This window comes from Loxodonta africana, chromosome 18, assembly GCF_030014295.1.
Source record: "Loxodonta africana isolate mLoxAfr1 chromosome 18, mLoxAfr1.hap2, whole genome shotgun sequence".
NCBI lineage: Eukaryota > Metazoa > Chordata > Mammalia > Proboscidea > Elephantidae > Loxodonta > Loxodonta africana.
This window is the reverse complement of record NC_087359.1, coordinates 33,898,162-34,041,971: the sequence shown is the minus strand read 5'-3', so window position 1 is coordinate 34,041,971 and position 143,810 is coordinate 33,898,162. Positions and strand designations below refer to the sequence as shown.

Genomic DNA, 143,810 nt, shown 5'->3' with positions numbered 1-143,810 from the left:
GCTCTTTGAAACCTGGGAGAGGAGCTGAACTGAGGGACGGAAAATGAGCAGAGTTGTCCTGAAGGCAAGAGCTGGATAAAAGGGCCTGGAATGGAGAGTTCAGATGTGAGGCGTAGTTTTACCTTCACATGGGGGAAGGGGAGAGGGGAAGGAGAAGAAGTTTTTGTGGAAGCAGGAAAGGGGTGTAGGTGGTGATCACAGTCAAGCATATATTGAAACTCACTTGTATTTCTTAATTTCTTAGAGAGCCTTAAATACAAACAGCATGGTCCCTGGGAAATAAAAAGTCCATCCCAAAAGAAGGAGAAAACAAGAGAAACTTGGGGTAGGGGGAGCAAATTAGGAACCCAGGAGCAGGGGTATAGTGGAAATTGCTTTGATCTTGGCATTAGATGCCCTGAGTCTCAAACTTGAGTTAGCTGCTTGCTCTCTTGTTTGCCTCTGGACAAGTACTTAACCTCTCTGAGCATCAGTTTTCCCATCTGTGATGTGGACATAATAGTTTCAGCTTATGTCATGGGGTTTCTATGCTGTGAGAGCCAAAGGGGATGGTAGATTGGAAGTGCTTTGTAAGCTGTGAGTTTCTAATTCACTGCCGACCAAACATGAAGACCGGGGAGGGGAAGTCGAGTCAAGGAGAGACAAGAGCTGTCTGGTGATAGTTCCTGAGGCTTCCTGGGGAAGGCTGAGGCAGAGGCTGGAGGAGAGGAAGGGGTGGTCATGGCACTGGATGGACATGGCTGGAGCAGAGTGTGGCCACTGGTGGTTGCTCTTGGATTCTTTCAGAACACATACGACCGCTGCCCCATGGAGTTGGTCCGCTGCATCCGCCACATTCTGTACAATGAACAGAGGCTGGTCCGAGAAGCCAACAATGTAAGTGTCCCATGGGTGTGGGAAGAGGAGTTGCGAAGTCCTTCCACACGTTCTTCTCCACAGACACAACTGCGTTTCTATAGAACGCTGGCATGAGGAGAACCAGTGAAATAAGAGACACAGGCAACTGTGAGAGGCAGTATTACATTCAGGTACAGAGTGACTGCCCATGTTCAATCTCGGGCTTTACCGCTTGCTAGCTGTCTGATTTGGGCAGGTTACTTAACCTCTCTGAGCCTCTGTTTCTTCCTTTGTAAAATGGGGATAATAACAGTACCTATCTCATAGGGTTGTTGTGAGAATTAAATGAGATACCATTTGGGCCTGGGATAGACAGACAGGACGATGGAAAAGAAGAGGGAGCCCTAAAACACACACATATCTGGAAACTTGATTGATGTCAGAGGTGACATTACAAATTGCTGGGGAAAATATTTGTCATTCACTAAGTGGTGGTGTCTGTGAGCAGAAGAGGAGCAAGGTCAGTGTGAGAAAAACTACCACAGGCAGACTCAGAGAAGCAAGGGCCAGGGAGGGGCAGATAGGACTCATCTCCCAAGTTCTGGAATCATAAAGGGGCTTACCGTCTGCATGGACAGTGGTACAAATGCTGTGTTGTCTGCAACAAAGCATAATGAATTTCTTAAAATGACATAGTAAGGACCTGAGAATAGTGCATAGGTGATTTTTAGTATTTATTTATTATTATGGATACTGATTTCGAGAATTTTAAAGCTCATTCAGTAAATACTTACTGAGGTCCTGCAGTGTGTCTGATGCTAGGCCAGGACTAGAGAAACAGGTAAAGGGCCTGGTCTCGCCTACAAGGGATTCAGGCAATGAGAGTCTCATTGAGAATCTGACTGACTGACTGCTGTGGGGGGTATATGGAAAAAATACCTAACTCAGGTTGGAGTAGGTGGGCGGGGGCTGTCCTGAGGAGAGGGATGTCTGAACAAAAGTAACAGCGCTTATGTGAAGGCAGGAAGGCATGAGCCATCTTATCACATCCGAAGACTTGCAGGTAGTTCAGTGTAGGTGGTGAAAAGAGAGTCAACAGGGGGGTCCCAATGGGTAAAGCTAGAGAGGGGTCAGAGACCAGGCCACAAAAAGTGGCATCTTATGGAGAGATGGCCACCCTTGAGTTGATACAAACACAAAAATGCCTGTAAACCTGCAAATGGATTCAGCTCAATTGAGAAATCCATGTCTATGGCAGAGGGGTCCTCATGGTCAGGGGACCTCATTCCTTCCCTTAGCCATCAAAGTATTCCTGAATGGCTCTGATGTTCTAAGCCTTGGGGATTCTATGGTGAACAAGGCAGACAAGGTCCTGGCACTCGGGAAGCTCACATCCTAGTACTGGGAGAGAGATAAGAAACAAACAACAGATGAGGACAGAACTACTTTAAGTGTCTTTCTAAATGTTTTTATTTATTTTTTATTGTTGTAAGAAACATACATAACACAACATTTGCCATTCAGTATATTTACATTTAGTGACACCAATTACGTTAATCATTTCCCACAACCATTCCCAATATCCTTTCTAAGTTTTCCATCATCATCAATAGATATTCACTGCTTCCTAAAAAATGATGTCCCTTCTACCCTTCTGCCTGTCCCTGATAAACTGCTAATAAACTTTGTTCTCTATATATTTGCTTGTTCTGGATAGTTCATCTAGGTGGGGTCATACAATATTTGTCCTTTTGTGATTGATTTACTTCACTTAGAGTAATGTTTTCAAGGTTCGTCCACGTAGTAGCATGTATCAAAAGTTCATTTTTCATTATGGCTGAGTAATATTCCATTGTGTGTGTATATTGTATCACATTTTGCTTATCCATTCATCTACCGATGGACGTTTAGGAGGGCAGTACTACTTTAAATTGGTCCATTATAGAAGGCCTTTCTGAAAAGGTGCGAGTTGAAGTGCCAGCCTGAGGAAGATTTGTTGCCAGGATGTTCCAGACTGATGGAACAACAAATGCACAGGCCCTGAGGCAGGAACATGTCTGTGTGTTCAAGGAACAGGAAGTAGTTAGTGTGGCTTGAGCAGCATGGAGTTGGGGGTGGAGGTAGGCAGAGGCAATCAATGAGGCCAGTGGAGGCTGTGGTAAGGAGTTTGGATTTCATTCTGAGACCAGTTAATTCCCTGAAGATGTGGTCCCCTCTGATCTGGGTGTTGAAGGAATGGATCAGAAGACCAGGTCATTTAAATGGCTGGATCCATGGAGGCCTTGTTGATGTCTCCCTGTAACTTGATTTTGGGGTCTCCAGGATGCCTGTGAAGAGGTTCAGCCTCTTCCTCATGGAAGCAGATTATTCAGTCACAAGAAGGTCTAGAATGAGGACACAGGCAATGTGTGTTCACACAGCTTCGTTCCCCACTGTACCCCAACACCTAGCACAGTCCTTGGCATTGGGTCAACCAATGAATGTGGAATGAGTGGACATTATTGTTAATAGGAAAACCCAGGTGACACCTGGGACATGTTGAGCTCTAGTCTGTGTGAAAGGAATTAGATAGGTTCTGTTTTGGAGACCTCTGGTAGAGGTGAGATCTAAAATAGAAATTTCTACTATGCTTTATGCCAGGGTCCACCAGGCCTCTTGTCTGTCCTCCCTCATTCCCTACTGTGCTCCAATTCTGGCAATTAACCATCCTCAGACTCAAATGACCCTTCTCCCTTACTTTAGATTTGGAGTTTGGGGCCTGTAGTATTGGTGTTCCACAAGGCCTGAAGTTTTCTCCCCTCCTCCCTGCCTGCCTGTTAACCTCCACCCAATCTGTCTCCAGTGCAGCTCTCCTGCTGGGAACCTGGTTGATGCCATGTCCCAGAAACACCTTCAGATCAACCAGACATTTGAGGAGCTGCGACTGGTCACACAGGATACAGAAAATGAGCTGAAGAAGCTGCAGCAGACTCAAGAGTATTTCATCATCCAATATCAAGAGAGCCTGAGGATCCAAGGTGAGGCCAGTGCAGTGTAACCAGGGGAGTTTGAAGAGGGAGTGTAGAACACTCTGTGAACTCCAGGATTGGGGCTTGGTTTGTGTCCATTTCTCCAGCACCTTGCCCAAAGCTTGGTAAGAGTAATTGGATCCCAGTGACTGAGCCTCTGATGTCTGCCACACTCTCTCTTAAGCTCTTTTCATGCATTATCCAATTCAGCTCTCAAACCAACCCCACGAAATATGTAGTTGTGCTATCCCTATTTTGCAAATGGTAAAACTGAGCTTCAGAGTGAATAAGTGACTTGTCCTAGGTTGCTTGTAAGTTGTACAGCTGGATCTCAACTGGAGGTATGTCATAAGATCCCTGTACTTTACTAATCACTGTTCTCTTCCTAATTTAATGGATATCTGAATGGATGAATATATGAATATGGACAAAGTGTTTCCTAACCAAAGCGAGGACTTAGGCTGGAAGACTCCTGATTGAACTAGCATGGGGACGGGAGGAGCTCTAGCAGTGCCTCTTCCTGACCCCCCTGGATAGGAGTTAGGGCTAGGAGGAGGGGTAGCAGTAGAAAATTCTCCTATCTCCAGGTCTGTAGCTTGCCAATTACTCCCATGATAAAAGAGGGAGGTAGAAAAATTGACCCAGAAGAAATTAACCCTAGGTACAATTTGAGAAGTCTTGAGACACGGCACACCTTCCTCCCACAAGGGGTCACTCCAGACTGACCACAGAGGTGTGCCACCCTAGCCTAGTGAGAAAGGGAGGTGTCAAGCTGTCATTTCCTTTGCTGCTCTTTTTCTAGCTTCTTAAGGCAGAACCTTAGATCACTGATTTTAGACCTTTCATATGGGGTTGAGTTTGGATATGCGTGTGTATATGTATCAAAGCTATAAATTTCCCTCTAATCACTGCTTTAGCTTGCATCCCGCAAATTTTGATTTTCATTCCTTTTGAAATATTTTCTAATTTCTCTTGGGAGCAATTCTTTACCCATACATTATTCGGAAACATGTTGTTTAATTTCCAAGTATTTGCTTTTTTCTAGATGCCATGCTTTATTGATTTCAGTATCACCTTGTTATTAAATTTCATGGTGGTAAGAGAACATATGCTGTATGATCTCAGTCCTTTTAAACTTACTGAGACTTGATTTATGGCCCAGCATACACTTCCCATACACTCATGTGCACTTGGAAAGGATGTATATTATATTTTATAGTTGTTTCATTTAAAAATGACAATAAACTCAATTATGTTAACACAAAAGGTACAGTTAAAAAAAACCCTGTATTTTCAAAATAAAGTTTAGAGTGTGGAGTGGCATTGCTTTACTTTTTTTTTTCCGGCAAATCTCTTTAATGTTAGGCTGAATGGAAGACAGCTGGATTCTGCCTTCAGTCACTTGTGACATCACACATCATGTAGCCTCTGGAAACCTCCACTGTACACTTGTAAGAGATTGAGTGAAAAAGGAAAATAACATCATATGATTTTATGAAAATACTTTTGGCTTTGCAGACCCCCTATAAGGGTCCAGGAACACCTGCCCCAGGGTCCACAACCTGTACTTTAACAACCACTGACCTGTATCTTACTGCTTTTGTTGGCTAGTTCTGCGGTTGCTGAGAAGTATCAATCTGTTATGCTTGTACAATTGTCTTTTTCTCCAATTGTTGTTATTGTTAGGTGCTGACTCATAGCGACCCTATGTACAACATAACAAAACACTACGCGGTTCTGTGCCATCCTCACAATTGTTGCTGTGGTTGAGCCCATTGTTGCAGCCACTGTGTCAATACAATTAGCTCTGTAAATATTTCCTTTATGTATTTTGAAGCTTTCTTGTGAGGTGAATACACACTTATAATTGTTATGTCTCTAATAGATTGATACCTTAATCATTATGAAATGTTTTTCTTTATCTTTTTGTCTTAAAGTCTACTTCAGCAGATATTAATATAGCTACTTGAGCCTTTATCTGTTTATACTTTACATAGTATATCTTTTTCCATTCTTTTTTTATTTAAAGTGTGTCTCTTGTAGATAGGATAAAGTTGAGTTTTCCTTTGCTTTTAATTAAGGTTTTTTAGTTCATTAACACTTAGTATAATTATTAGTACAGTTTATTGAGGTTTCCCATTTCACTGTTTTGCTTGCTCTTTTTTACCTGGGTTCTTAACTTTTCTGCCCCCCCCCCGTTTTTTTTAGTACTTTTTAGAATTATACTTTAACAATTAAAGCTGTTTCTTAACCCTTTCCTGTCTGGGTGCTAACCAAAAGATCAGCAGTTTGATCTACCAGCTGCTCCTTAGAATTCCTACGGGGCAGTTCTACTCTGTCCTGTAGGGTTGCTTTGAGTCAGAATTGACTCGATGATACTAGGTTGGCAAGAGGCCTAGGACATTGCCTAAATTGTAGTAGATGTCGCATAAATGTTGATGGGATGATTCTAGCCAGTCTTCCTCCCATCTGAATCCATCCCGCTCTGACCCCAGAGGAAGGACAACCCCTACCTAGAGTGGTAACAGGAGATTTCAGGCTGTTATTTCTCCCCAGGCCCTTTGACATGTTGATAATATTTAGGGTCCTATACCTGGGTTTTCTATTTTCTTGTTTACGGGTTTGGGTTTGGATCCTGGCTTGTGTTTGTACCCATCATGCGACATCAGTTCAATCTCACTTATCAAGTTCACCCATCAGAAATGCAGGCTGTTGATCTGTTTGTGCAAGGGAAGGCTCAGCTCCCTCCGTGGGCCGAGCAGCTGCCTCATGGCTCCCAGGGTCCTTCCAGAGGCTTCTGCAAGCTGCCAGGAAAGACCTGGCATAGTGAGGCCAGGCCCACATGTTGGGATCACCACCGCCCTCTGTGTGGAGGGCAGGATTCTGGAGGTCACTGTCCAGACTGCTCTGCAGTGTCTGTGCCTGGGTAATACTCTTCCTGCCCAGTACCCTGCAGGGCAATTGGAGCCATTATCCAAGTCCTCTTCTAGCTCTGGGCTTTTCCTGCTGTCTAGAGTTGTTTTTGCCTGTCCTAGCCTGTGTGTTCTGTGGGGAAAGGACTAGGTCGGTGAGGTGTGGCCTCAGAGGTCAGCCAGGAGCTCACCGAGACATGCTGATCTCACACCTTCTTGATGCAGCCCGAGTAAAGATACTGGGATTTTTAAAAAGGTTGTTGGAAGGAAAGAGTAATCCCAGCATTTGAGAAAGTGGTTATCTTTGGGAGGGAGGGATGGCTTTGCAAGCAGAGGAGGGTGTACAGATGGCTTTAATGGTGGAAATGTTTGATCTCTTAAGCTGGGTTGTTGAGGCACAGGTGTCCCTCGTATAGTGTTTCTCCCTTCCCTGTGTCTTAAGGGCTTCATAATAGGTTTTTTGGGAAAAGGTAATAAGGGCTTACTTAATCCATACCCTGCCATTGATGAAATTGCTAACAGCCAGTGTCGGGAGAAGCTGCCTCCCTCCACACTTTTCTGAGAGAATCTTGCTGGTTCTGTGTCCCCGGTGGGCCCTGGACTCACTCCCTTGGCTGGTGGGCCAGGCTCACTGTGGCAGGTCGGCCATGCTCACCTGGACAAGGAACTGGCTGTTGCCTGATGAGGATCTGGGTGTGAGGGACGGGGCTGAGCAGTGCTTGTCTGTCACCCACTAAGCCCTGACCTGTAACCCATTAGCCAGCCAGGACTAACTCTTAGGTAGTGCTTCCTGTGTGCTTGGCACTTAGGTAGCACTTACTGTGTGCCAGGCAGTTCCTTGAGCATTTTTCATGTCATTGCTTATTCAGTCCTCACAGCAACCCCTGAGGCAGGTGCCGTCATTCTCCCTTTTTACTGGTGGGGAAACTGAGGCCTGGGCAAGTAAAGTGATTTGCCCAAGTTCACCCAGCTGATAAATTGGAAGGGCACCATTCAGACCCAAGCAGTCTGTCTCCAAGCCAGACCCCATGTGAGGTGGGTAAGGCAGCCAGTCATGCAGGGAGGCCACGAGGGGAGGACCAGGGACTCTGAGAACCGTGTCACAGGAATCCTCAGCTATACTCCTGAACATCTGTCCCCCCCGTTGCCCGGAGGGAAGCGCAGAGTCAGGAGCCTTCTGAGGGAGCCCATTCGTCTTTGGAAACGACAACTTGCCATTGATGGGGTATCGGACCCCTTGAGGGTCTTGCCTCAGGAACAGGGGAGTGTGGCTGCCCTGGGCTTCCTGCTGGAAGCTGGGAGGACATGGCTGTGGGTGTCCCGTCCCCTCCTCCAGCTCAGTTTGCCCAGCTGGCCCAGCTGAACCCCCAGGAGCGGCTGAGCCGGGAGACAGCCCTCCAGCAGAAACAGGTGTCACTGGAAGCCTGGCTGCAGCGTGAGGCCCAGACACTACAGCAGTACCGTGTGGTGAGTGGGGTCCTGTATCTTCCCCCCAGCAGTGGGGGTCCTGCCCTGAGCTCTCTGGGGTCCAGAAGCCTGGATGGAGTCAGGAGGAGAGCAGGACCCAGGAGAGCAGGCACCCAGGTTCCCGTGGGCGTGCGAGGCAGAGCAGGTCCGGGAGAGGACGGGCCTGTGAGGGACTGGTCCCCAGGCCCCTGTACTTCTCAGCAAGGCCCGGTGGGGTTGTTCTCGGGAATCCAGAGGGCCTGCTCTCGCCCGCCCCCAGGAGCTGGCCGAGAAGCACCAGAAGACCCTGCAGCTGCTGCGGAAGCAGCAGACCATCATCCTGGACGACGAGCTGATCCAATGGAAGCGGAGGCAGCAGCTGGCCGGGAATGGAGGGCCCCCCGAGGGCAGCCTGGACGTGCTGCAGTCCTGGTACTGTGAGGGGATGGGGGCAGGGCTCAGGGTGCTGGTTCCGGGCTCATCTGCCCCCGAGTAGATGTACAGCCGGCTGCCCTGTGTTGTAACAGCTCTTATTTCACCAGTGGTTCCGGTTCCTGGGACAGTTTTGTGCCCACCCCCGGTACCTCCCCCAGGGGGTCACCGTCTTGGGGAATGTGGCAGGGCTGGGAGGGTGCAGAGTGACCCTGGGGCTGGTTGGACAAACCAGGGTCCCTCCTGCTCTGTATTTCTCTGTGTTCTGAAGGCAGCTCTGCTCTGTGCCAAGGGTAGATGCTGGGCCAGGCCCTGCTGGGTGGGGCGGGGCTGTGTCTTGGGGGGTTCTCTCAGGCTGGTGGAGGGGCCGTGAAGTCACTGTCCTTCCCGGGGGCCTTGGGGCTCCTGCGCAGGTGTGAGAAGCTGGCCGAGATCATCTGGCAGAACCGGCAGCAGATCCGCAGAGCTGAGCACCTGTGCCAGCAGCTTCCCATCCCAGGCCCCGTGGAGGAGATGCTGGCTGACGTCAACGCCACCATCACAGACATCATCTCAGCCCTGGTGACCAGGTGACTGGTGCCCTTGGCCATGCCAAGAGAGGCAGGGACAGTCCCTACAGTGGTTGGTGTGAGAGGGCAGCAGGTGCTTTCCCTGACCAGGAGCTCCTGCATGAATCCCTGTCTCTGCCTCTCACCACTATCTTCTCTGTCTCTGGTTGCTATGGCTGCTGAGCGCTGCCCTTGCCCAGTTTCTACTGGGGATGCCGCATGGGCTGCCCTTGCGCCTTGCAGTCGTGCCAGCTGCTGAGAAGATCATTTCAGTTCCTTCCCTCCTGCCATCCTCCAGACTCCCTGTTGCCTCCCTGGGATCAGAGGGCGTGCCCTGTGCTTGTCCTTCGCCTGCTGCTCCCTGTGGGAGGCAGCCTCCCAGGCAGAGGGCCCAAGAGCCCTTTCCCTGAGCCAGCCTGTGGTCATCTGTGTCCCCTGCAGTACATTCATCATCGAGAAGCAGCCCCCTCAGGTCCTGAAGACGCAGACCAAGTTTGCAGCCACAGTGCGCCTGCTGGTAGGCGGGAAGCTGAACGTGCACATGAACCCTCCCCAGGTGAAGGCGACCATCATCAGCGAGCAGCAGGCCAAGTCTCTGCTCAAAAACGAGAACACCCGCAAGTAATTGTGCTGCTCTGTCCCTTGCCTGCCTCTCCCCAAGCTCAGATTTAGGTGCCTTGATTGTGTTCTACAGGTGGGGCCCTGTATGGTGGGGACAGCATGGCTCCCTCCTGCATCCTTTTGTCCTGGAATTCCAGATGTGCCCTGGTGTCTCCCTGGTTCTCTGTCTCTGTCCTGCTATACATTATATTCCTCCTGCTCTGAGCCTGGCTGATAGTAGCTCAACACATATTGCGCTGCCTTGGTGTTCTAGTGCCTTTGCCTGACTCATAGTATGTCCCCAAGTATTGCCCTGCCGTGGTGTACTAGTGCCTGTACTAAGCTTTGGGGATACAACTTGATCCAGACAGAACTTGGTTCTGTATTTGCCCAGCTTGCTGGCTAGCAGGGAAGGCAGCAGACAGTCGACAAGTGGTTGTAAGTATGGCTGTGTGACGAGGGAGATGTCTACGGCTCTCTGAAAGTAGATGATGGTAGGGGTGGTGAAGAAACGATGGTTTATTCTCAGGCCGCTATTGAAAGGGGGTAGAGATGGAACACTTTTTAAGGAAGAGACTGGCATGTGCCATGTCCTAAAGAAGGAGCTTCTAGAAAGGCATGTGTGGATAGAGAGCCCAGACATGGGGCTCGGAGCAGACCATCCATGAAGTGTGCAGTGAATGAGTGATGTGGGAGACTTGGTCCCCATCCTTCACCATCTACTTTAGAAATGTTTACTGAGTGTTTGTCATGTGGTCTGGGAAAAGAATGTTGAAGGCAATAAATGAAGCTCTTGCTGTCCTGTTGTTGTTGTTAGTTGCCTGGTTCTATGCCGTGTTCATGATCTTTGGTATGTTTGAGTCCATAAAGCCATACTAGGGAGAATTATTATTGGATGATATTCTGTTGTGGTCCATATGGTTTTCATTGGCTGATTTTTGGAAGTAGATTACCAGGCCTTTCTTCCTAGTCTGTCTTAGTTTGGAAGCTCCGCTAAAACCTGTCCACCATGGGTGACTCTGCTGGTGTTTGAAATATTGGTGGCATAGCTTCCAGCATCATAGCAACATGCAAGCCACCACAGTATGACAAACAGATGGGTGGTGGTCTGCTCTCTTAGAACTTCTTATATTTTACCGGGGGAGGTGGACAACAGTGCATTTAAAAAATAAGATGGTTTCAAAATTGATAGATTCGGGAAAGAAAATTAAAACAGGGTGATGTCCTAGCACCTGGGTATGTGTGGGGTAGGGGGTTGAGCAACACAGGTGGTTGAGGAAGGCCATTCTGAGGAGACATTGGAGCTGAGAACTGAATGACGAGAAGGGAGAGTGTTTGGGGTGACAGGAAAGCAGGTGCAACAGTCCTGAGGTAGGAACCAAGCTTGGCACATTCAGCAAGCAAACAAGGCCGGTGTGGCTCGCATGTCCTGAGTTAGGGGAGAAGTACCCAGTGAGGCAAGGGGGGTGGGCAGGGGCTAGATCACAAAGGACCTTGTAGGCCATGGTCCTAGTTTTTAAGTACTCTAAAAATTATTGCGGCTCCCTGAAACCTCCCACATCTGTCTCAAGGCCCAAGGAATTTTTAACCTAAGAGTAGAGGCCCAAGCCTCACTTCTGAAGACCTTTGGGCACTCGCAGGTTGATGGAGACGACTATAAGCCCGTTAGCACTGAAGCACACTCTTGGAGGATGGGGGCAGGGGCTGCTGGCAGGGCTTTCTGGACTGAAGACCCCAGACCAAGGTCCAGGCAGGACCATGCTCCTACCCCGGGCTCACGTGAGCTGGGGCACCCCTCTCCTTTGCAGCGAGTGCAGTGGGGAGATCTTGAACAACTGCTGTGTGATGGAATACCACCAAGCCACAGGCACCCTCAGCGCCCACTTCAGAAACATGGTGAGGACAGGCCCCAGCCCCGGGAGGGAAGGTCCGTGCAGAGCTGAGTCCTCAAACCCAGCTGCCATCTCCCTGACCCCTCTGACCTCGCACCCTACAGTCACTAAAGAGGATCAAGCGTGCTGACCGGCGGGGCGCAGAGTCCGTGACGGAGGAGAAATTCACGGTGCTGTTTGAGTCTCAGTTTAGCGTTGGCAGCAATGAGCTTGTGTTCCAGGTGAAGGTGAGGTCCCTCCCCTCCTCTTTGCTGGAAGCTTCTCAGTGGCCCAAAGAGGTGACGTGGTCTGCCTGAAGCTACACGGCTGGATTGGGAAACAGACAGCTGGAGAGTTCTGAATACTCATATGGGCCTTGAACCAGTTATCTGTGATGACAACAGAGAACCTACTTTAACTCCTGGTTCCTGGTTGCTAGAGGTCCCTGGGTGGTGCAGACAGCGTGTTTGGCTGCTAACGAAAAGGTTGGAGGTTTGAGTTCACCCAGAGGAACCTCAGAAGAAAGGCCTGGTGATTTACATCTGAAAAGTCAGCTATTGAAAACCCTATGGAACACAGTTCTACTCTGACACATGGTTACTGGTACCTGGTTGCTAGGTTAAAGCTTGCACCAGCCCACAAAACTTAGGCAAGGGGCCAGTGAGAAACATGTTGTATTTTTTGGTTGGTTTTGTTTTTTATTTGTTGCCGGTGGGTGAGGCATGTTCCGTCTTGCCCCAAGTGGAAGGCAAGATGGTGGTCACACCCCCTCCACTCTCATTTCTTGGATTCTCGCAGACCCTGTCCCTTCCCGTGGTTGTCATTGTTCATGGAAGTCAGGATCACAATGCCACTGCCACTGTGTTGTGGGACAATGCCTTTGCTGAGCCGGTGAGTCCTCATGGGACCCCTGCCTCAGCCTCCCAGGCCCCAGGCCCCCACCCATTAGTCCCCTGCTGAGTGATCCTTCACCACCCCAGGACCAGAACAGAGCTGAGCTGAGAAGGGCAGCTGATGGCGAGTGTCCCTGCCCTTGGGGACATCCTAGGGTGCCTGCCTAGGCTGCAGATTTTCTGGCTTGGGGGCTCCTAGGTTTGTGAGCTTGGTCTGTGGGCTCTGGTCTCTGATCTTCCTCTGGTTTGTGGTTCCTGATCTCTGTCCTTAGTCCCTGTATGTCACCTCCTTACCCCCATCCCCTGCATTTCTGTCACCTTGTGTCTGTATCTCCTTTTCTGGTGTTTTCTCTGTCCTCTCTGTGACTTGGTATCTGTGTGTGTGAGAGAGAGAGAACTGGTTTCAATTCCCTCAATCTGCCTTTTTCCACTCAGGGCAGGGTGCCATTTGCTGTGCCGGACAAAGTGCTCTGGCCGCAGCTGTGTGAAGCACTCAACATGAAGTTCAAGGCAGAAGTGCAGAGCAACCGGGGCCTGACCAAGGAGAACCTCGTGTTCCTGGCGCAGAAGCTGTTCAACAGCGGCAACAGCCACCTGGAGGACTACAGCAGCATGTCTGTGTCTTGGTCCCAGTTCAACAGGGTGAGGACCACAGCCGCCAGCTGCCTGCTTGGGATCACCAGTGTCCTGCCACCCTCCCCCATCTCAGACAGAGTACTGCCCAGGGCCACCTCCCCACCACCACCCTCAGCCAGCCTCTCCTACAACCAGGAGAGATGGGCTCATACCCTGGGAAAGGCCAGCAGGAACCTTGCCTACTTGTGCTCAGCAGGAGAGTCAAGGGAGGATGAAGGAAGGAACATGCAGCTGGGAGTCAGGATCCCTGGGCTCTAGCCCTAGATCTGTTAACTAATTTGCCACGCCCTTCTTCTTCTCTATGCCTCAGTTTCCCCATCCATAAAATGGTGGGATTAGGCACGAATGACTTTGGAGGTCCTGTCCAATCTTGACAATTCTTTGCACCCAACACAGACCCCCACCCTCTGCAGTAGAGTCCTTGGGTGGTGCAAACAGTTAAGGTTGATGGTTCAAACCCACCCAGAGGCACCTCAGAAGAAAGGCCTGGCGATCTGCTTCTGAAAGGTCACAGCCTCGAAAACCCTATGGAGCAGTTCTATTCTGCCATCATGGGTCGTCACTTGTCAGGAGTCAGAATGGACTCACTCAATGGCGACTAACAATAGCGACAATAATAACACCTCTCTTCCCCCATGGGATTGTCTTGGGCCCCTGTGTCTTAGAGGCAGGAGGGGAATTTACTCTCTGGTTCCCTAACATATGGGTTGGGGGTTCTCTGTTCATGGACTATTTGATGGAATGTGGGGACAAGTAGGGGTGAAGAGTTGAGGGCAGGCAGGGGTGGGGCAAGAAGATACCACTGGACCACCTGACTTGGGGTCTCCTGGGGGGCTGTCAGGAGAACTTGCCGGGCTGGAACTACACCTTCTGGCAGTGGTTCGACGGGGTGATGGAGGTGCTAAAGAAGCATCACAAGCCCCATTGGAATGACGGGTGAGACATGGGGGGACATGGGGGCTGGGAGGCTGGCCACGGCTGCAGGGGACAGTGGCTGTGGGCCCAGCAATGACCCCTTACGCTCTGTGCACCCAGGGCTATCCTAGGGTTTGTGAATAAGCAACAGGCCCATGACCTGCTCATCAACAAGCCCGATGGGACCTTCTTGTTGCGCTTTAGCGACTCGGAAATCGGGGGCATCACCATTGCCTGGAAGTTTGACTCTCGTGAGTGCCCCTGTTTTACCCACACTCTGGTTCGTGTAGTCCTGTCTTCAATTTCCTTGCTCCCGCCTCCCCACCAGGCCTGTGCCCTTAGAAGGCACCTGTTGGGAAGGCAGGCCCTGAGCTCAGCGTGTGGGAGGAGCAATGCTCAGAAATGCATTCTCTTTCCTTTCCGCCTTGGAGCCCCTAAAACTGCTGTGTGGGTCCCTCCACAGTTTTGTGCCATGACCCAGCCTTGCTGGTATCTACTCGCCCACAGAATGTTCCTGTGGCTGCTTCCTTCCCTGTGCTGAGGACAAGGACTCGGGTAGCGGTGCAGGCTACTGACCTGCAGAAACCTAGGGTTCCCTGCAAGCCTGCCTTACGGCGATGGGCTGTGGGAATAAGGTTATCTTTTCCGCAGCTGACCGCAACTTGTGGAACCTGAAGCCGTTTACCACGAGGGATTTCTCCATCCGCTCCCTGGCTGACCGCCTGGGGGACCTGAACTATCTCATCTACGTGTTCCCTGACCGCCCCAAGGATGAGGTCTTCTCCAAATACTACACCCCTGTGCTAGGTGTGTCTTGCCCCAGGGCCCTGCCGCCTGAGGCCCCCAGGCCGCCCCTAGCCCCTCCTCAGACCACAAAGCCAAGGGGCCATTTCCCCTGTGGGTTTTGCTCCTTGGGGGGCAGAACGCAAGTGGAGCAGCTTTCAGGGCTCACAGCTGAGGGGAGGGAAAGAGAAACCCCCAGCCTGGCTTTCTTCTCTGCAAAGTGCAGAGCCAAGAAGGACCACTAGCACTGGCAGGGAGGAGCTGGGATCATTCAAACCCACAGGGAAAGTGCTACTCCCATTTTAATCAGCTGCTCTCACCACTCTCCACTCTCAGACCTTCCCCCAACTGAGCACAGGAAGCAAAATGGTCAGGTATTTTTTCTCTTCAACCTGTCCCCAATCCATTGGTTGAGTTTGCTTCTGTTGATGATTTTGTTGCCTTGGCACAGGTAGAGGTGGGGAGAAAGGAAGCAAATGGCCAGGAGAGGAACCAAGAGAAAGGTTGGGGTTGAAGCCAAGGGTCTAGGTGACCCTCAGGCTGGGTCAGTCGGCAGGTAGGAAATCTCATTCCTGCCGAGGCCCTACTCGATGTATGTGTGTGGGGGAGACTGTTTCGGAGTAGGGGGTGGCTTCCACCCTATGTGGGAGCACCCAGACACTGGTTCTCATTACAGCTCTCCCCTTGGCAGCTAAAGCCATTGACGGATACGTGAAGCCACAGATCAAGCAAGTGGTCCCTGAGTAAGTATCCAGGGTCCGGGTCTGGTCTCTGCCTCTTTCTCCTCCCCCGGCTCTCCTCACCCGACACTACCACCCCTCCCATCCACGTGCCCAGCTCAGCTCTGCCCTGGGGGGGGAACTGGGATCAGTTGTGATGTGGCTAGTGCCCAGGGTTGAGTGGGGCACTTTACCCTACACTCCAAAAAAGATATAAAGACCCCTCTGAGCCCCCTCCCCACATCAGCTCCTACCCGGGCTCCCCCTGGCCGCTGAAGCTGCTCTGCTTCCTTCCACAGGTTTGTGAACGCCTCTGCAGACTCTGCTGGGGGCAGCGCCACGTACGTGGACCAGGCCCCGTCCCCAGCTGTGTGCGCCCAGGCTCACTATAACATGTATCCACAGAAGTAGGTGGTATTCTCGTGGGGGTCTGCAGGGGTGGAACTGGGGACTTGACCTCAGACTGGACCCTGGGTGGCTGGTGGGCAAAGGAATCCAGAGCTCCTCTAGGCCTGAGACCACCCAGTCTAGGCCTGAGCTCTTCATGTGCCCAGGTGTAGGGCAGGCGAGATCCAGCCAGCAAAAAGGATGGAGCGTTGCTTTGGAAGGTAGATATAGGAGGATCCAAGTCCTGGCTCTGCTACTGACTAGCTGTGTGACCCTAGAAAAATTGTTGAACCTCTCTGATGATGCTCAATTTCCTCATCTGTACAGTGGAGGCAAGAAGACCCAGGTCATGAGGTTGGGGTGAGGATTAAATGGGACAGTGTAGGTAAAGCACTTGTCAAGAGTGAGCATCTAAGGGCTTGACACATAGCAGCGGTTAATGGGGTTGTTGCAAAAGGTTGATTCACTCAGCTGCTAACAAAAGAAAGGCCTGGTGATCTACTTCTAAAAAATCAGCCATTGAAAATCTTACGGAGCACAGTTCTACTCTGATACACATGGGGTCACCATAAGTCAGAGTTGACTTGGTGGCAACTGGTTTGGTTGTTATTAGGAGGGGGGCGGGCACGGGGTGTCAGTTGCCCCTTCCTCTGGAGTTCCCGGGGTGGAGAATTAAGTCTCCTCTGAGTGGAGGGGGTGGTCTGGGCTGGGTGGAGATTGGTCTGAGAGGCAGCAAGCTGCAGTGGGATGACCTCAGGCCTGGGAATCACAGATTGAGAACCCAATCCTGACTTCATGACCCTACAGCCGGGCAGCTTTGAGCAAGTTTTCTAACATGGCCGAGCTCAGTTTCCTCCTGTATAAAATGGGATAAATACCTACCTCACGGGTGGCTGTGAAGAGTAGAGGAATGTGGTTAAAAGGCTTGGCCATCGTAGGTGTTCGCAGAATGTCGTTAATTTCTGTTGAGTCAATTCTGACTCATGGTGACCCCAAGTGTCCAGAGTAGAACTGCTCCATAGGGTTTTCAGTGGCTGATTTTTCAGCAGCAGATGGCCAGGCCTGTCTTCCGAGGTACCTCTGGGTGGGTTCCAACTGCCAGCCTTTCGGCTAGTAGTCAGCGCTTAACCGTTTGTGCCACAGGGCCTCTCACTGGATGGAGCCTATGATTTAATTGCATAGCTGCAAGGTGGCCAGAGCTCACTGCCCAACCACCTCTTTTTACAGATGAGGACAAGGAGAGGGAAAGGAATTCTCTAAGGTCACTCAGTGCAGCGGCAAGAAATGAGACTAGAACTGGGATGTCTCCCAGCGAGCCAGTGACTGTGACCCAGGCTGGGGGAGCCGTCCAGCCAAAACAGTTCTATTCCCATGAGACTCTGGTTTGAGTGGGGAGTGGGCTTGGGGCTGGGAGACATGCCAGCTCCCTCTGACAGCCCCTCTCTCTTTGCCAGCCCTGACCCTGTCCTCGACCAGGATGGAGAGATCGATCTGGACGAGACCATGGATGTTGCGAGGCATGTGGAGGAACTCCTACGCCGCCCGATGGACAATCTGGGCCCCCCTCTTGCTCCCCCAGATGGCTTCTTCACCGCAGCCAGGGGCTCGCTTTCATGAATATCCACACTTCTCTTTGGAATCGATATTCAACGTGAAGGGTTAATATTGTGATTTTAGCATTTCTCTGCATACGATGCCTTAGCAGGTGGCATGTACACACATGCGTGTGCATGTGTGTGAGTTTGTGCAAGAGGTGCGCCTCTCTTTCGCAGCCAAGCGTTTGTGGCTGCAATAGCAGCGGCCTTTTTCTTTAGATCAAGGCATCCAAGAGCCCACTGGGTCTGTCTGTTGTAGAAGAGACTGAGCTTCTGTCACTGGAAGGACTCAATGCAGGCAAACCGAGTTCTCCCATGTCCTTTATCTGCTCAGCAGCTACTTGGATGAAATTATCCAGGAAGGGGAAGGGAGACAGGTAATGTCTTTAAGCTAAGGTGTTATTCATGAGGAAGAAGCTTTGCTGTCCCCACGTGTGTGTACGTGCATATACATACACGGACCCTCCCAAGTCATACACGGGCCCACCCAATGTGTGCGTATATGCATATACATACACGGACCCTCCCAATGTGTGCGTACATGCATGCATATACATACACGGACCCTCCTAATGTGTGCGTACATGCATATACATGCACGGACCCTCCCCGTGTGTACATGCATATACATGTGTACTGTCAGTGCATGTGTGTATATATATTCATATACATACGTACGTCTGTTCTCATGCACGTGTCGGTCCATTGATCCCTTCCCTCAGAGAGGCTGAGGTTCATTCTGGGGTAACATTTTATACTTTATCAAATGAATGTGGCCTCCAGACTTTTCTTGCCAACTCCCCAAGAGCTTGTCTAAGCCATTAGCTGCCTTTAAGTCAGCTCTTGACCCATGATGACCCCATGTACAACAGAAGAAAATGTTGCGTGATCCTGTGTCATCCTCACAATCGCCAGCATGTTTGAGTCCCTCTCACTGAGGGTCTCCATGCCCTCACTGGCTCTCTACTTTGCCAAACATGATGTCCTCCTCCCACAACTGATTGTCTAAGCCACAGTCATGCCCTTAACACAGTAAAAATCAGTTGCCAGGTTGATTCTGACTCCTGGCGATCCCATGTGTGTCAGAGTAGAACTGTGCTCCCACAGGTTTTTTCAATGGCTGATTTTTTGGAAATAGGTTGCCAGGTCTTTCCTCCAGGGTGCCTTTGGATGAACTCAAACCTCTAACCTTTCGGTTAACAGCTGATTACATTAACCGTTTGCAGCACCCAGCAACTCCCTTAACGTGGTAGAGTTGGTTTGAGTCACGGTTCTAAGAGCTGCGCTGAGTATGTGGTTTCTTGGCCTCCGGGCCTTGAGCTGGGGGCTTGGGCTTCAATCTGTGATGCTATTGCCCACTTGCCTGCTGTCTCCACCCACCCTATATCCCTGCCCCTCCGTCCAGCTCCAGCCTTATATCCTTGCCTCCCTGTTAGCAACTTTGCTTACAGAAGAGGTGGGAGAGGGGAAAGAACTGGTCTAGGACACGGTGGCTGAACAGGGCCTGGACTTGCAGAGTTGACCCCTCCTCTGGGGAAAAACTGCGACAGCAAGAGCCAAGCAGCCAATCGGCCATGTTGTGTGTGCCCATGGTCTCTGGAGAGCGAGGTAAAAGCTGATCTGACTCTGTGGGGAGGTGGAATCTGGAATAGGCCTCATCACCCTTGTGTAACTGGCCACAGGTTGAGAAAGCCTTGCTCCCAACCACACACGCTTCTTCCTCAGCAGCACTATGACAACCAGGGGTAGCTGAGTGTGGAAGAATGGCAGTCCCAGGTTTAAACATTGCTGAACTCTGAAGGAAGGTGGGACTAGAAGAGTGATTTTGTACTTTGTACATAAACCACACATTTGTGTAAACTGTAACAATGTTTTTGAATAAAATATTTTTTGTCATAAATTTGCCGGTGTGGTCTCCGGGGCTGGTGGGGCCCCCTGGACTGGAGTCATCTTGTTCCTTTCCTCCTGTGTGGCTGGTACTATAACTTCAGCCTGAAGCAACAACTCTACCCTCTTTCTGTGGTTTAAGAGTCCTGGGCCACCCCCACAATAGTGTCAGTGCCTCCTGGAAGGCTAAAGAACTAGGTTAAAAAACAAAACCAAACCATTTGCCATTGAGTCGATTCTGAGTCATAGTGACCCTATAGGACAGAGTAGAATTGCCCCATAGGGTTTCCAAGGAGCAGCTGATGGATTCAAACTGCCGACATTTTCGTTAGCAGCCTTGGCTCACTGCAGCTCTTAAGCACTGTGCCACCAGGGCTCCTAAAGAACTAGGTTGTGGGGGTATATTCCCAAGAAAGCAGGAGACGAGTTCATTGAAAAGCAGGGCAGAAGTTACAGTGTGGAGAGCATGCAAGGAGGGAAGAACTGTGGGCCAGGCAGCCACAGCTGTGAAGGATCTTGAAGCTGGCAGCTGAGGGCCAGTACCAAGAGGATTTCATCCCTCCCCAGGCCAGGGGCTGCAGCAACAGTCCCACCCTCCCCTCACCTCTTTCCAGAGACCAGCAGGTGGCACCATCCCCCCACCACCGTGTTTTCTCAGAGGGAGGCTCGGGTGGACAGAGGCCCAGCTCTCCAAGCCAAGGCCCACTGGTCGCCAAGCTGTGCAGCAAGTTTGGGGCCTGGGGCTGGGGCCTTTGACTCAGCAACACCTGCTCCCTTGGGAGGGGGTTGGGGAGCAAGTACCTGTTGAGGTTTCTCTGGAGTGCAACACAAGGAGAAGAGGGGCGGGAGCTTGCAGCCTGCCCAGCCATGCAGGGCCCCAAGCAGGCTGGGGAGGGGGCGGGTGGGAGGGAAAGCAGGCAGCTGCCAACCAGCAGTGAGCTGCACTAATCTCCGCTCCATCTCTGCAGGGGAAGGCTCCTATCTCCAGAGCCCGCCTGTCTCCATGGTACTCACAAGTGGAGGGGGTGGGGAGCAAGCGAAGTGGGCTCTGATGTCTGTGTGCGTATGGTGAGTGTCTCCCTGAATTATCACCACCGCTGCCCAGGGGCCCCGCAGCTCCAGCCAGTGAAGTGTTTACAGGTTGTCCCCACTGAGTGAGCTGAAGAGAAAGTGATAATGGAGCCAACCGTGGAGGGGGGCGGTCCTGGGAGGTGGGGTGGGAATAGCTTATCTGACCCCAAACAGGACACAGCAGTTGGCAAAGGCTGCAGCGAAAGGAGGGTGCAGGGAGGCCTGGGCTCTGACACCTTTCTGTCTGTGGAGGATAATCCCTTGCTTCTCCAGGTTCCCCTTACTTGGAGGCTGGTGGCTAACATAAGATGGGGGAGGGGCTCAGTGCTCAGAGCTAGGCCTGCATAAACTCAGGGTGAAGGGTCTCACCAACCTCAGCTGGGAGCGCGGCAACCGCCTGCTGTCGAGACCCTTCTCTTTGGTGCTCCCACACCAGGCTCCACCTGCTCATGTGGCTCCATGGAGGCCACCAGCAGCAGCTAGAGACAGAGCTGCCACGCTCTCAGACAGTTCCTATATAACTTTTATTTCTGGAAATTAAAGTAGATACAGCAATATACAAAAAAAATAATAATATAAATTTTTACAGTATGAAGTATACATTGGAATTTGAATGCAGCGGCCAGGACAGCAGCTTAAAAACCACTGTATAGATAGGTAGGTTAAGCGAGCCTCGGGAATCCTTGGCCGGGCTGGGGAGGGGGGCAATGGTGGAGGGAAAGCAGGCAGGTCCTAGAGGACTCCGTTCTTACAGGGAGGGGCCAGAACAAGTCTCGGCTCCTCTCAGAACTTTTGCTACGATGATCAGAGTTAAAAACAGATACACATGCTACCTAAAATCATGAGCTTTACAATATCTGCTCCAGAGAATTCCACATCCTTGCCCAAGTTCCCTGTGATTTAAACCCAACAGTAAGCCCAAGTTGTACCTTTCTAAATATTCTTTCAGTTTCTGAGTTAAGTCAAGAGCAATCCCGTATTTGTCTTGGAGAAAAGGTCCTCACCCCCTTAATTCAGAAAGTGGCTGATTTGAGTATAATGAATAAAGTTCCATAGAAGCTCTGACCAACAGAGACAAGATGGCTTTGGGTCATGTAATTCAGCCATGCCTCTGGGTCAAAACATAAAAAACCAAACCCATTGCCATCTAGTCGATTCCGACTCGTATCGACCCTAAAGGACAGAGTAGAACTGCCCCATAGGGTTTCCAAGGAGCAGCTGGTGGATTTCAACTGCCGACCTTCGGTTAGCAGCCAAGCTCTTAACCACTGCGCCACCAGGGCCCCATATCCAGAGACTACCCAGAACACGATTAAGTGTTCTGGAACGCCCAGTAAATAATAGCTGACTGACGGAGGGCTACAGGCAGAAACAGAAGGCCACAGAGGTTCAGGCTGGTTGTTCTGCCTCATAAGGGCTGTGGTGGGAAACCGGGCATATACTCCCTCACACAAGGAATGGACCTCAAGTTTTTCAGTCAGCCTTTGCCCCTGGGTTACCAGGTGAAGAAGTGATTACAGGTGCTGCTGGGAATGAACAAGAAACTGAGGCAGCCACCGTATTCCCTGAGCTCAACTAGACACTTCACTGGGGCCCTAGAGTCTGAGTCGAGTTCAACCTGTAACTCCCTCCTTACTTCACAGGGTCCTGAGACCAGGGTTCCTAAAGTACACAGGATGAGGGACCTGTAGACACTAGGAGACATGCCACTAAAAGGGGCTGAGGAAAGGAAGGAAGGACCATCCCAGCCTTACAATGTACCCATAGAAACAACCCAGGCTCTGGAACAGGAGCTAAATCTGGGGAGAAAGGGAGTAGCGGTTTTAAGGGCTCCTCTGCCCAGCCTTACCCATTTTAAATAGGCCAACACATTAAAGGGGAAAATAAAAATTTTGTTTATAAAAAAAAGTCTAAAATGTTTAGGTTATCCTTAAACTTTCCTGTTTCAAAACCAAAAGGCTAAGCCACAGCTTCAGATGTCTTTTAAAGGTTTGATCTGAAGCCCGTTTCAAGATTTCTATAAATTATCAGCCCGAAGAAAGCTGAATGCCTAAAGCATCAGGGAGCCTATTAACTGGGTATTCGTAATACAGAAAAGGCTATGCCTACAAGGGTTTTTTCCTTTGCCCTTTAATTTTTTTTTTTTTTTTTAAATTAAAAAAGAAACCTAGGGGCTTTGATAGTCCTATTTTCTATTTGGATGTTAGCAAGGTTAAAAGTGCGATGCCAGGAGTACGTAGCTAGAGCAGCCTGTGACATTAGCTTATAGAAACAGGCAGAGGGGAGCTGCTGGCACCTGGAGGCACTTGTCTAACAACACCAACACCGACACCAACACAAAGCTGCTGAGAAGGGAGGACAGGGGAACAACAACAAAAAAAAAACAACCAAGACATTTCCTTTTTCTCCCTCCCGCCACCGCCTCCCACATCCCCTGATCACGGACTCAGAGAATGCATCCTCAGCTGCGTTTAGATAAAAAGCACATCGCCTACATTCACTCATCTCTCTAGTTTAAAAAGTGCCCAGATTGCTCAAGACAGCAAAGGTAGGAGATCAAAAAAAAAAAAAAAAAAGTCTGGAACCACAGAGTTAGGAGTTTCAGATGATCTGGGGTTTAGCTGTTTAAGGTGGCGGAACACAGGTAGGTGCCTCAGTCACATCTCTCTGCAGCTTCCGTTCTCAGCTCCTCACATGGGCGAGGTAGCGCACTCCGAGGTCAAGTCCATGTCAAAGGTCAGGGACTCTGGAGAAACAGACAGGAAAGCCAGTTCAGCGGCAGTTGCCTGGCCCCTCGGAGAACAGAAGCTTCGGCCGCTGCTGTTCTCCCACCTCCTGCCCCCTAAGGCCAAGACGAGGTCAGGTAATCCAGACTTACTCTCCTCTCCCAGGAACCTGCCCTCCTTTTTTCCCCCAAATTATTATTATTTTTTTTAACCACAGAGACATATACATATATAAAACGTTTGCCTTTTCAGCCATTTTTCCATGTACACTTCAGTGACGTTAATTATGTTCACCGTGTTGTGTAGCCATCACCGCTACCTGTTTCTAAATCTCCTGCCCTCCATTTTTAAAGAAGCTTTAAGGCTGCCCTGCTCCATACGGCAGCCTCAGGCCACCTGACATGTGGCTACTGAGCACCAGGAACGTGGCTGGTCCAAACCCAGGTGCGCTGCAAGCATAAATACGCACTGGAATTCAAGGACTTAGTACAAACACAAGAAGGTACAAATCGCTTGTTCATGTTTTATTACATGTCCAAGTGATAACATTTTAGATTTCTTGGGTTAAATAAAATAGATGATTAAAACTAACTTCACCTGTTTCTTTTCACTGTTTTTAGAAGAAATGTGGCTATAAAAAATTTTCTAATGACACACGTGGCACATATTCCGTTTCTACTGCAGAGCCTCCTTCTAACCATCTGTGTGACCAGCTCTTGACTCTACAAGCAAGCATCACATAGAGGGAACTGACTTCCCTCACAGGACAAAGTCTGTCAACCAAATACTCACCAAACTGCCCTCCTGCTGAGGGTTCAGCACCTTCACCATTATTTCCAAACTGCATCAATGAATCTAAAGTGCGGGGGGACATCGGCAGGTCAATGGTATTGCTGCAGGTCGTTCTGTAGGAAATGGGGAGCAGCAGGAGGGGAAAGGGCCGGGTTGACAAGACACAATGGAGAAAAAAAAAAAAAAAAAGAACAGAACACACACACACAAGCCATCAAACTCTGATCTCCAACAGAAAAATAAAAGCTCAAGCTTTTTAAACACACAAGGTCACTTGAGTACTAAACATAGCCCAGGGCCTGCCAACCCTTCACGAGATAACTCTTGCCCAGTGTTTTATTCCCAGGGATGAGGACATTAGAAATGGAGGCAAACTTGGGAGGAGAAGCCACTTACGGTGTCACACAGATAAACTTGGTCTTCAGGTATGGGGCAGCACCTAGGAAGGAAAAGAAAACTTGAGCTTACTGACTGGGACTCAGAGGATGGGCTGGAGGAAGCCACTGGCCACACCAGGGCTAACTTGAAGTTCACTACGTCCTGAAGCAGACATGTTGCCCTTCCCTCCTTGTATACTATTTGATGTCCTAGGTGTTTATACCTTTGATATACTGTTCCTTCCACAAAGCTTTCCTGACCACAGAGACCTGTCAGCACGCCCTTGTGCCACCCGAGCCCAGACTAAGGCCAACTCTGTGTGCATTCTCTCCCTAGAGTGTATAAACCTTGAACTGCCTATCTGTGGTCTGAGGACTCTGTTCTGGCCTCGTTGCGTCTCTTAGGTAACTTCTCTGCATATAGGATCATGCCTGTGTAGCCTTTGCATGGGGTCCAGCTCAGTTACCAGCATCACCGAGTCTTTTAAGAGAACATGGGGACTGCTAATGTTTGTGCTTCCAATGCCAAGGGCTATACCTTCTACTCCTACCAGCATTAATTTTTTTTTTTTTATTACATTTTAGATGCTGGTATTAGTAAATTCCCAGTTGGATAAATACATCAAACAAAAAGCAGTCTCTATATACAAGGAAGACTTCTTTATGGTACAGTACAATTAACTTTGGACTGAAAGACAAGAGACCTGGGCCCAGTTACGTCTTCAATAGCTAAGAAACCTAGGGCAAGGCACATTCTCTCTCAAGCATTGAAAAAAAAGGGAGGGGAAAGAAGGAGATGCCAATTGTCTATGATCGCTGTCTTTTATAATTCTTGTTCTATAGTTAGAAATGTAAGGGTTGGAGTAAATGAATTTTAGACTTTAAATGCTTGCTTATATCCAAAGTCAAGTAGCTTGGAGACACTGTCCTAAAATCTGGGGAATTCAGGTGAAGCACTCACTTGGAAGGCATGGTATATGGGGCAGGATGGGAGGCATGGTATATGGGGCAAGATGGGCCGAGAGAAGCAATTATAAAGCTTGGGGTTGGTAGAGGAACTGGTGGATCAGAAAGTGTAACCCTTAACACCATACACAAAAACTAATTCAAAACAGACCAAAGGCCTAAATATAAAACCCAGAACTATAAAGACTATGGAAGAAAAAATAGGGTCAATGCTAGGGGCCCTAATATACAGCATATACAACAATACACAATATACAAACACCAGAAGATAAGCTAGATGACCAGGATCTTCAAAAATTAAACACTTATGCTCATCAAAAGACTTCACCAAGAGTAGCGTCTGGGGTCTTAAAAGCTTGTGAGTGCATGTAATATTCTCTAGAATAGACCAAATATTAGGTCATAAAGCAAGCCTTAAGAAAATCCAAAACATCAAAATATTACAAAGCATCTTCTCTGACCATAAAACCATGAAAGTAGAAATCAATAACAGAAAAAGCAGGGAAAAGAAATCAAACACATGGAAACTGAACAACGCCTTGCTCAAAAACTACTGGGTTATACAAGACTGGAACCATTCCCAAAGCCAACTCTTCAGACAGGGATTGGGCTGGACTATAAAACAGAAAATGATACTGATGAGGAGTGAGCTTCTTGGCTCAAGTAGACACATGAGACTATGTGGGCAGCTCCGGCCTGGAGGTGAGATGAAGAGGCAGAGGGGGACAGGAGCTGGCTGAATGGACACAGGAATATAGGGTAGAGAGGAGGAGTGTGCTGTCTCACTAGGGAGAGAGCAACCAGGAATACATAGCAAGGTGTATATAAATTTTTGTATGAGAGACTGACTTGATTTATAAATTTCCACTTAAAGCACAAAAAAAAAAAAAAAAGTGAAAATGCAAAAAAAAAAAAAAAACTACCTGCCTATAGAAGAAATTATGGATGGAGTAGAGAAATTCACAGAATCCAATGGAAATGAAAACACCTCCTATCAGAACCTTTGGGACAGCTAAAGCAGTCCTCAGAGTAAGTGCACACATCCGAAAGCAAAGGGCCAAAATCAAAGAATTATCCCCATAACTTGAACAAATAGAGAGCAACAAAAGAAACACCCGGACACCAAAAGAAAGCAAATAATAAAAATTAGAGCAGAATTAAAAGCTTGTGAGCAGCCATCTAAGATACTCCACTAGTCCAACCCCATCTGGGGCAAGGAAGAATGAAGAAAACCAAAGACACAAGTGACTAATGGACTAATGGACCACAACTACCGCAGCCTCTACCAGACTGAGTCCAGCACAACTAGATGGTGCCTGGCTACCATCATCAACTGCTCTGACAGGAATCACAATACAGCATCCCAGACAGAGCAGGAGAAAAATGTAGAACAAAATACAAACTCACAAAAAAAGACCAGACTTACTGGTCTGAAAGAGACTGGAGAAACCCCAAGAGTATGGCCCCGAACACCCCTTTAACTCAGAACTGAAGTTCACCCTTCGGCCAAAGATTAGACAGTTCCATAAAATAACACACGTAATTCAACCACGTAAACCAGACTAAGTGGACACAACAACCCAAAAGCAAAGAAGGCAGGAAGGGACAGGAAAGCTGGACAAATGGAAACGGGGAACCCCGGGTCAAGAAGGGGAGAGTGTTAACATATCATGGGGTTGGCAACCAATGTCACAAAACAATATGTGTATTAACTGTTTAATGAGAAACTAGTTTGCTCTGTAAACTTTCACCTAAAGCACAATTTTAAAAAAGGAAAGTATAACGAGAATCTGAGAAAAAGGGTCTTCAGACCACCAGCTGAGGTTATTTTTGGCCACGAAATAGGTTAATTCAATGCAGAATCCAAAAGAGCTACTGAGGCAGGGTTCTGGTGTCCTATAAATCCCCTGCTTTGGCCCAGGCCTGAGGGGACTGACACCCTAGGCAGAAAATGATTTAATTCCCTAGTGATCAAAGTGGCTGAGAAAAATTGCTTCAGTCTGAGGTGGAACAGTAGAAGAAAAGGAGAATGAAGACTAAAAGCTGATATACGTATGAACCCATACAAGGTTGTAAATGTTATTTATCTAATTTATAGGCTGATAATCTCTCCCTCAAGCCATAACAGCTTCTGTAGAGACGTAAGGAAGAAGGAGCTGTGAATCCCAGGAAGATGATCTCTCTCTGAAAGAGACTTGTGCAACAATACTCCCTCACAACAGGAGAGGAAACAGTCACAGATCCTTCTCCCTGAGGACTCCCATTTTAATACAGGGTCTCCACACATACCCCACCCTGCCCCTACAATACATTCCCTGACCCCATCACCACACCCACAAGGAGCCCCTCAGCGCACACTCCTTACACTTGACAATCCATAATGTAGGCAAATCACTCCATCTTGAGTTCCCTTCTCAAGACTGGCATGCTGCCCCTGAGGAAACACTGTTGCCTCCAGGCAGGAAAGGACTATGAGCCCAAGGCAATGGAGGATACAGCCTCAGATTGGGAGCTGGGATCCTAAAAGCAACATTAGAACTTGGATCTAAACGTCTTCTGCAGAAGGAACAAAGAGTAGCGCGACAGAGGCTGATAAACAGATGTCCCAACTGAAGCGCAACATGGAAAGAGAGATAAGTAGCAGACAGGAAGTGAGAGTTAAACCTTCTGCAGCATGAACAAAACTGAATACCAGAACAAAGGGAAAAGGAAAGCCAATTGTGAATTCGCTCTAATTCCTTCTTCTGAGCCCCACCCTTCCCCACCCCAAGAAATTTCTCAGAGAGGATTCCTATGAAAAAGTGGAAGGGAAGCTGGTGGGTTTATGTCTGTGTTTTATTTGTACAAAGATGGTTTTTTTAAAAAAACAACTAGGGCAGACAGCTAACCTCAAAAGATCATTTTAAAGAGTCCACAGATGACTCTACAAATAATAAAAGTTAAATAAAAGCCAAACCAAAAAACCAAACCCACTGCCATCGAGTCGATTCCGACTCATAGCGACCCTATAGGACAGAATAGAACTGTCCCCATAGAGTTTCCAAGGAGCACCTGGTGGATTTGAGCTGCCGACCTCTTTGTTAGCAGCTGTAGCACTTAACCACTATGCTACCAGAGCTTCCTAAATAAAAACAATGAATGGCAAATCAAAGACTCCTCATCAGGATCTGGATGGAGAACCCAAAGGGTCAAAGCAACAAATACTGAACGGGAACAGACCATGGGCTCTGCTCCCTCCACACTGAGCAAAGATTACAGGTTTAATGTGAAATAATTTCTATAAACACATATGCTCCTGCACATTAAAACAATCTTCATTTCAGCAGCTGCACTTTATAAATACCAATGGCATGTCACTCCCAGCAGTTTTCGTCTTCTCCTTCAAACACTACTCTCCCCCCCACTCTGCTGTTAATCATTTTCTTCAGAACGCCTTTATTCATCCCACTTGACACCGCTTACACTGTTCAGCGATGGGGAAATGAAAACATCCTAGACTGAGGTGTGAGCTGCAAATCTTCTGGCATCTACTATGCAAGAAGCACTGTGCTTCTGGGGATCCTGTTGCTGAAGACCTCTGCCTTCACTCTCTCTTCCAGTGTTTTCGGGGTGCTTTGAATGGGGGTGTGTGTGCTATTTTCCCCTTTACTCTGGTGTGCTCCCTCTGGGTCAGAGACTGGTGACTGAGTCCTCTCCTCTCTCTAATCCCATCAGCTACCCCAAAAAGCACGCACTACAGAGTTCTTTCCCATAAAGAGTAACAAAGATCTCCCAGGCCATTCAGACAGTACCTGTCTCTCCTCCAAGTAGTCTGCAATTTCCTACTTTTCCCAGAATTCAATCCCTAAAATGTGGAAAATCAACGACTACCTGGGTCAGCTTCAGGATGCTCCTGGCTCTCTGGCCGACAATACTTTCCAAACGCCTCCTCCTTAGGAATGTCAGGGTAGAGATAGACCAGCGGAGACACCAGGATGTTGGTGGCATCCATGATCTTATAGCCCATGATGATTTCAGCAAATGACATGTTGTTCAGCTGCTGTTTGGTATATGGTTCCACAGACTGGATCTGGGTCTTACCTGTTGTGGGAAAGGAAAGGGAAAGTAAGGGAGCCTATATTCTAGGTAATCTCAGAAAAAACATTACCTGATTTATCCTTCCTCTAGGGGGAAGGACTTGTGCCATTCCAGAGCCTGAGACCCTGAGTATCCCACCCAGTGGCTTGGGACTGTCGATACGTGCCAGCTGGCTTTTGGAGAGGCTACCCAATTAGTTCACAGGCAATAAACTTGAATAACTGTTTGCATGAGATATATTAACAGGGTAGGGAAGAAAAGGGACAAAGAATAAAATTTAAAATAGAAAATCTCTAGGTAACTCTTAGTCACTGGAGCAAGCAAAACAAAATTGGCAAGCAAATCCTTCAGCTGGAAAAAATTTAGAGAAAAGAAAAAAATCTCAGAAATGTTTTCCAAATCTCAGGCAGGAGAGTCAGAGTCCATCTGTGCCCACTAGGGGGCAGTGGGTGCTCAAAACTAGTAGCAGCCATGGCAGCAGCAGCAATGGCCACCAGGTGGGGTGGGTGAGGTCCCAGCTTACCGCTGATGTCCTTCTCCACCCAAGTGAAGGTGATTCCTCCTTCTTTGCTGCTTTCACTGAATCTTAGCAGGAAGGTGCCTGGGGGCTTGGTGCTCAGGATGGCCCGCTCCCGCTCCTTACTGATGAAGCCCATTATGTACCTGGAGCCAGAGAGGTGCAACAATGTTTGGATCCTCTGACACTGGCTTGCTGAGAGCAAATGACTTGGTTACACATATACACTCTCTACCAGACACGAGTGTCCACCTACCCTTCATTCCAAAGGGCCAGGATGTATTTTTTCACAAGGTCAATGATATTGTCCAGCCAGACCCAGAAAGAGAAGCCTTTGCCAGCCATGTTTTCCTGGAAAAAGACGACAATAGGAAGCCGAAGCCACCATCATGTCCCCCGCCTTTTCCTTCCTAGAGACAACACAGTTCACCACCCAAGTCCTCAAGCAGCTATAGCTCAGGCTCACCTCCCCTCGAGCAGGACCTACTGGCTGCTGGACCGAGAGTTCAGGGCCTTCAGGACCAGCAGCCCCCATGGTAACCTAGCAGGTAAGCACTCTCACCCCCTTCCAAGAGGTGATCACATGGATTTAATAAGATCACTTACTTTGCAAAATTTAGCCCAAGTGATCTGACACCCTGAGTAGTTCACACCAGGTCCTAAGAGGAAAAAAAGGATAAAGTAGTAAAATTTTCAACTTTGACTCAAGATCTTCTTAGGACACACACATCCCTTCATCCCACTCTGGGCCATGAAACCACTGGTTTTCATGTAGTTGAGCACACTGTCACCACAGAGCACGCATGTGCACGCACACACACATACACACACTCACGCCTCCCTGACCTCATCAATGGAACCCTCCTGAGCTGTTGTTTGGCCTAGCAGACATGGTAGATGATGCAACAAATTCCCCTGCCCCTCCCAGCTTCATGTCGCAGTCTTGGGACCAGCAGCACACACTAACAAGCTAACAGCTGCTGCTAGAGAGTAACATTTGGTGGCAGCACAGGACGTATCTACTTATAGCCCAGGTAGCACATAAAATATTCTACTAAAATTTTTTTTTTTTCAGGAAAAAAAACTTAAAAACAGGCCTACAGTTTATTTAATATGGGGACAGAGAATGTCAAGCCTTTAGCTTCGCCTTCTAACATGCACTTAAAATACCTCCCTAAGGTTAGACGAAGTAGTACTCTGGAAGGGTGAGAGAGACAGCCACCAACAGAAAAGAAATCTGCCTCCCACCTCATAAAAAGGGTCACCAGGATGCACACTTCCTTGCTCAAGGCAGATGCTCAAGAAATATCTCCTGAGTGAATAGCCCCATGGGTCCAGTTCCTTCTCTCAGGAGGACAGGAGGGAGAAGAGGTAAAATGCTGACCCAAGAGCTTCTCTGCCAGCGTAGTCAATTGTTCAATGCTCAACCCTCGCTTTGTGGTGGAGGAGAACTGCCAGCTCAGCACCTCGGCCACTTGATCCCAGGTTCCGATTGGGGGCTTGGTAAAAAAGTTCACGTTCTATTAAAAATGAAAAACACATTTGCTAATTCAGATGAGAAAAAAGGATGGTGTTTAATGGCCCACACTAGGTACTACAACAACTTCTAGGCATGAGAAGTCACAAGAAGACACAGCTTTCCAGAGAATGGGACACTAACCTTGGGGTTGTTGGTCAGCATGTTATACCACAGGATGGAAGCCCAGGCATTTGGCATCTGACAAATATTGGAGATCACCACAACAGGCAAAGAGTGGGTCTGTAGGGTAAGTGCAGAATGAGTTGGGGGTGCAGAGGGGTCCTCACACCTTCCAAAATATCTCCATCCATATCTCACAGAGAAACTAAAAGGACATGCCATAAACCATGCTATTGCCAACTCCAGGAGAGGGGTGTGACTGAGACAGTTTGACAATCAGAGTAGAAGGAATTCTGGAGAGAGACCTCAGGGACTTGGGTTGATGTCCAAATGTAATCACTGTAAACACAGACTTGTGGAAAGTGTGACCCACAGTCCTTGGGATCCCCATTTATAAAATCTAGATGACGTTCTCCAAGAATTGAACCTCTACCTTCCCATTAAACAGAGAGGTCCCAGAAATCAAGGAGTAGTATTCCTGCTTTTTCAGGTCTATCTTAATTTAAAGGTCAAGAAAGTTGGGAAAAGAGATTTAAATGCCATGATTTTCTGTACAGTAAAACCACTGGCTGTTTAAAGACTATTTTGCTGAAACTTCATAAAGTCACTCATAATCAATTTCTAAATACAGATTTTCATATCACGTTTGCTTAAAGTTGAGTGTACATGGAATGTATCTTCTAAGGACTCAAGAAGACTTTATTCTCAGCTGAGATGCCAAGGATATTTTTGGAAAAAGGGCCAAAGAACACAATGCTCTTAGCAAAGAGTAACCACTGCACCTTCACTAGTAACAATTCCAACTAAAAGTTCTTGTCCAGAATCAGCCCTGTACATTGCTCCACCCCCAATTCTGCTACAGAACTCACCTCCAGGTCAATCTTGAGGCCTTGGTGATATACCTCAGTCTCAAAAGTGATCAGGTGCAGCTCCTCGGTCACAATTAGGGAGGCCTATGATAACAAAAAGGACACTCCCTTATTCAGAGAATCGCATTTGGTACCAAGAGCCGCAGCCAAGGAAGGTGATGTGCCACCGCCTTACTACACTAAGAAGGGAAAATATACCTGGCTGCCATGGAAACGCCACCAACAACACAGCTCTGAGGATATGGTCCCTTTAACGCTAACACTCTCCAACGTTATGAGTCGGATTCGACTCGACAGCACTGGGTTTGGTTTTGGTTTTTGGTTTCTCAATCCTATCCCTTCCCCTCCTCCCTCAGAAATAACCACCATTTTGTCTTTTGGGTTTATCATTTCCTAACTTTTCTTTACAGTTCACTACATTCGTATCTCTAAACAATCTATGTACTATTTAGGATATTTGTGAACCTTACATACATGGAATCAGACTCTGTATTCTTTCTTCTGTGATTTTCACTCAGTCTGAAATGGATGCATGTGGCTGTGGGTATCCATAATTTATTCATTTTCACAGCTGTAGAGTAAGTACCCCGTCATATGACTATACCACAAATCATTTATCCATTTTAGTGTTGATGGGTATTTATGTGGTTGTATTTAGGGCTTACAAACAGGCTGTTGTCAACATTTTGTACATGTCTCCTGGTGCACATGTGTAAAGCTTTTTCTATTGCAACGTCCTGGGAGTGACACTGCTGGGTTATAGGGCATGTTCATTTTTATAATGCCAAATTCCAAAGTGAGTGTAACGATTTAAACTCCAGCCAGCACCATAGCAATCTTATTTTGAACAGGAGTTAGCAATTAATTCTCAGAAACAGAATTCCAATTCATTTTTAAAGTACTCCTTTTCTGATTACAAAAGTAATACATGTTCGATTTAAAATGCAAATAGTACAGAAATAGTTTAGAGTTGCTTTGAATACTAAGAACAGCACTAATATATAAGCACTGTTTGGTGTATAATTCTTCAGAATTTTTTAATGCCTATGTGACTAAATATAAAACAGTTCGTGGTGTCTCTTTTAAACAAAAATATTAACATCCCACCCAAATTATTTTGCATCTTGCTTTTTTCTAAACAGATATGCCACGTACATTTTTAAAATATTGTTGCATATAAACTACCTCACTCTTTAATTCCTGTCAAGTATTAGATTGTTCTAATTCAATTCAATTCTTTTTTTTTAAGCCTGCTACACATTACAGGAGAGGAAAGACAGTCTCAAGAGATAGAAAGTACACAAACATCAGAAAAAGAACATGGTATCACAATTTTTTAAAAAGACTGGGAACTAGTTTTTGCTCACATTTACCTAAAATAAAGTTTTTTCCTGACACTAAGGATCCAATACCTGAACCAACGGGAGGCAAAGAAGAAACAAGAGGAATTAAGAACAAGAAAACACGCATAGTTCAACCATGTATACAAAACTAAAGAGGCGCACCAGCCCAGGGGCAAGGACGAGAAGGCAGGAGGGGATAGGAAAGCTGGACAAATGGAAATAGGGAACTCAAGGTCGAGAAGGGGAGAGGTTGACACGTCGCAGGGTTGGCAACCAAAGTCACAAAACAATATGTGTACTGATTGTTTAATAAATAGAGGAGCAATTCAGTTGGCTGGCAGAAGTTGGAAGGGGAATTTGGAAAGCCCCAGACAAGGTGGAAAGGTTCTTTTCTATCAAAGGGGTGTGGATAACTACCCAGCAAGGGACTTTCCATCTCTCCTCAACAATGACCTAACTCCTGGGACAGAAGGTGGCTTCTGATCATGTCACTTAGCTCATGGTCACTTTTCTGAATCACTACAGCTGAAACCGCAGGTTGACATCCCTAATCCTGGGCAATGGGAGGCTCACTTTTCTCTCCACCTCAAAGAAAACCCTCCCAGGTGGCTGTCATCCCCAACAAAACTTACATCACAATTTGCTCGGCCCCCATTACCACATCTTTGCTCCCTCAGGGTCTGCAAGAAAAGCAAAAAGTATACCCATCAGAAAGGCTCTCTCCTAGCCTCTCACACTGCCAGGTGCCCTTTGTGAAGGGAAAGTGGGCTCCTCCCACATACCAAGTGCTTGAATTCTGCAGACAGGCTGCCATTGTTGGACTCTTCCATGTTCATCACTTTTGTGTTTGTGCCCAGAATGTTAAATTTCCGGGATCTGAATCATAGGAGAAGAACCAAACATGCAGGTGACTGAATGGCCAGAGGATAAAGATGCATTAAACAGAGCAAAAGAAAGCCTCTTGGCTGAACTCACCCTCTGAGAGCTGCAACATCCCCAGAGTCTCTGTTAAGAAAACAAACAGTTTTAATGAAACAGGCCTGTTTCTTCAAAAAGCCTACTTTGACTACCTGTTTTTAACTCTGATGGAAAAACTACTATGCTCCTAGAAATTCCTTTAAATGATTTGATTACATTTTATCCATCAAATATCACAACCCCTGCCTGCCCATGCGTATGCAGTGGGCACAGTTGGCTGCCTACCCAATGCCTACTTCACCCCTTCCTAACAGAACCGTGATTCTGCTCAGTGTCCTCCCCAGTCCCAGCTCCATCACGCACAGCCCAATGGTCCAGGAGTGAGGACATGACCTACACTGTCTCAATCAGACTGAAGAGAAAGAATTATAGTCTAGGCTGAATTTCTGTTTGTATCTTCAACTGAACATGAGCAGGAAAGTATATGGCCTTAACTGCTACGAGCGATCACGTTTCAGCATAGAAGAGGACTTAAAATGCAGTCTGTGCTGAGGATGGCAGAGCAGAGAGAAGATCCCAGGAGTCACTGGTTTCACCTTGGAGAACTTAACTCTGCATTTCCAGTTACAATGGGATATAAATTTCCTTATTATTTAAGCCACACCAGGTTTTCTGCAAAGGTTCACTATTACCTGTAACTCAGACCATCCTAATTTGATATAGCTGGAAACAGTTTGCCAAGTTTGTTCACTCTCTTTTACCTTTGTTTCTGAATATATGGTTTTTTATATGGTCACACTTCTGAGTGTTTCCCTTTATTTGCCTGTTTTTTTGGGTTTTTTTTTTACTATTTTGAGTGATGTTTAAAAAGTCCTCAACAGCGATATATTCACCCATGCTTTTAAAATTAATAATGTTACTGTTGTTGAGTCAATTCTAACTCATGGTGACCCTATGTACATCAGAACTGAACTGTGGTACACAGAGTTTTCAAGGCTATGACCTTTTGGAAGCAAATTGCTGGGTCTGTCTTCCGAGGCGCCTTTGGGTGGGTTCAATCGGCTGACCTTTCAGCTAGTGGTTGAGTGCTTAACCATCTGCACCAGCCAGAGTTTCCAAATTAATAATAAAAAAACAAAAAATAATAGCTACTATTAAATAGTGCATTCCAGTGGGTTTACAGATGAAAAATGATCAATTTTTAAGTCATTTAGAAGACATCTTTCCGTGTATCACATTTTAGATAATAGTCCTGTTATCGGAAAAATCTTCCCTGATGTCTAACCTATATTTCTTTTATCTTCTTTTTTCATATTTCATCTTTGAGGTATAAGTAATGAACTATAAACTTCACATATTTAAAATGTAAAATTTGATAAGGTTTGAGATTAGTATATGTACTATACACGCCTGTGAAACCATGAGCACACTCAAGAAGATGAACACATCCATCACCCCCAAAAGTTTCTTCATGCTTATTCATAACTCATCCCTCAATCTCACGCCCCAGGCAACCACTGATATGCCCTCTGTCGCTATAGATTCACATGCATTTTTAGAATTTTATATAAATGGAAACAAAGTATGTACTCTTTTTTGGTCTGGCTTCATTTACTCAGCGTAATTATATTGATATTCATCAACAGTCTATTCATTTTGTTGTTGAGTAGTATCTCATTAGAAGTCCTGGTGGCGCAGTGGTTAACTGCTCAGCTGCTAACCCAAGGGTCAGCAGTTCAAACCCATCGGTTGCTCCAATGGAGAAAGATGTGGCAGTCTGCTTCTGTAAGGATCGCAGCTTTGGAAACCCTATGGGGCAGTCTGACTCGGTTCTATAGGGTTGTTATGACTCAGAACCAACTTGACAGCAATAGATTTGGTTTGGTTAGTAACTCGTTATATGGGTATGCCACAAATTGTTTATTCATTTACCTGTGAATGGATGTTCATGTATATAAATCTTACACAGTTCTAACTAGGTTTATTTCTGTTTACTTTATAGATTTCGCTGCAACTGTGAATAAGGTCTTTTAAAATATATTTTAAAATTGTTTTCTTATTATGTATTATTTTTATCTTGTATTCCAATCAACTTTTCAAACTCTCTAATAAATTTACATCCTTTTTTCACCTCTTAGAGACAACTGTAATTCTTTGCAGAGCACAGTTGGTTATCTTCCTTCCATATTTCTGGGTGAAACCTCCAGAACACTGTTGAATGGTTGCCAAGTCTTATTCCCAGTTTTAATGAGAAGCATTTGGTGTTTCAACACAAAATATGTTTGCAATTTATCTCTGAGAGAGGTCCTTTATCAAGTAAGGAAATTTTCTTCTATTCTTGTTGAATGGTTTTTCATAAAGAATGTGTGGTGACTATATAAAATTCATGAATTACATAGACTAAGATGTTATGTGGTGTTCCTATTGTAGTGATATATGTTAATTGATTTTCTAACAATAAATTAGACTTTCATTCTAGAAATAAACCCTGCTTGGTTGTGGTTTATTATTTTTTAATACACTAGTATTAAAGTCGCAAATCTTTTACTTAGGACCTTTACATCTATATTCATAAGTAAGATTAGCCTTTTTTTTTTAACTTGGCTATATGTGTAAAATGTTGTCCATATGGTAATGGTAGTCTTAAATAGAATGAATATGGAAGCAATCCACCTCTTCCTAAACACTGTCCTTTGGTCAATTTTAGAAAATTTGTTTTAAAAAAAAAAAAAAAATACCCATCTCATCAAGATTTACAAGTTGCTACATAGTATTCTTACAATTTTCTTCATCTATCCTACGTCTGCTTATACTGCTTCATTATGTTTTGTATATTTGTATTTGCTTTTGTCATTACTCTCACCCAAGGTCTATTTCACTAGTCTAAGTTTCTGGGTTTATCAATTTTACAATTTAAATGTAGGACAAAGACACTATTTTTGTGCTTTATAATTCACTTATATTTGGATCTTTATAAGTGCCTTCTTCCCACTTTCTTTAGGTTTATTTTGCTTTTCTAGGTTCTTTAAATGAATACTTATTTATTTATTTTTCCCTGTTGTTCAATATTAAAGCATTTAGGACTATTAATTTTCCTCTAGATATAGCTTTGGCCATTTCTTATCAGTCATTATTTTCAAAATTGCCTACAACTACATTATTTGTTTACCATGATGCAAGATATTTAATTTTTTTTGCCTTCATATTTTGAAGTGCTTGGATTCTTTTGGTGTTGACAAATTATGCTTTAAATGTGCTTGAAAATATTCAGAGGGACAAAACGTGGGTCTGATAGATTAAAAAATAAGTTGCCTTAACAGAGCTGGGAAACTAAATGACTCCTTAATATTAGGAAGCCACTCCCTAAAAGGAAACCCTGGTGGCATAGTGGTTAAGTGCTACAGCTGCTAACCAAAAGGTCAGCAGTTCAAATACACCAGGCACTTCTTGGAAACTCTATGAGGTGGCTCTACTCTGTTCTATAGGGTTGTTGAGTCGGAATCGACTTGACAGCACCCAGTTTTTGGGTCCCCCCAAGACAGGAAAAACACTGTATAGCAGAGAATTTAGAACTCTATCAAGAGACTATTGCAGGCTACCCAGGCATTTTCCCCTTTTTTCTGTCTCTCCTTTCAACTGAAGAGGCAATAAGTAGAAGAAGGGAAAACAGGACCTTTCCCTTAAGTTCTTAAATAGTAGGAGTAAGGAGTATTTAATGGTAGACAGAACAGAACAACAGCCATAAAAATTTGACTTGTATGTATGCTATATTTCAATAAAAAGTAAAAGAACAAAAAAAACTGCACTCCCAGTTCATCTGAACTCCTAAAGTCTCATGTGAGTGCTCTGGTAAAGATTGATTTTAAAGTATTTTGAGATGTTTTAGTTTTCTAAAGTACAGTCATAGTTATTAATCTAATAACAATTTTCTTTTTTTTAACTATAATCTATTCTTTAAATCTTGATCTTAAAATTAATATACGTACATCATAAAAAAGAACTAAAAAAGGATACATAACAAAAGCGTACCCATTATCCTCATAATCTCACTCCCAGTGATATTCAACATCAATATCTTAATACATAGACTTCTAGCCTCTTTTCTATGACTATTCACACATGAATACAATTTTCATTTTAATTTTTAATAGAAATAGATCAAGCTGAGTTATAACCTGCTTTTTTCATCTTAATATTTACCATGAGTACTTTTCTATGTCACTAAATATACATATGTATCATAACTTTAAGTGGCTACATAATATTCCATCATATGGCTGTAGCATAATTTATCTAACTCTTTTTGCATCATCATTCTTAGTTGCATAAATGATACTACATAAGTATCTTTAAATATATAACCACAAAACTATCAGCCTATTTCCTTAGATAAAATAAAAAATAGAAATGCTAGTTGAAAGGAGAAAGGACTAAACTATATCTGAGTATGTATTTCATAATTATAGTAAATAGTTAATATTAAAATTATAGTTGTAAAGTTATGAAAAAAATAACCTAATTAAACACCACCCCAAAAACAAAATTAAAAACCACAACAAAAGTCAAACATAAGTACATACAGGTTTATGGGAATCTTCATTCTTTAAGTTTTAACTATATTATTGGTAGTCAATGGAAAGAAAGTGTGACCAAATGGAAAGTGTCATGACCAGCGGCCACCAGGAAATACTTTGAGGGCAGTTTACCAAATTGCAAACACCATGCTTTGGGAAAATAAACGGCTTCTAAAGCTCTAACCTAGCAAACCCAACCTATACAAGGTGGTAAAAAGCATGCCTATCAGTTAAGAAACTGGGATTAAAAATGTTAACTCTGACGGACTTGTAGATAACGAGGTATGGGGAAAAAAAAATCATCTACTTTTCCCGTATATTCTCGGTTTTATATAATGTGCACAAATTACATTTACAAATAAAAACTAAATAAAGGAAAAGGACTGCAGGTCACAACAACAATCTCAAATCTGTAGCATGGATTTGTGGTTCTGTTCAGGCATGTAAATGAAAGTGCACAGCAAGGCTTCTGAAAAGCTTTGTTCACATAATGAAGATCTCTGAATGGAGATAAAGTCTATTAATTCAAACGATAGCTGCCAAAGTTCTCATTTCTCTGCCCCTTATTTGAAAGAAAGAAAAAAAAAGAGTTAAGATTAGGAGTACTTACTTGTCAATGCACACTTTAATTTTAAGCTGATAATTTAACTCAGGGAACTTGACCAACAACCTGTTGCAAAAAAAGAAGAAAAAAGTTTCTGAGTAAAGAAAAAATATATACAACCTGTTAAAATATAAGTCAGTAGGCTCCCCCAGCAGCTTATAGTAGAAGAAATTAAAACATGTATAATTTCATTTCTAAGAGGTTACTAAATCATAATCCCAAATTCCTCCTCCAGCCAGGGCCATCTTTGATCTTAAATTGAGTATTACCCCTTTGGGCCAAAAGGTGCTGAAAAAAAAGCCCAAGAACTAAGAACATGGGCAAAGTTGTGAGAGATTCACAAAACAATAATAACAGCAATTTCATGAAAAATATTACAGAAATACAAGCTCTACAGCTAATGTTCCATTAAACCTAAACCCAATATCATACGAAGTTTCTGAAGAGGGAAACCTCACTGCAGTAGGACAAACCCCAGCATACCTGTTCTGAAGTGAGTGTGAAAGTAACACTCCACGCTGCTACCTCCTTGTGCTCTCTTAGGTTCTAGATCAAGAAACCTTACTCTTTCCCTTTAATTCCTCAGAAAAAGATAGGCTCAATGAACAGAAAGGAACCAACATTATTTTGCTTCTTTTGGAGGGCAGAAGCAGCAGCTACGACCTAAGACTCTGGGTCAAGAATCATAGACATATGTCCAGGTAGCCTCAAAATGATTACCATTCTTTTAGCTTTTGACATCAACATCAAATGTTGTCAACTAATATGCCGTGCCCACAATAGTACTGTCTGTGATGCCAGGAAAACAAAAAAAACCCTAGCCACCAACTCTGCCCCTGCCCTAGGAGTGTTCCTCAACACAATATTTTCCAGAAGTGTAGTGCAGTCACCCACCTGACTTTAGTAGTAAACTGGACACCAGTCTTGATGACCAAGGGCCGGTCAGGGTGCATGGGCATGCAGGGCTGCCGCTCAACCACGAAGGCACTAGAAGGGAATGAGAAGGATGGCAGTTTACACACTACTGAGGAGGATCAGTCTCTGTCCTGTTCTCTGAACACAGTCAGTTTCTCATTTAAGGACTGGTTCTTTTTTTTTGGATAGGGAAAAGGACAAGGATTCTAAATCACCTTTTCATTAAGTTTCTAAACAGCTCTACAATTCTCTCCTCCAGCATTGGCCGGTGCTGTACAATGGGGTCCCCTTTATAGGAAACTTTTTGCTGTAACTCCTCCAGTTTCTTAATTTGCTGGCGGGTCTGAAGTTGAGATTCTGCTAATGAGGTTATCCTGTGAAGAAAATAAGAAAGTTACCAGTTGCCTGAGTAAGTTTACCTGCTGAGCTAGAAAAGCAGAAGGGAATACCATAGGTATAAATGCCACTAAACATAAGAAACATATGAAAGAGGAATTTATATTGCCATTTTTATAGGCCCTCCCTAAAAATGTAAATTTCTAAGAGGGGGCTAGGCAGACAGGAAATGTCAAAACTTCCACCAGTAGGAGGCATGAATGGAGTTATCACTGGAAAGTGACAAGCACTAGAACCGAGATATGGAGAACATGAAATGTGGAGTTTGGCATTCAATTTCCTCATCCCAACTCATCCATGAATCAAAATGTAAGGACTGGGTAAACACAGGAGATCAGATAGCCTGAAAGACTTGGGTTTGAGCCAGCTCTGCTTCTCACTATCTGTGCATGTTTGGCCAGGTCCCTTCACCATCATGGGCCTTAGTGTCCCCTTACGTGAAGAGAAGGGATTAAACTGCATGATCCCTATGAGCCCTTTTAACGTCAATCTTCAAGAGTCATGAAATTATATTTCAACATATTGCTAACATGCATATAGAAAGTGGAAGGACAGGGAGACAAAGACTGATCAAGTCTATTCCCAAGAAGAAAGAATACTAGTGTCTCTCTCTGATGGCCTACCACTAATTTAATAAAGACTGAAAGACCTCAAAGACAGGAGGTGGAAGGAGAAGGAGAAGAGAACAGACAACTGCAGGGATTTCCGAGTTCCCTGTCTCCCATCTGACACTCACATCCTCTGATTCTTAGAGCTTGCTTTTTTGTTTCCTCACCAGGAGACATTTAAAAATGTTTTCAGTAAATCGATAAGGCTTAAAATTAGTGAGGATATGAACAAACAGGTATTCTCATGTAGAGATGTCTTAAATTCCCAATTTCATGCTCCATGTATCTGGGTTCCCCTTCACGTCAAGTTTTTTCTAATTTAAGTTGGTGCAGTAGACACATCAAGGGTGCTCAATAAAGGTCTGCTGTTTAATGATAGGTTATAGAAAGAGTAGATTACAGAAGAGCATGTGAAGACTCGTTATGTACAACCAAAAACCTCATGGGACTTGGTTCCTTGATTTGGAGGTTTAGGGTCATGGTTTTATGGGACATCCCAGTTAACTGGCCTAATAATGGGCTCAGTGCTTCTGTTCTACCTCCTAGTTCATTGCATAGTGCCTGGGGTCTTAAAAGCTTGCAAGTGGCCATTCAAGGCACAACAATTGGTCTCTATTCACCTGGAGCAACAGAGGAAGGAAGAGAGTCAGGAGTAGGAGGAGGAAATGGAATGTATGGCAACTGCCTACTTTGCCATGAGGCCAGAAGAACTGAGTGGTGCCCGGCTACCATTACTGAACATTTTGATCAAAGATTCTATAGAAGAATCCTGGTTAAAAGGGAGGAAATGCAGAAAGGAATTTCAAATTCTCACGGACTGCAGACTTTCTGGAGCCACATGAGGCTGGATGAACCCCTGAAACTACCGCCCTGAGATAATCTTTAAACCTTAAACCAAAAATATCCCTTGAAGTCTTCTTAAAACGAAACAATACAATAGTTTAGCTTAACTAGTAAAAAAAAGTCTGCTTTTAAGCATTATGCTCTTTTAAGAACTATGTATATGGGATCAAACTGACAACAGCAACTCAAAAGACGAGATAAGAGCCTTAGGGGGCAGTGAGTTTATGTTAACAGGGGAGAAACAACTCAGAAAAGAAGGGTGAGAATGGTTGCAAAACTTGAAGAATGTAATCAATGTCACTGAATTGGACATGTAGGAACTGCTCAATTGGTGTATGTTTTGCTGTGTATGTTCTCGATAACAACAAAATAAAATTTAAAAAAATTGTTACACTGATGCAAAGTAGAGATTCATATCTTTATGCTTTTATATACAATGACAGATATCTAGAATGATCGTCATCAAAATTTTTCCTGTAGGTATCTCTGAATGACTAGATTTTAGAACGTTTTCTTCTCTTTATTAACTTTACAAAGTTCAGGTATCGTTTTAGGTAATTAAAATAAATAAAATAATCTGCGCGTTAAATACAGTTAAGCCACAAAAACTTTATTTAAATAATTAAATAAATCATTAAAAATGTATTTAAAATAGTAATATATAAATATTAAGTTTATAATTATATGTTAATACTATATATAAATTTTTATTTATAAAAAAATTGTCCAAATAAACTAAAAGCTTTAACTCTTAGACTAAATTTGAGTATGTAAAAGTCCCTACCTTTGAGATATAGTACCAAATCTTTTGGCCTGCAGTTATGACCATATTTTAGCTCAGCTTTCTAGAAAGAATGGAAAAAAAAAAAGCTTCTCCTTCATCTTTTACCAGTTTTCTAGGCGATCTAGGCAGATGTTGGGAGGGCCTCCAATGCAAGCAATCTGTTGCCTCCTCTTCCAGTCAGCCAGCTCTTCATCCGTGAGAGTTTTCTGCACGTACTCCATTGCTGACAAAAGCCCAGCCAACTCACTCACAATGCTCTGGTTAAAAGCCAAAACAAAGTCAGAAAACACTTCCTTAGACTGTCTCTAACCACATTCTTTAGTCAGTTCCAAAAAAGGAACGTAATAGAAACCAGGTAGGTGCTGCCACGATGCCAATACCAGCAGGTAAGCGCAACACACAGGGGTAGCTTGCCCAGTGCTCTTACTCTTCGCATCTGGTCCAGCGCTGTAAGCATCTGTTCAAGCTGCTGCATCTTCTGCCTGGTCACTGACTGGTTGTTTCCATTCAGATCTTGCATGTCTGTGGAGGAAGGGAAAATTCCTTGACCTAGGGAATACTCCTGTCCATAACAACAAGACTCCCTGAAACACAGTAGCCCCTGTCCCCTCTAAAGTCTGAACACGCAGTCAAGACAAAACAAGTCTTTAAACTCAAGTAACACAAACTCACTTTCTACAGGAGATTTTAAGGTCTCTAATATTCACTTGCCTCCTTGACTCTTGAGGGTTTTATAGTTGAAATCAAAGTCATCCTGGAGGTTCTCTACCACTTTCATTTTCTGTTCTAGATCCTGTTCAAAACAAAACAAACAAAAAAATAGAAGTAAAAAAGATTTCCCTGGGGAAAGGGGAAAAAAGTTTCTGAGAAGAATTAAATGAAACAGGACCCACATCCACTATTCCCAAGAAAAGGCTTCCTGCCCCACCCAGGATGGCCTCACCTGAACCCTCTTCCGAACATCCTGTAGGTGCTGCTCCAGCATCTGCTGCTTCTCTGTCACCACAGCAGCTGTAGGGTGGTTGGCCTGGCCCCCTTGCTGCCAAAAAGAGAGTTAACACACATGTGAACATATGAAATACAGTGAGCAAAATACCTTTGTCTAGTCTTCATCTCACCCTACCTGCCCTTCCTGTTTGGCTTGAGATGCTGCTGCCATCAGGAGGGGAAGACAGCAGTGCCAGGAGTTATAACTGGCAATGATGCAGCAGCAGCCCGGTGTCTCCAGGTGCTGTCTGTATGGGCCAAGGAAGCTCTCACACAGTTTTACCTGTGTTATGGGCTTTTTACCTACAGGTCAGATTAGAAACCCACCCTTTGGGGACGACGCATAGCACTAGAAGACCACAAGCTGAGCTAAGACATGGTCCTTACCTTCAAGACATTCTCATTCAAATACCAGAATAATTTATGACAGCAGATGTTCGATGCTTAATTAAATATGGTGCCTAAAACATTTCTATGGAATAATAAAAACCATCTTACCCCACAGATGAAATTCTGGGGGTGGGGGGGGTACCTCAGAACAGTCAAATAGCATATGAAATTTTAAAATGGTGAAGAAAAGTATAAGAAAAGTAATAGGACATCTTCTGACAAAAGAGACTACATAAAAGCTGTGGTGATGAAGACAGTGAGAGCACTGACGTAGGCTAGAAACACTCATCGATGGAACAGAAGAGAGTCCAGAAAAGACACTAAATAGCCAGTTTTCAAAGCTAGGAATCCTTGTTCATCTTCAATTTCTTCTTTTCACTGGAGTCATCAAATCCTCCGGGCTCTATCCTTTACAACCCATTGCTGACAGGTTGATTCTGACTCATAGTGACCGTAGGGGACAGAGTAGAACTGCCCCATTGAGTTTCCAAGGAGCACCTGGTGGATTCAAACTGCTGACGTTTCAGTTATCAGCTGTAGCACTTAACCACTATGCCCCCAGGGTTTCCCTATCCTCTATAGTCTCTTAAATTCATCTCAATTGCCAGTGGCTCAGTTCAGGCCCCAACAGTTGATCTGTTTCCCTCTAATCTCCCTCAATTCCAACCCATTCTCTACAATACCACCAGAAGTCTCCAAAATAAGATCTGAACATGCCAGTTTTAGAGGTCACCACTTCCTCAAAGTCCCTATCCAAGCCTACAGACTATAAACTTACCTTGGAAGTTTTGGAAAGGTGGCCCCCACCCATTTATTCTCCCCACAGGGGGATTGACTCATCTGACTGGTGATATTGGGAAGAGGACTCAGTATACATACAGATCAGAGCCTTCTAGGCTCTGTCTCCCAGAAGAATCCAGCACATAAGCTGGTGCCTCTTCCTCTCACTCCCGGCTTCCTGGGACATAGCTGGGGCACTAGTTTCTAGGAGCAGCTCTATCTAGACACCCATCTCTCCATGTTCAATAGATATTAGTCTATGGTCTCTGAATCTCCACACGGATGGTTGGGGAAGTGTTGCCCTGTGGACCCAATCTCTCTCTATTCCAAGATCCAACTCTGGGGGCAGGTATTAGAGAGCCTCTATGGTTACTAGTCCAAATCATGCTTTCTAGTCTAGCTTTACCAACATGACAACTTATATTTTTATCTGTTTTCAACTCTCACGTCTATTTTTTGATTGCTACTGAACTGAAAGGGGGAAAGAGATGTAATTTAATAATAACTGATAGAAACTCGCCTCTAACGCCTCTGCTAAAAACTTGATGGGCTCCCCACTATGCCTAGGTATACACATCTCAACCTGGCACAGAAAAACCTTTTGCATAATATGGTAACAACTTAAACTCTCCCTCCCTGTGCTGTGGTCACCTCAAACTACCCCCTTCTTTCCCCACATACACCATGTTTTTATACTTTACCTCCCCACTACACTGTTCACTCAGCCTAGCCTGCTTTTCTACCCAGGCAAACCCAAGCTCATTCACCTTTAAACTCAGTTCAAACATTTGCTCTCCTGTGAAATCTTAGTCAACTTCCCTACACAACATTACTCACATCCTGCTCTATGTTTTTCTCACTTTGAGTGTTTGTGTAGCTATAGCCCAACTAGACTGGAAGCCCCTTGGTATCATATCACATCTACTCATCTTCCTATCTCCTACTGCTTTACCCATGATACTAAGAACATGACGGACGAAATAAACAGAGAAAATAACAGTGAAGCCTAGGTGAAATCTCAAATATCCAACTGGTAGCTCTATATCGGGGTGGCAAACTTTCTGTAAGGGCCTGGTGTTTAATATTTTAGGCTTCGTAGGCCTTACAGTCTCTGTTACAGACATTCAGCCCGGCCACTGCAGTGTGAATGCAGTCACAGACAATACATAAGTGAATGAGATGGCTGTGTTCCAAAAGTACTCCATTTACAAAAACAGGTGAACCAGTTGGATTTGGTCCATGGGCATAGTTTGCCAACTCCTGGTCTATATGACTGAAAATATCCTTGGGACATCTCCTGCTTCTCTACTTCCCATGGTTAAGTTGGAGCCTCTACCCAAAATGACTTAAATATTTTTACCTTATGCAACACCATGAGACACAAAAGTTCTCCAAAACAGAAAACCCTAGTGATACACTGGCAAGTGCCTTTTTGCCAACCTCCCTGTCTCCAGGGTCTTAAATCGTGAGTGTTACCAGTGTTATCGACCTACTCGCCCACATCTGAACATATCAGTTTTCTGCTTAAAATTCTTCAGTGGGTGCCTATTTCCCACAGTAATGATGATGATGATGATAACAGCAGAAAGCAGTTAACATTTATCTCCATTTATGTGTCATATGCTTTTCCAAGTATTTTACACATATGAATTAATTTAATTCTACAAAGAAGGTACTATTTTCATTCCCACTGGAGGAATAGAGGGAAACCCTGGTGGCATAGTGGTTAAGTGCTATGGCTGCTAACCAGAGGGTCAGCAGATCGAATCCACCAGGTGCTCCTTGGAAACTCTATAGGGTAGTTCTACTCTGTCCTACAGGGTCGCTATGAGTCGGAATCGACTTGACGGCACTGGGTTTGGTTTTTTGGTGGAGGAATAGAGAGAATAAAGAGTTTGCCCAAGTTACACAGCAAGTGGCAGAGCTAGGGTTCAAAACACAGGCAGTCTGGCCCCATGGCCCTTGTAGTAAACTGCTCTTCTAAGGCCCAGTTGCTACGGAGGACTAACTAAAAAGATCTCCATGATGTGGCCCTGACTAGCTTATTTTCTCCTGCCCAGCTGGGTGCTAAACTGTCTGCACTTCTCCCAAGAATATATGTGTTTATGTGTTTCTCTGTCTTTAAGTATGGTCTTCTGCCTGCCTGGACCATCCTCTCCTCACCACGTGCCTGATGTACTTGTAATCCACCTTAAGTCTCAGCTCAAACACTACCTTTTTTCACTGTGATGACTTCCTGACTCCCTCAGTTAGATTCAGATGCTCTTTCTTCTATCTTCCTGCTACATTTTTGTCTTTAAAAATAAAAATTTTCCTTGGCTATAGGATAATAAAAAAAAATTAAAACTCCTTAGAAAAAGTAAACACGTGTCCTATAACAAAACTTGAATGATTTGGTATTTATCCTTCAGACTTTTTTTTCACACATATCAATGATATAGACACACTGCATACATTTATTTTTACTATTATGGATCTGATCTTTTCTTCCATGACATCTTCTAGCAGGTTACTTCTGATTATATAGGAGAACTACCAATTCTTAAAAAATATCCCTGTCCTACACAATCACCTTTCTGAACGTTTGTTGGTTGTGAGAGTTTTCTTTATTGTTTCTCTTTGATTTTCTAGGAAGATCTATCAATCTATAAATAGATATTCTGTAAATTCACTTAATGAATAACATTAATAGAATTCCTAATATTGAACCATCCTTGCATTTCTAGAACATAAATCATGCTTTTGCAGATCATAACGGATGCAAAAGTCTTAACTATTTTCTTGACTTCCGCTGTCTTTTTTAGGTTTTTATATTAAGATATTCCAGCCTCATAAAATAAGGTGGAGACATATCATCTTTTTTCTATACTGTGGAAGACTTTAGATAATAATGGAACAATCTGTGTCAGGAAAGTTTGCTAGAACACAACTTTTATACCATCTGGGCTGGCTGGCTTATTTTTCAGGGAGTGGCAGGGTGTACAATTTATTAAAAATATATTTTCTATGTATTTTTATGGTCATTGATCTGTTTAAGTTTTTCCCTCCTTTTCTTTGGTATATTTTAACAATTAATATTTATTGTATTATAAAGTTGTTTGATTTTCTCCCAACAAAAAAAAGCCCTGGCCCGGATGGCTATACTGCAGAGTTCTACCAAACTTTCAGAGAAGAGTTAACACCACTACTACTAAATGTATTTCAAAGCATAGAAAATGATGGAATACTCCCTAACTCATTCTATGAAGCCACCATCTCCCTGATACCAAAACCAGGTAAAGACATCACAAAAAAAGAAAATTACAGACCCTATATCCCTCATGAACATAGATGCAAAAATCCTCAACAAAATTCTAGCCAATAGAATTCAACAACATATCAAAAAAATAATTCACCACGACCAAGTGGGATTTATGCCAGGTATACAAGGCTGGTTTAATATTAGAAAAACCATTAATGTAATCCACCATATAAATAAAACAAGATAAAAACCACATGATCTTATCAATTGATGCAGAAAAGGCATTTGACAAAGTCCAATACCCATTTATGATAAAAACTATCACCAAAATAGGAATTGAAGGAAAATTCCTCAACATAATAAAGGGCATCTATACAAAGCCAACAGCCAACATCACTGTAAATGGAGAGAGCCTGAAAGCATTTCCCTTGAGAACGGGAACCAGACAAGGATACCCTTTATCACCGCTCTTATTCAACATTGTGCTAGAAGTCCTAGCCAGAGCAATTAGGCTAGACAAAGAAATAAAGGGTATCCGGATTGGCAAGGAGGAAGTAAAATTATCTCTATTTGCAGATGACATGATCTTATACACAGAAAACCCTAAGGAATCCTCCAGAAAACTACTGAAACTAATAGAAGAGTTTGGCAGAGTCTCAGGTTATAAGATAAACATAAAGTTGTTTGATTTTCATTCTCTCCCAGACCACAACCTCCTCTAAAGCATGGAGTCATAATAACTATCACACAGTAGAATATATAAATATTTGTGTGTGTATATGTGTGTGTGTTTGTGTGTGTGTAGCAAGAGAGAGAGAGAAATAATTTATATACATATATACCTTATATATAATATCTACAAGTAACCCTGGTAGCACAATGGTTAAGTGCTTGGCTGCTAACTGAAAGGTTGGTGGTTCAAACCCACCAGTGGCTCCGAAGGCGAAAAGACCTAACGATCTGCTCCCATGAAGATTACAGCCTAGGAAGCCCTATGGGACAGTTCTACTGCCACACAGGGTCATTATGAGTCAGAATCAACTCAACGGCAAACGACAACACATAACATATACCATGTATAATAGGTATGTTTTAGATGTTATAATAGATACAGCTATGTCTGTCATATATCAATATAAATGATGAAACAGTGACATGGAATTGTTCCCCTAATGGGCCATTTAGTGTCATGTTAACTCTATTCCCTAAGCAAACTGCGTCTCTAGCTCAGTGAGGTTCTGCTCAAACTAGACCACAAAGGGGAAATGCACATGAACCTGAATGACTCAACCCCAAACCATCTCCAAGGTGGCTCCCAAGAAGCAAATGTGTTATTATGTCCTTCTGTTGGAAACGCAAACTGTTACAGCCTTTGGGGAAAGCAATCTGGAACTATCTAAAATTAGAAATATATATACCCTTTGATCCAACAATTCCAGTCCTGGAAATCTATCCCAGAGAAATGAAAGTAAAACTACATAAAGATATAATAGGGAGATTTATTGTAGTAGTGTTTGTAATGGAAAAAGGAGAATGAATGAATGTCCATCAAAAAGGAAATGATTAAATTATAGCAACGTTACATCATTGAATATTATGTAGCAAATAAAGAAAATGAGTTAGTTTTACACTATTTGACTTAGAAGGATTTGCATGATGTAATAATAAACGTATACATATATTTTCTGTCTTTATATGGGCCTGGAGAAAGGTATGAAAAGTGCATATACCAGACTATTAATGTTGGTTTCCTGGGAGTAGATAATAAAGAGAGGAAGTCAAGTGGAGTTTCAGATTTTGTTTTACTTTCTTCTCTGTACTTTTCCAAAATGTTTTCATTAAAAAAAAGAGGCGGGGGAGGCAGACGAAGAGAATGCATTACATATCCAGGGGAAAAAAAGTCATTTTCATTGTATGCAAAGAAAACCCCACAAACACCCATTTCTACCTTGGAGGACAGTTTGCATCCTAATGCCCATATAAGAGCAACTGTATCTTCGTACACAAGAAGGAAAGCATATTGCCAACAGTGCTTTGTTTCTGTTCAGGTCTCACCTGGGCTGCAGTGGCTGCAGTTTGGAGGAGGCGGGACTCTTCCCACAGGCACCGGGCCACAATTCGAGCAATCTCCATTGGCTTCTCAAGATATCTGCTCTATAAGTGGGAGAGAAAGAGAGTGAAAAGTAGCAGTAAAATAAGGAGATACATACTATATTTAAGATAATATCTAAGTAGGAATTACTGCCTCATCATTTTCATTTTTCCAAGTTGAGGAAAGTGTTACTTAGTACCTGAAACAATAGAACACATAGGCCTCAGAGCCTGGCTGAAACCACTGGGGGGACTAAAGGGGAGAAGAGATGGAAAAAGGGGGTTATAATAAACTATATTATTTCTGTGGGAGTCTTCGGACAGTCTGTTATCCCGGTATTATAGGGAGGCAACTGACTTTGTCAAGGAATATCTAATTATGGTCAAATTTTTACCATTTAAAAGCAAGGGTCATCTCCCTGTGAGGGGACCTGGTTACAATTATGTTGTTACTTCAACTGTGGCAGGAGAAGCTGGCCTGTGAATTTCAGGTAATGATTCTCCAGGCTGAGTAAACAGAGATTTGAGAGAGGGCTAATCACTTCTCTTCTGATTAAAACTAGAACATAGGTCTGTTCTCATTACTTAGCCAAATGAGAAAAGAACCACTCTGAGGAGAGAAAGATAAAACCCTACTCTCCAGGTTCGCTTTCTCCTTCTACTCCATTTCTCACTAATACCTGAAGGAACTGCTTGATTCTTCGAAGGTTGTGCTGATAGAGAACATTTGACTCTTGTAGAAAGCGGCTATACTGCTGGTCAATCTCACCCAAGAGATTATGAAATACCAAAGTGGCATGTGATTCTTTGCTGGCAGCATATGCCCTAGGAAAAGGGAGAACAATAAAGGGTGATGCTGAAACCTACATATACACACGTACAGAAACCACCATGGAGAAGGAGAGAGAAACCAAGGCAAACATGATACTACAACTCACTCATCATTTCAGAGATTCATCTCACTCAGGAACAATAAATACCATTAATTAATTTTTTTTTTTTTTTTGACAATTACTCCAGATATTACAGGTCACTTCCACAGACTATACTTACAAAATACTTGAGTGACGTGAATAGATCTATTGTTTTGCTTTAAATTCTTGGTCATCTTGGTCAGATTATTAGTAGCCAATAAGCAATCCCAGGCTCGGATAGCCTATCTCCAACATCTCTGAATCACCTCCCTTGCCCCTCACCAAATCAGGGAACGTACTCAGAAGAAACTAGGACATATTAACATAGGCCTGAATTAAACCAAAATTTTGTAAATGGACCTGAATCCATTAAAGTGAAGGAAACAGCTCTTAGATTACCATGCCATTATCTTCTCTAGAACAGAGTCTATTTCTCTTACCCTGTGTCTTTTTCCTTTAATGAAAGGCCAATCACAAGTGTGGATCCAAACTTCTACCTGTGACAGTATTCTCACTCAAATCAAAAATATTTCTACCATGTCCTAAGAGGTGCTGCCATATGTTCTTTTAATATAGAAAATGTTTTACAAGGCTAAAACAACTTCTGTATCTTCTCTCTCCTATTCCATCACCCCACCTGCAAGTTTTTGATGAAATAGCTAGCAGAGTGAAGCTAGAGCAAACATGTCTCAAACCATAACCTAACAATTTAGGGAGTTTCTCAAAAAGGACTTACCAATCTTGACTCTCAATCCAAGGGGCCAGAAACTGCCTTAGCTCCATCGGGAAGCTGTCACTGTACAGCTGATGCAACTGCTCCAGGTACCGCGTGTCGAGCTGCTGTAGCTGATTCCATTGGGCCATCCTGCTGGAATTCGGGGTCCCAACTGTAAACCAACATCTCCATATGGTCACCACAGGTACCCAGAAGGTAAATAACCCAGAAATAGCCTTTCTAGCCAATACGGGCATCAGGCCTGTGACTACAGAAAAAAGATGCTTTGGAAGGGATTCTGCCTGGCTCTCCCAGTTCAGAAACACATGCACACATTCACGATCTCTACCTCTGGTACCATATCACAGCTTCTTAACTGGATGACAAGGAAGGCATGAAGCCAAATTCTAGAATCCATTATCTACGACAGCTAGGTTAGAAAAATTATTTCACTTCTAGATCTCTACTTCCTCTTCTATAAAACAGAAATCCTAATTCCCATCCCTACAGACTGTTGAGATATTTCTAAAGCACCCGACTTAGTACCTAGCACACAATAGGTACTCAACAAATGTCAGTTCCTTTCTTTCCACTGTCCCCACCTTTCAGGTAAACCGGGAGGTAGACACAGTAAACCTGAACTAAGACAAAAATATAGAATGTGGATGTTCTGGGAGGGCAGAAAGAGGACAAAGAGCTAATTTCAAGACCACAGGTTTAAAAATATAACTGAGGGTCTGCCTGGGATTCTCCCACTCACCAAAAAGTAATTTTGTTTTCTTAATTTCTCGGTCTGGAATAAGAAAGAAGGGAAGCTAAATACCAGGGATACAAGTTGTCTCCAGGTTCATGAATACCCCGGTGAAATGCCTAGGTATGAGAAATTGACCTGGCTAATCACCTTGTTTTGGTCCTCTTTTGGATCATGGACCCTCTTTGGGTCATGGAAATAGCAATACAGACCAAGTGCTCATAAGAAGTTTCTAAAAATAACTACAAATACTAGCCCAAGACTAAAGTATGCACAGACCAAGGTCTACCGAGATGGTTGTCCGGGATAGCGAGAACATTAATGAAAGATTCGATACATACAAACACATACATTTAACTAAAGTTTTTGGTTTATTTCTCAGAGAAGGGATGAAGAAGGCGCCTAATTAGGTACTGGCCTTTTCATAAAACTAATTCACCAAACTGGTGACAAAACCAACGGTACCAATAAAATATTACTTGGGGGGAAAAAAAAAACCCCAACAAGTCTTCTGTTCTCAAAGCAGGAAGTTTAATTGTCAGTAAGTGGTTCAGGATCAGGTTTTCTGAGGACAGGAGAGGACTGTGTTACAGTTCTCCCTTCCTCTCTGGTGGGGACAGACAGACACTCCTCCCCCTTTCTACTGTGAAAACCAAACCCAAACCTAGTGCTGTTGAGTCGATTCCGACTCATAGCGGCCCTATAGAACAGAGCAGAACTGCCCCACAGAGTTTCCAAGGAGCGCTTGGTGGATTCAAACTCCCAACCCTTTGGTTAGCAGCTGTAGCACTTAACCACTATGCCACCAGGGTTTCCACTGTGAAGACAGCCTCAATTGACGGAACTCTGAAGCACACATTCAGGAAAGCACAGGAGTACCTGCAAAGCAGCCTTTACACTGAATAAGAAAAGGGATCCACTCAATTCAGTTTTTCTGTTAACCACCTAAGCAACATTTTCCAGTAGACATATAATGCAAGCCACATAATGTAATTTTAAATTGTCTAGTAACCATATTAAAAGGGTAAAAAGAAATAGGTGAAATTAATTTTAATAATATATTTTATTTAACCCAATATATCCAAAATGTTACCATTTCAACATGTAATCCTATAAAAAAATGAAGAGATACTTTACATTCTTCTTTTTGTATTAAATCTTCTATATTAAAAATTTTTTATTTTTATATCCAATGTGTATTTTACAGCATAGATCTAAGGCATTTTCCCTCCTCATGTCCAAGGACTTAAATTCCACTGGTGAAAACGTTCAGTAAAACAAAGAAATGAGAACATCAGAATGTTCGGCAAATATGCTCCTCAAATTAACTAACTATTCCATAGGAAAATGTTAGAGGGTGCTTTTTGTTTGTTAGTTTTGTTTTTGTATTTTAAACAACATCTGCATTCCTCTTAGGCACCTAACCAACATTTTCAGTTACCACTTCCTTTCATCTGCCTGTCTTCAGCATCTCCCACCCCAGGTCTAACCTGCCACACCACTGATGCTGCGTGGGTAGTGGTATAGGTACAATGAACGCTGTCTGCAATCAAAGCAACAGCTGAAGGACATGCTGCATGCTCAACCATAGTAACCGTGGCTTGTATTAACCTCAATAAGAAATCCCAGGCCATTAGAACTCTCTTAAAGCAATTTGCATTAGGGTCAATTTAAAACTTGCCTCATAGGCTAATCGCATCATGATCTGCTTTACGTTTCTTAGGACCTGACTTACATACAAATCTGTCTAATACACCAATTTATGTAGATTCTACTGCATGTGAATTTACTAAAATGCTAGAACTACATAGTCCAATATGGTAGTCACTAGCCACATGTGGCTACTGAGCACATGAAATTGTAGCTGGTTCAAACTGAGATATGCCGTATGCGTAAAACACACACCGGAGTCTGAAAACTTAGTACAAAAAAAAGAAAAATATTAATGTTGAAATGAAAAAATTTAGCATTCAAAAATGCAAACCCATTGCCATCAAGTTGATTCCAACTCATAGCGACCCTATAGGACAGAGAAGAACTGCCCCATAGGGTTTCCAAGGCTTTTAAGTCTTTACTTCTGCCGCAGGGCTGGTGGGTTCGAACGGCAGACCTTTCGGTTAGCAGCTAAGAGCTTTAACCACTGTGCCACCAGGGTTCCTGGAATATTTAGGATATACAGGGTTAAATAAAATGTCTTATTGAAATTAACCTCAGCCATTTCCTTTTTACTTGTTTAAACGTGGCTACTATAAAATTATGGGGCTCACATATTGAACAGCGCTGCTTTAGACTATGTAAGGAAAAAGCTGTGGATTTAAAGAAATAGCCATCCACTTTTCATGATAAACTCCAGTGTTATAAATTAATAAAAAGTCATCTAATTACTTAATTGCCTACTGTGGATAAAAATGTAGAGCCATCACAGTCTACTCCCTGAAGTTACAATTTAAAACCAAAAAGCAGCACCCCACTACACCTGCTGAATTATGGGTTAACACTGGGAACATGCATCTTCAAAATTTGTTGTTGTTAGTTTCCATCAAGTTGATTCGGACGCATGGATAAGGTACCATAAAAAAACATACAAGTTGTTAGAAATTGTTTGATCTACTTCTAGTCCATAACTCAGAGTTTTTTGGTTGTTGTTGCTGTTTTAATGTTTTGGTTGGGGACAGAAGTGGGCTACTAAGCAATACAATAGTTGTGCCATTTCTTAAACCAGAGCCCAGCTAGTAGTTTTTTCTATGAAATTAAAGCACCAAGAATGACTGATTTTGTGTTCTATTTCTTAGTCTAATCCCCATAGGTAATACTGGAATAGCTATCTTACAGGAGAAAAAAAAAGAAAAAAAAAAACATTGTCAGTTAAGGTCGAAGAACAGGAAGTATTTTCTAGGAGAACATGGGCAAATATTGATTTCTTTACAGGCTGCTTAGCTACCGTATATAATTAAATATAATTAATAGCAGCCACAGGACAATCTGACCAAATGTGCTACATAAAAACAGTACATTCTTAAGAGATCACTAGCCAAATTATCTGGGAAAACCAGTGCCAACAAACTTTGTTGTAACTGTTTTACCGGAAATAAGAGTCACTTATTTCACAATCTCAATTCTGGATTCTCAAATTATACATTAATCTAAAGAACTCCACTATGTTCTAACTAAAGTATATCTTATCTACAAATTAATTCTAAATTTATGATTTACCAACCACTTCAATGAACCCCAGAACACAGAAAGTGATTTGCACAACTATTTGAGTGACATACACTATTCTGGGAGCATGGGACAGAAGTTAATTCGTTCCATGCATGCAGTGGTTGGCTTAGGGTACCAGGTAGGGCTTAATTCTCTCAAGGCATTTACTAGGTTCAGGTTAGCATAGAGTAGATGGCAGCATATAAAGCAAAGTGTGATCCTATCTGTTTTCTATAACTGAAAAGAAAAATAGAAATGAAACAGCAAGTCACCAAAGACTTTCTGGACTTTTCAAAACAGGAATTTCTCAACCCCCTTGGGGATAACCTACCAACAACAAGTCATAAGGCAAAAAACTACTGTCTAACGAGAAACTTCTTACTGTAAAGATCGCTAAAAAAGTTTGTCCAAAGTCACAGTTCTCATTTATATGTCTAAAAAAACCAAGGGGTATGTTGAGAAACACAAGCCAGGACAGTTTACAAAAGGGGTTCATTACATCATTTCATAAAACTCCTTTTTAAATTAAGACATGTACTTCACATTCATGCACTAGCGGATTTTTGATAGGGGTGAGGGAAGGTAAAGAGAAGGACGGGAAACCAGGTGCATGGAGAACAGAAAATGACCTAAAGATAATTTCTGTTCAACCTTGCAATGTGTCATGGGTCATAAGATTTCCTTTGAGTGTTATTCATACTCAATATTAGAAACACCTATTTTTAAAATAGAGTATACCCGTATTCTATCTGTGGCTGACACTAAGCTCCTCTTTGCCATTAGGAGAGTCCTAAAGATAATTTCTGTTCAACATTGCAATGTGTCATAAGATTTTTCCTTGAGTGTTATTCATACGCTATATTAAAAGTATTTGTTTTTAAAATAACTGTATACCCATATTTTATCTGTTGCCTACGCTAAGCTCCTCTTTGCCATTAGGAAAGGCCCAGGGCTAAGGCAACCAAAGGATAAGGTAACACAGAAAACGACTTGCACTAATTTCTACAGAAATCAGACCTTTTAGGAAGACATTTTCATAAGATTATAAAAGTACTAATGTTCACTGTGGAAAATTTGGAGAAATACAGAAAAGAAAATCACCAATATCCTACTATCCAGAACTATAATCGACATGTTGATCCAATTCCTTTTAATCTTTTTCAAGTGTATGTATTTTTTTTTTCAAAAATTGGGATCATAGTATTTTAAGCTATTAAAGCTTATTATACAGTAAACATTTTTTCTATGAAAAAAAATTTTGTTTAAAGCCCGCAAAACAACTATTCGGTTTCTATCAGTGTTTTCAATATAATCCTGTTAATGCCATTGAGGCTCCATGTCCTTAATAGTTAAGTGCCAATTTATTCTTCATCGTACCACATTCCAAAAATAACCTGATGCTAGCTCCAAGTTCTTTAAAGCAGATTAGAGACAAAAAGAAAGGAAGGAAGAAAAAAAGTAAGACAGGAAAAACAAGAGAAGGCAATTAATTAATGCTACAGAAGGACACTCAATCTTTGTCAAATTTTTACTATAGGGTGAAAGGTGTATTGGATGACAGGGAGTCCACATGTAAATACTGTAGCTTTAACTCACCATGTAAATTACTTTAGACGTTAAGACTTTGGAATTTCAAAATTTAAAAAGAATAATTCAAATTATAATTCAAAATAGGTATACTTATATAGTAAACACATGCAATTTCATTGCTTACAAGTCCAAATAGCACCTTTATAAGTAAGGTTTAAGATTAGATAATTACCTTTAATAATAAGTCTATGCATAAATCCAGTTTTGACTTCCTAAAAAGCCAGATTAGTACTTAAGCGCCCAATTTGAAACAAATTATCGTAATTTTCAAATACATTCAATTGCAAATAATAGAATTTACTTTAAGGTAAAAAGAAACCAACACTTCCTTATGAATATGGACATTGAGATATAGGAGAAGTTGTAATTGCAGTTCCCTACTAATATGACAAGGAGCCCTGGTGGTACAGTGGTTGAGGCACTCAGCGGTTCAAACCCACCAGCCACTGTGCAGGAGAAATATGAGGCAGTCTGCTTCTGTAAAGGATTAAAGCTTCAGAAACCCTATGAAGCAGCTCGACTCTGACCTATAGGGTTGCTATGAGTCAGAATCGGCTTGATGGTAGTGGGTTGGTTTGGCTGACTAATATGACAGATTTTGAATACATGAAAAGTGGTATGTGGGGAGCAGAGCTCAGAGAAATGAAGGAAAGAACAGTTTTTAAGGACACTGTGAGGCAACTCAAAAAAGTCCACTATCCTACCTTCTTCTTGGACAATTAAAGAACCTTGTGCCAGGCACAATCTGTTTTTCCATTCTAACTCCTAACAAGTTTGTAAAGCCTATCACTATCACTACCTTTGTGCAGTTATCTTGTTTACAGTCAGAAATATAAAGAATGATATGTATCTGATTTACAGTAACTCTAAGAGGCGGAGACTACCAGGAATGGGAACAGCAAAAAGGAAAGCAAACCTGGTGTTCTCATTTGTGAAGGCCAATCAGGATTTAAAAAACAAAACCAAAGGAACTACCCAAAACCTCCTGTGCTCACCTGGCTATCCTTGAGAAAAAGATTTGGAAACTATGAACTACCAAGGTCTCTTATTATTTCAAATCTAATAGTGTTAAGGAAAAAAAAAATTGTATTCTCCATACTTGATCTGGTATAGGCACCGTATCGTATAACATTCTGTTTTCTTGTAGCTGCACTGGAGCAGGCCAAGTCATGGTGGCCCCATGCACAACTGGATGAAATGCCTGGTCCTGTGATGTCCCCATGATCGGTTGTGGATTAGACCGCTGTGGTGCATAGGGTTTTCACCGACTAATTTCTGGAAGGAGATCCCAGCCTTTCTTCCCAGACTGTCTTAGCCTGGAGGCTCCACTGGAAGCTATTCAGCATCATAGCAATACACAAGCCTCCAATAACAGATGAGTGGTGGTTGTGCATGAGGTACGCTGGCCCGGAATCAAGCCCTGGTCTTCTGCATGGAAGGCAAGAATTCTACCAATGAACCACCATTGCCTCATATAACAAACATTAATTCCCTCTAAATTGAAAGTAGCGTAAGTAGAAATGCTTTGTCAATTATTGAGAACACCGTTTACAGTTAAAGCTGCCTAAGAACAGCTCCATAGAAAACCACAGAAAACAGAACAAATTTGCGTGTCACAAGGCCTCCCCACTTTGCAACGCTCCTGCTCCCCCAATCAGACACACTCCTCTGAAGCAGCGTGGTGTGAGGCAAAGAACATAGCAACTTTGACACCAGACAGGCCTGGCGCAAACCTGCCTGCCATTTATCAGCTATTTGTTTTGGAAAAAGCTACCAGGACTTCTCAACCAGCTTCCTCTTTAGTAAGATTGGGAATCAGCCCTCCTTTGAAAAATTGTTGTAAAAAAGAAATAGTGGATGTCTAGCATCTTGCTTGGTGCACAGCGCTTTTGTATTGTTCCGTCCCTGCATGGCATCTCTTTCATCAAAATTTCTTAGGGTAAATCCATTTCTCCTCATTGCCTTGAAACACTGCAACAGATTGTTGTTGTTGTTAGATGCCATTGAGTCGGTTCTGACTCATAGCAACCCTGTGTACAACAAAACAAAACACTGCCCAGTCCTTCGCCATCCTCATAATTGTTGCTATGTTTCAGCCCATTGTTGCTGCCACTGTGTCAATCCATCTCATTTAGGGTCTTCCTCTTTCACTGACCCTCTACCTTACTAAGCATGATGTCTTTTCTCCAGGGACTGCTCCCTCCTAATAACGCATCCAAAGTACATAAGACAAAGTCTCGCCATCTTTGTTTCTAAGGAGCATTCTGGATGTACACCTCCCTAGACAGATTTGTTCGTTCTTCTGGCAGTCCGTGGTATAGTCAATATTCTTCACCAATACCATAATTCAAAGGCATCAATTCTTCTTCAGTCTTCCTTATTCACTGTCCAGCTTTAGCATGCATATGAGGCAATCAAAAATACCATGGCTTGGGTCAGGCATACCTTAGTTCTCAAGGTGACACCTTTGCTTTTTAACACTTTAAAAAGATGCATAGATTAATATATCAGATTGGCCAGGTGTTGAGTGATAGCTGCTTGGTCAGTTTTCCCTGCTATGTAAAATATATGTACTTTAATGGACCTATTTATCATATCCTGAGGGAGGGAGTAGTAATGCTGTGATTGGTGTATATGTGAAATGAGAGGAAGGGAGGGTTGGGTGATGCCTTAATCAAATACCTCCATATATTTCACCTAAGGCATTTGGAAGGCTAGCTCCATGTCCTAAATAGACTAAAACACTTCAGTGATATTAAAACAAAAGAATAAGATGAGATATAAGAACCTCGGTTTAAGAGCAATCCAAGTGAATGATTATAGCTAATATTTATATTGTACTTACTCATCCTATCTATAAGCTACCTACAAGAGACACACTTTAGATTCAAAGACACAGACAAGCTAAAACTCAAAGGATGGAAAAAAATATATCAAGCAAGCAACAATCAAAAAAGAGCAGGAGTGGCAATATTAATCTCGACAAAACAGACTTTAAAGCAAAATTCACCACAAATGATAAGGAAGGACACTACATGATGATTAAAGAGTCAATACACCAGGAGGACATAACCTTAATAAATATTTACACACCCAATGGCAGGGCTCCAAAATACATAAAACAAACTCTAACAGCATTGAAAAGAGAAATAGATAGCTCCACAATAATAGAAGACTTCAACATACCACTTTCGGTGAAGGACAGAACAACCAGAAAGGAGCTCAATAAAGACATGGAAGATCTAAATACCACAATCAACCAACTTGATCTCATAGACATATACAGAACATGCCACCCAGAAGCAGGCAAGTATACTTCCTTTTCCAACACACATGGAACATTCTCTAGAACAGACTATGTATCAGACCACAAAGCCTTAACAGAATCCAAAACATTGAAATATTACAAAGCATCTTTTCTGACCATAAAGCCACAAAAGTACAAATCATAACAGAAAAACCAAGGAAAAAAAATCAAATACATGGAAACTGAACAACACCTTGCTCAAAAACTATGGGGTTATGGACAAAATCAAGGATGGAATAAAGAAATTCACAGAATCAAATCAGAATGAATACACACCCTACCAGAACTTTTGGGACACACCAAAAGCAGTGCTCAGAGGTCAATTTATAGCAATAAATGCTATAAGAAGAAAGGGCCAAAATCAAAACATTAACCCTACAACTTGAACAAATAGAAAGAGAGCAGCAAAAGAAACCCTTGGGCATCAGAAGAAAGTAAATAAGAAATGAGATGGGCGGTATCACAACAGACCTAACTGAAATCAAAAGAATCATAATGGAAGACTATGAAAAATTGTACTCCTACAAATTTGAAAATCTAGAGGAAATGGAAGAATTTCTAGAAACACACTACCTACCTAAACTAACACAAACCGTGGTAGACAAACTAAATAAACCTATAACAAGACATTGAAGAGGTAATTTAAAAATTCCCAACAGAAAAAAAAAAAAAAGCCCTGGCCCTGACGGCTTCACTAGAGAACTCTACCAAACTTTCAAAGAGTTAACACCAGTACTACTAAAGGTATTTCAGAGCATTGAAAAGGATGGATACTCCCAAACTCACTCTATGAAGCCAGCAGAACCCTGATACCAAAACCAGGTAAAGACACCACATAAAAAGTAAATTACAGAAAAATATCCCTCATGAACATAGACACAAAAATCCTCAACAAAATTCTAGCCAACAGAATCCAACAACATATCAAAAAATACTTCACCATGACCAAGTGGGATTCATACCAGGTATGCAGTTTTTCATGCAGGGATGGTTCAACATCAGAAAAACAACCAATGTAACTCATCACATAAATAAAAGATAAGAACCAATCTTATCAAATGATGCAGAAAAGGCATTTGACAAAGCCCAACACCCATTCATGATAAAAACTCTCAGCAAAATAGGAACAGAGGGAAATTTCTCAACATAATAAAGGGTATTTATACAAAGCCAACAGCCAACATCATCCTAAATGGAGAGTCTGAAAGCATTCCCCTTAAGAACTGGGAACCAGACAAGGGAGCCCTTTATTGCCACTCTTATTCAACATTGGGTTGGAGGTCCTAGCCAGAACAATAAGGCAAGAAAAAGAAATAAAGGGTATCCATACTGGTAAGGAAGAAGTAAAAGTATCCCTACTTGCAGATGATATGATCTTAAACACAGAAAACCACAAAGAATTCACAAGAAAACTACTGGAACTAATAGAAGATTTCAGCAAAGTATCAGGATACAAGGTAAACATACAAAAATCTGTTGGATTCCTCTATGCCAACAAAGAGAACTTAGAAGAGAAATTCACCAAATCAATATCATTTACAATAGTCCCCAAGAAGATAAAATGCTTAGGAATAAATCTAACCAAAGATGTAATAAGACCTGTATAAACCAAACTACAAGACACTACTGCAAGAAACCAAAAGAGACCTACATAAGTGGAAAAATATACCTTGCTCATGGATAGGGAGACTTAGCTTTGTGAAAATGTCAGTTCTACCCAAAGCGATCTACAGATACAATGCAATCCCAATCCAAATTCCAACAGCATTTTTTAATGAGATGGAGAAAAAAATCACCAACTTCACATAGAAAGGAAAGATGCCACGGATAAGCAAAGCATTACTGAAGAAGAACAGACTGGGAAGCTTCACACTACCTGATTTTAGAAACTACTATGCCACCATGGTAGTCAAAACAGCCTGGTACTGGTACAACAACAGATACTTAGACCAACGGAACAGAATTGAGAATCCAGATGTAAATTCATCCACCTATGAGCAGCTGATATTTGACAAAGGCCCAAAGTTCGTTAAATGGGGAAAAGACAGTCTCTTTAACAAATGGTGCTGGCATAACTGGATATTCACCTGCAAGAAAACATGAAACAAAACCTATACCTCACACCAGGTACAAAAACTAACTCAAAATGGATCAAAGACCTAAATATAAAATATATTGCACTTACTTTGTGCTAGGCACTGTTTTATAAATATGACATATGCTTATTTATTCATTTCATCCCCCAAACCATCCTATGAGATATTTTATTCCCATTTTACAGATAAGAAAACTGAGGTTCAGAGAGGTTAAGTGACTTACCCAAGGTCACACAGGTAGCAAAGACATAGAACTGGGATCCTAACACAAATAGTCTAGTTTCAGAGCTCTGCTCGAAACCACTATTTTTTTGTTTTTGGAGAAAAAATTTTTATTTAGCTGGGTAATTTCATAACACATCTTAATCTAGGATCATAGAAAGATGAGGGCTTTGTAACCAGATAGACTTGGATTTTAAATATTGGATAAATTGATTCACTTTTCACAGCATTAATCTCCTATTGTAAAATGAGAGTAATACCTGCTTTTAAGTGTTGTTTTGAGATGTAAATTAAATAATGGACATTAAACCCCTAGGACAGTACATGGCATATAATAATTGTTTAACAAATGTTAGTTCCTTTGTTTTTCTTAGAATAAACTAATATAATAATCCATGCTACTTGGTGTGTTTAAGTGTGTATTTTGTTTCATTTTCTAGTGACCAGATTAAGTCAAACAACCTAAATATAGAACATGGGGACTGTGTCTCTCATCAGAGCAAAAACCCCAATTTTTATTATGCTTTAAGTGAAAGTTTACAAATCAAGTCAGTCTCTCACACAAAAACCTATATACACCTTGCTTCACACTCCCAACTACTCTCCCCCTAATGAGACAGCCCGCTCCCTCCCTCCACTCTCTCTTTTCATGTCCATTTCATCAGCTTCTAACCCCCTCCATCCTCTCATCTCCCCTCCAGGCAGGAGATGGCAACATAGTCTCAAGTGTCCACCTGATCCAAGAAGCTCACTCCTCACCAGCATCCCTCTCCAACCCATTGTCCAGTCCAATCCATGTCTGAAGAGTTGGCTTTGGGAATGGTTCTTGTCCTGGGTCAACAGGAGGTCTGGGGGCCGTGATCACCGGGGTCCTTCTAGTCTCAGTCAGACCATTAAGTCTGGTCTTGTGAGAATCTGGGGTCTGCATTCCACTGCTCTCCTGCTCCCTCAGCGGTTCTCTGTTGTGTTCCCTGTCAGGGCAGTCATCGGTTGTAGCCGGACGCCATCTAGTTCTCCTGGTCTCAGGATGATGTAGTCTCTGGTTCATGTGGCCCTTTCTGTCTCTTGGGCTCTTAATCGCCTTGTGTCCTTGGTGTTCTTCATTCTCCTTTGATCCAGGTGGTTAACCGCTATTCTATAGTGAGAGTTTTAGTTGATTTTTAAGTCACCCATGAGTAAACCATGAATTCAAGAAAATGTGATCTCATGGTATTTTAATAGACATATATAGTGTTTAGATTAAAGGATATGTTAGCCCTGGTGTAACTGGCCCACATCGACAGTGCTATTCTAATTCTGTGTATCACAATTTAAACGGCGCACTAAAATACAAATATATTCAGGGAAGGGCAATCAAGGCGTGAAGAGTCCAAGAACTTGAACACTTTGCCCAGCAACTTGAACGTTTGGGGAGAACAAAGGGGGGCAAGGAGAGAAAAAGATAAATTACAGAAGAATGGCTCTTCAAATACTTGAAGATTTATATACGAAAGGGTAATACACTCCAGAATGGCAATCCGTTTTCCCCACAACATCTCCTCCCAAAGTCTGCTCTCTGGAGTAATTCCCTCTGTACGCAGAGGTTCCCCACCCTGGCTGCAAGATTAGAATTACGAAGGTAGATCTCCGCAGTCCCCGCGTTACAAACGTCTGATTTATGGACAACTCGTATTTAGGAAGAGACTGTCACAAAGCCTATTACAATAAAAATTTGAGTTAAATACAATGGTTCGTAACGACGAACGTATGCACTACTTTGTGATACTCATAAAAACACTGTATGGTTGGGAAAAGTGTTTTATATGCATAGAAAGGCAAAATATATACTAAGACAAACATCTGACTGACACTAAATAAGAACCATATGTACCTGTTCCAACATACCTACAAATTCGACTTAAAGATGGACTTAGCAACAGATAGCGTTTGTAACTCAGGGATTGCCTATATAAGAAAACAGAATGCCTGGGACCCAAACCAGATGCCAAATTGAACTCTCTGAGGACAGGAACCAGGCTTCGATATGACACAGTTCCTCAGGCGATTCTAATGTGCAGCTAGGCTGAGAACCTCAAAGCTAGAGCAGAGGTCAGGGCTCAACTCTGAACGCACTTCAGAATCACCTGAGGAGCTCTGGAAAGCCTCCCCCCAGATCTCCTGATAAATAACCTCCAGGATGGGGTCCAAACCCAGTGCTGTCGAGTCAATTCCGACTCATAGCGACCCTATAGGACAGAGTAGAACTGCCCCATAGAGTTTCCAAGGAGCACCTGGCGGATTCAAACTGCCGACCCTTTGGTTAGCAGCCATAGCACTTAACCATTATGCCACCAGGATGGGGTCCAGGCAGTGATAATGAACCAGAACACCATAGAGAACTACAGAACACTATAAGGAGACTATGGCATGGGAAGAAGTTGAAGTGGCAAGTAGTAGTCAAACTCATGAAGGCTCTCTCGTAAGCCATACTAAGAAATCTGAACTTTCTTCCAAGGGCAATGGGGAGGTCTTTGAAAAGTTTTAAGCAGACAAATGGAAATTTGATTTAGTCTGAGGTAAGATCTCTCAGGCTGCAATAATCAAGGTGAGAGATGGTAGTGGTCCTTGGGTAGTGGCATCAGGAATGTTTTGAAGAGGACATTTTCTAAAGATATTAAAAAGGCAGACGCGACGGAGGTTGGTGACTGGTTGAAGGACAAACATGACTCAGAAGAGAAGTAAGGAACAATCTCTCAGGTTCACTGATGTATTTCATGTTTAAATGAGGTTAAGTGGTCACCCTGAGAAACGCCGCAGCATTAATTCTGACACTGGGAGAAGAACAACTGGGCGAGATGGCCTCTAAAGACTATTCAGTCTGTAAATTACCATCCAGCTAAATTCCCTCAGGACATTCAGTTTAGTGCAACCTAAGAATAAATGCTGTAGTAAAGAAAGTAAGTTGATATTTAACCAAAAAGGGTCCAGGGTTTGTACTCCAGCTGCTTTATAAAATTCCACTCATGCTTCCAGGAAAGGAGTCAAAGGTGAAACCAAATCAGTCAGAAACCCCAAAGCTAAAATACACCTGGGCCACATCTACTTGCTTCCCTTTACAGTATTTTCCATACTGTGGCCGGAGAGACCTTCTCAGGACATAAATTTGATCTTGCTACTCCCCTGCTTAAAACAGATGACTTTGCATTATTCTTAGGCTAAAAAACAAAATATCCAATACTGAGGCAGAAGGATATGCTTGCAGCATGGATTCTGGAGCCAAACTACCTGGATTTGAATTCTAGCTTCACTGCTCAGATACATGTGAAATGGAAACTCTGGTGGCATAGTGGTTAAGTGTTAACCAAAGGGTCAGCAGTTCAAATCTGCCAGGCGCTCCCTGGAAACTCTATGGGGCAGTTCTCTGTCCTATAGGGTCGCTATGAGTCAGAATTGACTCGATGGCACTGGGTTTGGTTTTTTGGTTTAGTGCCAGTCATTTGGCCTCTTGCCTCAGTTTCTTCATCTGTAAAAAGGAGAGAAAATAGTACTTGCCTCACAGGGTTATTGTAAGAATTGAATGAGTTAATGTATACAAAGCGCTTAAAACACGGCCTGCACACAGCAAGCATACTGTTAGCATTATTAACGTAACCCATAGCCTGACTAGCCCTGCCTCTCTCGCCTCACCTGGCATCAGCTTGCTTGCTGAGCACTAGACACTCACTCTGCTCTTCTTTCAGTTCCTCAAAACCACCAAGCTCCACCCTACCAAAGGCCCTCACACATGCCTTCCTTCCATCACCATCATTTGAACCCATGCACCATGACTCCATGACTTGCACTCACGACCACCATGCTGGACTACAAGCTCCTCGAGGAAAGGCTTTTGCTCATTAGTTTGCCCACACACACCCCCGCATCTCACATAGTGCCTGGCACATAACAGGTGCTCAAAAAATATGTACTGAATGAATAAACCACTGGTATGAATTACAACTAAACTGAGTAAGCCAGATTCTCCCAGAGGAGGACACTGCTCCCAAGAGACACATATGCAGACCAACTCTAAGTTTTGCTATTCGAAAAATTCAAGAATGACCCTTCAGAGACTTTTCAATATGAATAAAATCATATGGGGAGGGGAAATCACTAACGAGATAATAATCATTGCTCTCAAGTCGATTCCGACTCATAGCAACCCTATAGGACAGAGTAGAACTGCCCCGTAGGGTTTCCAAGAAGTAAGTGGCTGGTGGATTCGAACTGCCTGGTGGATTCGAACTGCTGATCTTTTGGTTAGCAGCTGTAGCGCTGAACCACTGTGCCTCCAGGGCTCCAACTAGGTAACAGACAAGGGTTAACTGTGGTGAAAAGAAAGACAACACACAATACAGGGGAAGTCAGCACAACTTGATCAAGGCAAAGACACAGGAGCTTCCCAGACACATTCGAACACCTTGAGAGACCAAGTTACTGGGGCTGAGGGCTGGGGAACATGATCTCGGGGGACATATAGGTCAACTGGCATAACATAGTTCATAAGAAAATGTTCTACATCCTACTTTGTTGAGCAGTGTCCGGGCTCTTAAAAGCTTGCAAGCGGCCATCTGAAATACATCTATTGGTCTCATCACATTTGGAGCAAAGGAGAATGAAGAAAACCAAAGACAGAAGGAAAGTATGAGTCCAAAGGACTAATGGGCCACATGAACCACAGTCTCCACCAGCCCAAGCCCAGAAGAATTAGACAGTGCCCAGCTACCACCACCAACTGCTTTGGTAGAGATCAAAATTGAGGGTTCCAGACAGAGAAGAAAAATATAGAACAAAATTCAAATAAAAAGACTAGACTTATTGGTCTGAAAGAGACTGGAGGAACCCCTGAGACTTTCATATAAATGTTCCGTTTTCTTTCAAGTCAACTTATTCTCCCCTGAATCTTTATTTGTTCCTTTCTCACAGATGTTCTTGCCTAAAATGCTTTTTCTGCTTGGTGGCATTAACTGTCCTTTTCCTTTCTCTATCAAAGAGGCTTCTCTAACCTCGCCTCTAGCCCAATCACTGCTTTAATTCTAAACGCCCACAGTACTTACATAAGCATCTGAGGCTCCCTCATCTGAGGAAAAGCTCTCTGTTGGCGACCTTCATGTATCATTTCAACAGCATATTCAATTTAAGATGCCAACACTTCCTTTGTATTTTCCTTTACTCACACTTCTACGCACACATAAACGCCAACTCCCTATTGCACAAATTTCTACTAAACAGATAGCCACGATATTGAAAAACATGGCACCAATATGGTAGCCACACCTAGAAAAACAAGATCAGTTCTACCCTGTATGGTTGCTTATCTAGAATTTGGCGATTTTTTCTGGAGAAAAAAATGAAGCATGCTTCCAATAAACTGTGAATGCTAAGGAACCCACCTTCATAGGAGTCAAAGGCAGGCTGCCAGCTTTTTAAAAACAGAAGGAATATAACCTTTGAGAAATAATTGTAGGTCGGGCAAGCAAATCATCACGTCAAAATTCCCAGGCTTGTGGGCACTTGAAGGGAGGAGAAGAGCAAGTTGCTGGAAAAAGTCTGTAGGTAGCAACTAATGATCTAGAACACTATGTAACCTACTAATAGTCTTCTAAAATAGGTAATTCAAACACATAACGTAGCTCTATGCCTAGTGGAGAAAATGAAGAATGAGTCTCAATTTATTCCGGTCACTTTCACTATAAGAGATATTAAGGAAGTCCTGGTCACTTCACATGTAGCAATGTGTAACTGAGGCTCAGTCCATATCCATGGGTCCTGTATTAGAACACCTTCCTTCACAGTAACTATGAGTTTTTGGAAGACCGTCGGATTCAAAGGACATCGGTGGTGTTTATAAAACTTGGCCCCATATTCTTTGATATTCCTCCCATTGAGAGGAGTCTTTATCCCCTCCCCAATGCTTTCGGCTAAGACCATGACTGCTCCAACCAATACAGTATGGCAGAAGTGTCCATATGCAACTTCCAAGGCTATGATGCTTTTGCCCGATTCTCTCAGAAGGCTCATTCTCCAGAACCCAACCACCATTCTGTGAAAAGCCCAAGTCAAAAAAGCCCAGGTCAAAAGGAGAGGCCACGTGTAGGCTCTTGGTCTATAGTCCCAGCTGAGATCAGCCTTTGAATCATCCCAGCCTAGGCATGAGATATGCGTGTGAAGAAGCCTCCAGATGATTTGATTGTTGCTGCTAGATGTTCAATCTTCCCATCTGTCATGGACTGAATTAGGTCCTCCCAAAAATCTGCGTATTAACTTGGTTAGGCCATGATTCCCAGTATTCTGTGGTTGTCCTCCATTTTGTGATTATAATTTTATATTAAAGAGGATTAGGCTGGGATTGTAACATCCTTACCAGGTCATATCCCTGATCTGATATAAAGGGAGTTTCCCTGGAGTGTGCCTGCACCACCTTTTGTCTCTCAAGACATAAAAGGAAAGGGAAGCAAGCAGAGAGTTGGGTCCCTCATACTACCAAGAAAGCAGTGCCCGGAGCAGAGTTCATCCTTCCGACCTGAGGTTCCTGCACTGAGATGCTCCCAAGGGAAGGCTGACGAGGAGGACCTTCCTCCAGAGCCAACTGAGAGGCAAAGCTTCCCCTGGAGCTGGCACCCTGAATTCAGACTTGCAACCTACTGGATTGTCAGAGAATAAACTTGTTTGTTAAAGCCATCCACTTGTGGCATTTCTGTTACAGCAGCACTAGATGACTAAGACGCCATCCTCTCCCATGAACTCCAGACTCCTATATCCAACGCCCACTCAATATCTCCATTTACATGTCTGACAGAGATCTCAAATTTAACGCGTCTAAAACCAGCTACCAGTTGCCACGGAGTCAACTCTGACTCAAGGTGACCCTGTGTGTCAGAGCAGAATGGTGCTCTCTAGGGGTGTCCGTGGCTGATATTTTCAGAAGTAGACGTAGCCCACCAGGACTTCCTTCTGAGGGGCTTCTGGAAGGACTTGAATCTCCAGCCTTTCAATTAGCAACTGAGTGCTTTAGCCATTTGCACCACCTGGGGACTCCACCTAAAACCAACCCCTTTCGCTGAAAACCTCTCCCAGCCAGCTTCTCCTCTAATCTTCCCCATCTCAACAAACGACAACTTCCTTCTTGATTATGCTAAGACTAAAAAAAAAAAATAACCTTGAAATAAGCTTTGATTCCTCTCTTCTTCTCCTTCCCTGCCTCTTGCCACATCCAATCCATTAGCAAATCCCGTGGGCTATACCTACAAAATATATCTACAATCCAAGCACTTCTTACCATCTCCACTGCGACCACCTTCATCCATCCAAGCTACCACCATCTCTCACCTGAATTACCGATCTCGATGCTTTTGCCCTTGCCCCCCTACAGTCTATTCTCCGCATAACAGATCCCTTCAAAATATAAGTCAGATCATTTCATTCCTCCGCTCAAAACCCACTCAGAAAAAAACTCAGACTCTTACCATGCCCCACCAGCTCTCCATTTTGTCTCTGGATATTTCTCTCTGTCCTCTCCTGCTGCTCTCCCCTTTGCTTACACTTGTCTCCTTTCTGTTCCTGGAACATTCCATGCCCATTCCTGCCCCAGGCCTTTTGTACATACCTTTCCTTTGGCCTTGAAAAGCTCATCCCCTAGACATCTACATGGCTCACTCCCTCACTTCATTCAGGTCTCCACACAAATGTCCCTTCACACCAGTCTATTTAAACCAGCACATCTCTCCCTGCTGAATTCTTCTTTACAGCACTCATCACCCTTGGACATATCATATATTTCTTTGTTTCTCTGCCCTGTGGTATCAAACCAGTCCAAGGAAGTCTCAGCTTCCCTTCTTTAGTCCATTCAGACCCCAGCTGTTCTATGCAGCCCTCAGCAGGTACAGGTCCCTTCTCTATTTCATAGGTCCCATAATCTCATGGAACAACTCACAAACTTCAAGAAAAGGGTCATCTCTAACCTAGAAGGAAAAACGATACAAACACAAAGAGGGAGGCTTCGGAGGGGTCCTGGAACAGAGCTTCCCACTCTCTCCGACCTGAGAAGCTCCCATAAGCCTCTGTCTTCCAAGGCCTTTAATGGCTTTACCACATGGCCTCCCGAGGCTTAGTAAACATTGGCTCCCAGGTGATCCCATTAGTTGGGTGGGCCCCCATACACTGGCCTCAGATGTGGTCCTGCTCTCTGGAATCAGAACCAAAAGACCAATTGTTTACTGCAAAAGGGGTTCCGCACCTCACATCCCCTTCCACTACCATCCTGCTAGGGATGTAAGTAAGCTCTTACTGCTGTTCCCTGCTACTTCCCCAGTACCTAGGATGCGCAAGTATTTGTTGAATAAATGAATGAAAATTAAACATGTTTTTAAAAAATCTGCAACATACTTTTAGCATACAGAAGACTGGATTATCTTTGGAGGCTAACTAACTTCATAGCATGGCATAAACTGACCTTCCTAGAGCATGAGCTAATAGGTGTAATAATTCACACAAATTTACCCTAAGTAGCAAAGCAAGAATTGAAGCTTTTGCATTATGGTGTTGGCAAAGGATAGTGAATATACCATGGACTGCCAGAAGAATGAACAAACCTGTCTTGGAAGAAGTACAGCTAGAATGCTCCTTAAAAGCAAGGATGGCAAGACTTCATCTTACGTACTTTGGACATGTTATCAGGAGGGACCAGTGCCCAGAGAAGGACATCATGCTTGGTAAGGCACAGGGTCAGTGAAAGAGAGGAAGACCCTCCATAAGATGGATTAACATAGTGGCTGCAACAATGTCCCACAAGCACAAAGAACGGGAAATGAGATGACAATGGACAAAAATGTAAACAAAATTCTGGAATCCAGAAAGTGAAAGAATGGTAACTGACTTAGCACAGCTGAAAAAAACTGATCGGCAGAGCTGCTTGCAGAAGGGATTTCCAATGACAAGTATGCTGATTCTTGCTGCGTAACCCTAAAAAGCTCAAACGTGAAGGTGCCAGGTATGGCTGAAGGCAGGGACAAAGAATTTGGCTGAAAATAGGACAGCTGATTGAAAGATCATGTATAAAGAGCATTTAGACTCCCTAGATCTTGTCCTCCATCCTGCAGCACCAGGTAACTACCTCCCTCCAACTTCAGCAGGAGACAGCATGCTTATTCTCTGGAGAAATTTAGCCAGAGTCTGGACTTGGGAACCGGACACAACTGAGGGCAAAAGAGTCACCGAACTGAAACATGGAGATCAGTTGAGAGTGTACACAGTAAACAGTTCTCTTTCCCCATTCAGCTCCCAGAACCCTGGCAGCCAGAATCTTCCCTAATCACCCCACAGTGAAGCCCAACATACAGCAAACCCAACAAGCACAGAGGACTTCCGCTCAACTTTTTAGTGAACAGAACTAAGAACTACCACATTTTTGATGAAAACCTCCAACACAAAAGATAGAAGTGAACTCAAGAAAAGAGGAACTCAGGAACCAGAGAGTACAAAGAACAAACGAAAACTTCACAAAACTATAAATAATATCAGAGAGATAAACTATACTCATTAAACAGGCATAGAATAAAAATTTTAAAAAGATGATGATGAAATGGCAACCAGAAAAAAGAACTCTTGAAATTGAAAATTACATATGAGTTGAAAGAGCCAAGGAAACCTCTAGAATGCAATCCTAAATAAAAAAAGATGGAAAATAGGAGGGAGAAGGAGGAAACAAAGAAACAAACTTAGATGTGTCCAGGAAATCCAACATGTGGCTAAGTGACCAAAAAAAAAAAAAAAAAGCAGATACCCAAAAAAAGGGAGTGGAGAAAATGGTAAAAAGGGAATTATCAAAGAAATAATGTGAATTTTCCTTTCCAGATTGAAAGGGATCCACCTAATGCAGGTCCAATGAAAGAAAATAGACCCCTACTAAGGCACCAAGCCAAACCAAACCAGTTGCCATCATGCCAATTCTGACTCATGGCGACTCCATGTGTGTCGGAGTAGAAATGTGCCTCATAGGGTTTTCAGTGGCAGATTTTTTGGAAATAGATCACCAGGCCTTTCTTCCAAGGCGCCACTGGGTAACCTCAAACAGCCAACCTTCTGGTTAGCAACCAACACTTAACCATTTGAGCCACCCAGGGACTCTCACTAAGGCAGATCCCTGTGAAATTTCAGAGCGGTAGGAATCAAGAAGTTATGGAAATTTCCAAAGAAAAGAAACAGGCAGAAATCATAACAGCATCAGGTTTCCAACATAAACACCAAAGGGCAATAAGTCAATTAAGCCAACAATGCCAATGTGAATAGTGCTGCAACCAACACTGGTGTACAAGTATCTGTTTGAGGTCCTGCTTTCCAGTCTGTTAGGGATAACCTAGGAGTGGAATTGCTGGGTCACACAATAATTGTTTAACTTGCTGAGTTAAACCGCCAGAAACTAAAAAATAAAGAGTCCCTTCTCATTTTTGATCCTTAATCTGACAGAAAAGTGAGTAAAAAGGGACAAGAAGAATGACCTCTAGAAAGTGATTCTCGTCTCTCAAAAGATTTTGAAATCTTCAGTATTTCTCCACTATTCCAATCCACCTAGACTTAGAAATGAGCAGATGTTAAGGACAAACCAACATTCCAGTTCAGCATATTATATATAAGGGTAGAGAGATTAAACATAAAGATTAGATTACTCTCAACATTAAAATCAGTATCTAACTAAGTTTGGACTCTGGACTGTGGCTCTCTGGCTGGTCTTATCTAAAGACAGGGGAGTTAAAAAAATTAAATTTGGGAGAGGGGGCAGGGAGCAAGCTCTTCATTTCCTTGTCCACAGAGCACTAACCACAAACATCTCGACATTTGTTTCTGCACGACCTTGAGTCCTAGGAGGAAATTTCATGCCAGTTAAAAAAATGTGAAGAGGGGAAAAGAATATTAAAGATGACCCTGAACCATAAAGTTTAAATTATACTCAAGATGGACGATGAGCTGTCTCCTCAATTAGACAAGCTTAGAAATCCTAACAATATCCTTAGAAATGAATAATATACTTAGAAAAATAGATGACTTCATTGTACATCACGGCTTTATGTGTTAGCACTCTCCAGAGAACAGCTGAGCTTCTCCCCCCTTAGCTCTCACACAAGAGGAGCTTAAGAAAAGTTTCAATTACTCATGAAATTAGAGTTTGACAGTCTACGTGAGCTTAGAAAGAAAACAGTGAATGATTTAGAAAGAAATGTCATTCCAATTTGTGTTGAGGATGGCTTAAATTCTAAAAGTGACTTCCATACAGTATGTGGCCTAAAGCACGAATTCACATTGGATTTGTCAGTCGAAGAGAACCCATAGATGGCCAGACAATGTAAGTAGGCATTAGCCCCATTTTACAGATAAGGACAGAAATGTTAAGTGACCAAGGTCACACAGATAATGGCCAAGCCCAAACACAAGCTTGGAGTCTTCAAACCTCCAGGCTAAAAGAGTCAAATTATCTCTTTTTGAGTCTTATCTCTGACCTCTCTGAATTTGCAAAAAAAAACAATTATGAGAAGAGAGGAAAATGTTACATGTAAAAAAGTCGAAGTTAACTTTATTATTAAGACATATCCGAAAGAGAATGCCTCTTATAAAACTGAAAGACAATTCTTTACCAGACTCGTCTTTAGAAATTAATCCAAGCAGTCCGAAACTATCTTAAAATGTTCATGGATATTCAATCAATAAAACCAGAATGAACATTAATCCAGTTAAGTCATAATTCTTTAGACAGTCATAATCATCCTTGATTAAATATCCAGGTGCATGAACACCGAGAAAAATAAACAGAATAATGAAAAATCTCAAAAGTGTTTTCCCTTATTATGTAAGGTATATTTGACCACTTACCTGAAGGAAGGCTTTATCCAAAACAATGACTTCTAAAGCCTGTAGACGTGACTTCACTAAGCTGAAGAAGCCTATGGTCCTTCTAGAATGGTATTTCTCAACCTAAGGACCAAGGACCACCTGCATCAGATTACCTGGGGTGCCTGTTAAAATGACCCAAAACAAAACAAAGCAGACCTGCTGCTTGGAGTCGACTCCCAGATCTACTAAACTCAGGCTCTCTGGGGTGAATCCACAGAATCTTTTTGTCTTTAAAACAAACACTCCAGAGATTCTTATGCTAAAATCTTTAGACCAACAGTTTTCAAACTTTTTGATCTCAAAACCAAAACCCACTGCCATTGAGTCCGACTCATAGTGACCCCATAGGACAGAGTAGAACTGCCCCATCGAGTTTCCAAGGAGTGCCTGGTGGATTCGAACTGCCAACCTCTTGGTTAGCTGCTGTAGCGCTTAACCACTACGCCACCAGGGTTTCCTCTTGATCTCAGGTCCCCTTTATATTCTTAAAAAAATGGTGGATCCCAAAAAGCTTATAGAGTTATACCAAAAAAAAAAAAAACCAAACCCAGTGCCATTGAGTCGATTCTGACTCATAGCGACCCTATAGGACAGAGTAGAACTGCCCCATAGAGTTTCCAAGGAGCGCCTGGCAGATTCGACCTGTGGACCCTTTGGTTAGCAGCTGTAGCACTTAACCACTACGCCACCAGGGTTTCCATATAGTTATAAGGAGGTTATAACTATTGATATTTAGTGTATTAGAATTAAAACTGAGAAATGTTTTAAATATTTATTTAAAAATAATAAACTTATGTGTTAACATAAATAACATTTTTATGAACGATAACTATATTATATATATATTATATCCCTGATATCTGGCTTAATAAAAGACAGCTGGGTTTTCATGTCTGTTTCTGCATTCAGTTTGTTGCAGTATGTTGCTTTGGTTGAAGTATATGAAGAAAATTCGGCCTCACACAGACATGTAGCTGGAAAAGGAAGAAGTGTCTTAATAGCCAGTTCAGGTAATTCTGGATATTCTTCTTTAATAATATGTCAAAACTCAACAAATGTTAATTTCTTAAAGGTTAGCTACAATGTGGAATATAAAACCATTTCAATGAACTTTTTATACTTAGTTAAAATCATTTAGTCTATCTTGCATTTTGAATATTTTTCCAGGCATGATTTTGTAATATCATCCATTAGTCATTTGGAAAACACTAATTCAGGGTATACAGACCTTCCAAATGTTGGCACATTTCATTATAAAAAAAAAAATCACATCTGTTAAATCGGAAAAATCCCATTCATTAGAATTGAGAAACTCTCAAGTTTTCTCAAATTCATATTTCCACCTGAAAGTGTCAATGTTATCATTGGCCACAAATATTGCCACTTGTTTTCCTTGAATAGACAGTTTCCTTTCTTCCATATTTGAGAAAATGTTTGCCAATACCCCAGTTGGTCTGTCAGTCATTTTTTCAAGTAAAAATGGTGTTTCATGGAAAAAACAGCAAGCAGTTTGAGATGGCAACTCAAACAATTCCATGAGTGCTTTCCCTTGAGTGCCTCCCATTTCATCACACAGAATATTAAAAAGACACATACTCAAGGGTCGAGATAAATTTAGTGAAATGAATATGGTTTACTGTTTCATCGAGGACGTCCTTAAATTAAACCAGTTTTTTTCCCCCTGTGAGTGCGTAGCTGTGAAGAATTCAATGGCTACAAGCACAAGTACAAATGCCAACGAAGTAAAAAACACAAATAACAACATTATGAAAACAGTTTTCATCTTGAAGGCCCCTGAAAGGATCTCAGGGATTCCCAGGGGTCTGTGGACCACACTCTGAAATGGCTGCTCCAGACAACCCACTTGTGGGAACAATACAAAAACAAAATAAACAAAAAAATCTCTCCTCCCACTTGTCAAAGGAACAATAGAGCTTACATAAAACTGTTCCTTGTGTTTTGGGGCAGAGTGGTTGATATAGAAAAAATAGGTAACTTGCTGTCCTTAGAAAAGAGAGTTCAGAAGATGAGGTGGAGAGAAGACTGAATTTCCACTTCTGCCCACCCTTTTATACCAATTAATTTTCCTTTTTTTCCTAAAATATTGCTTTTACAATAAAGAAACCTAAAATCTGGAACTGAAGGACTAATCTTTGATACATTCTTTCTGCAAATCTGTGGTTAGACTAGCATTGATCTCTCCTAGAGAAAGGAAAGCAGTTTTTAATATTGAGACTACAGGTCCTCCACTTCCAGCCACATTCTCCATTACTCAGAAAATATTTTCACTGAGTAAAAAGGAATGGTACTCTCATGATGGAGCTTAGGGTAAACTAACGGTAGAAGTACACGGAATCGGACAGCAGTTATATGGGGCACTTCTAACCCAGGATACCTCCATGAACCTAGGACTTTTCAACATACCAGTTAGGACCCTAAAGTGTCTCACGTGCTTTTACGCATTTAGCCTCCATTCTTATTTATTCACTCTAATGGCAAGGGACGATAACACATGGAATTCAGAGTAAGTACTGCTACATGGCTTCCGAATGCGTCAATTATTCAGCCTGCTGCCCCTGTGCCTAAGAGTCACCATCCTAATTACATTTTATTTAGGTTAGTGTTTTAATAAATGTGCTTTCCCTAAACATACGGATAAAAGCCCAAATACAAAACTGATTTGTCAGGGAAAGTCAGTCTGAGATTAAATATTTATTGTGTCTAAACCACAAGTAGAAAAAAATTCCAAGACCAACCATTTTAATGCTAACTCAATGCAATATTGCACTGTTTGGTTTATAGGAGAGGTAATTACACAGCTAACATCTGGGTTTTGAGGTTTTGAGGATACATTTGGGTGGATTCAGGGGAGGGAGAAAAGAAGAAAGGAAATGTCTAATGTTTTTAGGCTCCATCAGAACAACAGGGTTTGCTAAAAACAAAACAAAATTAACATTATCAAAGATGCAAAAACATACGCATTTTAGGAAGCTTTCCTCTAAGTAGATGCCCAAGTTCAGGCTCAAATCTTCCAAATCTCATAACAAGAATGAGAGGTCAGGACACCACAAACTAATAAAATCAATCAACAAAGCGGGAAAACAGGTGGTTAACACCAGACAGGGCAGGGCTTTCCTACGCTAGGCTCACCTTCGCTAATCCAAGTCAGTTTTCAGAAACGGCCTCTACAAAAACTACCCAAAGATCCCCCTAATAGTTTGCACTCCTCATCCACAACAGGGAAGCCATTTATTTACCAGAAGGTTTACTTTCTCTTTCAAGCTCCGCTGGCTTCCTCCTGCCTCACATACAAGCCAAGAAACTAGTGACTGGGAGGGCTTTTCTCTCGTGCTTTCTCCCAACACAAAACTCAAGAGTTGGGGTGAGAGAACCTGCTTCATGGAGAAGCTGAGTGGTACACAAGGTTATTTTGCAAAGGAAAGCTACACGACAGAAAAAGAAAGCTGTACTTCAATTAAACACACACGTACACTCGTACACATAGATGTGAAGAGACTTCTAATTCAGCAGAGCAGGGCACACCAGTTTCACACAGATCACTTACTCCACTTGGAAAGTCTTCTCACCCCCAAACTGTATGTTGTCTCACCTTCCTTACCTGACACAAAACAAGGTTCCTCCTGCTGGCCTCTTTCTGAGACACATTCAACTCTAGCCACCCCTCCACCCCTCAAACCTTCAATACTACCTGTACTTTTTGTGTCATCAGGAACTCCAACAGACTGTTCCAATTCCTGAGTGGTAATAAATTTTTAGTGTGTTGATTACTTAGAACAAATGGGCCATAGTCTTAGATTTTGGAATATGTAAAGACTTGTCACAAGAGCATCTGTGTAAATAGGAGGTTACAAGTTGCTTTAGCTGTTCCTTTTGTGACCAGCCTCCATCCCCTCTTTTCCATCCCCTCCACCGCAATGTAAGTCCCCCTGGTCCCCAATCTTTAGTTTTTTCCTATTAGGCTGGACTCTCCCAATTACTCCTTTCCTTTGGGTCATTAATGGCCACTGTGGATAATAACTTGCCCAATTTAGAAGTTAGATAGGTAGTACAGTGTTTAATAATAGTAATTATTAGTACTCCAGTGTTGGCTTTCTGCCAGACAGTGTGCAAAGTACTTTACACGCATTATTTTGTTTAATCTTCACAACGAACCTACAAGGTAGACCTGGTATTTGCATTTTACAAATAAAGAAACTAAGACTCAGAGAAGTTAAAAAAAAGTTGCCCAAGGTCTAAGAGGTGGTGGATCTGCGATTTAAGCCCAAGGAATCTGACCTTATAGCCCAGTCTTTTACCTCCTATAGCAATCATGCTCAGCAATAACAGTTGCCTCAGGAAAGCTCGGACAGATGCAACTAAAAAGTCAAAGGTCAGGCAAAGGTTAGTGATTAGTAATTTATTCTTATGAGTCGGGTGGGAGAAAGCAAAAACAGACAATCCGAATGTTATTTCCATTTGCCTTCCTACTGCTTTTATTAGGCTATCAAAAAGGAATTTGCAATAAATCTACCCAAGATAAATTGTTAAGCAAAAAAAGCTCCAAAAAAATCTAGAAAAATACATATATACATGAAACTATTAACTTGATGTGTACATGAAATATAAGGTGCCCTGGTGGTACAACAGAACCCTGGTGGCTCAGGGGTTAAGAGCTCTGCTGCTAACCAAAAAGGTCAGCAGTTCAAATCCACTAGCTGCTCCTTGGAAACCCTATGGGCAGGTCTACTCTGTCACATGCGGTCACTGTAAGTCCAAAATTGCCTCGACACCTCCTAACAACACGTATAAAATGTAAATACTTTATATTTTTACAAACATATAACCATGTATTACTTTTGTAAACAGGACAAAACAACTTATCTTAATACCATCTGAATCCAAATATCAACAAACAAGAAGGAAGGACTGGCTCAGCAGCCTCCTCTCCCTTCCTGTTTCCCTCTCCTAAAGTGAAAACTTCCACTTATAACTCTCTAATCACACTACGCTGTTTTAAGCCTCTGAACACTCATGTTCCCTCGGCCTTGAGTACAACTGTTTACTACTCAACTCTGTTGGATGAACTCCTCTTCATCCTACAAAACCCTGTTCAGATGTTCCCACCTCTGACAAAGCCTTTTCTCTCGCTGCTGAAGAGAATCTCTTTTCTTGAACATTCAATAAAAAAATAAAACCTCAGATTTACAGAGCTCTTACTATGTGTCAAACCCTGATGGAGTAGTAGTTAAGAACTACAGCTGCTAACCAAAAGGTAGGCAGTCAGAATTCACCAGGTGCTCCTTGGAAACTCTATGGGGCAGTTCTATCTTGTCCTACAGGGTCGCTATGAGTCAGAATCAACTCGATAGCAGCAGGTTAGGTTTGTTTTAGTTTTTTTGCTTTTACTATGTGTCAGGTACTATATGCTAAGCATTTCACTAACATTCATCTCATTTCGTTGTCAACCAGTCCTGTTATCCTCATTTTACAGACAAGAAAATTGAGGTTCAGATTCTCACTAAGAAGTGGCAGATCCAGGATTCAATCCTAGATCTGTTTAACTCCAGAGCCTAAGCACCGAACCACTCACTATCCTGCCAAACCCCTGCCCCAGGTCCATATTGAGGCAATACACACCCTGGTCCTCCCAACTACACCTCCAGACTGGTGAAAAGAGGCCATATTTCATATGTCCTCAGGTCCTACCTAGCACAGTAACTGGTTCTCAATATATGCTTGTTAATTTGAATTAAAAAATTGTGATCCTACCATGACAAATGATAATGACCATAAGAAAAATTCATTCTCCTATATGCTATTCCTTCTAAAGATTAGAGACATTTCAAACAATTTATCACCAAGATACCATCCTGATTCTTTTGTTTTTTGAATTCAAAAGCCTTTGTTGAATTCAAATAACAAAAGAGAGTTCTTTAAACAAATGCTTATCGAGCAGCTAAACTGCTAGCAGAGAGCCTTTGGCCTAAATTTGGCGCAAAGCTCTCCCTTTGAAAAGGGAGAAGATGTGTTATAGGCAGTGAATGACAAAGAAATTTTAAGTGATTGGTTAAGTAAAGAAAGGATTAAGTAATTGGTTTAGTGAGAAGTCCATAATTTGGGGGGAGGGATTATAAAACCGAGGAGAGGTAACCCACTAGGTATTTTGAGGAATTATTTTCTCTGGTTGCAGTTTTGACTTTGATTAGCTAAGCCAGTTGTTGTGTGCGGTCGAGTCGATTCCAACTTATAGCAACTCCATGTGACAGAGTGGAACTGCCCCACAGGGTTTTCTTGATTGCAATTTTTATGGAAGCAGATTGCCAGGTCTTTCTCCCGCCAAACCACTGAGTGGATTCAAACCAACAACATTGAGGTTAGCAGCCAAGTGTATAACTGCTGCATTTAACTGAGGGCCCCAATTGATAAGCTGATACAAACTGGGCCCCTTGAGTTTCAACTAGTGCCTTTAAAGTTTGAGTATTTTATTTATGATGGCGCTCCTTGGAAACTCTATGGGGCAGTTCTAGTCTGTCCCATAGGGTCGCTATGAGTTAGAATCGACTATGAGTTGGAATCGACTCGACGGCACTGGGGGTTGGGTCTTATTTTATCCAAGACACTTAGCATAAACTTGGTATTGCTTGGAAAAACAGTCCTGGGGAGTGACCAAGGTCATTTCAAAGTCAAACTGGTAGCTAGATTTTTAACATTTAATACTTTTAAAGGCTCCCTGTACAAAAAGATAGAACTGAAATTCCTTGGCCTTCCATTCAAAGCCTTTTATAAATAGGGCCTTTTTCTTCCCTACTTACCTTCCTAAATCTATCAGGATTTTGTTCGTACTATATCCCCCATATCTCCTCACCCCAAATTCTTTACACTTACCCAAATTCCACCCATTATTTGAGACCCAGTTCAAATCGCTCCTTTGCCAAGAAGACTTCCTAGGCAATTTCAGCCCTTATAACCTCTCCTTCCTCTGAAGACTGTAGTGCTTGGTGCAGCGCTGTCCAATAGAACTTCCTATAATAACAGAAATGTTCTGTATCTGTACTATATGCTTTTTTTTATATACAATAGCCACCTTTTTGGAAAGCACAGGCTCAATGCTCTTACCACCTCTTTGATGACAACATGTCTCACTGGATGGTTGAAGTACTGATCAAGTCACCCCAGTAGATTACAAATTCTGGGAATAAGACACATTTTATTCTTTCCAGCAACTTTCACAAAGTAATGTTTGTTGACGGATTGGTATGCCACCTCTCTGAAAACCATAAGCTAAAAGGGAGCTGGATTCAAGCTTCTGCAATGATGGTCTCCATCTGCCCCATCTCATACCTGAATGTCAAGACACTTAGACGCAGGGAGGAGAAAGCATCTTTCTGGAGACGCAAACTACCAGTGTAAGCCACAAAGCACTCTGGTTTAAATGACATCTAAGTCACAACTGCCCTTCCCTTAACAAATTTTCCCTAAGAAAACATCTCTTTCCCTTAGCCAAATACCTGTGTTCTGATGGTGCATTTTCCCTACTAAAAACAGTTACTTTCCAAGTTAGACATAGCAGTTAGAAAAGTAACCTAAGCAAGCCCTATCTGTACTTCTTTTTCACCTGTTTATTGAATCTTTGTGTTCCTTGGAGTCTTACAGCCTGCTGGAGGTATTTCACCATCCAGATGTATGTTAGAATTGCACTGACACTTTTCCCAGCAGGGCTTACCAAAAACCAAACCAAACCCAGTGCCGTCGAGTCGATTCCAACTCATAGCGACTCTACAGGACAGAGTAGAACTGCCCCACAGAGTTTCCAAGGAGCGCCTGGTGGATTCGAACTGCTGACCCTTTGGTTAGCAGCCATGGCACTTTACCACTATGTCAGCAGGGCTTACATTCACTCTAAATCAACACCTAATACTTAACCATTGATAGTCAAAAAGAACACAATATATACAGAAAGTATGAGTTCTGCCACTATAGCACTCTGCTGACTTGGACAAGCGTCTTGTTCATTTGCCCCCAATTTCCTTATCTACGAAATAGGTTAATGTTATATGAATGACCTATTATCACAAGCCCTTTGTGGGTCTAGTCATAACTGTGGGTATTTCTAAATGGCTATCCTTCCCAAAAGATACACATACACATATTTTCATGAATTTGCTAATGGTTCTTTGTGGTGGGTGTGCTAACAGATATAGAGACTAAGATCAGCCCCCCAAGATCTACGGAGGTTTTTTTTTTTATTCCAGACTTCTCTCTCCCATCCTACTGTGCAAACATCTGAACAAAACTTCTACTAGTACTCCAGTCTGACATATGTAATGAAGAAATCAATGTGTTGACTCAGGGAACACAGACATATTTAATATAAAGAAAAATAGAAAATTGGCTGAATCAAATCACAATACGGTCTAAGTTCACACATAAAAATGGAGATGATTTACCATTTTGACTTATTCAAACCAATGTTTATTAGCACAGCCAGCCAAAAAGTTACAATCCATGTACAGAATAAGTACACTCTTTACATACACATGCAATAAAAACCAGAAGGTACAAACTATATTTTTTAATAAAAAAAAGTGACTAACCACTGATTATGTCAACACACATACACCCACTTGATATAACAGAGTGATGTGTGCTAAACATGGAAAAGGCAACTTGGGCGAGGGTTTGAATTTTGCTAATTTAAGGGCAACCACACCCCCAAACACAGGTAAAGTTTGCACACATAGCTTCGCCAAGGCCAGCCTGTCTTTGCTTTCCTCTCCTCTGCATTTACCCAAGATCTTGGCTGGGAGACAGAAACCACTGTCGATTGGTTCATTCTGTCCTATGCAATTAAGCAACACCACAATCCAGTAAATGCAATGGCTCAATTATTTATCTTCTGGCCGTGTTTACCAGGTGTTTATAAAAGAATAATGCCAAGGGGGAAAGAGGTTTACTTCTCTCTAGGGCTGGCCTGATTGGGGTTTTATCTTGTTTCGTTTTGTTTTAAAAAGGGGGGGAAAGCACGGCTTAAGCTAGAATAAGATGGAAAGGAATTTAGAAAGAGTACAAGTCTTGTCAATTTCCCTACAGGAAACTAGATTCTTATGCAATAATCCTACCCACAACCAACCAGCCGGTCAGGCTCTCGGGGAAGACACCTATTCCTACCTCCGGAGGATTACAGCTGGCACCTAAAGGAGCGGGAACCGGGCAAGGAGGAAGTGGCTCAGCCAGGAGCCGCCGGACCCTGTCAGCGGGGCGGGGACGAGGCTCTTTCCACACCCCCGCCCCCAGTGATCTCCGCCGGTGTGACAGTCTCTCCTGTGGCCGGAACGTCCCCAGAGTCCCAGGGAGCAGGAAGTAGGGGGGCTGTCCCTCACCGCTGCCACTCCATCCCACAGTCCTCCCTCTCGAGCTCAGTCTCACTCTTCCTCCGCTTCTCCCCTTTTCTCCGAGGAATGAAACTTCCTTTCAGCGCCCCCTCTCCTTTCAGAGGCCCGCTCCTGTCATCCCAGGGAGTCGTCCCTTCAGAGCGACGCTAGGTGTCCCCTCATTTCCCCCCGCCCCACTGAAGTTTCCAGTTTTTCCCCAAACATGCCAAAAAGGTCGCACCCGCTCCCGCGTCCCCGGGGTCCCCAGGCCTGGGGGCGTCTGGGGAGACGGCCCCACCCTTCACCCCCTTCACCTGTTTCTCCGGCTGAGGCCCGACAGGCCGGGGCTGCGCTTGGGCAGGGGTGCGGGCCGCGGGGTTCCCTCAGGCCGCGGGGCCTCTCCCAGCAGACGGGGAGAAAGAACACCAAGTTGGGGTGCTAGTCAAGGATCCGGTTAGGGCTCGCTCCCTCCGTGGCGACGTCGGAACCCCAGGCTCCTCCTCCGGGCCTACGCCGCCACAGCTCCGGAAACGGCTGAATTACAGCCCCTCCAGCCAATCCCCGCCCAGCGCCTGCCGGGCTTAGACACGCTGTCTATGCATAATTCATGAGATAGCCAGCTGTCTCCGCCATCCAGAGGCTCCGCTGCGCGCACTGTACCTACAAAGCCCTACCCACCGACCAATCAAAAGAGTCACTGGGGGAAGGGGCGGAGCCAAGTAAAGGCTGGGGACGCCCCTGTGCTGGCTGCTCCGGAGGGCGTAGTGCTCCTCCCTCCACAACAGCCGGGGAAGAGCAGAGGCCAGCGGCACAGAGGCCCGGGGGGAGGGAGGAAAGATGACTGGAATGTCCTGCTGAAAACTCAGCTGAGTTCCTGGCAGTGTGTGACGTCAAGACACTTTAAATGCCCCTGATGCGGCTCCCGCCTGCCCGCTCTCCCTGTTCCCGGCCTTTGGCACCACGTGGAGGCGAGGTTGGGAGCCTCTCACCACGTGCGATTCAGCCAGTTAGACAGTCCCCAGGTATCGCCAGGTCCTCAGGGGGCCCAGCTCCTGAGTCGGGTTTCTGGCGGATAACAAAAAGAATATGGGTGACTCCTGCCTGCTTTGAACTTAATTTCTGCTTGAGTCGGGACACACACACCCGGAAACATGACGTGGAAATAGAGTAATTACTAGAGTGCGTGGGGAGAGGGTAGTGGATTTAACCCTGTCTTCCTTTCCATTCCTTGAAGCTTCATACGCCAATATATATGAAGGTTGACACGTATACTCAGTATTTGACATTTTTATGCCTGAGTTGAAATACCTGAATTTGCCTGTTTTTTTTTTTTTTTTTTTCACCCGTCTACTTCTTACGCAGGTTTTACTGAATTGAAGCCAGTAGTTTATAGGAAGTGTAGGTTTCGCATAATGGAGTCATGACAGAGGATAAACTTTGCATAATGGAGTGATTTTTGCATTTGTTTTGCTGATACTAACAGGGTTTTAAAATAACAAAAAACCCGTTGCCGTCGATTCGATTCTGACTCATAACGATCCTATAGGACAGAGTAAAACTGCCCCAGACTGTTTCCAAGGAGCGCCTGGTGGATTTGAACTGCCGACTCTGATTAGCAGCTATAGTTCTTACCAGTACACCACCAGGGTTTCCTTTAAAATAGCAACTATTAGTATTTATGTTTGTAAACACAAATCTAAAAAGAGCCCATTTTCTCATCATCCAGATAACCCCTACCCCTAGTGGCAGTTTTTTTAAATGAAACTAATACACATTTTTTTAAGTTTTTTAATACATATTCATGGTTAGAAAGTTCAAACAGTTCAGAAAGTGGAAAATGAAAATCTCCTCCTTCCCCTTTTCACCAGCCCCTCTCTCCGAGGGTAACTATTCTTATTAATTTCTGGTGAGAAAATCAATGACTCTTGACTTTAGGAGGGGGTCACAAACCCTCTGAGAGTCTAATGGAGACTACGGTTTCCAGCCCCAGAAAAACACACCACATAGCATTTACTTGTCAGACTTAACATCGTTCCTCAGCTACCCGAAATCCGTTCAAAGACACTAGATTTGGACCTCTTGGACCTCAGTACATCCAAGTGAGAGATGAGAGCAGCTGTGGGGCACCTGATAGGGTCACTAGTTATGGGATTGAGAGTCTCCCATGTCCCTCCTGTAGACCCAGCCCACTGTGGAAATCACTGTGCTTGTGTGTAGCATGTGTTGAGCACCCTGTTTGTCTTCTCTCCACCCCAGGACAGATAACCGTCCACCTTCCACCTCACCTAAACTGTCTCTCAGCTGTGCTATACCATGCAGTTGAGTGCCTCCCTAATAACCAAAACTAAAACCCGCTGCCGTCCAGTGGATTCTGACTCATAGCAACTCTATAGGACAGGGTAGAACTGCCCCATATGATTTCCAAGGAGCGCCTGGTGGATTCAAACTGCTGACCTTTTGGTTAGCAGCTGTAGCTCTTAACCACTGCGTCACCAGGGCTTCCTCCCTAATAACAGTGGGTCTAATATTTATTTGGTGATTTACTGCTTACAAAGCACTTTTACACTTGTTACCCCTTTTTTTTCTCACAACAATCGGCATGTGATAGATAGGAGAAGCCATATTATTAGCACCTGTTTCACTGATAAGAAACTAAGGTCAAGATAGGGTAAAGTTCTCCAGACTACAAAGGTACTCACAGCTAATCCAGGTGGGTTCAGAGTCTGGTTTTTGGACTCCAGATCTCATAGCTTTGCTCCATTCACTCAAACCCTATTCTCCTCCCCTGACCCCTCACCAACTGGTTTTCATTTCCTCACTGCCTCTCTACCTCATTCACACATAAAATCTATCCCTGAGCCTATACATTTGACCCTGGAACCTCTCCGCAGCCTAGCCGCTGGCCTTCTCCACACCCCTGCCGAATCCCTCCTGGTTAAAGACGGCAGTTTCGCTTGGGCCAACCCTGTGGCTTCCTGACTATTCTCTCCTCACTCCAGCCTGTCCTTCCCCTGGCTGCCAGGGACATTGTCCTAAAAATTAAATAAATAAATAAATAAGCAGTCATGTCACAGCCTACTTAAAAATCTCTACTGTTCTCTTACCTACAGGATAAAACGCAAATTAGATTAAAAAAAAAAAAAGGTATGTATATATAGAGAGAGAACATCTAAGTCAGTGTTGGGCATCTGGTAGGAACTCAGTGTTCTTTCCCCCCTCTTGTTTTGGCTTACAAAGTCCTACAAAACCTGGCCTAAACCCCCTTTTCCCATCTCATCCCCTCTGTCCCACACACCCTAAGCTCCCACACTGAACTTATCTTCCTTCAAACATGCCAGCACCTTCTGCAATGCCATGCCTTTATGGATATTCTTTCCTCCACATGGAACACCTTCCCTCCCCTCATTCCTTACCTGAAAAACTTTTATTTATCCTTCAAAGCCCCATTCCAACACCACCTTGTCTAGGCTTTCCTAGATTCTTCCTGGCAAAGTGAATCACTTCTGTTGGACTTGCTCAGCAGGTTGCTTCCACATCAAGTATAGCATTCACCACCTTGGATGACAGTGTCTTCATTTATGAGTCTACTTCCTGATAAATAAAATTAATAATTAGCATTTATTAACTATTTACTATGTTCCAGGAAATGTGCTAAACATTTTACATAGATTATCTCATTTGATCCTTTCAAGAACCTAGCAAGGTGGGTGCTATTATAATTCTCATTGACAACTGAGGAAACTAAGGCTTAGAAAGTTAAAGATTGATCGAAGGCCACACAGCTGGAAACTAGGGACAAACTCAGAATGAGAATCAGGCCTGGTTGACTCCAAAGTCTGCACTCTCTACCCACATGCTAGATAACATTTCCCCCTAACTTAGGTTCCTGGAAGCTTGATGGAATTACTGCTCCTTTTCTTAACCCCAGCATGTGGTATCTAACATAGAATTCATGCAAGACTGAGTTAATTATATGTTAATAATACGAGTTGAACAATGGTATCAGCAATAGCTAATATTTATGGAGTGTAACTGTGTACTGCGAGCCCTGGTGGTGCAGTGGGTGAAGTGCTTGGCTGCTAACCAAAAAAGTCCATGATTGGAAACCACCAGTGGATCCCCAGAAGAAAGATGTGGCAGCCTGCTTCCATGGAGATTTACAGCCTTGGAAACCCTATGGGGTCTGTATGAGTTGGAGCTGACTTGATGGCAGCAGGTTTGCTTTTTTGGGTATTTTTTTACTGTGTGCTAATCATTGCTTTAAGCATGTATTAACTCATGTAAACACACCTATTAATTTATTTAATCCTTACAGTAACCCCAAAAGGACAATACTGTTTTTGTTTTTTTAAATTTTTATTGTGCTTTAAGTGAAAGGAGGATACTGTGATTTTACAGATGACTAAAATGAGGCTTGTTGTTGGGTGCTGTGAGTCAATTCCTACTCATAATGACCCCAGGTGACAGAGTAAACTGCCTCATAGTTTTTTCTGGCTGTAATCTTCACAGGTTTTTGCTCCGCAGAGCCTCTGGATGAGTTCAAACCATCAAACTTTTGGTTAGCAGCCAGGCCCTTTAACGGCTTAACTGGCTTAACTGTTGTGCCACCAGCAGGGCTTCAAATCAGCTTGTTCAGCTGGAACCCTTGCTAAGAATTTGTATTTCTAACAAGTTCCCTGCTGAGAATTTGCATTTCTAAGAAGTTCCAAGCTGATAATTTGCATTTCCACTCCAGATATACTGAATCTACATTTTAATCAGATTCTTAGGTATAACGTCCTGGGAACTCATTAGAAATGCGAATTCCCAGCAGGGAACTTGTTAGAAATGTAAATTATCATCAGGGGTTCAAACCAGAATGAACTGGTTCAAAGCCCTAGCCACTAGCCACCAGGGCTCCTTAAAATGGGCTTACCCAAGATTAAGTGATTTACCCAAAAACATAGAGTTGGTAAGTAGCAGAGCCAGGATTCAACTCCAAGTGTGTCTAATTTGAAAGCCTGAATAACTATTCTGTGATTATATCTCCAGGTCTAAGCTTCCTCTTTGCTATGAGTCAGAATCAACTCGAGGACGGCAATGGGTTAAGCTTCCTCTTGAATGCCCAAAAAAGGGTCTCGAGGAGAGAAAAAGGGAGTCCCCACCCTCTACCCACCAAGTGAATAAAGGCAGAGAGAAGCAGCCCAATGATTTTATGGTGGTTTTCAAACACGTTCGTGAATTCTTTGACACTTCTGCCATCTAAAGGTAGAGTCTAATTCCTCTTGCTCAGTGACTCAGTTGTGACAAATAAAATGCAGTATAAGCAATGCTGCAGAGCCTTGATCAGAAAAGGTAATACAGCTTCCACCTGACTCTCTCTCTTGGGAGGCTCACCCTTGGAACTCAGCCACCATGTTGTGAGGAAGCCCAAGGTACATACAGAGGCCACGTGAAGGTGTTCTGGCCAACAGCTCAGGTAGGCCAGTCAACAGCAAACATCAACTGTGAGTGAGTGCCTCCAGATGATTCTAGCCCCCAGCTTTCAAGCCACCCCAACAAAGGCCAGCTGGAATACAGATGAGCTGTTCTCACCAAGCCCTACTCAGATTACAGAGTCATACACAAAATAAATGTCATTATTTTAAGCCACTATTTTTAGAGTGCTTCGTTATGTAACTGTAGAGAACCAAGATAGTTTTCCATGTATCACCTTAGAGAGACTCAGAAACTATAGGCTAGATCACGAAATGAGACTGCTCAATTTTGTAAAGTTCTAGAAACTTTGTTTTTGGTTACTCCCTATTCTCTATTAGCAGTAAAACCCTAAATCAAAAAGAAGGCATGGCAAGAAAGGGAAGATTTGAGGAACTTCAGTTATGGTAAGTGGCTGCCAGGTCACAATGGTGACCAAAGGGGGAAAAGTCCAACTTGCATGAGTGAGAGGATCCCCACGGAACTCAACAACAGAAAGGCTCACGCAGGGCTGCCCAACTCACATCACAGAGAAGAACAGGTCCATCCAATATGAACTCCTTGGGCCTCTACCTTCTCTCTGTTTAAACACTTCTCAGGTATCATCATCCAAGCATCTCTCCTTCCTTCTGTCTCTGAAGAATAGGCCGCCCTCCTCAATATGTTAAAGGCTAAAGTTTTTTCCCTCCAGCCCTTCAGTGGTTTCCCTAGGGCTTAGGATAAAGGGATTCTCCTTTATCTCATCTCCTTCAAGGCTGCATCTACCAAACTAATCTTCCTCCTGCCCCATAAGTTCCAGCGAGTCCCTTTCCCACCTCAGGGACTTTGCACGTACATTTATGCTCTGAAGCTGCATATGCTTTGGCATGTCTAGTTCTTTCTTACCCTTTGGGTCTCATTTCATCAAGAGAGGCCTTGTCTAACACCGCCATCTAAAGTTGCTCCCAGCCTGTTAACCTCTACCCCTGTATCTTATTTTCTGTGAAACTCTTATCACAACTCACAATCATTTTACCTATCTATTTACATAGTTTCTTATCTGCCTCCCTCACTATACCCTAAAAAAAAAAAAAAAAAATACCCTAGGTTCCAGGAAAACGGATCTTGTCTGTTTTGTGCTCCATTGTCTCCCCAGTGCCTGGCACAGTGTCAGGTACATAGTAGGTTCTCAATAAATACTTAATGAATACATGGTCTCAATGAATACTTAATGAATACATGGTCCCACCCCTCCCTTTTCTGAACTTCATTAATTATCCTTTCCATCCTGACTTTCTTCACTTGTTCCCTCCCTTCCATCTCTAAAGATACTTCCCTCTTTCCTGTCTTGACTCTGACACTCCCTCAATTTATGCCTTCCTCATCATTGCCCCATGTCCTCACCCCCCACTTGCTCCACCAAGGTGACCTCTGCCTCTCCTCTGCCTACAGAACAGTGCTTTTGAAGGCCACCAGGGACCTCCTCCTCATCAAAGTTGATGTCCTCTTCTCAGTCATTTACTGAACTCCTCTATAGAATCTGGTGCTGTCAATCACCCCTCTTGTCCCTCTTGAAAGTTATTGGAACCATCATGGCCAATAGAAGCAATTGCATTTAACTAGAAAGCTGATAGGAGACACACTTTGTTTAAATCCCAGCTAGGATATAGAATGAGCTGTGCGACTTTAGGCAAGTTCTTTAACCTCTCTGAACCTCAATATCCTCCTTTGCAAATAGAGAGCAAAATTCTGACCTTGATGAGTTTGCCTTAAGGTTTTTTTGGTTGAAAGATACCCTCAAGCTGACCATGCAGCATGGTGGATAAGGGCCAGTTCTGGTGAGATCCGCCACTCAGCTGTCCCACTTACCTAGAAGTATGACCTTGGGCCAGTTGCTTAACCTCTCTGAGCCTTAGTTTCCTCATCTATGAAATAGGACTTTGAGAGCAACTACCTCATAGGTTGTGAGGATTAATAAAATAACCTGCAAAGCACTCAACACAGCATCTGGCACGTTGCAACCCTTCCATATGTGTTAGCTATTATTATCTTCTGCAAAAAAAAAAAAAAACAAGTGGGGTGGGCCTTACTAGAGGGAGCATGTGAACAACCACACCTTGGAAACGGTACCTCCAGGAAGCTCACCAGAGAGAGTTTGTGGAATGTCCCACTAAAGCTCTGCCCTTCCCTTGTCATGACTAGACTTGATGCTGCTCCCAAAAGTGCTCAGTCTCTGTGTCTTGAAATTCTAAATTCCTGGCAGAGAGGATTTGATTGGCCCAGACAGGACCAAATATTCATCCTTGACAAAGCAGCTGTGAACAAGGTCAGGGTCCTGGTCACCCAGCAAAGACAAAAGTTCTGGAGAGAGGGACAGGAGCTTTTCTGAGCAGAGGGACACCCAATACATGTCAGAATTACATCATGTTTATAATTTTTTTTTTTATGAAAGTGCTCTACACCCAGCAGGGTCCTTCTTTTCTTCCAGAATGTCCTTCTCCCTCTCGAACCAGCTCATTGTCAACCTTGCTGCTCCCCGCCCACACGTCATCATCCCCTAAAGCTGGGCACTCCTGCCTTTAATTCTAAATTCCTTCCTCTTCTCTCCCTAAACTCCCTTCCTTGGCAAACTCTAACCAAAAAGTCGGCATTTCGAATCCACCAGGTGCTCTTTGGGAACCCTGTGGAGTGGTTCTACTCTGTCTTATAGGGTCGCTGTGAGTCGGAGTTGACTCGACAGCAACGGGTTTAGTTTTTGGTTTTTTCTCTTCTGAAAACTCTTTTATGCTGAGTCTCATTAAGTACAGATAAATTGCTTTCTCTCTTGTGTGTAGCTACTTCCTCTGTAAAATGACCGCTTCTGTTTCCTCATCTGTAAAATAAGACCCCTTTTAGCTCTAACACTCCGTGATTCTATTTACTCTTCCTTGATCACGCCTTCAGCCTTCCAGCTTCTATGCCTTTCTGCACACCGTTGCTTGGCCTGGAGAACCTCCCCTGTCCCACATCACTGCTTTCATTTAATTAACGTTTCTTTGGACCTGCTATTTTAACAGATACTGCTTAGAGTCCTGGCCTACTCACAAGTCCTCCTTTACTGGGAATTGTTCTACCACCATCACCAGACCATACACAGCCATGTCTGTATTACATGATGCTGTTCTCCTGGACATAGTTTATTAAATGCAAGAGTGAACACTGATGTTAACTGGCCTAATCAGATTCTCTCTGCCAGGAATTTGGAATTTGAAACTGAGAGGCTGAGAGCCTGGTAGCCCTTAGAACTGAATTCCATTAATGTCAGCACTTTAGAGAGGACAGTCCATCAACTCTCTCTGCAGAAGTCCCCTGAGATCCTCTGATTCCCATTCTTCCTAGCCTGGCTGTTCAGTGATTCCTCAGAGTCCATGGGCTGTATTAGCCACCTTTCAGTATAAGTTCCATTTTCCATTTCAGTCCTTTTCTTATACTTTCAACCAAATAACATTAACTAATACAACTGTCTTTGAGACACTTTAAGGCTCTGGTGACACAAAAATCCAGTAAAGTACTGCCTCTGCTTGCCCTCAAGCAACATCTATTGAAATCTTACGCATGTTTACAATGGCAGCTTAAAAGCCCCCTTCCCCCGTTAAGTTTTCCCTTTTTCCCCAAGCAGGTTTAATCTTCTCCAGTGCCTTCCCTTTGGACTTTGCTTTACCTCTCTTATAGTCATCTCTTTGAGCTATTTTGAACATCTGCCCCTCCCACTAATTGCAAACTCTTTAAAATCAAGGATTATACTTTGTTTTTCTAGTCTCCTGGCTCCTAGCACAGTATCACAAACAGATCATTAGGAAGGTTATCTGTTGTTTTGTCTGTCCATCATCCTTTCCTCTTTCTGTGGATAACAGAAACTCCTTGTGGGAAACCAGCCCTCCTTCACTCTCAATTCCACATTTCAGTGGGTTTCAGAAGTGACCACATGACCTAGCTTTGGCCAGAGGAACAGTGACCTATCAGGGCCAATGCGGATCACATCTGAGATTCTGACTGGTCATTTCTGTTACCACATAGGGAGCATCTGTTCATGGAATAAACACAGGAGAAAAGAAAAGGTAAGAAGAGAGATAGATATATTACATTAGAACCTGAGTCCAGCCACCCTAGACTCCCAAACCAAATCCATTGCCATCAAGTCAATTCTGACTCATAGCAACCATATAGGACAGAGTAGAACTGCCTCATAGGGTTTTCGAGGCTGTAGATCTTTACAGAAGCAGATTACCACATCTTTCTCCCATGGAGCAGCTGGTGGGTTCGAACTGCTGACCTTTCGGTTACCAGCCAAGTGCTTTAACCTCTGTACCACCAGGGCTCCCTCTGGACCTACTACCAGGAACTTTTTCAATTACATTAATTCCCTTGGGGTTTGTTCTTGGTCATTTGTTTGTTTGCTGAAGCTAATTTGAGATGAGTTTGACACTTGCAATGGAAAGCATCCTGTCATTCACTCATTCAACAAGTGTTTTTTTGACATAAAGTTCTATGAGAGTCCAAAAAAAGGCAATGATTACTACGTGACTGGGGTGAATCTGGGGAAGAGGTTGGTTCAAGGGGGGAGGCAAAGGCGGAGATGTTATTCCAGACAGAGGGAACAGCCTGAGCAGAAACCTGCAGACCTGAAAGTGTGTGGCTCATTTCTGGCCAACAGAGTTCCTAAAGAGCATGTTAAAGAACACTGTGATGGTTAAGATTGTGTGCCAACTTGGCTGGGCCATGATTCTCAGTGTTTTGGCAGTCTTATGATGTTGTGGTTTCTTCCCTGATGGAATTTGATGTGATCGCCCCCATAATGGGATCTGCTGTGAGTAGCCAATCGGTTGTGGGAAATTTTCCTTGGGCATGCGGCTTGAGCTAACAGCTTACCTGAGGTCTTGCCTGCTGATCTTGGGATTCATCAATCTTCAAAGCCTGTGAGCAACAGCCCTACTCTCCAACCTGCCGATCTTGAGTTCACTAGCCCCTGTGGCTACATGAATCAGGAGAAGCTTCTATTCTGACCCAAGAACTTGGAATGTTACAGCTTCTACAACCATGTAAGCCATTCCCTTGATATAAATCTCTCTCTGTATACATATTTATAAGTTTTATTGGTTTTGCTTTGCTAGAGAACCCAGCCTAAGACAAACACCAAGAATTAGGGCAAGAACCAGATTCTTAAGGGGCTTTGTCAGCCATGCCAAGGAGTTTAATACTTTGACCCAAGGAAGGTGTTTAAATTGTACAGTATTTTTTTAAATATATGTCTGGCATGTGGAGAATGGATTGGAAAAAAGAGAATCTAAAGTCAGTTCAAATACTCCCAGCAAGAGAAGATGGAGGTCTGGGGCAGCCCAACACTGGTTACAGCTGTCTTCTCTCAGCCCTGTGGAAGTTACCTCTTAGGGATAAGGACTCTGGAGGTGCCATTTAGAGAACTAATAACTCAATCTGAGGTTTTAGAGGAATTTCCTTAGATCCCAGGTAACATTTGATAGGATCCTTTGGGAGACAATACCCCTTATTAATTGTCTAATTCTAACACTAATGGTGGGGAGGCAAGCTCAAGACTGGTTGGAGAAAAAGATGCTTTGTGTGAGTGGGACCTTGACAATGTCACTGATGCCTGTGACCAGCCCTCCTTCCCTCAGACACAGGAGAAGGGGAAAGGAGTCATTCTGGAAGATCTTCTGGAGTGGGGAACAAGCACTGATGTAAAGGAGGAACACCATGGTGCAGGGGCCAACAGAAAAGTGGTTGTTCAGAGAATTAGAACCACTCTAACAAAATTGTGGGCAGAACAGAACTGACTAGGTGAGGTACAGGAAAGCAACTTGGCTGTAACTGAAAGCATGGTGGAGAGTAGACCAGTGAGAGAGGAAGAGGAAGGGGAGGGGGCCAGGAGCCTTGTTCCTGTGGTGAGAGGGGCCTTTCCTGGCTTTTCTCTAGCTTGGTACTCCACACCTGGAGTCCTGGAGTCATTCCGTGCTTCTCGAAGCTGTACATCTGGATCCCAGAGGAAGAAGGATCCTTGACACATCTCTCCTGCAAAGAGGGAAGTTTCTTGGCTCCAGGCTCTGAATTTTCAGCATCATATTCCATTTCTCTTGGTGGGAAGCCAACCCTTTCTGGGGGATTCAGAGCTCTGGACTTTCCTGTGCTTGCTGCTGGTGGGCGGAGAGTGGAAAGGGAAAGTATTGCTCAGTAGGAAGGGCTTGGCTTGCCTCAGGTAGTGGCAGGAGGCTGGGGGGGGGAGCCCCCAAATGTCGTTCTTCTCAGGGCCACCCTTTCCCGGGTGATTCTGATGCTCTAGGAAAGCCATACCTGTTGGCAGGTGGGGCAGGCAGCTCAGGGGGAAGAAAGGCTGTAGAGGAAGTGAAATAGGTGCCCATCACAGGGTTGTGGGGAAAATTAAGTACACTGTATGGGCATGACTGGCATATGACATGAACCAGCTCTCTTTCCCTGTGACACTGAGCCTTCTGGGTCAGGGCCTCTGATTTTCCCCTCCTCTAGGGTGCTCCTGATTCTGAGGGGTGTATCTGGGGGGAGCCCAGGCTGAGGAGAGTAACTGAGTATGCCTGGAGGACAGATGTCTTGACAGCTGGGAAGTGGATCCAGGCAGCACAAGCCAGAGTAGCCATTAGACAGTGAGCCAGGCTGCCTGGCTTTGGATCCCAGCTCAGCCATTTGCCAGCTACGTGACCTCGGACAAGTCACTCCACCTCAATGTCCTCATCTCTAAAATGGGGATGGTGATAGTAGATTCTACCTCATGGGGTTAAGGGATTAAATGAGCTAATGTGTCTAAGTGCTTAGAACAGTTCCTAGAAGATAGTAAACAAAAACCAAACCAAATCTATTGCCGTCGAGTAGATTCCTACTGGTGGTGACCCCATGTGTCACACAGTAGAGCTGCTCTATAGGATTTTCTTGGCTGTGGTTTGAACTGACAACCTTTAGTGCAAAAACGTTTGCACCACCCAGAGACCTGACAAATAGTAAGAACTCAATAAATTGGCTATTATTGTTATCCCTCCCTCTTCGGGCAAATGAAGCAAGTTTGTATCAGCAGTCCTTTCTCTCTTCCTCCTTCCCTCCCTAGCTTATCTCATTCTTTTTCATCCTCAGTGACTGCCTCTGGAGAATACAATCCAACACAGATCCTTTTAGAAAAGCAGGTTTATTGGTCGGGCTGCTCACCAGGACACAGCAACGTGAGACTCTCCCCAGAGCCCACAGGAAACGGCATCTGCCCACAGCTCAGCCCCCTTCAGCCCATCAGCACCAAGGGACTTCGTCCCACAACCCCCCTCCCCCCTCAGCTGATGTGTCTCCAACCATTCAGAGGAGAGAAGGGAACCAAGAAAAGGAAAAAAAAAAAAAGCAAAGCATTATATTGTATAAAAGCTCTGTGTCCCCAGTCTCCCTCCCATGTCTTCCTGCCCTCCCCCCACCCCTTAAAACACTTAGCTGCAATACTAAAGAGCAGAGCTAGGAAAATAAGGTGGGGGGAGGGGAGGAAAGGAGGAGGCCCTCCAGCTCTCTCTTTGCACTTCAACTGGATAGGAAGGGAGTTGTCCTTGCTTCTGACCAAACCCACTGCCGTCAGTGGATTCAGACTCGTAGTGATCCTATAGGACAGAGTAGAACTGTCCCATAGAGTTTTCAAGGAGCACCTGGCGGGTTTGAACTGCCAACCTGTTGGTTAGCAGCCATAGCGCTTAACCACTATGCCACCAGGGTTTCCTTGCTTCTGACAAGCCACCTTTAATGGGAGACTGAAGTGCCCTAGGGAGTCCCTGGCCAGCAGATGACGGAAACGAGGCCCTCACACTGGATGCAGCAGCCCCTCACCCCCAAAGATTTAGGAAAGGCACACAGGGGGGCAAAAACCGATGAGGTCTTGGCAAGTTCTGCAGCATTTGGATCTAGCTCCAGGGAAGGATCTCGATAAGAAACTGCCAGGAGTGAGCCAGGGCTGGGGCTGCTCAGTACACGGGGATACTGCTCTTCCCACCTGCTCTCCAGCTGCTTTCAGCTTGGGGCCCTGGCCTTTGGCACTTTGCTCTTCCCAGTTGGCCTCCTTGCGAACTCCCAGCCTTCCACAACCTGCTGCTGCCCCATTCCAGGACCCTAATTTTTCTGGGCTTTCAGAAATGGGCTGCCCCTGGGGGCATCACCCAGACCCCAGTTGAAAGGTCAGGTGAGGTTGACCTCTCTCTTCTCTGTGCTTTCTCGTGCTATCCTTCTCCCTGATCCCGAAGACAGTCCTGCTGTTCTTAAAAGAACCCCAGCAAAATAGGATTCTTGTCCTGTTTCTCATGCTACTAGTAAGGGGAACTCTCTTCTCTTCACCCATTTCCACCTTCTGCTACTATTTTCCCATTCTCCTTCCCAAAGCCATAGCCATGTGCTCCTGTGTGCATGTGTATAAGCAGGTAAGCGTTCCTCACCCCACTCCCTGGGCTCCAGCCTTCCTTGCTGGGAACCTTTGCAGACATAGCCTGGGCTGGACCCTCACCCAGGGTCATGGCTCACTCTGCCCTCTCTATCTCATTGCCCCAGTTTTCCCCCAAAGCTGCTTTCATATCCTTCCAGTAGGGGGACTTCCCATCCGGACAAGGGTCCCATGGGGTTCACTTTTCTCTCTTAGGGTGATTTTGGCTTTGAAGCCCCCAGGGACCAGGATGAGGCGGCAGAAGAGCTCCGTGAGCAGGAATGACAGCGGCTGGGTGTGGGGCGGGGGGCGGGGGGGGGGTGCCAAGGGCGACGGGGTGAAGGGAAAGGCAGCATGTCCCAAGCGGGCCCAACCGTGGAAATGACAGCAATTTCCTCTAGGATCCCCAGCTTGGACAACCAGGAGATTGATCACTCTCCTTCCCATGTCCACCCCATCTATGGCCAGACTGGGGCTGTGCATGGTGGGGGCTGCCTCGCCTCCCACATTTTTTCTTTTTGGACAGCTAGGAGACTTGGATGGGGTGCTTCCGGAAGGGAGGTGTTTTCAATTTAATAAAATCTCAGCCAGTTTAGGGCCGTGACAGAATGCAAAAGAGAAAGTTCGGAAAGGGGCAGGGGAGGAGACAGGCAGAGCCCCGAGCCCGGCTCAGTCGCTGTCGCTCTTGTCCACCAGCACGGCGTCCGACTCCTCGGTGATCTCCAGCAGTGTGTGCACATCGGGACTGCTCCCGCGCAGCAGGTCTGCGGCCTCGCTGCGCTCCGCGCCACCCTCCTCTTCGTCGGCGCCCACCTCCACCATCTCGGTGGCCTTGACCACCTCTACCTCGCCCTCGCGGATCTTCTTGACGTGGAAGGTGAAGGGCGGCACCTTATACACAGCGGTCTTGGAGCGTGCGTACACCACGTGGTCCGGCGTGAAGGACTTGCGCAGCTTGTCTCTGGAGGTTTTGAGCTTCTCACGCCGCTCGGCTGGGACGAGGCGCGTGCCCAGCTTGTTCATGCGCTTCTCTAGCGTGTGCCGGGTCTTCTCCAGGTTCTCCTTGGTCTTGAGGCGCGTCTTCTCCAGGTTCTCACGGGTGCGCACCTTGGTCTTCTCCATCTTCTCCTTGGAGAAGGCCTTCTTGAAGTCGTCCACGCGCCGCAGGCCGCTGCGCTTGATGCGCTCAGCGCGCGACTCCTCGATGACCTCCTCCACCTCCACCGCCTCGTCCGAGGACAGCTCGGGTGCCTGCGCGTCCTCCTCGGGCCGCTCGCCCTCACCCAGCTCGTCGCCCTCCTTCTCAGGCAGCGCCTCCGAGTCCTTCAGTGACTTGCTGATGCTCAGTTTGGCTGGCAGCTTCACTTCATCCTAAGAAGAGAGGAGAGACGAGGTGGTGAGAGAGAAGGGGGACTGGGGCCGGGCGGCGGGGCAGGGCGCTGGGCAAAACCAGCCGGGGTGGTGGCGATCCTGGGGAGTGCGTGGGGAGAAGAGGAGGAACCTCGTGGTCCCGTGAGTCGACCTCGACTTGGCTAGCTGTTGCATCCCCAGTGCCTGGCACAGAGCTGGACACCTTGTGAGCGCTCAGTAAATGCGTTTAATGAATGTTTACCATATGGATGGTGAGAGGAAGGACGGAGAGACTTTGTAAAGGAATCGAGCTTTTTGGTGGGCATCGCAGGTCGGAAATCGACCTGAATTATAATTGCACTTCGGCTAAGTATCTCCGGGGTCTTCCAGCCCTGTCCTTGCATTCTACATCCACCCATCTTACACTAAGCCACCCTTTACCCCTGGCGGTTCCAAGGACCACTTGACTTTGGAAATGGGCAGAGCGCCCTCTGGTGGCCTAAGTCAGACACTGTCTGGCCCAGCCATAAAGAAAAGGGGCTTGGGGAAGGGCGCCTAGGTTAAATCTGAACCCTGGTGGAGCAATGGTTGCGAACTTAGCTACTAACTAAAAGAACAGCGGTTGGAATCCACCAGCCGCTCCTTGGAAGCCCTATGAGGCAGGTTTACTTTGTCTTATGGGGTCGCTATGAGTTGGACTCGGTCGCTATGAGTTGGACTCGACGGCAAAAGTTTTCTTTTTTTTTTTAGGTTGATGAGTGGAGACAGGGGGATGAACTCAAGCCAGTCTCAGGCGGCCCCCCAAGTAAGGTAGCTTGAAGGCAAGGTAAAGGGGGTACTTCTCCCAGACACATACCATTTCAGAACAGGCCTTGGGGAAGGAGGACTGTGGCCTACCCCAGCCCACCCTGACCACCCCTCCCCCCATACTTTTAGCTCCGCCAGTGGTCACTCTTTTTCCCCATAAAGTAATTGAGGGATCAATGAGGAAGCTGGCTGGAAGCCACGGACATGTTTTTTTTCCCCAGTCTGGACATTTCTCCTCCTGACTCTGACTTCCCTGCCTTGGAATGGAGGAGAGAGATTACTTTCCCATTCTTGCTTTTTTTTCCCCTAGAGCTGAGCTCAAGGGGCCAGGAGTAGGATGGTGGTCCCAGAATCTTTGTAGTCCTGTGGTCCGAGCCAGCTTTTCCCCCTCCCCCTGGGAGGATCCCAGCACCAGCACTGCTTTCCAAGAGCCTCACTCTGGACCAACATTTCAGAATCTCAGAACCATCTGCAGCAGGAGGTAGGTGAGGATGCACACAGAAAATGAGAGGGGGCATAACCAGGGCAAAAACAGGATCTGCTCTTTGTTCCAGGCTCTCTTTAGAGACCTCAGATGATGGAATGAGAGACAGTAGCTTTTATAGAGGGTTTTCTGAAGATTGTTTCCCAGAATTGAAAGAAAATACCATTTCCTGAGAAAATAAGGCAGCATAAACTGACCCCTCTCATAGACACACACACACACGCGCGCGCGCGCGGTCTGGTATCTCTGTACCACCTGCTATAGAAATTCCTTCCCTAGCCCCCAACCTCCTTCCTCTTCCCTCCCATCCACATCCCCCCAGAGTTTCCTGGTTTACACTGAGAACTAGGAACACCCCTTCCCAACTTCCTTCCCTCCCTGTCAATAGCATTAGCAGGGACAAAGAGGAATGCTGGCTCCACCTCTTCTCCCAGACTGAGCACCAGCTCTGCTGGGCACCAGGCCACCTCAGGCTTTCTTACTCAACTACACCTCCCAGCAGGCAAGGAGACCTGGGCACAGGGCATGCTGGGACTTGTAGTCTCCACCTGCCATAGCTGGCTTAGTACTGTTGTGGGCACTCTAGGCATTCTGTCCATCCCTCTGCCACTTATCAGTCACAGGGGTATTGTGGGGCATTTTTCTTGTGAGCATGGGAGGGTCCCAACCTCTCTTAGCACTCCCACTGATTCCAGTCGTACCTTCTGGGACTCCTTTTGCAATCATCCTCTCCCTCACTGCTACTCAAGGCCTTAGACATCATGTAGGACTCTCAGGATTTAGACTGTCTGCCCTACCTCTTCGTCTATCCCCATCCAGCATTTACGTGCAGCCCCAGTATTAAAAAATTTCAGCTCTGATCTCTCCTCCCCAGCCTCCCAGACTAAAACCCACCCACGCTCCAAATGGTGGAACTGGAGCCCCCCTTTCTCAGAGCTCAGACAATGTGGATGGGCTGGAGAAGGATTAGGATGATGGGTGGGGAAGAGTCAGGAAACAGTCCCAGCTGCTGGAAAACAAATCCACATTGTCTCCCTGCCCCAACCCCAGCATCTCTAATTCCCCCATGCCCCACCCCAACCCCTAAAGGCTGAGCTGGCTGGTTTTCCTGGCCTCTGGCTTCCTAGATAAAGGTCTTTGCCAGCTGAGCTGGAAAGTGAAATGGGCTTAGGAGAGAGCTGCAGACTTCCTGTAGCCAACCCCTTCTTCCTAGAGCCCGATGAAAAGAGAGGTTTATTTCTGGATTCAGGGTGGGGGCTCCCTGGTCCACAAAGGTACCTGGGAGGTCCAACCTCGTTCATTGTGGGCTTCCCTCAGGATGATAGCTTACACCAGAGAGCTGCCTTCTGGCTGAGAGGTCAGGATAGGGGAAAGAGCAATTTGACCTGTATCAAACCGGAACTCTGTTTTGACCAATGTCCAGTCAGCTGGCTCTGGAGTGGGTATACCACTGTGACTTTAACTTTTCCCCTCGATAACTGGATTTTCTCTTTTCTCCCCCTTTCTAGGCCAGGTTTCCCTCATGACTCAAAGCCCTGGAGTGCTCTCTTGGGCCGACTCATTCTGCCTGTTGCTATAACAACCACCAACACAATCGGAAATCACACCCCTCCCCCAACCCCGGGCACACAGGCCAGGCACCCTTGTCCCACTCGCATTTCCCTGGCAGAGCTCCCAAGCCAAAGGAGGGGCGGGGAGGGGGGGTGGCAAGGAGGGAGGGCCCTGCTTGTGCTGTTTTTCCGTTTTTATTAAACAAAACCACCACTCCCAATAGACATGTTTTCCAGAATTATCTTTAATGACCAGGTCTGAAAGAAAGCATGCATAGCTTCTCACTGCCCTGCCCTGCCAAGCACACACAGCCCCCCACCCAGGAAGGATCTAGAGGAGCCCCAGGGAGGTGCCCATCCCCTTCCTAAGATCCACTCCAGGTCCAGCCCTGCTGTAGAAACTTAAGACCCTCTGGTTTAGGAAGAAGATTGTTATAAGATTATAATTTAATTGAGCACCTACTATATGCCTGGGCCCTGACCAGGCACTTCACATTTGTCAAGGAGAAGGGACAAGTGTCACATGAGTCTGGGCAAGAGATTCTCTTGACTTAGAGGTAACCTGCTCTGTCCCTGACCATTGCCCAGGAATAGCCAGAGAGGACTTTGGAAAAGTGGGTAACTCAAGAGCCCTAGGATCTGCTTAGAGTCCATCAGAAAAGGCTGGAGATTGGGGGAGGCTGAAGGTGGGTAGGAAGGCCTTAAAAACTCAGGGTCTCCAATTCCACTGCCAAGATGAGGGAGCGAGAGACCCCCCGCAAAGGCAAGCAGAAAGGTCCTTCCCTTTTGCTACAGCATGAATTCTCAGGACGGCTGACATTGCCCCCAAGAGGGCAAACATCGATTCTTGCAGGGGAGAAAAAAATTCCTGGATATTACGATGGTGTGTGGCACAGTACATAAACAGATACACAGTATATCCATAGAATTAAAATTTTGTGAGGAAGGGGAACAATTGGAGGGGGGGAAGTCTAGGAAGACTCCTCAGGGATAATGAAAAAAAAAATTGAGGAACACTGGGTCATGGGGAAGCCAGAGGGTCCCCCCATCTGGCCTTTCCACGTTGGCAGCTTTTGGGTGCCCTGCCCAAGGCAGGACCTGGCAAACACAAGGGATCTCTTTGCAAAACATTTTCTAAAAAAACTGGAAAAAATAAGTGGAAATGTTTTCCCCAGCTACAAGGAGGGGGTGGGGAGGGCACAGAATAGACCCCAGGCCTGGGCCTCATGAGTGCCCTCTCCAAAGAGGCTCTGAGCCAAACTGGCCGGTCCCTGAGGAGGAGGCAGGAGCAGGGAGGGAAGGGGCTCAGAAGCCAAGGCACAGTTTCATGCAGCTTTGTGCAGGGCAGCATTTGGCTGCAGCTCAAGCGTGGTGGTTGGAGAGTCTACTGTTAAGACAGAAACCAAGGGAAAGGGGGAGGGCTCATCCCTTTGCCACCCACCCCCATTGCACACACCACATTCACCTGAGCCCTTCATAGCATGCAGTGTTGTCACAATACCCAGCACCCACTCACAAGGGGCAGTGGCTTGGAGGAGGACGCCAGCTCAGCACTGACCACCATTAAGTAGTGAGCTGATGGTGGACTGGAGCAACACCACATGTCCATGACCCCATGGACCCGAGAAACCCTACACACCCCCACCAGATGTCAGCTCCTCTGGGGTGGACAGAGGCCCCGGCTCTGGGTAATAGGGCAGAGTCCTACGCGTCTGGTCAAAGGGTGGGAGCTCAGGCACTCTCTCAGGCTTCAAGTCAAAGGGCTCAGTCTCAGGCAGGAGGTCAAAAGGCAGGATCTTGGGTGTGGCCATGTCAGAGGGTGCATTCAGCTTCTTCTTGGGCTAAGACGAGGAAAAGGGGTTTAAATCGGGCTTGGGATGTGTGCGGACAGGATGGGCTGAGAGAAAGAGGCTTTGGTGGGCATGCAGAGGTGGGGCTGTGAGTAAGGAGAAGGAGATGGGTCACTCCATGTATTAGGGTAGAAGAAAACCACATTTTAATGTTTCATCAAGAGGGTCCTGGGCTTGAAAAGGGTGGGACAAACCCAGGTGCATGAACTAATAAACACAACCTAAACTGACCCCCCTCCCTTTCTCCCTCTAGAATCTTCCCCAGTGCCATCCCTGAGCTCCCACCCTCTATCCCTCCCCATCTGTAGTCTGGGATGTTGCTATTGGGTGGTTTGAACGGTGGGGGAAGAGGCTGCTGGGGGTGGAGAAGGAGTTTTCTAAGAGACCAGTTATTGGGTTCTAATTGGGGAGGCATAGATGAGTGAAAGAAGGCAAACAACTTCACTGTCCTCCCAGTCAGAGGCTGGTAATTCCAATTCTCATTATTCCCCCAGGCAGGGTAGACAGTGGGTGCCGCCCCGGATAAGGAGAGGGAGAGGCATGGAAGGGGACATCCTGGCCATTTCCCTTTGGCCATGACCCCACCTCCTACCTCCCTTGCCACCCCCTTACGCCACCCACCCAAGATGCGCAGGGAGCTCAGGATCAAACACCAAGCTACTTTCCCTCCCGAGGAACCGAGCTGGCACTCTCGCATTGTGTAGTCAGGAGGAGTCAGGGGAGAAAGACAACTGGGCATACTACCAGAATCAGACAGCAGCAGTGTTCAGAGTAAGGCCTGCAGCCACAGAAAATCAAAGCAGCAGGCCCCAAGCTGTCCTGAGGTGCAGGGGAGGAGGTGAGGAGTGGCAGAGAGGCTGAGGAGAAAGGGAGCCAACATGGCCCTCACCTAGCCAGATGCATAGCTCATCCCAGGAGGACCAGTGGCTGGTTGGGGAGCTCTACTCCTTCCGCCCTGAGCCCCTGCCCTCCCACTGTCATTGGGCCAGGTGACACACATTGCCTCTGCTTCAGTGCTCATGGGCTGAGCAGCTAATGGCTACCACTCTTAGCCAGCACTGCATGCACACCCAAATACACACAGAGCAGACCCAGTGCTAGGACCTTGCAGCTCCCTCCTTGGGAGAATGAAGGAGCCATTCACCCTGATACCTGCCACAGTGCCCAGGAATGGAAGGAGGAGGTGAGCTGCAAATGTGGCAGAAGAAGGAAGATACCTGAGTTCTGACCCCAGCTTTGACCCCCAATCACTTGAGTGACAATAGGCAAGTGACTTCCCTTCTCTGGGACTCTGCTTAGCTACAAAACAAAAGAGTTAAAGTTGATTATCTCTAAGGCCTCTTCCAGCTCAAAAATTCTATGACAGTATGATGATACATTAATGAGGGTTTGGGTCAAAAAGATGGCACAAACCACCAGTCAACTTTGGGGATGATTGCTTCGCAGCAACACTCCCTCCCCTCTCACTATCCGTTGCCCACCATGTGCCATCTCCTCACTTTCTTGACTTTGATCTTTACAACAGTCAAATTTCACACACACATAACCTGGTAGGGAGAAGCAGGGGGATGAGATGATTACCTTTTGTCTTGGGAACCCCTAAAAACTCCCTCCCTGCTGTGGATCCAGTGGCCAGAAAAAAACCCAAAATCACCTCTTTTGAGGAAGAGAGTGGTAAGCACTCTGGCCTTTAGCTTTACGTGGGAGAGGGGTCAGAGTCCCAAATTAGAAATATTTTTTGGACAAAGGTTTGGGGCTCTTCCGGGGCCAGGCAGCCCTGATTCACTGTGAGTCCAGGAAGAAGCTACAGGTTGGTTTAGGAATTGGGGAGGAGAGGCCAGCAGGCCCTCATTCCAGCCCTGATTTCTTCCCCTTTAATGCCCACGAGCCACCTAATCCCTTAAATGCTTCCTGGTTCTGTCTCCAAGCACTTGGAGCAGGCCTGATGGGTCTTCGCTGTGGTCCATTTGTGGGTCACTAACTTTGCCCCATCTAAACTGCTTCGGCAAACATTTATTGCCAATCCAATTTATCCCCCTTTCTGGACTCTAGAAGATCTCTGATAATATCCAGATGGATGCCTGGGAGAATTGGTTCTTTGCTGATCACAGCTGCTCTCCTTTGCATGGCGTTTTAGAGCAGCCATTGTCCCGTCCACAGCCTGGCCTGATCCTCCCAGTAGCCCTCAGTCCACTAACCCCTAGTTACTAGAATTCACTCATCTCATTCACCTATGTCACCTGATAGGATGGGGGCTAACCCGTTAGTTTTTGTTTGGGGGACAGAGAAGGAAACACCAGAGGATAGTAGTGCCTTAGAAGTGAGTCAAAGTGAAGACTGATATCCTGGGGTGGGAGTGCTGGATTTATTTTTGGGAGCCTGTGTGTGGAAATGGGTCAAATACGAACTTTAACCTGTAAAAATTATGATGTTTAGGAGTTCCTTAGATCCAAGGTGGGGCCACACAAGGGATTTCCTCCTTTCTTGTCCTGGAAAAGGGTGTGGGAAGCCAGATGGCCTGATCCCACAGCTGGGCCTTCCCATCCCTTCATTATCCGCCATACCCTGCCCCCACTGCCACATCATTGAGTCCCACATCTGGAGTGGGTGGGAAATACTGCATCCCCTCCCCTGCTCCCACTCAGAAGAGCTCATTCACCCCATCCTCTGGGGACCTTTCCAGATCAGTCAATCTCGTTCTCTCTGTGTGTGTCTCCCCTCCCCACCCCCACCCCCCGCTGCCTGGCACCCAAGCATCCTAACCCCTCAGACTGACTTGACCATAAATGCTGCAACCCCCAGTCTTCCCTATTAGGCTTGCCAAGGCGCAGAGCTATTTTTACCTCATTCTCTTCCCAGGCCTGCAGACCTCAAGGAGGAGTGGCCTCTGCTCCCTTCCAGCAACTGAGTATCCCACCACCTCTCCCCGACCTGGAACATCTGCTCAGCAGCTCAGGGAAGTTCTGCTTCCCCCAGCCCCACCCTTGTTGCTTGAATCTTTCCCTTACACCTGGCCTCCTCCTGGGGTTGGGATCATTTCAGTATTTAGTTATTTCCCTTGTGGTTTGGGGGCTCAGCCCACAGTTTGAGCCACTTTTTCTACCTCAACTCTGTATCCGCCCCTACCCACCAGCCCTGGTTTAGTACAGATGCAATCAAAGTCAAAGCCACCCTGTGATTAGAACCTTAACCCCTCTGCCCACCTACACACACACAATTTACAAAAGGAAGTCCCTAGCCTTTGCACAGATGTACCTCTCCCTCCTTCCCTGCCCTTCTCTCAGAAGCTCCATCTTTGCCATAAGGAGGTTTACCTCCAGCCCAAGAACTTTTCCAGGCTCTTCGGTTTGGGACATTTAGAGTGGGAAGGGTCACCCATCTGAACCCTTCATGGCGACCCTCTACCATACTAGGCTGTGGGGAAAAGTTAGAGCTGGCTTGCTGTCCCTACCCCTGTCTTGTTCTTCCTTGATGTCCCCCAATGCTAAGCTGGGTTCTTTAAAAAAAAATCTCACAAGTCTCCCGCCGCCCCCCAATCCTGGTTCCTCCAAGCAGCTGGATTCTGAAATGGAACAGCGCTGGAGAAGCCTTTCCATCAGATACAGTTGTAAGGGGCAGGGGGAGACAAAGCTTCTTAAAGGTCAAGTGTCTCTAGGGAGCAGTGGGTAGCTCTGTTCCTCCACCACCTCCTCAGATAGGTGTCCCCTCTCCCCTCCCTGTGTCCCCTCTCCCCAAACACCTGTCCCCAAAATGCCCTGGTCCTGCGGGCCTGTGGTCGCCTGCATCTCTCTTAGCTCCTTCTAGAGAGACCAAGCCAAGGACAACACTGCTAGACCAGCCCCAGAGCAGCCCTCTGACAGGGCCCATCACCTAGGGGGCTTGAGGAACCTAGGCTTTCTTTTCTTTCTATTCCCTTCGGTAGGGAGAGGAAGGGGAGGGAAGAGCATAGACTACCACCCACCATGGTTTCCCCTGGGGTAGGAGCATGAACCAGGCCTGCTTTTGGGAAGCAGGGAGGAGGAGAGGGTGGGCACATTCCTGCCCAGCCCCAAATGGCCAAGTCCTCCACTCAGGACCACTCTTAATGGGATTGGGGAAGGGGAGTGTACAGGACCAGCAACACTGAAATTACAGGTTTACTTGGGGTTATGATATGAAAATTACGTTTTTATCAAGGTGGGAGAAATGGGGAGAGATGCAACAGAGGTCAACAAGCGGCCGGGCGGAGCCTGGGGCACGCCAGCGTCTTCCCGCCAGCTGCTAGTCGGCGGGAGCAGCCACTGCTGCTCCGCAGCCCCCGCCCACGGAGGCATGCGGGGTGATTCACTGCGCCCAGACCCTGGCGGGGCTTGGCCTCCCCCTCCACCGCCCCTCTTGCATTCCGACGCCGCGCCCCCGCCCCCCCGCCCCCCGCGTCTGCCTCAGGAGCCAAGGGTGCGGGCGCGCAGCAGGCTAGTGTGTCCCCAAGGTCCTGGAAATGTCCGGAGGCCACGGGCCGACTGCAGCCCGGGGACGCGGGTGGGCAGTGGAGGCTGCTGCGTGGTCGGTGGTGGGGGGACGCTGGCAGTCCCGTCTCTGGCCTGGCGCGGTCCCCGCGGGTGCGTGCCTGAGCCCTGAATCACCCGCTATATCGGGCGGGACGCGCCGGAGGCCCAGCCCGGGGCAACACAGCCAGTGTCCGCTTACAGCGGGCCCCAGCGGCCGCCAGGGACCCCTAGTTTTCCCCAAAACTTTCCCCAAGGAGGAAGACGTTTGACAGAGCCAAGTTGGAAGCGGTCTGCGAGGGGCAGAATTCCCGAGTCCAGCCCCCCAACTCGGTCCTGCTACAAACTTGACACGTGAAGGAGAGGGCGGAGTGGGGAGGCCGGGGTGCAGAGCGCACTCCCGCAGTTGCCTGCTCCCCCCACCCCATCCAACCCCAGTCGCGCTTGTCAGAAGTCAGAAGAAGGGTGGGTCTCCGAGCGCCCGGGCCAGGTTGGTGGGATGATCGCGCGGCTGGCAGGTCCCCCCACCCCAAGCCCTGGGCTGGGGACGGAGCGCTGGGCGCGGGAGCTCTGGGCGTGGTCCGCTCCCTCGGCTCACCTGGTAGATCATGACTTTAAAGTTGCGGCGCCGCAGCAGCTCGGCCTCGTTGACCTCCAGCTTCTTGATTTGGCCGGCCTGGCGCTCCAGGCTGCCGCGCACGGTCTTCACGTTGACGCTGACCTTGCGCACCTTCTCCAGCAACTTGCTCACGGTGTTGCTGGTGGTGGCGTGTGCCTTGCCCAGCTTGCTCAGCTCGCCCTGGATGCTCTGGACGGCGCCCTCCATCTCCGCCTGCCGCTCCTCCAGCTGGGCCTGGGTCAGCTGGATCTGGTCGACTGCGCCGATGATTTTGTCCAGAAGGCTCAGCACCAGCACGCCGTTCACCTGGTCGGACTTGATCAGTTCCTCAGATCCGGCCCCCGACGGCTCCTCGGCCGCTGGCGCCCCCACGAGGGAGGGCCCCGGGCCCCCGGCGTCCGGGTACCCGGGGAGCGGCTGCTCGATGATATGGAGCTGGGTGTCCTCCATGGCTACCCGGAGCCGCGCGGGCCCGGACGGATGGAGCTGGAGCGAGAGCGGGAGCCCCGGAGAGGAAGAGGAGCAAGAGGAAGAGGAGCGCGCGAGACCCGGGCGCAGAGGAAACCCGAGCCACGTCGGTGCGCCCCGGGATTGCGGCCAGAGCTGTGGGGCGGGGGTCGGCGCTCTCCCAGGCCAAACCCCAGAGGCTCGTCGCCTATTGGCTGGCCCTGCCCCAGAAAAGGTGGGGCCGGGGCAGAAGGGAAGGCCGACGAGGAGAGGGGGGAGCCGAGCCCGGTCTGAGAAGCGAGCGCCCCACCCTTCCCAGGATGGTTGGAATAGTTGGAGACGGAGACGAGGGCCTCCTCTGGAAGCGGAGGAGGCGGGAGTGGGACTAAGGCGGAGGAATGTGAGGTGGGGGAGGGAATCGGACCTGAGTGTTGCTTCACTTTGATTTCTCGCCTTTTCTGCTCCTCCGCAACCCCAACTGGCGACACCACCTCAGCCTTTTAAAAACTCTAGCGCTGGAAGTCAGGTGGACCGTGAGATCCTGAACTCAAAGCAAAATACTGCCTTTGCCTGCGCTCACACAGGCTTTTCGTAGGCTCTTCTGACCACTGCCCCCTAAAAGCTACCGACCAATGTTCCCAAAGCTTGAGGAGTTGTTTGGGGAAGGGGAGGAAGAGAGAACTTAAGTTAGGGTCACTGTTGTGAGGGACTGCGACGCTTCTAGGTTCCTCCTAGAGGGGCCGAAACTACGGGTGGGATTAAGACGGGCGACAAGATAGAAAGTCAGTCTTTTACCCACCTCTCATCACCTCGCTCTAAAAAAACAGCTTTTCCCAGAAGCTTCGCTGATACTAACCTGAGAGAGTAGAGTCTGGTAGCCCACCCATCTCTCTAGACCTCGAAGTGCCAGCGCTAACTTACAGAAAAAAAAAAAAAAAAATTACAGAGGGATCATGAAATCCCACCCCATCGTTTGACAGAAAGGAAAGGAGGACTCAGAGAGGGCAGTGACTTGCCAGAGGTCACACGCAGGTTAGTGTTGGCACTGACACTTGGGCTCAGGTCTCTAAACTCCTGCTCGCTTGCTCTTTCCACCTTAGTCCCCTGTATCTTTCAGTGGGACAGGGAGAGAGGCAAACATGGCTACTCAACACGTCCCGTTTGTGAGCCTCCTGGCCTGAGAATTTGCTGCAAATATATTTTCACCGAGATAGGTACAAACGAGCAGGCAGTTTCCAGCCAAGGGAGATCCCTTAGCTGAAGAGTTAAAGTCCAAGAAAAAGAGACTGCGGTCCCCAAGCCCTCCCCTCCCGCCCCCCATTTTGCTTGCTAAGACAGCACTGGAGCTGTGAGTTCCCTGATCTGTTCCAGCCTCCTTCCCCGCAGAGAAGCTGCAGACCTTTTCCCTGGTTGGGAAATCAAGCTTGGGTTTCCCCAGCTGGATGCGTTGATGGTCTCTGCAAAAGTTCCTCTCTAGTCTAGCACCATTATCAGGAAGCTGGAAAAACCACTCTGTGGGGACTCCAGGCTTCATAAATGCAATCAGAGAGCCCACCAACCCAGAAAGGAACTCCAGAGCCTCAAGTCTGGGTCAGTGTCCTCACAATTACTGAATAAGAATATTTCCTAACACTTCAATAGCTATTTCCTTAGAAACAAATAGGTTTCTCTTTTGAGGTTCAAGGAGAATGTACTGGTTCACAAAATCATATGTTGTAGATACATATAGTTGGTAGAACTGTCAGACTACCAGTTTATTTCCAAATTTGAGAGAAAACATATTACAGCAATTTAAGTTCCTTCCAATAAAGATTGATAAGGCTTTCAGGAAAAAAGAAGGGACAGTAGAGAACCTTGCTGAACCTTCCTAGGTTCTTACCGGGGAAAAAAAAAAATTAGATTATTTTAGCGGATAACACACAAAGCACACATTGCAAATAACACACAAAGGAATATAGTGGAAAAATTTTTTTCTTTCCACTCCTGTGCCCAGAAACTAGTTTCCTTCTCAGGAGGCAACAGTTGATACCATTTTCTTGTGCAAGCATCTGTAGACAGTATCTGCACATAAGATCAAATGTATGTATTGTTCGGTACCTTGCTGTGTTTCATTTATTAATTTATCTTGGAGGTTGAGCCGTATCATTGCATGTAGAACTGCCTCGTATTCCAATGTATGGATGTACTCTATTTAACTAGTTCCCTATTGATGGGCATTTACAGATTACAATTTAAACCTCATATTTTGGAGAAAATGCTGAAGAGAAGTTTTAGTTGTTTTGTTTTTTTGGTGGTTGTATGCTTGCTAAAAGGAATTACATGCACACCCACAGGAAAGTAATTCTATTCCCCATCTTCAATAAGGAATGCCAGTGTTTGTGGATGAGTCAAATTATGTCCCGGGGGTGGTCCAGTGAAAACATCTCTGACTCACTCGATGCCTCCTTAATGGAGAATTTTGTAGAAAAGGCCCTACCCCTGCATACCAATGTACAAGAAATATCTGCATCAACAAGTTTCTCTGACATTCCTCTTCTTTCCAAATGCTGGCTAAGCCCAACCAGGGGCAGGCAGAGCAGTGGTGCACTAGCTTTACCCACACTGACACCCAGAACTGGAACAGAACAATTTTTTCCAGAGAACTTCACTCCATGTCAGTGGACATAAGCAGTTTCCTGTCATTTGTAATTGCATTCAGCAAGCCATTTCTTGCATTCGGGGTTCATGTTTTGCCTTTTCCATTGCTCACTGTGTTTGCTGAAAGGCACATTGCTCCATTGTGTGCTTTGTGTCGCTCAGGCAGAGTCTGTAAAAGGGACAGAGAGGCCAAAGCAAACAACTCATTTGGCCCAGAAAAAGAACACCAGGATGCAACCGTGTCAGCAGCTGAAATCTCACAGAGCTCTATCGTATTCCTGCATCCATCCATGTATTCAACAAAGTGTAATTACTTACCACAGGCCAGCTATTGGACTGGGAACTTTAACGAGAATAAATAAAGTCCAATCCTTCCTGTTGAGAAGCTCACAGTGTGTCAGGGGAATTGTGGTTATGGTTGTTAGCTATTATTCAGTCAGCCTGACTTGAACAAAATTCTGCCCAGTCCTGCACCACTGGCTGATTTCCAGAAGCAGATCACCAGGCCTTTCTTCCTAGTCTCACTCTGGAAGCTCTGCTGAAACGCGTTCAGCATCATATCAACATACAAACCCCCACTGACATGACTGCATATGAGGTGCATGAGCCAAGAATCGAACCCAGGTCTCCTACATGGAAGGCAAGAATTCTACCACTGAACCACAAAAGCCTTTATCTAGCAGGGGAGACAGACCCATGAATAGTTTTTGATACAGTGTGGAAAGTGCTCCAGCAGCTTAGGGAAGGTTTCCACTGTTTCTTGGGGGAGCAGAGAAGGCTTCGCAAGGGAGAGTCCCCAGTGTAAAGTGGATGGAGATACAGGTATTCCTGGCAGTAACAACCACAGACATGGAAGTGCAGGGTGCTGAGGAAAAAGCCAGGCACTGCTCATCTCCCCATATCGTGGTTCTGCCTTAAGTCTTATTATATTCTTGGAGGCCCAGCCACGTGTGAGGGGTGCACTGTGCAATATGTTCCATTCAGCTTGGGATCCGTGCTGGGAAAAACCCCAGGGAGACACTGTGTTTTGTTAATACTAAACGGTCAGGATGAGTGATGTGTCTTCTCATCAGGGAAACCATCCAGGAGAGACTAGCTCTCAGCAGCTGGCTCACAGCTGCCACAGACAAAAGTGACTTTTTTTTTTCTCCCCAGCTTTATGGACACTATTCTTGTTCCACTCACATGCACGGTACATTCCCCTTCCAGAAAAATTCCTCCTTTCTTCCCCTTTAAACATTGATATATAGGGTAACTTTTCTGAATCAGATAGCAATCGGAATTATTCATTAGGTGCCTGAGGACATTGGTGGGTCAGTGGTAGAATTCTTGCCTTGCACGTTGGAGTCCTGGGTTTGATTCCCAGCAGAGCATACCCACCACCCGTCTGTCAGTGGAGGCTTGTGTGCTGCTATGACACTGAGCAGGTTACAGCCAAGCTTCCAGACTAAAAAGGACTAGCAAGAAAGGCCTGGTGATTGGCTTCCTGAAAATCAGCCAATGAAAACCTTATGGATCACAATTCCATCCAAAACTGATCACGGGATGGCACAGAACTGGGCAGTGTTTTGTCCATTGTATGCGAGGCCACCATAGCTAACGTTAACAACAACTAATGCACAGTTTGGTACTAGATACCACTCAAAGGACCCATGGTTTGCTGTGGGTAGGAGTTTTAGTCTCAGGGAAGCAGGGATTCAGGCTAACAAAATATCAAGAGAAGAAATTAATGACAATGCCATAAAACCTCTCTGCTGGCTGCTTTTCCTGTGCCCTGAACGTGCACTGGTCTGTTTTATCCTAAACACAGAAACTCCACACTGCATTGGTTTTACGCTCTGTCTCCTCAAGGTTTGGCCCATCCATTTTTTCCTTCTGTTCAAACTTCCTTGTGTTCTATAACTGCTGCTACTGATTCCTTGCCTCCAATCAGTCCTTAGGCTTCTGCAGTTCATTCAAAACGGGGCTTCTGCTCTACTAAAACAGTGCTCAGAAATCACTAATAATCTCTATATTCCACTAGTTACCCTGCCTTTTCTACTTTTATTTGAACTCTTCAAGGATTTAGCATTGCTGACCAATTTGTCCTTGAGACCCTCTCCTGTTGGCTTTTGTGATACTGTTATTTTTATTTATTTATTGTCCTGTTTGCTAGCTTAGTTTTTCTTCCATTTTTTAAAACAAAACCTTTATTGAGATACAATTCACTTACCATAAAATTCACCTATCTCAAGTGTACAAGCCAGTGGTTTTTTGGTATATTCTCAGTTGTGTAACCATCACTACATCAATTTTAGAATATTTTAATCATCCCCAAAAAAACCTCCAGTCAATCCCCATTTCCCTCCCAACTCTTTCCCCTGTGCCTCAGCCTCTAAAAACCAACCAAACCCAAACCCGTTGCCGTCCCTATAGGACAGAGTAGAACTGCTGCCATAGGGCAACCGCTAATTTTCTCTCTATGGATTTGCTTATTCCCGACATTTCATATAAAATATAAGTAGGGATTATACAATAGGTGGTCTTCTGTGACTGGCTTCTTTCACATAGCACAATATTTTCCTTTTTTTTTTTAAAGCCTTGAGTTCTTATGCAAGTGGTCTTATACGATATTTGTCCTTTTGCGACTAATTTCACTCAGCATTATGCCCTCCAGATTCATCCATGTTGCGAGATATTTCACAGATTACTCATTGTTCTTTATCATTGCATAGTATTCCATTACGTGTATGTACTAAAATTTGTTTATCCATTTGTCTGTTGATGGACACCTAGGTTGTTTCCATCTTTTTGCTGTTGTGAACATTGCTGCAATGCATACATTTATCCGTGTGATGGCTCTTATTTCTCTAGGTGTGGGATTGCCGAATCATACGGAACTTCTATTTCTAGCTTTTTAAGGAAGCACCAAATTGATTTCCAAACTGGTTGTACCATTTTACATTCCCACCAGCAGCGCATAAGTGTTCCAGCCTCGCCAATATTTATTATTTTGTGTTTTTTTGGATTAGTGCCAACCTTGTTGGAGTGAGATGGTATCTCACTGTAGTTTTGATTTGCATTTCTCTATCGGAAACCCTGGTGGCATTGTGGTTAAGTGCTATCTATGGCTGCTAACCAAAGAGTCAGCAGTTCGAATACACCAGGAGCTCATTGGAAACTCTGTGGGGCAGTTTACTCTGTCTCATAGGGTTGCTATGAGTCAGAATTGACTTGTCGGCAACAGGTTTGGGTTTTCGGAATGGCTAATAATCGTGGTGGCGTAATGGTTAAGTGCTATGGCTGCTAACCATAAGGTCAGCAGTTCAAATCCACCAGGTGCTCCTAGGAAACCCTATGGAGTAGTTCTACTCTGTCCTATAGGGTCGCTATGAGTCGTAACCAACTTGACAGCGATGGGTTTGATTTTTTTTGTTGTTTGTTTGTTTAATAATCGTGAGCATTTCCTCATGTATCTGTTAGCAGCCTGAATGTCTTCTTTGGTGAAGTGTCTGTTCATATCCTTTGCCCATTTTTTAATTGGGTTATTTGTCTTTTTGTTGTTGAGGTGTTGCAGTATCTTGTAGATTTTAGAGATCAGACCCTTGTCAGATATGTTGTAGCCAAAATTTTTTCCCAGTCTGTAGGTAATCTTTTTACTCTTTTGATGAAGTCCTTTGATGAGCATAAGTGTTTGGTTTTTAGAAGCTCCCAGTTATCTAGTTTTTCTTCTGGTGTTTTTGCATTGGTAGTTATGATCTGTATTCTGTTTATGCCATGTATTAAGAGCCCTAGCATTGTTCCCATTTTTTCTTCCATGACATTTATCACTTTAGGTTTTGTATTTAGGTCTTTGATCCATTTTGAGTTAGTTTTTGTACATGGTGTGAGGTAGGGGTCTTGTTTCATTTTTTTGCAGATGGATATCCAGTTATGCCAGCATCATTTGTTAAACAGACTGTCTTTTCCCCATTTGAGTCTTTGTGAAATATCAGCTGCTCATAGGTGGATAAATTTGCATCTGGATTCTCATTTCTCTTCCATTGGTCTCTGTATCTGTTGTTGTACCAATACCAGGCTGTTTTGACTACCATGATGATATAATAGGTTCTAAAATCAGGTAGTATGAGGCCTCCCACTTCGTTCTTCTTCTTCAGTAATGCTTTACTTATCTGGGGCCTCTTCGCTTTTTATATGAAGTTGGTGATTTGTTTCCCCATCTCGTTAAAAATTGTCATTGGAATTTGGATTGAAATTGCATTGTATCTGTAGATCACTTTGGGTAGAATTGACATTTTCACAATGTTGAGTCTTCCTATCCATGCGCATGGTATGCTTTTCCACTTATGTAGGTCTCTTTTGGTTTCTTGCAGTGGTGTCACATAGCACAATATTTTCACTGTTTATCTATCTTGTATCATGTATCAATACTTCATTTCTATTTATAGCTGAGTAATATTCCATTGTATGAGTATACCATATTTTATTTATTAATTCATTTGTTGATGGACATTTGGATTGTTTCCACTTTTTGGCTATTGTGAATAATGCTGCTATGAACATTTGTGCCATTTTCTTAATGTAGGTTTTTAATGCAGGTTCTGTCTCCAGCCTTCTGCTCTTGTTTCAGTTATTTTTCTTTTCATCTTCTCTTATGGCAACCTCTTTACTGATGACTCTCTGGTCCTGAAATGGGGAGATATTAAAAACATTTAAAACCAGTAGCAGAGACATCAAGTCACCAGAATAGATACTGTTGTCTAAAGTGCTAACACAGGATTCTGGAGGCCCTTGCCATGCCAGGCATTAACCAAGGGGTCCTAAAGTAGTTCCTGAATCCCATAAGGCCAGGAGGATTCTGGGAGTTTCTTCTGGGGGTATTGGAGACATAGTTATTTATCAAGATGTTCAGAAGTATTTTTTAAATTATTTTGTTGTTGTTTTTGAGAATATACACAATAGAACATACACCAATTTAACAGTTTCTACATGTACAATTCAGTGATATTGATTACATTCTTCGAGTTGTGCATCCATTCTCACCCTCCTTTTCTGAGTTGTTCCTTCCCCATTAACATAAACTCACTGCTTCCCAAGGTTCCTAACTAATCTTTGGAGTTATTGTTGTCACTTTGGTCCCTTATAGATAGTTCTTTTTTTTAATTTATCTTCATGTTGTTTTTGAGACTATACACGGCAAAACATACACCAATTCAGCAGTTTCTACATGCACAATTCAGTGACATTGACTACATTCTTTGAGTTGTGCAACCATTCTCACCCTCCTTTTCCATGTTCTTCTCCCCCTTTAACATAAACTCACTACCCTCTAAGGTTCCTGACCAGGCATGGACCAGTAACTTGAAATTTACCTCTGAAATGGAGGGTTCTAAGAGATCAAAGAAGGATGGAGGCAACTCCAGTGTGGCAACAAAGGAGTTTGTTAGAGAGACTTACATATGAGGCAGTCCTGGGCAGCTGTAGGACCAGAGCAGATCTCTGTGCCCCACAGTGGGAGGCCAGATGTTTTATAGTGCTGGTGAACAGTAGCGGCTCCATGCCAGGTGCCTACATAAGAATGCAGACTGTAGTGAACTGTCAGACTGCATGAGGGCACCCGTGTTCAGCCTCACAGAGGCTATTTCCCCTTCAGTCCACCCCATGAGGCCAGCTCTTATAATCTGGCATGCTTCATCTCTTGTGCTGTAGTATGCTGGGAACAGATGTAGAAGTGAGTTTGGCCAGGTGCCATTTGGGGCCCAGATATGTACAAGAGACAGAAAGTTACTGTGTGCCCAGAACAAGGGGAAGTCTTCTCTAATAAGGAGAAGGAACTGGGAGAGAGAAGGCAATCTAATTCCCAGCCTCCTTATCAGAGAACCCTCTGGGCCCAAGGCCTTTACTTAGGCAGCTGAGGTGGGAGGCATAGAGGTAGACCATTCCCCCAAAAGTAGAGCTACCAATCAGACCAACTGTTGGCTCTGTCAACATTTGAACGAGTCGTCTCCCCACATTGTCCCAGCTGATCTGTCAAAAAGGGGGATACCTCGTGGACTAACTGAATGTGTAAACTGATTAATGAGGAGATCATGTGGTAAATGAATACAGTTGACTTCAGTACCCACAGAAAACTTTTTTTTTTTTTTTTTTTAAAGTATGATCGCTGCCTGTGGAGAGTGCTCCAACTTTAGAAGAAAATTTCTCTCTGTGTGTTAAAAATGTAAATGGCACAAGACTGGATAGTTTGATTCTGAGAACAAATACATTTAAGATTGAGTTTGATGTTGCTCTGGACATGGAGAACTTATAAAATATGACCAGGAGGTCCAATGTACCTTGAGTAACTACACCAAGTCTGAATTAGCCTGATCTGGCGGCGTTAATACCTTGTTCGATTGTGCTGAGAACAGGAGCTCTTGTATTACTTGTACTGAAATGTGTACTGTTCATATAATGTGCCATGTTGGGAGAAATATACTATTTTTACATAAATGGATCAGGACATGTTATAGATACATAAGATTGGGCAAATCCAGCCCTTTGATCTATTCAGTTAGCTTAGATTAAGTCACACCTGGGATGGTTGGTTGGGAGCTCTCCTCTAGGCAGTCCTGATCCACCTGCCGGGAGCAGTCCTACGAGTAACCCTCATTAAATGCTGCCTCAAATGATGCACAGATATAGCATTCACCAGAGTTATGCACCAAATCACAGACATGCAGCTCAACACCTAAAATGGGTGATAGGCATACCAGGACGTGGTACTGCTTTGCTTTTTTTATGGCACCCCCGATGGGAGTCGGGGGGTGGACTGTTATGGGAATGATCTGCCTCTACACCTCCCATACAGGCTGCCTAAGTAAATGCCTTGGGCCCAGAGTATTCTCTGATAAGGAGGCTAGGGATTAGGTTGCCTTCTCTCTCCCAGTTCCTTCTCCTTATCAGAGAAGCCTCCCCCCTCTTCTGGGCACACAGTAACTTTCTCTGTCTCTTGTGCATGCACGGGCACCACACAGCACCCGACCAACCCAATTTCTATATCTGTTCTCAGCAGGGAGGGAGCGGGGTCTGTTATACTACGGCACAAGAGAGAAAGCATGCCAGATTGTAAAAGCTGGCCTCAGGGGGTGGACTGAAGGGGAAACAGGCTTCGTGACGCTGAACACGGTTGCACTCATGCAGTCTGCCAGTTCATTGCAATTTGCCTTCTTATGTAAGCCCCTGGCATAGAGACAGTATTGTCCACCACCACTATAAAACCTCTGGCCTTCCACTGCAGGACATGAAGATCTGCTCTGGTCTTGCAGCTGCCTAGGACTGCGTCCCTAGTAAACTCCTTTATTACCACACTGGAATTGCCCAACTCCTTCTTTGGTCTCATTTTCAGAGGCAAATGTCAAGTTACTTATCTGTGCCTGGATAGTTCCTATCTGTCTTAGTTATCTTGTACTGCTATAATAGAAATACCACAAGTGGATGGCTTTAACAAAGAGAAGTTTATTCTCACACAGTCCAGTAGGCTAGAAGTACAAATTCAGGGTACCAGCTCCAGGGTAAGACTTTCTCTCTCTGACAGCTCTGGAGGAAAGTCCTTGTCATCAATCTTCCCCTGGACTAGGAGCATCTCAGCACAGGAACCTCAGGTCCAAAGGACACGCTCTGCTCCCAGTGCTGCTTTCTTGGTGGTATGAGGTCCCCATGCCTCTCTGCTCGCTTCTCTCTTTTATATCTCAAAAGAGATTGGCTTAAGACACTATCTAATCTTGTGGATCTCATCAATATAACTGCCACTAATCCATCTCATTACATCATAGTGACAGGATTTCAACACATAGGGAAATCACATCAGATGACAAAATGGTCAACAATCATACAATACTGGGAATCATGACCTAGCCAAGTTGACAGATATTTTTGGGGGAACAAGTCAATCCTTGACACTCCCTGATCTTTTGAGTTGCCATTGTCACTTTGATCCCATATAGATAGTTCTTAAAAGAGCACCCAAGGCAAACATTCTTTACCAGTTAAGCTAGACTATCATTTGGTTTTAAGACTTCAGGGGATATTTTTGGTTTAAGGTTTAAAGATTATCTCAGGGCAAAAGTTTCAGGGATTCATCCACCCTTCATGGCTTCAGACAGTCTGGATTGCTTGAGAATTTGAAATTCTGTTCTTCATTTTCCCCCTTTTGATCAGTATTCTTCTATAGAATCTTTGATCAAAATGTTCAGTGTCTTAGTTACCTAGTGCTGGTATAACAGAAATACCACAAGTGGGTGGCTTTAACAAACAGAAGTTTATTCTCTCACATTTTAGGAGGCTAGAAGTCTGACTTCAGAGTGCCAGTTGTACGGGAAGGCTTTCTCTCTCTGTCAGCTCTGGGGGACTCTAATCCTTCTCATCAACATCATAGAAGTAGGATTTATGATAAATAAATAAATAACTTACAGGAAAATCATACTACATGACAAAATGGTGGACAATCACATAATACTGGGAATCATGGCTTACCCAAGTTGATACACATTTTCAGGGACCACAGTTGAATTAATAATGTTCAGTAACCCAGGCACCATCTAGTTCTTCTGGTCTCATGGAAAAAGAGGCAGTTGTTCATGAAGGCAATTAGCCACACATTCCATGTCTTCCTCCTATTCCTGACTCTCCTTCCCTTGTGTCTCTAGGCAAGTAGAGACCAATTGTTGTGTCTTGGATTGGCCGCTTGCAAGCTTTTAAGACCCCAGACACTATGTAACGAAGTAGGAGGTAGAACAGAAGCACTGAAGTTACTAGGCCAATTAACTGGAATGTCCCATGAACCGTGACTCTAAACCTCCAAACCACAGAACCAAATCCCATGAGGTTTTTGGTTGTACATAAGCAGCCTCAGCTGCTACTCTTTTTTGGTCATTGTTGTAAATATATCTATCACACAACTTTTGTTAATTCAACTTTTTACAGGTGTACAACCTATTGACAACTATTAAAATAATCAGCTGTGCAACCTTACTCTTAAAAAACCAAAACCCATTGCCGTCAAGCCTATTGCAGCACACAGTGAACCTACAGGGCAGAATAGAACTGCCCCATAGGGTTTCCAAGGGGCTGCTGGTGGATTTGTACTGCTGACCTTTTGGTTAGCAGGCGTAGCTCTTAACCACTGCACCACCTGCACCAACCTTACCCTTAGTCAATGCAATTTTTCCATCACCATTGACCCCTCCTTTACCCCCTCCCTCGTACCCCTGGTAACCACTAATAATAAACTTTGGTCTCAGCACACTTGTCTTTTCTTGTTGTTGTTTTTTTTTTAAATAAGCAAGGTCATACAATATTTGTCCTTCTGCAATTGACTTATTTCACTCAGCATAATGTCTTCCAGCTCCATCCATACTGCAGCATATATCAAGACTTTGTTTCTCCGACTGGCTGAGTAGTATTCCGTTGTATGTATGTACCACATTTTGTTTATCCATTCATCTCTTGATGGATATTTAAGTTGTTTCCACCTTTTGGCTATTGTGAATAGTGCTGCAATAAACACTGGTGTATAAGTCTGAGAGAGTCTCTGCTGTCAAGTTCTGTGGGTATATACCTAGAAGTAGAATTGGTGGGTCATATGGTAGTTATATTTTTAGGTTTTTTGAGAAACAGACACACTGTTTTCCATAATGGCTGTACCATTTTCATTCCCACCAACAATGGATAAGGGTTCCCTACATCTTTGCCAACTTTCGTTATTTTCTGTTTTTTTTATTTCGTACATTCTAGCAGGAGTGATTCACATCTCTCTGATGACTAATGACACTGAGCATCTTTTCACTTGTTTCATGGCCATTTGAATGCCCTTTTTGGTGAAATGTCTATTTGAGTACTTTGCCCATTTTATGATTGGGCTGTCTTTTTGTTGTTAAGTCATTGAAGTTTTATAAATATTTTGGTTTTTAGATTCTTGTAGGATATACGGTTTCCAAAGATGTTCTCCCAGTCAGTAGCTTGTCTTTTCGTTTTTTTTGTAAAGTCTTTTGATGAACAAATTTTTTAATTTTTACAGTGCAATCCCGATCCGAATTCCAATGGCATTTTTTTAATGAGATGGAGAAGCAAATCACCAACTTCATATGGAGAGGGAAGAAGCCCTGGAAAAGTAAAGCATTACTGAAAAAGAAGAACAAAGTGGGAGGCCTCATACTGCTTGATTTTAGGACCTATTTTACCACCACAGTAGTCAAAATAGCCTAGTACTTGTACAACAACAGATACATAGACCAATGGAACAGAATTGAGAATCCAAATGTAAATTCATCTACCTATGAGCAGCTGATATTTGACAAAGGCCCAGAGTCCATTAAATGGGGGAAAGATAGTCTCTAACAAATGATGCTGGCATAACTGGATATCCATCTACAAAAAAGTGAAACAAGACCCATACCTCACACCATGCACAAAAACTAACTCAAAATGGATCAAAGACCTAAATATAAAATCTAAAACAATAAAGACCATGGAGGAAAAAATAGGGACAATGCTAGGAGCCTGAATACATGGCATAAACAGTGTACAAAACATTACTACCAATGTGCAAACACCAGAAGAGAAACTCGATAACTAGGAGTTCCTAAAAATCAAACACTTATGCTCATCCAAAGACTTCACCAAAAGAGTAGAAGGACACCCACAGCCTGGGAAAAAGTTTTTGGCTATGACAATTCTGATCAGCGTCTGATCTCTAAAATCTACAAGATACTGCAAAACCTCAACATTTTAGAATAGCTAAAATCCAGAACATTGACAACACCAAATGCTGGGGAGGATATGGAGCAACAGGAATTTCCATACATTGCTGGTGGGAATGCAAAACAGTACAGTCACTTTGGAAGACAGCCCAACAGTTTCTTACAATGCTAAACATAGGCTTATCATTCAATTCAATAATTGTGCTCCTAGGTATATACCCAAATGAGATAAGAAACTATGCCCACATAAAAACCTGCCCACTAGTATTTATAGCAGCTTTACTCATAATTGCCCAAAATTGGAAGAGACCAAGATGTCCTTCAATAGGTGAAAGAAGAAACAATCCGTGGTACATCCATACAATGGAGTATTATTCAGTGGAAAAAAAAAAAAGAAATGAACTATCAAGACTTGAAAAGACATGGAAGAACCTTAAATCCATATTGCCAATAAAAGAAGCCGGTCTGAAAAAGCTACATACTGTAGGAGTCTAACTACATATATGACTTTTTGGAAAGGGCAAAATTATAGAAACCATGAAAAGATTAGTGGTTGCCAAGGGTTCAGTGGCTCAGGGGCTCAGGGCAAGGGGGTGAATAGGTGCAGCCCAGGGCATTTTTTAGGGCCGTGAAACTATTCTGTATAATACTGTAATGGACATATGACACTAAGCATTTATCAAAACCCATAGCACTGTACAACACAAAGAATGAATCCTAATGTAAACTTTGGACTTTAGTTAATAATATGTATCAGAATTGGTTCATTAATTACAGCAAATGTACCACAGGAATGCAAGATATTAATAAGAGGAAGAACAGTTTGCAGGGAAGGTCCCTGGGCACCAAAAATGGTGCCAATGGTTTGCACTTGACTGCTAGCCTAAAAGTTGATGGCTTGAACCCAGCCAATGGCTCCATAGAAGATAAGCGTGGCAATCTGCTTCCTTTAAGATTTCAGCAAAGAAAACTCTATGGAACAGTTCTACTCTATAACACACAGGGTTGCCATGGTCAGAACCAACTTGACAGCAACTAACAACAGTGTGTGGGGGGAGTGGGGTATATGAAATTCTGTACTTTCTGCACAATTTTTCTGTAAACCTACAACTACTCTAAAAAATAAAGTCTATTAAAACCAAGTGGGAAAAAAAACAGAAGTTTTTAATTTTCATGAGTTGCCATTTCTTTGTCTTTTGCTGTTCCTGCTTTTGTTATTAGATAATTCATTGTTAAAAGCTAGGCCTGACAGTGTTGCCCCTGCATTTTCTTCTAAGTATTTTATGGTTTTAGAGTCCAAAAGTATTTTGATATTTTTTAACAGTCAGCCTTGGCCTCTGATCTCTCTCCCAAATGCAAGGTGCCCATCTCCTGCTGCTTACAGCCCTGGTTGAATAGCCCACCATCGTCCCCAACTCAACACATATAAACCAAGTTTAATATCTTTCCTCAGAACTCGGACCGCTCATGACTTTATTTCTATTGGTGGTACTGTCCTGCTTTCAATCACCACAGACTCTAAACCTTAGAGTCAGTTATCTTTAACTCCTCTCTCTCCCTCTCCCCCCAAATCAAATTAAATCCCAACTCCTGCCTATCCTTCCTTTATTGGCATTATGCACCTGGAATAAATAGGAAGTACACACCAACATCTATAGTATTCGTAACCAAAGCAAACAAAAAAAGAAAAACAAAACAATCAAACCTAAATCCGATCAAACCTCCAGATCTAACAGTTAACAGGAAATACATGAGTCAGAGGAACATATTAAACAACGTTATGGAAACGCAGTCAGCAAAATCCAGATGTGGGAAATTCTACAGGACAAACAACCAAGTAAAAAATAAATTGAAACAAATAAATTGAAAGAGAGAGAGAAAGGGAAGAGATGATGATGGAGGGGGAATCACTAAATTAAAAAGGGCTTGTTTTAGTTAGCTAGACTTTAAAGGTGTATTTTTAAAAAGAGAGAGAAAGAGAAGGCCAATCAACCATTTGCAATGTATGGACCTTATTTAGATTGTGATTCGAAGAAACAAACTGTAAAAACAACAACAGCAAACATTTGTGAAACCATCAGGGAAATCTGAACACTGACTAGATAGTTGCTGACCATGAGGAATTATCGTTAATTTTTTAAACACTTTATTATGCTTTAGGTGAACGTTTACACAGTAAATTGGTATCCCATTCAATAACTCATACAAATTGCTCTGTGACATTGGTTACTACCTGGCCTGGCTGGCCCCACAGCACCCCCCACCCCCCCTCCACCTCACCCTCCCCCCGAACGTGTCAGCACTCTCCCCATTTCCCCCCTGTCTTCCTGCTTTCATCCCCCCAGTTTCCCTGCCCCTCCTTGCCTTCTCATGTCTGCTTTTGGGCAAAAGTTGCCTGTTTGGCCTTGTTTGGTTGATTGCTCTAAGGAGCACATTCCTCACCGGTGTTATTGTTTATTTTATATGGCAATCTATTTTTTGGCTAAAGGGTGACCAGATATGGAGTGGCTTCAGTTCCAGGTTGAAAGGGTGTTTTAGGGTGGTAGTTTCAGGGGTTCCTTCAGTCTCTGTAATTCCAGTTAGTCTTGTCTTTTTTATAAATTTGGGAATTTTGTTCTACATTTTTCTCCCATTTTAACCGGGGCATTTATCATTAATTTTCAAGGTATGATAGCAGCATTGTGGCTATGTTTTTAAAACAATCCTTACATTTTAGAGGTATTTACTGAAGTATTTATAGATGAAATGGTATCGCATCTAGGAGGTGACTCAAAATAATCTAGAGGAAAATGAATGGGGATATAGATGAAACAAGATCGGCCAATTGTTGAAGCGAGGTAATAGGTATTTAGGGATTCATTATATTATTCTTCTTTCACCTACATTTGAATCTTCTCAAAATAAAAAATATATATAAGGTTGTCTCAAGGTTGAAATGTGGTCATATACGTAAAGGGACCTATCAAAATGGCTGACACACAATTGGCGGCAAGAAATGTGCATGACCCTTTTCCCCTTCTCCTACTTGACTCAGTCAAGAACTGGTATTCAAGATTGTTTCTGTAAAACCCATTCTGTTGTGCATGAGAGGATCTCCCTTCCTTTCAAAATCCCTTTTGGAACCAAGATCAGATCTTTAAAATAAGACTCTGTGTCAGTAAGCACAGTAAGTGTCTAGCAGCTGGGCACATTTAAGTAAGACCATTTAATTTGTGGAATCTGGCCCTTTTCCCAGGAAACCATGTTTCCATTTCACAGCATAACAGCACAGGAAGAGAGTGAACTCTTGTTTGGATGTAGATTCCTCTTGCTCCACTCTGATTTCCACATTTCTACTGTGCTCTGGGTGTGTACGCTCAGCTGTGCCTTGGTAGAATGACTCATTTTTCCACCAAGACACATATTTCTATGAATCCCAGGGGCCACTGATTGGTGTGAAAGGGGAATCGGCTCAGACTTGATTCCTGGATCCATCATATGAACTAAGAGAGATGGTTTAAATAGGTTTTCCATGGGCTTAAATTAAAAGAGGCAATTGAGCTATTCAGATAATTTATGCTCCAAATCCTTTAGTGTTTACAATTGGTTATTAAGAGTAGATACTTGATACCACAAGGGAATATAAAAAAAAATAGAGGTGTAATCTGTGTTCTTTGGGTATTTAATAATCTCACTGAGGAAATAAATAAATAAGAAGTGAAGAGGGATTCCCAAAAAATGGATGATATCCAATATAAATGGATATAAATTATATCCATTGATGTTTAGGAGCTCCAGAATAAGAGTTACCAAAATGGAAAGAGGCTATTTGGGACAATATTTCCACTTAAAAAAAATTTTTTTTAATTATTTCAAATTTACTAAATTTTTTTTAAAGTAAAAAAGGTTACTTTTCCCCGAACCAGTTGAGAGTAAGTTGCCAACCTGATGCCTTATCACCCTCAGATACTTTAGTGTTATTTTCTCCAAACAAAGACATTCTGATACATAACCACAACAACCAAAAAACCAAACCTGTTGCTGTTGAGTCAATTCCAACTCCCAGTGACCGTATGGGACAGAGTAGAACTGCTCCGCAGGGTTCCAAGGAGCGGCTGGAGGATTCAAACTATTGACCTTTTGGTTAGCAGCTGTAGCTCTTAACCACAGCACCGCCAGGGCTCCACAACCACAATACAACCATCAAAATCAGGAGATAAGCATTGTCACTTTACCACCATCTAATCCTAGCTGCCTACCAAATATCACCACTTGTCCCAATAACGTCCTTTATAGCTAAATGATCCAGTTTAAGATCACACTTTGAATTTAGCGGTCACATTTCTTTAGCCTCTTTCAATCTGGAGAACGGTTCCTCATTCTTGTCTTGACTTTCATGATCTTGAAGTTTTTGAAGATAACAGGGCAGTCATTCTGTAGAATATTGCTCAATTTGGGCAGGAATAACCCCAAAGTGATGCTGTATTCTTCTCTGTGCATCCTATGAGGTGGTAAATGGTTTTGATCTACTCATCACTAATGATGTTAACTTTGATTACTTAGTTAAGACAGTGTCTGCCAGGCTTTTCTAGTGTTATTTTTTTTCTCTTTGTAATCTGTAAGTATTTTGTGGGGTGGTACTTTAAGACTAAATAAATATTCCATTTCTCAAACTTTCACCCATTAGTTTTAGCATCCACTGATGTTTCTTGACTGAATGAATTATTACTATGATGGTTGCCAAACTGTGATTTTCTAGTTCCATGATCCCTTCTCATATTCAACTTTGTTTGTTTGTTTATTCATATCGTCAGTATGGACCCATCTATTCTTGCTCTATTTAATGAGTTATAATTGATTTACCATCACACTGTTGAGAACTTAGCTGTCAGTCTAATAATGATGGCTCTTGTGAAGAAAATCTGCCTCCTCTTCCCCGCCAGCCCAACCACTGCCTTGAAAAAATCTATTGAGGTATACTTTACATATCACAAAATTCACTTGTTTCAGGTGTACAATTATTTTTAGTAACATTACCGAGTCATACAACTATCACGATAAATCAATTTTAGACCATGTGCATCATCGCCTGATACAATCCCTCATTTGCAGATAACGCCTGTTCTCACCCTCAGCCCCAGACAACCACTAATCTAATCTGTCTACAAATTTGCCTTTTCAGTACACGTCATATAATGCAATCATATAATATGTGGTCTCTTGTGTCTGACTTCTTTCACTTACGAAAGTGAAAATTTCATCCACGATACCAATGTTTTTGAGGTTCATCCATGACATAGCATGTGTGAGTAGTCCATTCCCTTTTATTGCTGAATAGTGTTCCTCTTTTGACCTTTTAACATACTCCTGTTATTATTTACTGGAGGGGGAGCACTTCCTTAATTTCAGTCACAACAGGATGTTCCAAGCTTAACTTGTAGTTCCCCTGTCCCAGCCCTGGAGTCATTTATTTCTCCAAGAAGCCCTGTTTCTTTTTAGTGAAGAGTAGTGTTTAGAATTCCAAATCTGGACACTAGGCATGCTCATCATTACAGTTTGTTATTGCAGCTAAGCTTTTTCAGCAAACAGAGCAAGGATATTTCTTTTCTCTCTCTCTCTCTCTCTCTCTATATATATATGTAAGAAATCATGGATTTATACTGAGGCCTCAATTCCGATTAAACTCCTGAAAACTAAAGACAAAGCAAAAAACTTGAAAACAGCAAGAGAAAAGCAACATCTTACCCAGAAAGGAAAAACAAATCAAATGACTAAATTTCTCTTCAGAAACCATGAAGACCAGAGGAAGTTGCACAACATTTTCAAATGGTAAAAGAGAAGAATTGTCAACCCAGAATTCTATATCTAGTGAAAATATCCTTTGGGAATGAAAGGGAAATCAAGACATGCTCAGATGAAAGACAACTAAAAGAATTTGTCACAAGCAGATCTACCCTAGAAGAATGCTGAAAGGAAGTTCTTGAAATAGAAAGGAAATGAGAAAAGAAGGAATCTTGGCACATCAGGAAAGAAGAAAGAACACGGTAAACAAAAACATGAGTAAATACAGTAGACTTTCCTTCTCCCACTGAGTTTTCTAAATTATGGTTGGTGGTTGAAGCAAAACTCATAACATTGTCCAATGTGGTTCTCGAAGTATGTAGAGGAAATACTTAGGGTAATTATATTACAAACAAGACAGGTAAAAAGAACTTAAAGTTCAAGCTAGTAAAATGTCAAAACCATTGGACTGTTATAAGTCCCAAAGTATAATTTTTTAAATTGGAATACTTTTTCACCTGTAAAAATTTTCGAGTGAGAAAAAACTTGTAATGAAAACAGGGCTCAAGACAATATCCAACAGAAGGTTCTTTTTTGGATAACTTTCTATCTCCCCTAAGAAAATCTTTCTTCTCTGAAGACCATGCCCTTATGCATTTTCTTTCACGTTTTTTGCATGCTCCCTTCACCACAGATCCCTCCTTAAAATACCACATAAGCCCAGTAAGCTGCTTTTTTTTTTTAATTAACTTTTATTAAGCTTCAAGTGAACATTTACAAATCCAATCAGTCTGTCACATGTAAGTTTACATACATCTTACTCCCTTCTCCCACTTGCTCTCCCCCTATTGAGTCAGCCCTTTCAGTCTCTCGTTTCGTGCCAGTTTTGCCATCTTCCCTCTCTCTCTATCTTCCCATCCCCCCTCCAGTCAAGAGTTGCCAACACACTCTCCAGTGTCCACCTGATTTAATTAGCTCACTCTTCATCAGCATCTCTCTCCCCCCCACTGACCAGTCCCTTTCATGTCTGATGAGTTGTCTTCGGGGATGGTTCCTGTCCTGTGCCAACAGAAGGTCTGGGGAGCATTGCCGCCGGGATTCCTCTAGTCGCAGTCTGACCATTAAGTATGGTCTTTTTATGAGAATTTAGGGTCTGCATCCCACTGATCTCCTGCTCCCTCAGGAGTTCTCTGTTGTGCTCCCTGACAGGGCAGTCATCGATTGTGGCCGGGCACCAACTAGTTCTTCTGGTCTCAGGATGATGTAGGTCTCTGGTTCATGTGGCCCTTTCTGTCTCTTGGGTTCTTAGTTGTCGTGTGACCTTGGTGTTCTTCATTTTCCTTTGCTCCAGGTGGGTTGAGACCAATTGATGCATCTTAGATGGCCACTTGTTAGCATTTAGGACCCCAGACGCCACATTTCAAAGTGGGATGCAGAATGTTTTCATAATAGAATTATTTTGCCAATTGACTTAGAAGTCCCCTCAAAGCATGTTCCCCAGACCCCCGCCCCTGCTCCGCTGACCTTTGAAGCATTCATTTTATCCCGGAAACCTCTTTGCTTTTAGTCCAGTCCAATTGGGCTGACCTTCCTTGTATTGAGTGTTGTCTTTCCCTTCACCCAAAGCAGTTCTTATCTACTGATTGATCAATAAAAATCCCTCTCCCTCCCTCCCTCCCTCCCCCCTTCGTAACCACAAAAGTATGCGTTCTTCTCAGTTTTTTCTATTTCTCAAGATCTTATAATAGTGGTCTTATACAATATTTGTCCTTTTGCCTCTGACTCATTTCGCTCAGCATAATGCCTTCCAGATTCCTCCATGTTATGAAATGTTTCAGAGATTCGTCACTGTTCTTTATCGATGCGTAGTATTCCATTGTGTGAATATACCACAATTTATCTACCCATTCATCCGTTGATGGACACCTTGGTTGCTTCCACCTTTTTGCTATTGTAAACAGAGCTGCAATAAACATGGGTGTGCATATATCTGTTTGTGTGAAGGTTCTTGTATCTCTAGGGTATATTCCGAGGAGTGGGATTTCTGGGTTGTATGGTAGTTCTATTTCTAACTGTTTACTTTGGAAATCCATAATGCCAGATGGATTTCCAAAGTGGTTGTACCATTTTACATTCCCACCAGCAGTGTATGAGAGTTCCAATCTCTCTGCAGCCTCTCCAACATTTATTATTTTGTGTTTTTTGGATTAATGCCAGTCTAGTTGGTGTGAGATGGAATCTCATCGTAGTTTTAATTTGCATTTCTCTAATGGCTAATGATCGGGAGCATTTTCTCATGTATCTGTTGGCTGCCTGAATATCTTCTTTAGTGAAATGTGTGTTCATATCCTTTGCCCACTTCTTGATTGGGTTGTTTGTCTTTTTGTGGTTGAGTTTTGACAGAATCACGTAGATTTTAGAGATCAGGTGCTGGTTTGAGATGTCATAGGTGAAAATTCTTTCCCAGTCTGTAGGTGGTCTTTTTACTCTTTTGGTGAAGTCTTTAGATGAGCATAGGTGTTTGATTTTTAGGAGCTCCCAGTTATCTGGTTTCTCTTCATCATTTTTGGTAATGTTTTGTATTCTGTTTATGCCCTGTATTAGGGCTCCTAGGGTTGTCTCTATTTTTTCTTCCATGATCTTTATCGTTTTAGTCTTTATGTTTAGGTCTTTGATCCACTTGGAGTTAGTTTTTGTGCATGGTGTGAGGTATGGGTCCTGTTTCATTTTTTTGCAAATGGATATCCAGTTACGCCAGCACCATTTGTTAAGAAGACTATCTTTTCCCCAATTAGCTGACACTGGTTCTTTGTCAAATATCAGCTGCTCATACGTGGATGGATTTATATCTGGGTTCTCAATTCTGTTCCATTGGTCTATGTGTCTGTTGATGTACCAGTAGCAGGCTGTTTTGACTACTGTGGCTGTATAATAGGTTCTGAAATCAGGTAGAGTGAGGCCTCCCACTTTCTTCTTCTTCTTCAGTAATGCTTTACTTATCCGGGGGTTCTTTCCCTTCCATATGAAATTGGTGATTTGTTTCTCTATCCCCTTAAAATATGACATTGGAATTTGGATCGGAAGTGCGTTATATGTATAGATGGCTTTTGGTAGAATAGACATTTTTACTATGTTAAGTCTTCCTATCCATGAGCAGGGTATGTTTTTCCACTTAAGTATGTCCTTTTGAATTTCTTGTAGTAGAGCTTTGTAGTTTTCTTTGTATAGGTCTTTTACATCCTTGGTAAGATTTATTCCTAAGTATTTTATCTTCTTGGGGGCTACTGTGAATGGTATTGATTTGGTTATTTCCTCTTCGGTGTTCTTTTTGTTGATGTAGAGGAATCCAAGTGATTTTTGTATGTTTATTTTATAACCTGAGACTCTGCCAAACTCTTCTATTAGTTTTAGTAGTTTTCTGGAAGATTCCTTAGGGTTTTCTGTGTATAAGATCATGTCATCTGCAAATAGTGATAGCTTTACTTCCTCCTTGCCAATCCGGATACCCTTTATTTCTTTGTGAAATTGCTCTGGCTAGGACTTCAAGCACGATGTTGAATAAGAGCGGTGATAAAGGGCATCCTTGTCTGGTTCCCGTTCTCAAGGGAAATGCTTTCAGGTTCTCTCCATTTAGAGTGATATTGGCTGTTGGCTTTGCATAGATGCCCTTTATTATGTTGAGGAATTTTCCTTCAGTTCCTATTTTGGTAAGAGTTTTTATCATAAATGGGTGTTGAACTTTGTCAAATGCCTTTTCTGCATCTATTGATAAGATCATGTGGTTTTTATCTTTTGTTTTATTTCTGTGATGGATTACATTAATGGTTTTTCTGATATTAAACCAGCCTTGCATACCTGGTATAAATCCCACTTGATCAGGGTGAATTAGTTTTTTGATGTGTTGTTGAATTCTATTGGCTAGAATTTTGTTGAGGATTTTTGCATCTATGTTCATGAGGGATATAGGTCTATAATATTCTTTTTTTGTAATGTCTTTACCTGGTTTTGGTATCAGGGAGATGGTAGCTTCATAGAATGAGTTGGGTAGTATTCCGTCTTTTTCTGTGCTTTGAAATACCTTCAGTAGTAGTGGTGTTAAGTCTTCTCTGAAGGTTTGGTAGAACTCTGCAGTGAAGCCGTCCGGGCCAGGACTTTTTTTTGTTGGAAGTTTTTTGATTACCGTTTCAATCTCTTTTTTTGTTATGGGTCTATTTAGTTGTTCTACTTCTGAATGTCTTAGTTTAGGTAGGTAGTGTTTTTCCAAGAATTTATCCATTTCTTCTAGGTTTTCAAATTTGTTAGAGTACAATTTTTCATAGTAATCTGAAATGATTCTTTTAATTTCAGTTGGGTCTGTTGTGATGTGGTCCTTCTCGTTTCTTATTCGGGTTATTTGTTTCCTTTCCTGTATTTCTTTAGTCAGTCTAGCCAATGGTTTATCAATTTTGTTAATTTTTTCAAAGAACCAGCTTTTGGCTTTGTTAATTCTTTCAATTGTTTTTCTGTTCTCTAATTCATTTAGTTCAGCTCTAATTTTTAGTATTTGTTTTCTTCTGGTGCCTGATGGGTTCTTTTGTTGCTCACTTTCTATTTGTTCAAGTTGTAGGGACAGTTCTCTGATTTTGGCTCTTTCTTCTTTTTGTATGTGTGCATTTATTGATATAAATTGGCCTCTGAGCACTGCTTTTGCTGTGTCCCAGAGGCTTTGATAGGAAGTATTTTCATTCTCGTTGCATTCTATGAATTTCCTTATTCCCTCCTTGATGTCTTCTATAACCCAGTTTTTTTTCAGGAGGGTATTGTTCATTTTCCAAGTATTTGATTTCTTTTCCCTAGTTTTTCTGTTATTGATTTCTAGTTTCATTGCCTTGTGGTCTGAGAAGATGCTTTGTAATATTTTGATGTTTTGGACTCTGCAAAGATTTGTTTTATGACCTAATATGTGGTCTATTCTAGAGAATGTTCCATGTGCACTAGAAAAAAAAGTATATTTTGCAGCAGTTGGGTGGAGAGTTCTGTATAAGTCAATGAGGTCAAGTTGGTTGATTGTTGTAATTAGGTCTTCCGTGTCTCTATTGAGCTTCTTACTGGATGTCCTGTCCTCCGAAAGTGGTGTGTTGAAGTCTCCTACTGTAAATGTGGAGGTGTCTATCTCACTTTTCAATTCTGTTCAAATTTGATTTATGTATCTTGCAGCCCTGTCATTGGGTGCATAAATATTTAATATGGTTATGTCTTCCTGATCAATTGTCCCTTTTATCATTATATAGTGTCCTTCTTTATCCTTTGTGGTGGATTTAAGTCTAAAGTCTATTTTGTCAGAAATTAATATTGCTACTCCTCTTCTTTTTTCCTTATTGTTTGCTTGATATATTTTTTTCCATCCTTTGAGTTTTAGTTTGTTTGTGTCTCTAAGTCTAAGGTGTGTCTCTTGTAGGCAGTATATAGATGGATCGTGTTTCTTTATCCAGTCCGTGACTCTCTGTCTCTTTATTGGTGCATTTAGTCCATTTACATTCAGCGTAATTATAGATAAATAAGTTTTTAGTGCTGTCATTTTGATGCCTTTTCATGTGTGTTGTTGGCCATTTCATTTTTCCACATACTTTTTTGTGCTGAGACGTTTTTCTTAGTAGATTGTGAGATCCTCATTTTCATAATGTTCAACTTTATGTTAGTTGAGTTGTTACGTTTTTCTTGGCTTTTTTCTTGAGTTATGGAGTTGATATACCTTTTTGTGGTTACCTTATTATTTACCCCTATTTTTCTAAGTAAAAACCTAACTTGTATCGTTCTATATCGCCTTGTATCACTCTCCATCTGGCAGTTCAATGCCTCCTATATTTAGTCCCTCTTTTTGATTATTGTGATCTTTTACCTATTGACTTCCATGATTCCCTGTTATGTGTATTATTTTATTTATTTTTTAGAATTAATCTTAATTTGTTTGTTTTTGTGCTTTCCCTGTTTGAGTTGATATCAGGACGTTCTGTTTTGTGACCTTGTATTGTGCTGGTACCTGATATTATTGGTCATCTGACCAAACAATCTCCTTTAGCATTTCTTGTAGCCTTGGTTTGGTTTTTGCAAATTCTCTAAACTTGTGTTTATCTGTAAATAACTTAATTTCTCCTTCATATTTCAGAGAGAGTTTTGCTGGATATATGATCCTTGGTTGGCAGTTTTTCTCCTTCAGTGCTCTGTATACGTCGTCCCATTCCCTTCTTGCCTGCATGGTTTCTGCTGAGTAGTCTGAACTTATTCTTATTGATTCTCCCTTGAAGGAAACCTTTCTTTTCTCCCTGGCTGCTTTTAAAATTTTCTGTTTATCTTTGGTTTTGGTGAGTTTGATGATAATATGTCTTGGTGTTTTTCTTTTTGGATCAATCTTAAATGGGGTTCGATGAGCATCTTGGATAGATATCCTTTCGTCTTTCATGATGTCAGGGAAGTTTTCTGTCAGGAGTTCTTCAACTATTTTCTCTGTGTTTTTTGTCCCCCCTCCCTGTTCTGGGACTCCAATCACTCGCAAGTTATCCTTCTTGATAGAGTCCCACATGATTCTTAGGGTTTCTTCATTTTTTTTAATTCTTTTATCTGATTTTTTTTCAGCTATGTTGGTGTTGATTCCCTGGTCCTCCAGATGTCCCAGTCTACATTCTAATTGCTCGAGTCTGCTCCTCTGACTTCCTATTGCGTTGTCTAATTCTGTAATTTTATTGTTAATCTTTTGGATTTCTACATGCTGTCTCTCTATGGATTCTTGCAACTTATTAATTTTTCCACTATGTTCTTGAATAATCTTTTTGAGTTCTTGAACAGTTTTATCAGTGTGTACCTTGGCTTTTTCTGCAGTTTGCCTAATTTCATTTGTGATGTCTTGAAGCATTCTGTAAATTAGTTTTTTATATTCTGTATCTGATAATTTCAGGATTGTATCTTCATTTGGGAAAGATTTTGATTCTTTTGTTTAGGGGGTTGGAGAAGCTGTCATGGTCTGCTTCTTTATGTGGTATGTATGATATGGACTGCTGTCTCCGAGCCATCACTGGGAAACTAGTTTTTCCAGAAAATCCGCTAAAAAAAAAATGCAGTCAGATCCCTATCAGAGTTCTCCCTCTGGCTCAGGCTATTCGGATGTTAATGGAGCCGCCTGGGGAGGGTGGGGGAGGGATCAGAGAGCTAGGAGTGTAGCACCTCGGAATATAGCCAGAGTTGTTTGTCTTACTTGGAATGACTCTTATATCTGAGATTTCCGCGGGGCGCGTCGCCTATATGTACTGACTGTGTGGAGATTGCGCTCCCTGGGGGGTCTGGCCCGCTGGCGTCACGGTCAGATCCTCCGCTGTCAGCCCCACCCCCAAGGTTAAGGCTCCCCTACTGGGACGGTGCACTCCCGACTCCAAAATCAGGCGCTGCCTCCCGGGGACTCCCCATCCCGCCAGCCGCGTCGCGCGCCACTCGCGCAAACTGGGTGGGACCCCCCCCCCCGGGGTCAGCTCAGGAGAGCGGAGCAGCTCCCTGTGCCTGAGCCGCGACTGCACGTCCCGGCTGGGACGCCGCTCTCCCCGCTCCAAGGCCAGCCACTGCCCCCCAGGGACTTCTTCCACCGGCTGCTCCCACGCCGCCCGCGCAAACCGGCTGGGCCCGCGCAAACCGGTTGGGACCGCCCCGGGGTCTATTCAGGGGGATGGACACTGCCTCCCGGGGACTTCTCCCTCGAGTGCACCGTGCTGCTCGCACGAACTGGGTGGGCGCCGCCTGCGCGACCGGCTGGTCCCCCCCCCGGGGTCAATTCAGGGGAATGTAGCTGGTCCCCGCGCTCGCGCCACGCCTGCTCCCGCCAAAATCCCGGCGGGATGGCTCCCCGGCTGGGACGCTGCTCTCCCCGCTCCAAGACCAGTCACTGCCTCCCAGGGACTTCTCCCACTGGCTGCGCCGCCATGCCACCCGTACCAACCGGCTGGGCTCCCTCCCAGTATGAGTTCGGGGGCTAGGGCTGGGCCCCTTGTCTGTTCCGTCTGCCCCCCTGGCCTCTGCCCCAAATCGGGCTCCGAAGGTCACCTGACTGGTACGCTGGCTCCTGGCTCTGAAAACAATTGCTGTCTCCCCGTATTTGTTCGTTCTCCGTCTCTAAATCTGTGTTTGTTGTTCCCAGTTCGTAGATTGTTATGTATGTGATCGATTCACTTGTTTTTCCGAGTCTTTGTTGCAAGAAGGATCCGCAGTAGCATCCACCTAGTCCGCCATCTTGGCCCCACCTCAGTAAGCTGCTTTTATAGAATAAAAACAATTCAACTGTAAATCATGGCAAACTCAAGCTTTAAATAAGTACGTGATTACACATACAAATAACATCAGCTTGCCCCAGGTTAAGAAACTCCATTCCCAGTTTAATTTTCTTTCTTTTTTAAAAAAATATTTAAGCATTTACTGAACACAAGGCACTAAGCTAAGCATAAAAGGAGCCCTGGTGGCAGAGTGGAGGTCAGCAGTTGGAACCCACCAGACTCTTCAAGGGAGAAAGATGTGGCAGTTTGCTTCCACGAAGATTACAGCCTAGGAAACCCTATGGGGCAGTTCTATTCTCTCAAATGGGATCACTATGAGTTGGAATTGACTTGACAGCACTCTACAACAACAAGATTGTAAGCACTGGGAATACAGCAATAAATGAGACAGACAGGTTCCCTTCCCTTCCTGGAACTTTATGCCCTAATTCAAATTAGATCTGTTCCTTGACCACATAATCAACCAGATTCTTTTTACTGGAATTTTCCAATATACTTAACTCCAGGTTTCACCGCCTTTCTCCAGATTACTGGAAAACCAATACAGAAACATTTGCCAGACTCTCTGCTTCAGAAATCTCCTTAAACTAGTTTCTCACTTTCCGGGGCAAATATTTCAGGTCTAACATCCCAAAGAGGTTTCTCTGTTCACTGTCATTCAGTCCTTTACCTTCTTTCCATCTCGTATTTTCTCATGTTTTTGAAATTTCATTTCTTTAAGAAGCCTCTTTTCATAGCATTCTTAACTCCCACAAGTTAAGAGGCTCCCTGCCTCATGTGTTGGTCACACAAGTCATAAGGATAGCATAAAACATCACATGCTTTAGGCTCATTCGTATCTCCTTATAATCATTAGCAGAGTTAAAGGAAGTTGACAGCCTCAAAATCTAGTATGAAAGTTTTACTTTTTACCAAAAGATCTTCATTTTAAACACTCGTAGGCTTTGAAAGTAAAGTAGAAGTGTTCATTTGAGGAACTCAGAATATAACTATACAAGGGCGTGCTTCCATGGAAACTGCTAGTCAGCATTTCAACAACAAGGGTGTAACAGATCAGCTAAAAGTTGTGGTAGGAGAACTCTTTCAAATCAAATCCTTGGTGGAATACCTTAGGAATTAGAATTTACTTTTACATAATAGGGGGGAAACAAAATAATTAGTTGGTTAGACAGATGATCATTAAACTGAGCTACTGTCAAAGAGTGCAGATAAACCAAAGTAAAATTTTAAATAAAAAATTTACCTTTTGCTGCCAACCACTTGCAGATGAACAGTTGGAATGTTACGCAGAGCAAAATTGCCTTCTCACAATTGGTAAGGGAAGTATACTGGGTTGAATAGCATTCCCCCAAAATTGACATCCATTGGCACCTGTGAATGTGACCTTATTTGGAAATAGGGTCTTTGCAGATGTAATCAAGTTAAGATGAGGCCATACTGAATTAGGGTGGGCTCTAATCCAATGACTAGTGTCCTTGTAAGAGATGGGAAATTTGGATACAGACACAGACACGTAGAGGGGAGAATGCCATGTGAAGACAGAAGCAGCAATTAGAGTGATGGACCTGCACACCAAGGAACGCCAAGGTTTGGTAGCAACCACCAGAAGCTAGGAAAAGACAAGGAAGGATTCTTTCTAGAGCCTTTAGAGGGATCATGGCTCTGTGAATACCTTGATTTAGGACTTCTGGCCTCCAGAACTGTGAGAGAATAAATTTCTGTTGTTTTAAACTACCCGGTTTGTGGTAATATGTTACCGTTGACCTAGGAAACAAGAGCAGGAAACATATGGAAGAGAGGGACACTTGAACAAATACATAATTTCAAAACACTTAGTTTAACTTTAACACTCTCCTTGAGGCCCCACCTAGGAATCTGAGTTGGATGAGCAAACATGAGCTGACCCTTACGGGTGGAAATTTGGACAATTGTGCATTCATTCAAAGTTAAAAATTAAGAGAAAGAAAAAGGGTAGGGGGGGAACCTTACATTTGTTTCAATCATTCTACTACAGTGACACTTCCTGAAACTTCTTATTTTGAGACCCTATTAGTTGGATCACTGCCTCCATTCTCTCTTTTGTCTTGGCGGTAAGGAACTAATCTTTGTAACTTTTGTCTAAGTCTTTCACAAATGCTAAGGAATAACTCAGTTTAAATACTCAGAACTGCATTACTGCCTAAGCTTCACATGGAATTGCTCGTGTCTTCTAGGACTCCAGGTGTAGTCAGCAGTATTTTATATTTGATTTCGTTGGATATGTGATGTACTTGTTCAAATGTCACAGGAAGACTTAAGCACAGTCCAGGGAATTCTTTTTGCCTTCTTTCTTTCCTAAGGAAGCATACAGGTAACCATAGATAAAATCGGCACAAACACCTGATTACTCTGGATCAAATATTTCAGCCAGTTTTGGGCTAAGTTAGGTATTTGCTGACCGAACAAACTTCTGCTCATTCTTCAATGTCCATCTCAAATGTCATGTCTTCTTAAGCCTTCCTCAAAACTAGAAAGAATTAATAACTTTCTCTCCAGGCTTCCTTAGCCTTCTGTTTCAATCACTGCTGCATTACCCATATTATATTATCATTAGTTGTTTGTCTCTCCTGATAGACTCTGAGCTTTGTGCCCCAGTGTCTTAGTCATCTAGTGCTGCTATAACAGAAATACCACAAGTGGACGGCTTTACCAAATAGAGGTTTATTTTCTCACAGTAAGGTAGGCTAAAAGTCCAAATTCACGGTGTCACCTCCAGGGGAAGGTTTTCTCTCTCTGTTGGCCTTCTCATCAATCTTCCCCCAGACTAGGAGCTTCTCTGAGCAGGGACCCTGGGTCTAGAGGACGTGGCTCTGCTCCTGGCACTGCTTTCTTCGTGGTATGAGGTCCCCCTGTCTCTCTGCTTGCTCCTGTCTTCCATATCTGAAGAGATTGCCTCAAGACACAATCCAATCCTGTAGGTCGAGTCCTGCCTCACTAACACAACTGCTGCCCATCCTCCCTTATTAACATCATAGAAGCAGGATTTACAACATATAGGAAAATTATACAATACCAGGAATCATGGCCCAGCCAAACTGATACACACATTTTTGGGGGGCCATAATTCAATCTACGACACCGAGTTTCTAGCATCGTGTCTGATATATAGCATGTACTTAATAGGTGTTTGCTGAAGGAATAATGGATTTTTGATGTCTGAAACTATTCATAAAAGTATTCTTTATCATTGAATTTAAAAAGCATTTTCCTCATAAGTGTGCTGCAATGTGGAATACCTTGAAAACTGTAAATGAAATGCAAATGCAAATATGAACACTATTATTGTACTGGTCTTAACGAGCCTGCAAACTTTCACTACGTCTGAGACAGAGCCCCCACAGTCCTGTTTTCTTTACCTTTGCTTCCACCACCCCGCCGTCTTTGCATTTGAATCCTGCTTTTGCTTGGAGGTTGTGTGTAAACCCCCTTGCACCTGCATAGTATAATTAAGAATGTTACTGACATAACTTGTGTTAACTCCCTACTCGTAAAAAAGCCACTTTAAAAGTAACTTGCCAGCCCGCCCTTGGTGAGCAATCTTGGCAGCCCCAGCTCCAAATGACTCCATTTCCTTGTACAACGAAATAAAGGTGCCTTGCCTGTTCCCCCACCTCGGTCTCTCATTTATCGGCCAATAGAAGTCATGCCAGGCACAAACCTGGGGTTTCTACCCGGTAACATTTCTGGCAAGCCGGCCAGGAGCCATCTGCTCGGTTCCTGAGGTAGATCAAAAAACAGACTGGCCCCAGTGTCTGGCACCACCAGGAGTTTTCTCCTGGAAACCTTGGAGCAGCCCTGAAAGCCAGTTCCGCCTGGGACTCAGATGATGGTTCTGCGAGAGACAGGAAACGCACCTGGATTGTTTGGTACGTCCTTAGATAAGGCCTTAGAAGAGTCCCAAGAAGTGGGAGAAGTTGACTATTGAGGGCATTAGGCATCTGAGGTTATTTGGTAAGTAAGAAGGTAATTCCTAGGTAAGGCCTTAGAAAAGTCCCAAGAAGCAGGAGGAATTGACCACTGAGGGCATAGAAGGCTCAGGTACCTGTTAAATTGGTGCACCGGATTAGAATTGTGTGAGTGTGTGAGTGTGTAAGTGTGTGTATCCAGAGAATGGAAAACATTCAAGGGATCCTGGAATGCGGTCCGCTAAAATGCATCCTTAAGAACTGGGAGTAGAGGCTCAGACAGACATGGCTCTGGCAGTATGCTTGGCCCTTTCTTACTTTTGTCTCTTTAAATATATGATGAATAAAATCTTTCTTTTGCTTTACTAAACTGTGTGGTGTTTTCACCCTACAAGAGTTAATGGTGTAGCTGCTGCAGGGATTCTAAAACCACAAATTCAGTTGACATTGAGGAAACCTGGACTGTGGAGCAGAAGCTGGCAAAAAGAGAGGTCCTATCTTCTGGACCCAAGCACTCCACGTCCCTTCGATACTGATGGGGTGAGTGCTTTCGGAAAACGAGCATTTGCTTATTCTTTTTGTTCTTTTTCTCATATTTTCTCAAGTTTTGTTCAGCATATTTGTTTGAAAAACTGGTCGTTCGATTAAGGAGAATCTCTCTTAGATTTTTGCTTGATCGTTTATTAAGAATAATATCTAGTAACTCTTGGTGAACTGCAGTTTAGGTCCAGATTTGGGCATTTGAAACATTAAAGAGGCAATTTTATTTCCAAAGAGCTCTGAGTCACTATAAGTTGCAAAATTTCAGGTACAGGTGGACCAGTAAAAGCCATTAGGCTGGTCACTGGGGCTCATCACGAGCATTAAAGACTCCTGTGACAGGATAAGGCGGTTACAAGACAGGCTAGAGCACTAGGCTGCCTGCCACCCAGAAGCAAACTCTTGTGCAATGAAGGTACACATTGGCCTAATCGAAACACTGTCCAAACCCACGACGTTCCTCCTTAGGTTTCTTTTTTTTGGCTTAGAGAAAACTTGGAAAATAGTGCTCTGTTTTGCCAAATTTGCAGGGAGAAGTGGCAGCACCTGACCTGTTTTATAAAATTCACAGGGAGAAGTGGTAGCTCCATACCTGTTTTATGGTAGTTTCTCAATAAAGAATCAAAATAACGTTCCTCCATCCAATGCTCTGGCAAGTTAATAAGTTTTATCTAAAACCTGTTATTTCCATTGAATTGAGTCGATCTTACCAAAAATTGCTATATACACTTTAAGAAACTAGAATCCCCATATCCTTGTTTTGTGTGGAATTGTTCAGTAAGTTTATGTGGTCTTTCCGACTCCTCTTGCTCTGAGAGCTAGCTTCTGGTCTAGAGCGTTGTGTCCAAGTTTCTGACTTGTATCAGGTTGGAGGCTATGGCTAAGAATTGCTGTTTTCTGCAAAGCTGTCTTAGAATGTCAATTCTTTTGTCATTCAAGAAAAACTGTGTCTTGTGTATGTCTTGTGATTTAGATTTTAGTAGCTCTATTGAAAAACTTTATGTTTAAGTCAATCATAAAAGCAAAGCCTTTCTAAGTAACAAGACATTATATGAAATGTTTTATTTAAAGAAAAAGGATAATTTAGTCTTAAAATAAAGCTAACAGTTCCAGAGTATGAAAAAGAAGGCAAGCCTAGAAAAAAATTGCTAAAGGGCTTTGGTATTTACTGGATAGATAAAACTGGTTTCTAAGAGAATAACAAAAGAGAAAGAAATTAATTATCTTTTGCCTTTCAAAATGCCAAAATCAATTTAAACACACACAAAAAAGCAAACCTGTTGCTGTCAAGTCCATTCTGACTCATAGCAACCCTATAGGACAGAATAGAACTAACCCATAGAGTTTCCAAGGAGCACCTGGTGGATTTGAACTGTTGATTTTTTGCTTA

At 43.9% G+C, this 143,810-nt stretch overlaps 3 protein-coding genes across 12 annotated transcripts in view; 1 reads left to right on the top strand and 2 right to left on the bottom strand.

The window, feature by feature from the left end:
* LOC100672448 (signal transducer and activator of transcription 5A) overlaps positions 1–19,482 on the top strand; it is a 21,449-nt gene extending 1,967 nt beyond the window's left edge. For 3 of the 4 annotated variants that reach the window (XM_064271068.1, XM_064271067.1, XM_064271070.1), the window contains 16 exons: positions 787–876; positions 3,680–3,854; positions 8,094–8,224; positions 8,484–8,635; positions 9,049–9,204; positions 9,625–9,804; positions 11,592–11,679; positions 11,780–11,902; positions 12,453–12,545; positions 12,983–13,189; positions 14,025–14,119; positions 14,219–14,349; positions 14,750–14,905; positions 15,558–15,624; positions 15,900–16,007; positions 17,442–19,482. In XM_064271068.1, coding sequence (XP_064127138.1) covers positions 787–876; positions 3,680–3,854; positions 8,094–8,224; positions 8,484–8,635; positions 9,049–9,204; positions 9,625–9,804; positions 11,592–11,679; positions 11,780–11,902; positions 12,453–12,545; positions 12,983–13,189; positions 14,025–14,119; positions 14,219–14,349; positions 14,750–14,905; positions 15,558–15,624; positions 15,900–16,007; positions 17,442–17,604 — 2,115 coding nt within the window. In that variant the 3' untranslated portion in view covers positions 17,605–19,482. The remainder of the gene's footprint in view (positions 1–786; positions 877–3,679; positions 3,855–8,093; positions 8,225–8,483; positions 8,636–9,048; positions 9,205–9,624; positions 9,805–11,591; positions 11,680–11,779; positions 11,903–12,452; positions 12,546–12,982; positions 13,190–14,024; positions 14,120–14,218; positions 14,350–14,749; positions 14,906–15,557; positions 15,625–15,899; positions 16,008–17,441) is intronic. The other variant, XM_064271069.1, reaches the window with a different exon arrangement.
* Positions 19,483–22,644: 3,162 nt separating this feature from the next.
* Positions 22,645–85,549, bottom strand: STAT3 (signal transducer and activator of transcription 3). Of its 7 annotated transcripts, none has more exons than XM_064271074.1 (24): positions 85,360–85,549; positions 52,628–52,778; positions 51,658–51,802; positions 50,942–51,040; positions 44,432–44,527; positions 44,200–44,281; positions 43,916–44,010; positions 43,594–43,745; positions 41,073–41,231; positions 40,837–40,929; positions 39,949–40,008; positions 34,822–34,851; positions 34,629–34,722; positions 34,479–34,526; positions 32,504–32,587; positions 31,656–31,754; positions 31,380–31,515; positions 30,602–30,654; positions 30,252–30,346; positions 30,002–30,141; positions 29,272–29,481; positions 24,455–24,497; positions 24,059–24,171; positions 22,645–23,286 (listed from the first exon to the last, which is right to left on the bottom strand). In XM_064271074.1, exons 2-24 carry the CDS (start codon positions 52,753–52,755, stop codon positions 23,231–23,233), a joined length of 2,310 nt encoding a protein of 769 aa, XP_064127144.1. In that variant the 5' UTR covers positions 52,756–52,778; positions 85,360–85,549; the 3' UTR covers positions 22,645–23,230. The 7 variants fall into 7 exon arrangements, with proteins under 7 accessions (XP_064127144.1, XP_023409472.1, XP_010592768.1 ...); XM_023553704.2 differs by having other exon boundaries at positions 24,059–24,121; XM_010594466.3 differs by having other exon boundaries at positions 29,269–29,481; positions 85,360–85,548.
* Positions 85,550–97,663: 12,114 nt separating this feature from the next.
* CAVIN1 (caveolae associated protein 1) lies at positions 97,664–110,687 on the bottom strand. The gene is made up of 2 exons (XM_003414240.4): positions 110,063–110,687; positions 97,664–100,310 (listed from the first exon to the last, which is right to left on the bottom strand). The coding sequence occupies exons 1-2, from the start codon at positions 110,531–110,533 to the stop codon at positions 99,609–99,611; spliced, it is 1,173 nt and encodes a 390-aa protein (XP_003414288.1). The 5' UTR covers positions 110,534–110,687; the 3' UTR covers positions 97,664–99,608.
* Positions 110,688–143,810: the final 33,123 nt, after the last annotated feature.

What these genes read in the sequence shown, in the direction of transcription:
- STAT3 (XM_010594466.3), bottom strand. Translation starts at nt 52,755, where the DNA reads ATGGCCCAATGGAATCAGCTACAGCAGCTCGACACGCGGTACCTGGAG. An exon ending in CTGCAGAATTCAAGCACTTG is followed by an intron (nt 34,527 to 34,628) that starts GTATGTGGGAGG and finishes CTTTTCTTGCAG; the next exon opens with ACCCTGAGGGAGCAAAGATG. An exon ending in GCTGGCAGAGAAGCTCTTGG is followed by an intron (nt 30,655 to 31,379) that starts GTCAGCATTTTA and finishes TTTTCCTCTTAG; the next exon opens with GACCTGGTGTGAACTACTCA.
- CAVIN1 (XM_003414240.4), bottom strand. Translation starts at nt 110,533, where the DNA reads ATGGAGGACACCCAGCTCCATATCATCGAGCAGCCGCTCCCCGGGTAC. An exon ending in TTAAAGTCATGATCTACCAG is followed by an intron (nt 100,311 to 110,062) that starts GTGAGCCGAGGG and finishes CTCTCTTCTTAG; the next exon opens with GATGAAGTGAAGCTGCCAGC.